Source organism: Stenella coeruleoalba (assembly GCF_951394435.1).
Source record: "Stenella coeruleoalba genome assembly, chromosome: 2".
NCBI classification, from domain to species: Eukaryota; Metazoa; Chordata; class Mammalia; order Artiodactyla; family Delphinidae; genus Stenella; species Stenella coeruleoalba.
The window spans coordinates 400,131-531,884 of NC_137147.1; the positions used below are offsets into that span (position 1 = coordinate 400,131).

At 61.0% G+C, this 131,754-nt stretch overlaps 5 protein-coding genes and 1 long non-coding RNA gene across 11 annotated transcripts; 3 read left to right on the forward strand and 3 right to left on the reverse strand.

Annotated features, from left to right (window-relative positions):
• The first annotated feature begins 5,841 nt into the window (after positions 1-5,841).
• CDCA4 (cell division cycle associated 4) lies at positions 5,842-18,436 on the forward strand. Of its 2 annotated transcripts, none has more exons than XM_079913887.1 (2): positions 5,842-6,066; positions 15,037-18,436. In XM_079913887.1, exon 2 carries the CDS (start codon positions 15,043-15,045, stop codon positions 15,715-15,717), a length of 675 nt encoding a protein of 224 aa, XP_079770013.1. In that variant the 5' UTR covers positions 5,842-6,066; positions 15,037-15,042; the 3' UTR covers positions 15,718-18,436. The 2 variants fall into 2 exon arrangements, with proteins under 2 accessions (XP_079770013.1, XP_079770014.1); XM_079913888.1 differs by lacking the exon at positions 5,842-6,066 and adding an exon at positions 13,359-14,002.
• Positions 18,437-20,012: 1,576 nt separating this feature from the next.
• On the reverse strand, positions 20,013-26,499 carry CLBA1 (clathrin binding box of aftiphilin containing 1; the record flags this gene model as incomplete). The annotated part of the gene is given in 6 exon segments (XM_079914147.1): positions 20,013-21,019; positions 21,955-22,059; positions 23,088-23,217; positions 24,673-24,818; positions 25,965-26,459; positions 26,461-26,499. Coding segments are annotated over 6 exon segments (1,080 nt in total). The 3' UTR covers positions 20,013-20,854.
• Positions 26,500-33,538: 7,039 nt separating this feature from the next.
• AHNAK2 (AHNAK nucleoprotein 2) lies at positions 33,539-68,438 on the forward strand (the record flags this gene model as incomplete). Its single annotated transcript, XM_079912768.1, has 10 exons — positions 33,539-33,593; positions 48,963-49,021; positions 49,134-49,232; positions 51,011-51,161; positions 51,802-51,986; positions 52,115-56,107; positions 56,591-65,104; positions 65,436-65,565; positions 65,857-65,947; positions 68,123-68,438. 10 exons carry the CDS (start codon positions 33,539-33,541, stop codon positions 68,436-68,438), a joined length of 13,593 nt encoding a protein of 4,530 aa, XP_079768894.1.
• A 572-nt stretch (positions 68,439-69,010) lies between these two features.
• Positions 69,011-76,410, reverse strand: PLD4 (phospholipase D family member 4; the record flags this gene model as incomplete). Its single annotated transcript, XM_079913413.1, is given in 11 exon segments — positions 69,011-69,383; positions 69,732-69,828; positions 69,903-70,068; positions 70,233-70,372; positions 71,040-71,240; positions 71,883-72,010; positions 72,449-72,624; positions 72,626-72,922; positions 73,627-73,823; positions 76,238-76,296; positions 76,299-76,410. Coding segments are annotated over 11 exon segments (1,776 nt in total). The 3' UTR covers positions 69,011-69,180.
• Positions 76,411-83,616: 7,206 nt separating this feature from the next.
• CEP170B (centrosomal protein 170B) lies at positions 83,617-109,864 on the reverse strand. Of its 4 annotated transcripts, none has more exons than XM_079907963.1 (19): positions 109,812-109,864; positions 106,063-106,194; positions 99,176-99,265; positions 97,707-97,787; positions 96,884-96,940; positions 95,700-95,838; positions 94,938-95,042; positions 94,308-94,790; positions 93,341-94,065; positions 93,083-93,259; positions 92,568-92,658; positions 90,704-92,416; positions 89,212-89,455; positions 86,940-87,099; positions 86,563-86,706; positions 86,360-86,448; positions 85,818-85,911; positions 85,634-85,685; positions 83,617-85,482 (listed from the first exon to the last, which is right to left on the reverse strand). In XM_079907963.1, exons 2-19 carry the CDS (start codon positions 106,165-106,167, stop codon positions 85,259-85,261), a joined length of 4,773 nt encoding a protein of 1,590 aa, XP_079764089.1. In that variant the 5' UTR covers positions 106,168-106,194; positions 109,812-109,864; the 3' UTR covers positions 83,617-85,258. The 4 variants fall into 4 exon arrangements, with proteins under 4 accessions (XP_079764089.1, XP_079764091.1, XP_079764090.1 ...); XM_079907965.1 differs by lacking the exon at positions 109,812-109,864 and adding an exon at positions 109,112-109,284; XM_079907964.1 differs by lacking the exons at positions 99,176-99,265; positions 106,063-106,194; positions 109,812-109,864 and adding an exon at positions 98,261-98,331.
• On the forward strand, positions 109,318-113,003 carry LOC307179153. Of its 2 annotated transcripts, none has more exons than XR_013825328.1 (3): positions 109,318-109,372; positions 111,036-111,209; positions 112,659-113,003. It is a non-coding gene; the product is annotated as an uncharacterized lncRNA (long non-coding RNA). The 2 variants fall into 2 exon arrangements; XR_013825329.1 differs by lacking the exon at positions 109,318-109,372 and adding an exon at positions 110,441-110,552.
• Positions 113,004-131,754: the final 18,751 nt, after the last annotated feature.

Below are 131,754 nucleotides of genomic sequence, written 5' to 3' on the forward strand. Positions count from 1 at the left end.
TGGAATGCAGTGACGTGCCCACACTGAGCCCCTGTGCTCATCACTTATGTGAGCTGCCGCCTGCTTTCGGTTTGGTGCGTCTGCTCTTGGATTCCACACCCCGCTCTTTTTGTGTTTTGAGCTCTCAGACTTTACATGGGATCTGGAAAGGTTTTGTCCTTTCCGGTTCAAGGCTTTGTCCTTGGTAAGTACTCAGTTGTTTTCTGGAGTGCGGTAACAGGGTTCTCTTTGGGGGAGCATGCTAACTGGGACGTTTATTCCTTTTGGTATCTGGGCAAGGACTCTAGCAACTATCTAGGGTTTCCAGGAGAACTTAGGGAAATGGCAACCCAGTCTCCTGAATTCTCTGCGGGCAGCCCGCCTTCAGGGACTCCGGCCAGTTTCATATGCAAAAACTATGGACCCCCATATGCACATTTTAACTAAGTGGGCCAAACAAACTAAAAGTAATCCGGAATTACAGTGCACATTATGGGGAACTTTTAATCTCAAACTCGTTTTTGTTAGGATTACATTGGAGGACCGTGGTCCGAAAATTAAACAAAATGAATGGTAGATTTATTTTTATTGGCACCTAAAAGCTTCCAAACGTGCACAGAACTCTAAAATTGCCTCTTTGCAAGATACCGCTTCTAAATTGGCCAAAACAACAACAAAAACGTAGAAAAGAACAAATGGCTTATGAAGCCTGGGGCTCCTTGTGTTCCCTCCCCCAGCTTCTTTGTCTTGTCTTCCCTGCCCGCTTTGTCTCAGACTCCACCCCTTTGTCTCAGGCCCCACCCCCTTGACTCAGACCCCACCCCTTTGGTTCAGACCCCACCCCTTTGTCTCGGGCCCCATTCCCTTGACTCAGACCCCACCTCCTTTGTCTCAGCCTCAGCCCTCAGCACCATCTCCCTCTCTCCTCCTCAGCAAAAACCTGCCCCTTTAAAATTGGATCCAAATGCTAAACCTTTAATTACTGTTTCTACCTTAACTGGAGCAAATAACAACTAGAAGGAAAGGTTTAAATAGCAATTCCCCTAGGTTTTGATTATAGACAAATATACTCCAAACTTCTAGGAGGAAACTTGCTTTCTGTTTCTGTTTGTTGAAGCCTTTTGGTAAGTCACCATCCTGTTCTAAAGGGGGAACCTTTGTTTGAAATAAGTCCACCTTAAGGGGCACCCTTAAAAGAGAGGATTCCAAACGTCTCTGGAGACTATGTAATGCGTTCTTTGATTGGTATGCAGAAGCTTCTAAAAGACAAATTGACTCCATAACATAAACAGCTCGAAAAGGATCCTTACAGCACAGTTTGGATCTAACTATTCTTTTGAGCTTATATCTGAGACATGGCTAGAATTTTAAATGAAACTGTAAGGTCCCTGTTTGCATCTATCTGTATTTTCATGTGTGTCTATATATGTGTTGTAGGTGTGTGGTATTATTTTTCTCTTCTATCTCTGGTTGGTATTGTTAACATTAATTTGGAAAAGGGCACTAATTAAGTGGTTTAAAAACAAACAAGCCCTTATATGAATTAAAATATAACAGACTGGCCTAGGTGCTTTGGGGGTTTATGTGATCTAGGATTAATTTTGGTGAATTAAAGCTAACTTGGAGTTGTTGGTTTAATTAAAATAAACATGTCTTTGGAGTTATCAACGCTGAAAAGAAGGGAGCCATTCTAAGACCTAAATAGACATTTCTCCAAAGAGGATATACAGATTGCCAACAAATACATGAAAGAATGCTCAACATCATTAATCATTAGAGAAAAGCCAATCAAAACTACAATGAGGGGCTTCCCTGGTGGCGCAGTGGTTGAGAGTCCGCCTGTCGATGCAGGGGACACGGGTTCGTGCCCCGGTCCGGGAAGATCCCACATGCCGCGGAGCGGCTGGGCCCGTGAGCCATGGCCGCTGAGCCTGCGCGTCCGGAGCCTGTGCTCCGCAACGGGAGAGGCCACAACAGTGAGAAGCCCGCGTAATGCAAAAACAAACAAACAAACAAACAGACAAAAACTACAATGAGGTACCTCACACCAGTCAGAATGGCCATCATCTAAAAATCTACAAACAATAAATGCTGAAAAGGGTGTGGAGAAAAGGGAGCCCTCTTGCACTGTTGGTGGGAATGTAAATTGATACAGCCACTATGGAGAACAGTATGGAGGTTCCTTGAAAAACTAAAAATAGAACTACCACCATACGACCCAGCAATCCCACTACTGGGCATATACCCTGAGAAAACCATAATTCAAAAAGAGTCATGTACCACAATGTTCATTGCAGCTCTATTTACAATAGCCAGGACATGGAAGAAACCTAAGTGTCCACTGACAGATGAATGAATAAAGAAGATGTGGCCCATATATACAATGGAATATTACTCAGCCATAAAAAGAAACGAAATTGAGTTATTTGTAATGAGGTGGATGGACCTAGAGTCTGTCATACAGAGTGAAGTAAGTCAGAAAGAGAAAGACAAATACCGTATGCTAACACATATGTATGGAATCTAAAAAAAAAAAAGGTTCTGAAGAACCTAGGGGCAGGACAGGAATAAAGACGCAGACGTAGAGAATGAACTTAAGGAAACGGGGAGGGGGAAGGGTAAGCTGGGACGAAGTGAGAGAGTGGCATGGACATATATACACTACCAAATGTAAAGCAGATAGCTAGTGGGAAGCAGCCGCATAGCACAGGGAGATCAGCTGGGTGCTTTGTGACCACCTAGAGGGATGGGATAGGGAGGGTGGGAGGGAGATGCAAGAGGGAGGGGATATGGGGATATATGTATATGTATAGCTGATTCACTTTGTTATAAAGCAGAAACTAACACACCATTGTAAAGCAATTATACTCCAACGAAGATGTTAAAAAAAAAAGAAATGAATATGCTCAAACTACAATAAAAGATTTAAAATTTAAAAAAAAAGCAGGCATTCTACCTGAGTTATTTATTTATTAATTAATATTTGTTTGTTTTTTTGTTTAGGCTGCTCTGGGTCTTAGTTGTGGCACATGGGATCTTTTTTAGTTGCAGCATGCATGTGAGATCTAGTTCCCGGATGACCAGGGATCAAACCCGGGCCCCCTGCTTTGGGAGCACAGAGTCTTATGCACTGGACCACCATGAAAGTCCCCTACCTGGGTTTGTTGGTCAGACAAGTTCATGTTATCTTTGTTAAATAATTTGTCAGCAAGAAAAAAAACTGGGTATGATAAGCTTTTTCTTGAGTGATCTAAATATGACTGTTGAGAACAAATGAACTGAACGGATGTGGATGAGACACAAGTTTCTAGGTAAACCTTTTAAATAGGTTCCTCGGACCTTTTTGGTAACCTGAAACCTTACAGTTCTGCTAAGTTAAATTAAATGATGGGTAGTCATTAAACATCTAGATTATTCCCAAATAAGATAAAACACTGAAACATAACTAAAAATAGTTTCATTCACTTTTGGCTTCCTTTACAAAGGAAATAGATATTTTGGTCTATTGGTAAACATGCCACACTGGAAAATTTACTACAAGGATAATATGCTTTTAGGAATTATGAATTGTATTGATAAATTTGCTAGTAACAGACCATTCATAATTGTTTAAAACTACTAGAAATAATAAAGGAAAACAACTCTGTACACAAGGAAAGTAGGATGTGTGTTTTTGGTAAGAAAAGGTATGAGGAATGGAAATGCACTTTGTTGAGGGAAAGAAAGTACTTTTGTTCTAAAGTGAATCTGATTGTTTCAGAATAGGAAAAAGGAAAGACAGGACAGAAGCTGGATGGTAATACTAAGTTGTAGGTTTGTGGAAAAGGAATCTTAAAAAAAGGAAATTTATGTGTGGTCAAGATGGCTAAAATTGAATTGCTATTACAAGGGTTTTAAAAATAAGCTTTAAAATCAGTAGTGTACTTATGTAAAACTAAAACCTAAGTTTCATATGCTAACAGGACAAGGTTTTCTTGAATTGTTGCCTGCTTCTGATAAGAGATTGTGAAAGGTTTTTCCTTACCTTTTAGTAATCTGCTTAGAAAGCCAGAATTGTGTTTTACCCAGATTATTTCCTGTGTTTCAGGTTGTCTTAATCAGGTATTTGATTCCTTAAGAAAACTGAATCTTCTCAATATTAAAAGAGCTACATTTTGCTAACAACTATGTAACTTTTTGTATTTATCTTTGAAATCTTTTATCATTACTTTGGTCAAATAGATAATTAAGCATCATTTCTTAATGGTCCATTGTCCTGTGTGAGCAAATGTCCAAAATCTTTTGATATTTTTGACAAACTTTCCAAAAGTTGGGTTCTAAGTGAAGTCTTTCTGACCTTGAAGTAACTCTGGGCTCTTCCAGCAGGCCTTTGCAAAAGCTCAAAGGATTTGTCTCTCACCGGGTAAAACGTTAAACTGCTCAGGCTTATTTGATGTTAAATTACATGGGACGCTTGTTAAAGAAGAAGGAATACTAAACCTTTTAACTTTATATTCGTATGGGTATGTATTAATATAACTATTCCAAAATTGTATGAAATTCCCAAAATTCTGAGATGTCCTGATATAATGTCATCAGTCATAATTTAAAAGTAGATGACAGAAATAAGATCTTCGCTGAGCTTGGGGATTTCCCTTGTTGTGTAGTAAGGAAAAGAAAGTTGCCCGAGGAGAGGTGTGGTCTTTGCCCTCGGGTCCTGGGAGGGGATGTCCTGCCAGCTAGTAGTGTTTTGCTGGGGACCTGGGGCCACACCACATGGTCTACGATGAGATTTAGGGGGGGGGTGTGGAAAGCCCCGAGCGAGCACAGCACGGATCCTCCTGGCTCCAGCCCCACACACGGAAGACGTAATCTTTATCTCTGCATCCTTTTGCAGTAATAAACCATGACAATAACAGTTTTCATCTAGTTTTGTGAGTCCTTCTGTGTATCCTATTTAGGACCTCTCCACTAAGAAGTTATTTTTTAAAGAAACCTCATCTCCTTTCCATTTTTTTTTTTTTGCGGTACGCGGGCCTCTCACTGTTGTGGCCTCTCCCGTTGCGGAGCACAGGCTGCGGACGCGCAGGCTCAGCGGCCATGGCTCACGGGCCCAGCCGCACCGCGGCATGTGGGATCTTCCCGGACCGGGGCACGAACCCGTGTCCCCTGCATCGGCAGGCGGACTCTCAACCACTGCGCCACCAGGGAAGCCCCTCCATTTCTTTCTTTTTTTTTTTTTTCATTTCTTTTTAATTAATTAATTAATTTTTGGCTGCGTTGGGTCTTCGTTGCTGCGTGCAGGCTTTCTCTAGTTGCGGCGAGCGGGGGCTGCTCTTCGTTGTGGTGCGTGGGCTTCTCATTGCGGTGCTTCTCTTGTTGCGGAGCACGGGCTCTAGGCGCGCGGGCTTCAGTAGTTGTGGCTCGCGGGCTCTCGAGCGCAGGCTCAGTAGTTGTGGCGCACGGGCTTAGTTGCTCCGTGGCATGTGGGATCTTCCCAGACCAGGGCACGAACCCGTGTGCCCTGCAATGGCAGGCGGATTCTTAACCACTGAGCCACCAGGGAAGTCCCTCCTTTCGACTTTTGTGATTTCATTTCTTACAGGTAAACCTGAAGCCCCTGGAGAGACGAGCAGTCCAGGGAGCAGAGGCGCCGGGCTTCCCTCCGCCACCCCGTCCTCTCCCCCTCCCCCACCCTATTCCTCTCCCCTCCCCCACCCTATTCCTCTCCCCTCCCCCACCCCGTCCTCTCCCCCTCCCCCACCCCGTCCTCTCCGGCCCTACCAGCCCCGCCCTCCGGAGGCCAGCGCAGGCGCACTGGGGCCGCGCGCGGAGACCTGGGAGCCGCCGGGGGCGGGGCGGCCGAGGGCGCGGGCCCAACGGCCAACGCGGCCGCGCGGGAACTCGGGCGCCAGGCCCCGCCCGTGGTTTGAACCAGAGGCTCCGCCCCCGCGCCCGGCCAATCAGCGGGCGGGGCGGCCGGCGCCACGGCGACCCATTGTGGGCGCTGCGCGGCCCCGCCCCCGGCGGCCCCTCCTTGGCGGCCCCGCCCCTCCCGGCGGCCCCTCCCTCGGCGGTGGCGCGGGCGGCGCGGACGCGGGCTGCCAGGTGAGCTTCTCGGCTGGGCCCGGGCCTTTGTGCGGCGGCGGGGTCCCCGGGAGGGCTCGGGCGTGGGCGGGGGCCCAGGGAGCCTGTGGGGTCCTTGGGGGGCGGCCTGGGGCGGGGGGCCCGGAGGGCTGAGGACAGCCTGGGGAGTTGGGGGGAGCTGGGGGTAGTCCGGGGGAGGGGGCGGCCTGGGGGTCCGGGGGCGCGTCGGAGGAGGGGCCGCAGTCGCAATGACCGGCGCCCCCTTCCCGCTCGACGAGTGACCGGCCTCCTGGGATTCTCTCTCTGCAGCCGCAGACTAAACTTTGGCTGTTCCGCACCGTTTCAAGTCAAAAGTCATATGTAGCCTTGCGTTTAACCTAACTGGGGGCTCTTCTTAAGAGGAGAAACAGTTACGATGGGTCGGTTGGGCTCCTCCTCAGGGAAGTCCCTACATTGTCTTCTCACCTTTGACTTGGAAGGGGTCAGTGCAGGCCCTCCTCCTCCTGCTTCCCACGAAGACCCTCCTGGGAGACCGGTAGGGACCCTGGGGAGCCACTTGTCTGGCCTACTTGGATTTACAGCCCTGACCACAGTGCCACCAAGCTGCCGCTCCTCTGTCACTCATCCATCCCTCATCCTACCCCTCCTTCCACCCACCGGTCGATCCTTCCATCCATCATCCACCCATCTACCCACCCATCCATCAATCCATCGTCCATTCGTCCATCCTTTTATCCACCCACATCTGTCCATGTTTCTAGGTTTTCTCCCTAATCTGCATTCCTTGTAGAGCGAGGAGTGGGTGGTGAGTGTTAGCGATGGAACACATGAATTTCATCCTAGGTCCTTGTAGCAGAACTGGGATTTGCAGTGCTATACTGCGAATGGCCCGGCCGGGGCACCTTTCTCTGGAACCCCCGAGGGCAGGGCTGCCTCCCTGTAGTAAGCTGCGTGCCTGTGAGTGTTCAGTTTGGGTTCTTTTCCTTTGTGTCTCAATTTTAATTGCTTTGAAAAGGAATGTTAAGGATATTTTGCAATAGCTTCCCTGCTCCCTGCTGTAGGAGACCCAGCTTCTCTCTAAGCTGGTCGAGGGGGTATCAGGGAGCAAGAGATGCCAGCCTTGGGTGGTCTAAAGCTGGTGCTCTGTCTGCTTCCCCTGCAGGCTGGCCTAAGCTGCCCAGGCCAGTGGAGACAGACATCAGGGAGGGGAGCAGGATGTGGGGGGAGGAGGGCTCCCAGACCCTGGCTGCCAAGGGAGCTGTCTTCAGCGGGCTCCTTATTCCGCCCCATCCTGCTGCAGTCAGAGGACTAGGAAAAGTACCGGGCACTCACTTCCACAAGTCAGAGGCAAGCTCAGCTCTACGATTTCAAAAGCTTATTGTCCCCAAAGCAGGATTACCAGGGAAAGCATCCACCAGGTAACTGTTTGCTGGGAGAAGCTGTGGTCCAAGTAGAGGGTTTTCCTCTGCTGGAAATGGCCGTGTTTCCTCTTGTGGGGCCCTGTGTTGCTTACACAGAACAGCCAGACTGAGTTTACTGTTCTGTTAAAATGAGGCAAAGAAGATACTGTCCGCTTACAAAATTAAGTTAAATATTCTGTGAACTTCCTACATACAATTGCTCTTTATCTTCAAGTTTCACCATGTTTTATAATTAAAGTTGAAATTCAGAATAAAAAAATCAGTTACGACCTTTTTTTATTTCTTTTTTTTGGAGAGAGAGAATGGCAGGTTTTGTCTTGGAAGGAGGGCTGGAAGTTTCCCTCAACTTGCTAGTAGAACATATTCCCAGGCAGAGAAGGTTTGTGTATTGTATTCCAAGTAACAGAAGCACTTGAGGGAATTCCCTGGCGGTCCAGTGGTTAGGACTGTGTGCTCTCACTGCCGAGGGCCCGGGTTCAGTCCCTAGTTGGGGAGCTAAGATCCCACAAGCTGCACGGCACAGCCGAAAACAAAAGTACTTGAAATCAGCTTTTTTGTGCTAGCTTTTGAAAGCTGCAGACAGGCAATAGTGGAGGGGCGACTGCCACACAGCTTAGAGGTAGCCTTCTCAAAATTCAGCTTTGCTTGCTCCGTCTGCAGTTTTCTTTAATGAGTATTTCAAAGCCAAATAGTGAGACAGAAACTGAGAGTGTTCATGTTGATTTGCCTTAAAAACCTGAAACTCACGGGAGTGCTTGGCTGTGGCGGAAGGTCATGGTGACGAGTCTGTCCCCAGTGCCCCCACAGCCCTGCTGCTCTGGATCTGGGGATCTGCATTCTCCACCGGCTCTGGGGATGGTGGCCATGTGGCGTGAGAGCTGCTCAGGAATGGGGACCTGGCTGTGACGGGGGTCTCTGCTGGGACTGCTCGGGGTGGGCGGGCGCAGTGTCCGTGTCCGTTCCCCCCCGCCCCCGCCCCCGCTTCACCGCCACGTGGAACTCGTGGCCTGTCTGTCCCGCCTGCGCCTGGTCTGGAGGAGGCCTGAGGGTGGTGCTGTGCGGCGACGGGGGTCAACCCTGGCGGGCCGGCTGTCCAGGGATGTTGGAGGGTTTTGTGTGGAACGTGCTAACTGAGGACTCGGCGGGCCTCGGGTGTTTAACCAGCTACGTGGCGAGACCTTCCAACCGACTGTGGAGGTGACGGAGGTGGGTAATGCCTAACATTTTTTTGCTCAGCACTCAGCGGTGAGTCAGGCTGTGCGGTTAGGACAGCCTCAGAGGCGTAGGGCCTTGTGTCACCCCGTGTTAGAAGGGTTCAGTGCCTTCAGGCCACAGTCACTGCTGGGCAGGGAGCTGTGCTTCAGCAGGCCAGCCTGGGGGTTCTGGGTCCCCACCTCTGCCCTGAGCATCTCTCAGGGTCCCTTCCGAACCATGCTGTATTCTGACTTTGTCCCAAACACAGTGGTCTGAGGAGGGGGAACCCTCGCAGGCCACCTTCTGAGATCGTCGTGACCCCACCCACTCACCCAGCCTCTGGGCGGTGGGGCACTGCCCATGGGCTGCTCCCTTCCGTAGATGTGAGTCGGCCAGCATCTTTTGTGGAGCGTGGCACGAATTAACAGTCGTTTAGGCTTTGGAACATTTGCGGGGAATAATTTGGGCTGACTTTGAGCCTGTATGTGTTCTGGCCTGCCCGTGGGGGCGCGGCGGGGGGCAGTATCTATAAAGTGTTTTAGATTTAATGTGGTAACCACCCCCGTCACATTGGTTACTGATGCATTTTTGTTTATTATGAAGGTATAATTTGATGCAATGAAATGAACAGATGTTAGTTGTGCAGTTCAGTGAATTCTGACAAATGCATCTTCTCGTGTGACCCAGGCGCCCATCTGGAGGGAGCTGTATTCCCACCGTCCCAGGGAGTTCCCGCCAGTCGTGACTCGTCAGTGGCAACAACTTGGGTTAGCTTTGCCTGTTCAGTGAGTTCATGTACATAGCAGTACCGTCCCTGTGTTCCTCTTCTTGCTTTGTTACTCATATTCACGTGGTGTTTTGAGATCCATCGTGGCGTGTCCTTGCGTCTCATGGTGGGTTTTGTTTGCCAAGTGGTGTCCCGTTGTCAGATACACCACTCTTCACCCATTCAACTAGCTGATTTTCAGTCATAAGTAATGTTACGTCGGGTGGTGAAACTGGCTGGTGGGGGGGGTCCGAGCAGGCAGAAGTGCTGTGTGGGGTGGGAGGGTAGGGATGTGGTCAGGGAGGATCTAGCTGGGGCTGGGACTGTCGGTGAAGCACAGTGGGAGCCCACCAGCAGCTGTGACAGATCAGTGCGGGAGAAACGGCGGAGGGGGAATTGGTCCCTTCCTTCCTGAACGCAGCTTGGTAAAATCGCGCTGCCCCTCGCCCGGCAGACGCACTGAGGAGGCAGTGCTGGAGCTGGGAGGGCCGCCTCCACCGCCTGGAAGGCTGGGAGGGCAGAGCCCTGGATAAGCCGTCAGTATGATCAGGGCGCTGTATGTTGGGACAGACTCGCGGCTGTCAGAAGTGGTAAAGTTCTGAGTAACATGGAAGGTGTGGTGAGCAAGGAAAGCAGGACTTGCCAAGACTCAAACACGCAGAGGAGAACGTGGTCGGGAAGCGCTGGGGGCCGGCGTGATGACTGGTTCCCGAGTGTCTCTCTTGTGCCTTCTGCTTCTTTCCCGATCATCTGCAGTGACTGTGGAGGTGAATGAAGGCTGCCTTGCGAGAAGAGCAGAGGCTGTTGATTCCAAGCTGCTGCGGCTGGGGAGCCGCCACCACCACTGCCACCACCGGGCTGAGCAGGGACTCGGGCAGCAGGGGAGGGGGAGCGCTTGCCAGTGGAGAGGGGGCTCGGGGTCCTGCTGGGGGCTGCGGGGCTGGGGAAGCTGGACGGCTGACGAGACCCGGGCGCCACTGCGATGGCTGGGGCACGTCCGGTTTTCTCCGGTTGGTCCTCAGTCAGAAGCGAGAACAAAGACCATGGACGCCGTGGGTTATTGATCAAGCCAGGCCATTGTGGGGGGTGTCACAGGGCGGTTGTAGGGCTTCCTGGGCTGTCGCTAGAGATGGAGGTCTGACTTCCTGCAGGTCTGGCGCGGAGGGAGCAGGCTGCTTCCTGGGCTGGTGCCTGTGATGGTGGCTGGGTGTCCTCGCTGTGTCCGTTCAGTCTCAGAGCAAATAGCCGTGAGCGTGCCCTCTGCCCTTCTTTCCTGGCAGTGCTGCCCCAGGTGCTGACCACACCAAGCTGCAGCCGGCCCCGAGCTCAACCCCCGGGGCCCCCACTGGGTTGACCACTCGTGAGTTCGTGGGCTGGGTGTTCTGAGGACCCCTCGAGGAAAGGGAGGTGGGGTCCCAGGGCTTCCCATGTAGCTTCCTGGCTGTGGGTTGGCCATGGTCACCCGCCCGGCCCCGCCATCCCGAGTGGCTGCTGACCTGAGCTGCATGGGGCCCACGGAGGGTGGCTCGACTTCCTCTGTTGGTAAACTCAGGCTTAACTGTGTTATTCGAGGGAGTTTGGTTTGGGCCTTAAATAATCTTTTTTTTTTTGGCCACGCTGCAGGGCTTATGGGATCTTAGTTCCCTGACCAGGGATGGAACCTGGGCCCTCGGCGGTGAGAGTGCGGAGTCTTAACCACTGGACCACCGGGAAGTCCCTGGGCCCTAAATTAAATTGGTCGCTGTGCAGAGTCAGGATTTTAGGTTTGGTCGAAAAGATGCTAAAAGCCAGAGGTGATTAGAGGAACCCTTGAAACTTAATTTTTTCCCCCCAACACAGGGTGTCTCTTTATAGACATAATTCATATTAACTATAAATTAATTATAGTTAATTATAAATTAGTTTATATTATAAATAAATTATGTCTTTATTGACACTATTTATAGTAGTTCTCAATATGCTTAGAAAATTTAAGCCAGTGACTTTTACACAAGTAACTGGGGAAAAAAGACTGTAAAAGTTGAATTTGCAGCCAAGACAAAAAACTTGAATCCTTTATTACTAGAAGTCACTGAAGTATTTTCCCTGTATTTTGGTGGTAAGCTGCTGCTTTTGTACCGCTGCATGCGCAGTGAGGCCAAACAAACTGAAACACCAGAGTTTGGAGCAGAGAAAGGTTTATTGCAGGCTCGTGCCCTCGAGCTCCCTGAAGGCTTTCGGCAAAGCATTTTTTTTTTTTTTTTTTTTGCGTTATGTGGGCCTCTCACTGTCGTGGCCTCTCTCGTTGCGGAGCACAGGCTCCGGACATGCTGGCTCAGCGGCCATGGCTTACGGGCCTAGCCGCTCTGCGGCATGTGGGATCTTCCTGGACCAGGGCACGAACCCGTGTCCCCTGCATCGGCAGGTGGACTCTCAACCACTGCGCCACCAGGGAAGCCCCGGCAAAGCATTTTTAAAGGCCGGTTGAGGGAGTGGTGGTTGCAGGGTATGTGATCAGGTCGTGCGCAATTTTCTGATTGGCTGATGCTGAGGGAACAGGGTGGTGTCACAGGGGTTCACGTCATCAGTCCTTAGGCTCCAGGAGGCCTGGGGCTACGCGCCCATGGTTTTCAAGTAGTTAACATCTTCCATTTGGTGGGGGAGGATTTCACATCTGCAAAACAACTTCAGGAAATGTGCATCAATTACTATCGTCTGGGTACTTCTGAGAGGAGCTAAAGCAGAGGATATGGGGGATGGCCTGTACCGGGAAGACCCCCATGGTGTCCTGCCCGGTTACGGTTACGCTGTCATTCACTTAAAGACAGTTAATAAGTGGGTGTGTGCAAGGTGTTATGATTGGCTGTGGCCTGGGGGTTATGTTGATAAGTTAGACCTGTTTGCTGTTCTGGGGAAATTAGTCTTGAGGGGAATGAGCTATAGTCACTTAGTTTTTAAACTTTTTGTTTTGAAATATCAGTGGTTATGGGTCCAGGGGCAGTTGTAAAGAAGTGTCCTGGAGGGACATCCTTGCCCTGCCGCCCAGTGTGGGCGTCTGCGTGAGATGCACAGATACGCATCCCCACCAGGAAGCTGGCTTCCGAGCAGCCGCGGAGCTGATTCGGATTGAGAGAGAGTGTGTGCGCGTGTGCGCGCGCTCGTGTGCGGTTCTGTGCAGTCGGAGCTCCCGTGGCACTTCCTGGACCCCCCACCGTGGTCCCCACACGGAGCCATATCCTCACCCCAGAGAGCCCGTTGGGCTCACCCTTGGCCGCGCACCCATCTGTTGTGTTAGGGTCCTTACAGAGGTGGAGGCTGCCCTGGGCAGCCTTCTGAGATTGGCCTTCTCGCTCTGCGTGACCCCCTTGAGACCCACCCGAGTACCCCAGCCACTGGTCGCTCCGGCGCGCTGTGTGCGGCACCTGAGCGGCAGCCTCTCCCCACTTGGAGGGCTCGGTTTCCAGTCTGGGGCTCTTACGAGTGGAGCTGCTGTGAACATTCTTGTACATATTTTTGTATGAACATTGGTTTTAATTTCTCTGGGATAAATGCCCAAGAAGTCACTTGTGTTTTAAATGTTAAGTCCACAGGAGGTGAGAGCTGCGACGTTGAAAGGAGATTCAGAGGCCGGGGGACCTTCTTCTGTCCGTTTAAGGCTGTGGCTGGTGGGGCTTGGGGGCAGGTGGGGGCGGGGCTGCTTCTTCCTTCACCACAGAGCTTCCCATCAGCAGGTCAGCACAGGCGCTGCCACCTGGTCCCAGAGCCCCTGGCCACACCACAGTCATAGGCCAGCAGCAGCCACAGGAAGCTACAGGATTGTTCTGTTTTTTGAAGAAGGAAATCCAAAAATTTGCGTATTTAAAAGATTCTAACCCTCTTGGGGCTTTCCTGGTAGCACAGTGGTTAGGAATCCGCCTGCCATGCAGGGGACACGGAGTCGAGACCTGGTCCAGGAAGATCCCACATGCTGCGGAGCAACTAAGCCCATGCGCCACAACTACTGAGCCTGTGCTCTAGAGCCTGCGAGCCACAACTGCTAAGCCTGCGAGCCACAACTACTGAAGCCCGTGCACCTAGGGCCCGTGCTCCGCAACAAGAGAAGCCCCTGCGATGAGGAGCCCGCGCACCGCAACGAAGAGTAGCCCCCGCTCGCCACCCAGCAACGAAGACCCAACGCAGCCATAAATAAATAAATTTATTAAAAAAAATTCTAACCCTCTTGATGAATAACTCAAATGGATTATCTGAAATAAAAATGTTTATCTACTTTATGAACTTGAAGAGAGAGACAGTTCATGCGTTATAGCTTAACTTTGTGCTTGGAAGGACAGACCTTGCCAGAGTGCTTGCCGGGGGAACGCTGCCCCTTCTTGCTCGCTTTTTAATTCCCCAAAGGCCTCCCAACTTAGACTCTGTTCAGAGGGAAAGCTTCCTTGTATTTTTGCCTCTGGGAGCAGGGGTGCAGCGAGCTGGCTGCGTCCAGTCAGCATCGGTCCGGGTGAGGCCCAGGAACCAGCCAGCACCTTCACGTCGTGGCGCTGGTACGGAGTCCACTCGGTGATGCCGCCTGGGTGGATGTAGGCTGCCCCAAGCCCTGGTGAGGACCCTGCCCCTGGGCCTGGGCCTTCCAGACACAGAGGTGGGGGGGAGTTGGAAGGGGGGCTGGTGGCCTAGCAGAGCGGGCAGAGCCCAGCCTGGCAGAGCCTGTCCTTGCAGGGAGAGCACTCGTCCCGGCTTGCTCCACCAGTGCCCCGGGGGCTCCCTGCAGGTCCGACATCTCCCCTGAAACTTCTGGGGCACAGTTTTTCAGAGGGGCTGTGCGGCATGCGTGGGGGCCCCCTGCTGGTGAAAGCACTGAGAAGCCTGCGCCTGCTGTGCAGGAATGGCTGTTGGTGGCTGGGACCCCTCAGTCAGCCGGCTGCGCATCACTCAGCCCCGTCCTGCCCGCGGCCCCCGTGCTGTGCCCAAACTCCTCCCTCCCAGGGCGCCAGCACTCGGAAATTTGGTGTTCCCGTTCAGCTGAGTTCTTTAAGATGGATTTATCCTATTTTTGGTCCATTTATCTTTTTTTTTAAATTTATTTTGGCTGTGTTGGGTCTTCGTTGCTGCACGTGGGCTTTCTCTAGTTGCGGTGAGCGGGGGCTACTCTTCGTTGCGGTGCGCGGGCTTCTCATTGCAGTGGCTTCTTTTGTTGCAGAGCACAGGCTCTAGGTACATGGGCTTCAGTAGTTGTGGCTCGCGGGCTCTACAGCGCAGGCTCAGTAGTTGTGGCACACGGGCTTAGCATCTCCGCAACATGTGGGATCTTCCCGGACCAGGGCTCAAACCCCTGTCTCCTGCACTGGCAGGCAGATTCTTAACCGCTGCGCCACCAGGGAAGCCCCATTTATCTTTTCTGATGGAGATGGTTGCGCTGTGGTTTAGAGGTGGCGTCTAGAACAACCTTCACAGGGTCTCTGTGGCTGGGCTTGAGCTAGAGGGGCGCAGGGACTGCAGCAGCCTGGAGTTGCCCCTCTGCCCCGGCCCGCGCCCCTGTCTGCGTGGATCACCCCTGATGTTGAGACTGAACCTGGGGCAGAGTCTGCAGGGACCCTGAAGTGGGCTCAACGGCATCTTTCTCGGTTTCCGCAGGGCACGATGTTTGCGCGAGGGCTGAAGAGGAAGTGCGCGGAGGACGAGGAGGCCTCGCCTGCGTACAGTCTGCAGCGCCAGTCGCTCCTGGACATGTCACTGGTCAAGCTCCAGCTGTGCCACATGCTGGTGGAGCCCAACCTGTGCCGTTCGGTCCTCATCGCCAACACGGTCCGGCAGATTCAAGAGGAGATGACCCAGGACGGGAGCTGGTGCGTGCCGGTGCCCCAGACTGCGGGGCGGGCGTCGCGCGACCGCCTGGTGTCCACGGAGATCCTGTGCCGCTCAGCGCGCGAGGGGGCGCGCCCGGCCCCTGACCCTGGGGACCCGGCGTCTGAGCTCCAAGTGGTCCCAGCAGCACAGGCTCCCGGGGTCCCTCCTGGTGGCGTTTGGGACGGGGACGGTCCTCGAGAAAACAGAGGAAGCTTTCACAAGTCGCTCGATCAGATATTTGAAACACTGGAGAGTCAAAGCCCCGGTGCGGTGGAGGAGCTGTTTTCCGACGTGGATGGCTCCTACTACGACCTGGACGCTGTGCTGACCGGCATGGTGGGCGGTGCCAAGTCGGGCCAGGACGGGCTGGAGGCCTTCGCCTCCACGGCCGCCCCGCCCCCCAGCGCCGGCTGCAAGTCGGACCTGGGCGAGCTGGACCACGTGGTGGAGATCCTGGTGGAGACCTGAGCCGCGGCCGCGGCACACAGCAGATGTGTTTGTGAGGCCCACGAAAACAGCCGGCGCGCTGGGGGTGTGGGTGCCCGCTGCCCTGCAGCTGGGGCTGGCCTCTGGTTTGTCTGCGATTAGGAGACTGGCCTAGAACAGCATCCGGTCCGCCCGCTCCCCCCCTCTCTCCCTCCCTTCCAGGGCTGGGCTGCTTTCCCGCAGGCCGGTCATCGCGGCCGCCCTGGGCCCTCGTCTGTGTCCTGCTACAGCCCCGCTGGAGGATGCCAGCCCCCTTCCGCATCCAGCCTCATTCTACTTTAGATAGGGGAATTTTCTAAAACTAAGTTTTATACGTTTTGGGCAATATTTTGTCTTAAGATATATTTTTGAACTTTTTATACTTTTATCACTTTAGATTTTTTTAGCTATTTTCTTAAAAATATATTTTTTCTATAAACATCCTCTGCTGCTACATTAGAAACTTTTATAACCTAAACAGTTGCAGTTGGTGTATTTCATTTTTTTAAGGTTTAACACACACTGTTCTTTTCCCAACAAGAGTCACTGCCCTGAGTCTGCAGTGTCCACACATTGTGATTTCCGCTTTCGACTCGGGTGTGAGCCTTGCCCGCACGCGCTGGTGCGGTCAGAGCGAGGTCAGAGTTGAAGGCCTTGCACGGCGGTGCCTTCACCAGATCTGCTGTGCGAGACACGTCTCTGTTAGAGGGTTTTATTTATGCCTATTTATGTATAAGTGTCTTCAGAGCCGACGGTCAAGTACGGTCTGCGTGGGGATCATGCGTGCCCTGAGGTGTCTTGGGCGGTGCCTCCAGAGGGTCTGAGACTCGGGACCCCTCCTGCGCGGGTTCCCAGCACAGCTGACCTTCCTCCCAAAGCTGCTGCCCTCCGCGTGCCCCTGCCTGGCCGGGCTGCCCGACCCGCGTCAGCTGGGCCCGTGTGCCAGCATGTTTGGGGAAGGTGCGTGTCCATGCACCACTGGATTGGAGAATGGTGGCATAAATTTAAGTCTAGGGTTAAAGAAGTCTGTACACATGTCATCTGTGGGCCCTCGATCTTGAGGGTCGTTGACGGTGGGGTTGGCTGGGTGGTGTGTGTGCCCTGTGACCCTGCCCCAGGCACCGAGACCGCCCGCGACTTTTAGATCTTTTTCACTTGTTTACAAGTGAGACTGTATTCTCTCCGCACGCCCACCCCACGTTTCCCGTTTCTCGTGCTTTTTCTTCCTTCTCCAGCCCTTAGCCAAAAAGGGCTGTTTTCGTTTGCGCATATGCCATTCTTAGTATCAGTGGTGTGCACCTCATTTTATTAAAAAATTATCCAACAAAGTGGAAATGTGTTGTCAATTATCTACCATGTTGTAGTCCTCGAGTTGGTCTTTTTACCCTAGTTGAGCTCAGCCAGGTTACCTAAGGGAGACCGTGGGGTTGCGAAGAGATTCCACGTGGGTTTGTTGACAGGCAGGCTGCGGGACGTCTTCATCACCTGACCTCGCAGGGCTCTGAGGCAACTCTCCCCACCCCAGCTCTTGTGGCAGAAGCCAGGTGAGGGACAGCGCCTTGGATTGGGCCGATGGTGGGAGCCCAGCCCGGTCAGGAAGCTGTGGGTGAGAGGCAGGCTGTGGCTCTCAGCATCCAGGGGTGGCTTCCTTCCGAGTTTGAAAGTATTTCCTTGTGGAAAGTAGCTTAAGTGTATGTTTTATAAGCAACAAACCTATAGCGGTATTTTGTGTCTTTATGGCATTCCTAGCTTTTTAAAACATTTGCTCAGTTTCAGGGCAGCTACGGTGTCTTATCTGGCAGCCTTCTGCAGTAGGACACAAACAGGGCTCAGGGTGGGGAGCGGACAGCGCCTATAGCCAGGTCCCCCTCCCCTGAGAGGCTGAGACCCAGCCTCCTTTCTGCCCCTGTAGTGACCCCTCCTTCCTCCCTTTGCTCTTCGGGTTCCTTCCCAGCCATGCACTCTCATTTCGGCAGCTCCCTTGAGGTGCTGATGGCCTAGACGTCCCGGGCAGGGCGAGGTGGGGCCCTGCTGGACACCGATTCCCCTGGAAGCATCAGAGTTTCTCCAGAGAGGAGCGGAGGCAGGTGGCCAGTTACTGATGATGGATTTGAATTGAATATGGAAGTGTGGGGTGGGGTGGGGCTTTAAACTCCCGTGTGCGTGTGGTCACGTGTTTGTAAACTGCAAAAGGAAGGCTGCTGCCTTCACCCCACCACCTCTCCTGGGCTGCTCCTGGGCTCCGGGTAGGGAAGCTGGGTTTGTGGGGAGCGAGTTACGGTGCGTGTTCGCAGTTGCTTCTGAGCACAGCTGAGCTCTGGCCAGCGCCTCCCCCGCCCCGCCTCCATGTCCCGGGAGCACGTGGAGGGAGGGGCCCGCCCTCGAAAGGAAAGACTCCGGAGGGGTTCCCAGCCCTGAGGGCAGTTCAAGGTACAAGCCTTGGCCAGTGGCAAGTCCTCACACTGAAACTTCTGAACCGTCGCTAATAAACAGTCGAGTTATCTTTATGGGCAGTAGACGATAAGAGATTATCACACGAGAAGGTGATTAAAAAGCTCGTAGGCGATGCAGGTTGAAGTACTGAGATGTGTCGGGCAGTGATCAATCCCAGTTCTGTTACCTTCTGGAGTTACGGATTCCACTCTAAGCACTGCTGGCGTTGCCTCCCTCCATATCTTGATGTTGTATTTTCCTTGTCATTCATTTTTAGAATAAATATTATCACGTGTCCTCCTGGCTGTCTGTTGCTTCCTCCCCCACGTGGCTGGTTCCTGGGCTGGCAGACTCCAACACGGGGTCCCTGGGCCTCTCTGGGCTCCCGTCTGTGGTCACTCAGGACTCCTTCTCAAGGAAGCCAGGCTCCTTTTTACACAGTGGCCAAGGTTTCTCCAGGCCTATGTCTCTGAACCCAGCTCTGTGACGCTGATTGAGACTTGGTGGCAGAAACCCCAGAGTGCCCGACGGAGGGGCTTGCTCTCTGCTCTCCGACCCCCTCCGACTTCTGAGAGAGCTGCCTTCTGCCCCGGGGGGATTTCTTGCAGCTCTCCCCCTCACGCCCGGGCTGGAGGATGGGTCCAGACCTGCCCGCCGCTGCTCAGGACTGGACTCTGCTGGCCCAGCGTGGAGCTGAAAGTCTCCTCTGTCGCCGCTGCGGTGATGAGAGCGGCTGTGGGCCTCTTCTGTTGCCTAATTTCAGTAAGTATTTTAGATTTCTTTGTAGTCTCGACCGTGTTTATTTTAAACCATGGTTGGGTAGCTGACTGGGCTTGCTCTGCTCAGGGTAAGAGTGACCGCCTCTCACACCCTATACATCTGAATCAGGGGACCAGTCAGCACTTAACCGTGTGCCAGCCTGTCTCTCCCAACTCAAGGAGTCCCCTCCTCCAGCAGATGGGCTGGACACGAGGACACAGAATCAGAGGTAGACGTGGTGTTTGATTAGATGGGGAGTGAGGCGGGGGGAGCAGTGGTTTCCGGCTTGAGGAGCGGGTGGGTGGCGGAAGAGCAGAGCGGGGTCGGGGGGAAGTTCGGCTTTGGGGCCCGTGGAGTCTGGGACTTGTGTGAGGAGCGGCTGGAGACCCAGCTGGACACTGGGCCAGCGAGGGGAGGGGAGCTCGGCTTGCAGCCAGGGGGCAGGGAGGGCAGCTGTGAGGACAGTGAAATGACAGCATCGGAATTTGAATCTGGGGGGGAAGCACAATGGTGTATTTTGGGTTGTCACGTCTAACTTTAACCAAAGGCTAGGAAATGACGGCACGGCTCAGGCGACCTCTGCTGGAGGGGTCCTGGGAGACCCCCGAGTGGATGCTCCCCTTTGGCGGAAGCAGCGTGGCAGAAAGCAGTTTCCAAACTCCCACCTCTTTCCAGCTGAAAATGAGAAATTAGGCAGGTTTCCCAAACATACAGCCCCCCAAAATGTTACCTCTTAACGTAAGCCTCAGATCCACAGGTGGTCTGTGGAGTGGCCGAGGGTGCTGGGGTGCGGGTGACAGCCAGCCACCTCCTTCTCCCATGTGACAGGTGGCATCTGCTGGTCACTGTGACCCCACTTGGCCTCTGTCTGGATCTGACACCTCCATCGATGGAGTTGGCGTCTGAGGCTGCCCCCAGCTGTGGTCTCCCAGACTCGACAGTGGCCTTGCAGGGACAGTGATGCCGGGGTCCTGCCGTGCGTGTGCCGGGCCCCGCCAGCCTTCAATCCCCAGGCCTCCCTGAGGGACTGGAAGGGCCGCCTGCCGGGGTTTCCAGCACCAGTCCCCACAGAGCCAGTGATTCAGCAAGAACACAGCTTGTCCAGGCTGTTGTTATTTATTTATTTATTTTTGTTTGTTTGTTTCTTTGTTTTGTGGTACGCGGGCCTCTCGCTGTTGTGGCCTCTCCCGTTGCGGAGCACAGGCTCCAGACGCGCAGGCTCAGCGGCCACGGCTCACGGGCCCAGCCGCTCCGCGGCACGTGGGATCTTCCCAGACCGGGGCACGAACCCGTGTCCCCTGCAACGGCAGGCGGACTCTCAACCACTGCGCCACCAGGGAAGCCCCAGGCTGTTGTTGTTATTTAATAAAATTTTACGAAAGGCAGTGCCGACTGCTGGGCTCTGCGGTCATAAGAGGTTCCCTCAGCTGATACAGGATGGCTCGCCTGCCCGCAGGCAGACATCACCACTGGATACGCACCCAGGCACCGGGCAGGCGAGCACACTCGCTTTGCGGGAACAGCACCTACCCCTGCGCGTGCCCTGCCACGTGGACACCCAGGCCAGGGGCCAGTGTGGCAGCAACGCACGCAGGGCCTACCGGGTCCCTGAACGGCTGCTCCCAGTGACAGTTCCAGCCACATGTGAAGCCACCTTGGGGTCCCAGGCAGCATGGCTCAGGCAGCCAGGCCTGGGGGTCCCTCACAGGTGCCCCCAGCGGCTGGCAACACCTTCCCGGGGGGGGGTCCCTGGAGCCAGGCTGGGGTGGGGCTCCTGGGGTCCCGGGTGCCCCCTTCCCGGTGACTGGCTCTGCCGAGGGACACACCCCCCATCAAAGCGTCAGCCCTGATACAGGACACCCCTCCACGAAATAGCTCTGGTTTCCAGTGCCAAACCAAACCGGTAAGAAGCCGTAAAATCCCCCATCAAGACACACCGTCCTCCGCTTTAGCGAACGCCACTGTTAAACAACGCCAGTTTTAGGTTGCGAGGACCGAAAGTCTTCTTGTTCCTTGGAATTGTGATGCATTGCCCACTTCCGTGTATGGGGGTCTTGAGGAAGAGGCTGTACGTGATCAGGCTGCCCTGTCTGCCGCCCGGCGTCCCTGGGAACTGGCAAGAAAGGAGGGACAGGTCGGGGAGAGCACGCGCGCCCCAGAGACGCCCCCGGCCGCCCGCGCCTGCCCGGGGCCCTCGCCCGTCTCTGGCGGCGTCTCCTTACCCTCATCTTGCGCCCCTCCCCACGCGCTGCCACCGCAGAGGCGCGCGAGGACAGAAGCCACAGCTTCTCCCGGAGCAAACGGGACTGCCCCGGGCCCCTGTCGCCCTCCTCGTCCTCCTCCCACCCGGCCGGTGGCCCCAGGGACATTCCCAACGAACCGCTGGTGCCGCGGCCGCGGTCCCCGCAGGGGCTGCCCGGGGTGGGGGGTGGGGGGCTTGCTGGGGACGTTTCTGTCTTGCTGCTCTAAGACGGTCCCAGCCACGTGCCTCTAGAAGGTTCCGTCTCCTGCCCCGCGGTTTCACAGGGCAGAGGGGTGGCCCCTGTGCCCGTCTCCCGCCAGCCGGGCGGCGCCAACTCACACCGGAGCCGGCTCCCGGCTCCCGGCTCCCGCCGAGAGCCCTGTCTCCGCGCGCCGCTCCCTCCATGCCCTCCTGCCGCCCCAGCTCCGGATCAGGCCCTTGGCCTCGGCGCCCCCTGCGTGGCACCCCGCACTCCACCCTGTGCCGCCCCGCCTTCTCCCTGGGGGAGGGGGGCGCTCAGAGCCAGCTCCACATCCGGGGCAGCACGGGGTCCTGGGGCGCGGGGGTGGGGACGCACCTCTCCAGGCTGAGCTCGCGCCCCGCGGGAGCTGGGCTGCTAACCGCGCACCCCGACACGTGGTCCCAGGGTGGGCGGGAGACCCTGTTCCCGGAAGAGGCTTTTCCTCCAGAGGAGCCCCAGGACGGAGGCCGCCTGCCGCCCCTCTGACTCTTACGAGCCCATGAGAGTTAAAGGATAGAAGCGACTGGAACCCGAGACCCAGGCCCCAGGCGTCCCGGGCTCTCACCTTGGTCTGGATCAGGGCTCTGCAGCGGTGCAGGCGGAAGCCGAGCTCTTCAGGCTCGTGGAGGCCAGGGTCTCCCAGAGTGCGTCCCGGGCCCTCCGAAGGGCTCTGAGGAAGCAAACCAGTGTCAGCAGAAGGAAGGCAGATTAAAAGGTCGTTTTCTCTTTTTCACCTGGGCCCTCCGGCACGTCTCCCTGTAAAATGGCAACGTGGCCCCGACTCGGGCTCCGCTGGGGGCTGCCAGCCGCCCACCCCGGCTCACGCGGCCCTCAGGCCAAGGACCGCGGTGCCCTTCTCAGGTGCCCTTCTCAACCGAGGTTCTCGCCGCCTCTCCTCCCCCCCTCCTCCCACTGTTTTCCTCCCACAGAGACTCACCAGCCGGGTCACTGTCCAGCCCCGCAGGCCCCCTCCTGGCCAGTGTGGCCACGGCCACCATTCCTGTGCCCCGTGTTCACCGGGGCCTGCCTGCCAGCCCCTTCTGTGTTTTCCACTTTTGAAAATTTCCATAATACTTAAAAAATGGAAAAAGATCTTCGCCACCTTGGTGCCTGAAAGATGACCATCCTTACAATTTGCGTTTCTTTGATGACTCATGAGCCCTACGGCGTGTAAGTGGCTGTGAGTTGGTGCTCGGTGAGACACGTGGCCTCTGGCCGTGGCCTTCCTGAGCGCGTCCCCGGCCACCGCTCTGCTCCGGCTTGGCTGGCTCCCACCTCAGGGCCCGCCTGACGGCAGACCCCACACCTCCCCTGCACCCCCCGCCCGCGGCCTTCACAGTGACCCGGCCCCGCCAGAGCCCCGGCCGCCAAGCCCACCGCCTCCAGTAGCACCTGTGCGGTGGCTGCGCCCTGCAGCCCCCGGCAGAGTGCACCACTACATCACCGCGCTGCCAGGGCACCTCCTTCACCAGGCGCCGAGGGCAGGGCTGCGCCTGATGGCCCGCTGAGGAGCTGCCGGAGCCAGACGAGGGCGCCCTGGCTCACCCTTCCCGCCCTGAGATGGCAGCGTCCCGGCTGCAGGTGCGCGCCGCGCGCCCCACCTCCCGCCCCGTCCAGGAGCGGCGCACAGGGTGGCTGGCAGAGATGCTCGCAGTCCTGCCAGCCCCCAGGAGCCCACCTCCACCCAGGTCATTTCACCTTCTGAGCAGCATCTATTCCGAGAACAAGAAGGAAGTTATCCCGGCAACGGGACTCGCTCCAGAGGCCTCGGGAAGTCATCACGGTCCTGGTGCTCTGAAGAGCTCTCCAGAGTTTTCTGGATTCAGAACTGGAAAAGAGCGGCATTAATTACAAAGTAGCCCAGAAGGGCTTCAGACGGGAGGCAAAGAGGGCGCCTGACCCTTCAGAACTCTGACCACAGAACCCCGGCTTCTCGCCACTTTGCTCGTTTACTCAAGCATCTACTGTCCTGCAAGTGCCCAGCACAGCCCCGGCCTGAATGACCAATTTCACCATCACGTGTCTCCTCCGAGGGCAGAAGCCCTGGGAGGCCAGATATTCCGCAGTCTTGTTTCCTGATGATCTCAGGTGCCTAGAACCACGCCAGGTACCACAGAGATGTCCAGAAACTGAGAGGAGCAGATGCCGAGAGGGATGAACACGAGTGTGTGCCGGGGCCCCGCCCTGCTGCTCAGCCTGGCCTCCAGGAGAGAAGGCACGGGCAGGCGCGCAAATGGCTACAGGGGGACAGACTCGCCAAGTGCCGAGTCGCTTCCAGACCACCCCAGAGTAACCCTGACCCTCTGTGTCACCACAGCGTCCAGCCCGGCCCGGTCCCGACACGCAGGACCACCTGTGCCTGCAGGTGCCCCAGGATCACACGGCCCGCCTTCTGCCCTGGACCACGACCTGGGGAAGCAGCATGCCCAGAGGGCACACCAGCCACCTGGGCTGTCCTGGTCATCCAGGCTCTGGCTCTGGTCCCCAGGCCTCTGCTGGGGTGGGGGGAGAGTGCTCTGGGCAGGCGCTGGCTGGGACCCCAGCTCGGACCGCGGCCGGAGCCTAGGAGAGCCCACCTGCAGAGCTGTCTGACAAAGTCTCCACCTGCCCGCCTGCCCGGCAGCGCGCAGGGACCAGGGAAGCCAGCTCCCACACACCTCCGCCTCCTCCCTCTGGGGCCTGGGTCCGGCAGGTCCCAGGCTGCTCAGCCTATATTTTACCCACTCGAGCTAAACTGGTTTTTCGCTCAGTGCTCAGTGAAAGGGTGTCTTAGAAAATGGCCGTCCACAAACAAGTGCCTCTGTGATCTCCCTTAGGGACCTTTACTGGGAGTGTCAGCCTTGCTGGCAGCCCCAGGAGCACCGGTGGGCTGACCCTGCGGTGGGCCTAGAACGTCTCCAGGGCGCTGGGGTGTCTCCAGGGCACTAAGGGTCACTCGGTCCAGTCCCCCAGGAGCCCCTGTGCCCGCCACCCAAGCCCACGGGCCCCTCCCTCACCCCCAGCACTCTCACCAAGACCCGAGGAGCTGGCACTCCCTGGCCCACTTTGCTCCGGGTGAGCTGGTGGGGGGTGGGGGAAGGGCTGGACATGGCTCCAAAAGGAGGAGCTGCTGCACCTGTGCCACCCGGTCCTTCGACCCTTGGACCACAGGTGGTGGAACCTCGGGAGGGACGAAGCCCTCTATAGAGGTAAAGACAGAAGACCCCATGCGTCCACCATATCAACCAAAGGCATAAATGCAGAGCTGCCAGAAGACATGTGAGCGCCAATCCAAGTTCATTACCACAGTTTATGCACAGATTCAAGGCCAAGTTTTTCTTCATTGCCTGTTTCTAAGAAATGGTCTAAGGTGGAAACATCTTCAGTTGCCTGTGGGACTGGTACTTCTTGAAAAGCGAACCTAAAAATCTTCTCATAGCTGACAATAGGCTGAAAAACAAGAAAAACATACCAAAATTAGGGGAAATACACACATCATGTCACCTTATTCCAAATATATAATTTCGGTACAAATGAAATTTGTAAATGATTATATACCGTTGCTGCTACTGAAACATGACATGTTCGTTCTTGCAAATCACTGCACTGTGCATCGTGCAATGGAAACCAGTGTGTGTGGAGAAGTGTGATTAGGGCACAATAGTCATAAACTTCATCAGTGACACATGGAAAAAAGATACGCACACAATGAAAATGTGAGCACTGTTTCCCACATGTTACTTGGTTGAGAAATCCATTCCTATTACGATAAACATGGCCCTTCCCGGAAAAGAGGTTTGCAGGTTGTGAATTAGTGTGAAGTGCTGGAAGGTGGGTTGTCTGATGTCTGGGTGGGTGTTGGTAGACCGAGGTGGCTGGGAGAGGTGGGCGTGTGCATGGTGCATATTCACATGGGCCTCAGTTCAGCAGGTGTGGTTTTCTGCATTCACCTGGGGTTTCCTGCAAAGTTCACATTAGGCTTCAATTGTTCCCCGATACAGTAATCGCATTGGAAGACAGTCCTGTCTTCAAAACAAGCATTAAAGCAGAGCTAACTGTATGTACGAAGAGTGGATCTTGTCAGAGGTCCTGGTTTAGAAAACAAACGGACCATCCTTAGAACCAGCAAATCCTTTCCTCCCTTCTCTGTTCCACTTTTGGTGTTTGGGGTAAACCATTTGGGAAGAGAAGGCAGAGAAAGAGGAAGATGAGAGCCAGTCACACTGAAGGGAAACCCTGGAGGGCAGGGCAGGAAGGTGGACGGAGCAAGGGGGCGAGTCCTGGGCTCTCCAGGCCACCCCCAGTGCCCGGTCAGTGCATGCACACTGAAATGTGACTCTTGGTGAGGTTTTCTAAATAAGTAGATTGACAACTCAGATGAAAGAAATGCTCTTTCACCACGTGCCCTAAACGGGCCAGGAAAACACAGCCTGGTTGATGGAGAGTGGGCAGACGCTCCCCTTAGGAAGGTGGAGGGAAAGGAAAGTGGGGGTGGGATGAAGCCCGGAGAGAAGCAGACCCCCTCCCTGGCCAGCCCACCAAAGCACAGGAAACACTTCCTGTGCAACATGGCAAAGACGAATACTTTAGAAATACCTCAGAAGGTGTGATGGCGCTGGTTCCTGTCACCCCAGGTCCACCCTGGTGAGACTGGTGAGAACCAGGCTCCTTTTGGGCAGAAATGGTTCTCGTCGGCTGAGGTTCTGTGGGCCTCTCCGGGAGCTCAAAGGACTGAGAGAATTGTTCAGACCTGGCTGAGGATTCCCGAAAGCCTTCAAAGTCTCCCCAGGCACCGCTGTGTTCCCCTAGGTCTGGACCCCTGGCGGAGGCAGACAAGCCCTCTCCGCTGCGCCCAGAGATCCTGGCTTCCCCATCCCCATCGGGCGGGGGAAGAAGGGAGCGGGGACTCGCCCACCCCACAGCGTCACCGCCCTGTGTCCCAGGTGCCGAGCCTGCACCGCTGTATTCAGAAACCCGGCAGAAGGAAACCCCGCCTGCTTGCTCTGCGAGGTCACTCAGAAACGCGCAGAGAGGGGGCACGTGGCCAGGTGCTCCCCCCAGCTCCCGCTGGCCTTGCATGTTGGTGCCGCCAAGCCCGCATAGACGCGATGGGAAGATGCTCAGGAGACATCCACACCGCTGTGCGGGAGCTGCCCGGGGCTGGACAGGGCCCGACGGGGTTGCCTGCTCGCCCACTGCCCAGCAGCTGCCGGCGGCTCCCTCGGGAGTACGGATGGGCTGGTGTGGGTCCACTGTCGCTGCGGAACGGACGCAGACCGCATACACAGCCTGGTCACCCAGGCAAAAGTGACCGGAGCCGCTGCCCGGCTTCTTCCTCCACGCGTCTGGGCGAACGGTCCAGCACAGGGGCGTGTCCTAGAGACCAACCAGGTGCCGGGGGTCAGCACTGCCTGGGAGGGTGGACGAACTGCGGGGTCCTGTCTCGGCCGCCGTGGGCAGGGGTCTGCGAGGCCCAGTCTGGCAGAGCCGGGGAGAGTCCGGGCGCCCGAGGGAGGGCGGCGCCCGGGGGTCCCCGAGAGTTGGGTTGGGGGCTCGGGTAGTCCCCTCGCGGCGCGGGCGGGGGTCCGAGGTGGCCGCTGAGGACCACGATCTGGCCTGGCCTACGGCTCCCGAGGGGCGGACTTGGAGCGCGCTGGGGCCCCGGCGTCCGGCTCGGGCCCGCACCCACCTCGGCCAAGTCTCCGCCTCCGCCCGCGGGCGCAGCAGGCTGCGGGGGGTCTCCTCGGCCTGCGCTGGACAGTTGCCCGGCAACGACGCGCGACTGTCCAGCTTCCGTCGTCTGCAGCCCTGGCGTCAGTGCGCCGGCGCCGCGCGGGGCGTGGCAGCGCCAGGCCCCGCCCCCGCGCCGGCGAAGTTCTGTGAGCGTAGGGAGCGGACTATCCGGTTGTACCCGGCCTGGGCGGGACCCGTGACCCCCGCGCCTTTCAGCCGCCGCGCGGAAAGGCTCTGGTTAATTAGACGACTCCTCGTGCTGCCACCCAACGTGGAGCGGGCGCCCTACACGCCCCGCGGCCGGGAGTGAGCAGGCGCGTGCTGCCGCCAACGTCCGTCCCCCCAGCCCCGGCGGCCAGCTGCAGCCCTCCGACCCGGGCCGCCCTGGATGCCCTCTCGTGCCCCTGCCCCGCCTCAGTGGGGATGTGTGTAGCTGTGCCATCTGTCTTGTCACACCCTGAATCCCCAGAAGCTAGTACTTCCAAGCGTGGGCCTCCTGGCGGGCAGGAGCGGGGGCGCGACCCCCTCCCTCTCGGGTCCCATGTAGAGCCCTGATTCTCGGCCTGGTCACCAGCCAGCCCCAAGGCAAGGCAGGGCCAGTCTGGGCCATGGTCCACCAGCCCCTCCTGCTGCCACATGCCCCAGGGCAAGGGCCGCTCGTGGGCTAGCCCTGCCCTCCTGCTAGCTCCTTTCCCAGGCACTCCTGGCCTTTCCCCATCTGCCTAGATCAGCCCTCCGCAGATGCGGCCATCAGGCCCCCGGCTGAAGCCCTGAACCACACGCGGTCCCCCAGTCTGCCTTCGTGCTCAGAGTTCTCCACCCTGGGACCTCCTGGGGGCCTCCCTGGGCCCTGTCCGGTTTGCATGAATCACCTGCTCTCTCAATGGTCCTTCGCAGCTAAGCTACCGAAAATTTCCATTTTAAAAATTACCAGATGAGATCGTTCTCTGAACCCCGGACCTTAGCCATCTGCCCCATCCCCTGCTTCCCGAGGGGCACAACGGCCAGCAATGCAGTGTTGGAGCAATGCAGTCAGACTGCCCAGTGCTGGGCAGTCACTGGGGTGACCCTGCAGGAAGGTGACCAGACACCGGCTCTCTCCTGCCTCGACGTCACCCAGGGAGATCGGTCCTGTGCTGTCCACCCACTGCTCGGACCCCCTCATTCACTGTCCTTGCCATCCTTACAGTCCAGGGGCTGGAGAGGGGTAGGAGGGCTGTTGTCTTCATGTCCCGGTGAGGAAACTGACGGCCAGGCACGAAGGCCTGAGTAAGAAGTGTTGCTGGGGCTGGAGCCTGCTCTCCAGACCCTCGGCAGCTCCCCATGCGCTGTCTGGACCTCGGTGAAGAGTGAGGATGGCACTGTGACCCTCAGGGGACAGAATGAGGTGACCCGACAAGACACTGGCCTGCGGGTGGGTTGTTCTGCATTATGTGGTGTGGTAGGTGAATAAAGCCTCCTGCAGGAGCCCCTGCTGATCCCCAGAACCTGTAGGGACTCTACAGACATGATCAAGTTACGCCTCTCACGATGGGAAGAGGGTCCCGGGTTACGCCATTGAGTTCGATGTCATCACAAGGGTCCTTACAAGAGGGAGGCGGGAGGGTCAGAGTCTGAGAGAGAAGACGGCGGGACGGAAGCAGAGGTCAGAGTGATGCAGGGCCACCAACCAAGGAGCGCAGGTGGCCTCGGAAGCTGAAGAAGGCCAGGGCACGACCTGTCCTGAAACAGATCCTCAGGAGGAATGCAGCCTTGCGACACCGGAACTGTAAGGGAATAAATGAGAGTTGGTTTAAGCCACTGCCTCTGTGTGTGTGTGTGTGTGTGTGTGTGTGTGTGTGTGTGTGAGTGTGTGTGTGTGTGTGTGTGTGTGTGTGTGTGGTTACACCTGGCTGACCCCTGGCTACGCCTCTAAGGAGGTGCTGCGTTGGGGGAACCAAGACTCAGAGGAGGCAGCAGAGGTGACCCCGACATTGGGTGCCGTGCCCTGGATGCAGGAGTGGGTGGGGGAAGCCCAAGGAGCTGACAGGTGGCCCCTGGCTCCTCAGGCTGGCGTCTGGGGGCTCTGGGCATGACGTGGGGCAGAAGCCAAGGGCCAGGCCTCCAGGTGGCTGGGCAGGGCAGGCAGCTGTTGAAGTTTGAAAGGCTTCACGTGCTGGGGGAGACTGGCCAGAGGGGGCAGGTCCCTATTAAAGTGGGGGTGCAGGGGACACAAGCCACGACTCCCGAGGTGCTGTGCGGGCTGGGCACAGTGTGGTGAAGAGAGAGCCCATGTGGCCCTCCCAGGCTGCTCGTCTGTCAACACCTCGGTCCAGCCCTGCGCCCCAGCCCTGCTGAACGGTGGTGTGGGCAGCTTCTCCTCTGCCATTGCCCCACCAAGCCTCCCCTGACACAGCCTCAGGAAGAAGGGGCCGGCTGCCACTCCGCCTGGAGCCCCACGGTATCCTAGCACCTCTGCACATCACCTGATGAGCCACGGGGAGGGCCACTCACTCCAGGGAGCACCTAGCTGGTCCGCTCCTCAGCCCTGAGTCCTTAGAGTGAGTCAAGGAGGACGCCGGTCCCCAGGCCTGGAGTGGGCACTCAGCTTGGGGGAGAGTGAGGCAGTTAGCGGCCGGGGGCAGCAGGCCTGGAGCCCTTCCCCCGCCTCTGTGCAGAGGACTGGGTGGGAGGGCAGATGGCAGTGGAGGGCGACCCAGGCGCCCGCACCAGCCTGTGTGCCCCTCCAGCTGGGCTGGGCTGGGGCAGGGACAGTGGTAGAGCTATTTTTGCTTATGCTGCCGCGGCTGCCGCAAGGAGGCATCAATCATTGATGCTCTGGGCATCCCTGCCTGCCCGGAGCGGCACGGAGGGCAGCCAGCCAGGTGGGCGGGGCAGGCCTGGGGCTCTGCTGAGGAGGGGGGGCCTAAGGAGCTACGCCAGCCAGCAGCCCTGGCCCCTCGCCCTGTCCCCAGCAGTGCACTGCATTGCCAGCCACAGCACCTGGGTACCCAGTCTGAGACCCGACCAGCGGGCGGGCCAGGGCTGGGGTGTGGCACCAGCCTCCCGCCACGGTGCTCCTAGGGAGGGGGCTGAGCAAGTGCGGGCCAGCAGGAGAGAGCGCGGGCTGCTCAGAGCCCCCACAGGCCGCCCCCCCAGGGGTGCCCCTCAGAAATGGTGCGGGGCCTCGTGTGTGCCAAGGGTGGCTGTGAGTCAGCCCGCGTCTCCATGCTTCTTGAGGGGCAGCTATTGCTGAGCCATGCCCAGCTGCTGTGGCCTCCGCCAGCGGGGCATCTGTCCCCAGAGGGGGACCTCAGGACGGGCTGGAGTGGAGCGTGATGGCAGGAGCTCCTGGCCGCGCAGGGCTCTGCGGCAGGCGCCCGGCCAGGCTTCAGCTGGGCGGTAGGGAGGGCAGGGGTCAGGCACAGATGGGCCGCGCAGGTCCTACCCGGGCAGCCTTCTCCCCATCAGGCGCTGCGACCCTGGGGCCAGGCCGGGGTTCCAAGGCCCCCACGGGTGGGAGGAGGGACTGGTAGGAGGAGGCAGGGCCAGGCCTGGCTGGCCTGGGGGCTGACTCCTGGGCAGTCTCCCTCTACACAGCTGCAGTCCGCCATCTGTGGGGTACACTGCCTGAGGGACCACACCCTTCCAGAGATGAAATGGGCCTACAGGGCCCCCGCTGGTACATAGGGGTGTGCACAGCGGGTGAGGCCAGCCCTCTGCCTCAGGGGACACAAGAGAGGGGAAGGGGCAACCCCTTGGCCGGGGCGGGGGTGTCCCTGCCTACCCTCATCCTGGATCTGGGGCCCTGAGCTAGTGCTGAGTCAACTCCCTGGCTGCAGAGTGAACTCGGCCCCAGCAGGAAAATGTCAGCCCACCCAGCCCTCACCAAGCCCAAAGGCAGAAGTGGCCCCAGGGAGGGTCCCTGCCTCAGCCTCCTCCAGGCCCCGGCTGGCCTGGATTCCCAGGGAGCACCCAATTGCCCAGGGACTGTCCCCAGAGGGGCCAGCGGTGCCCACCTCCACTCTCCCTCAGTGGCCTCTGTTTAGGTGGGGCAGCCCCCTGGCCTCCCCTCCGCCTCCCCACAGAGCTGACAGGAGCCACCGCAGCCCTGTGTGCACCATGCTGGAAAATCAGGATATATGCCACACAGGGTGAGGCCGCTTCAGCTGAACGGGGCCCGGGAGCCACACGACTTACCCAAGTTCACATGCCTAATGGGGCAGGGGCCCAGAGAGCTGTGCTGACTGCACAGACTGCCCCTTGTCCCCAGGCCCACAAGGCCAGAGTCACACACACACAGGACAGGCAGGCTGAGACTCCCGACAGGCCCGAGCAGACGGCAGACACACCCAGGGACACATACAGCTCTCTCCCTGTGCCCACAAGTAACTGATTCCCATCCGGGCCGAGTAGGGCAGGGTCTCGGGCCCCAGGGCAATGCTGCCTGGCCTGAGAGAAGACACCAGGGCAGGAGGGGTGAGACCCAAGCCCCGATGTCCCCACCTAAAGGACAGGGCTGTGCCCCGTCATGCCATGGGCTCGAGAGACGGGAGGCCGCCAGGGCCTCTTCCCGGCAGTGATGTGTGTGTCTGTCTGACCGTTTGCTGGAAGGCCGTCTGGCTGCAGCCCAGCTAGCGGGAACTGCCAGGCATGACTCGTCCCGCTGGGCAGGCTCACCTGGGCCCTGCCAGCTGTGCGATCCCTGAGTGAGCCCAGGAATAAGTAGTGTGCTCTGGGTGTGCACCTGTGTGTGTCTGCGTCCTGTCGAGCACATCCCGGCACGTGGGCCTGAGTGGGTGCACGTGTATGAGTGTGTTCCCAAGCACTTGTGTGTGTGTGCGCACGCGTGCGTGTGTGTGCCTGTCTCTGAGTGCGTGGGGACATATCCAAGTAGACCTGTATCTGTGTATTGGTGTCAGTGTGTGACATCTCGTCTACAAGCGTTTGTGTGTCTGTGTCATGTGTGTGTCTACGTGTGTTTCTGTGTCTGTGTCAAGTCTGTGTGTCTGTGTGGTCCTCCTGTTTCAGCCTGGCCCCTTTCTGCCCCAGGAAAAGTTGACTGTGTGTGTTTCATCTGCCCCAGCACTACCGGCACCGTTTCAGGGCAGCCCCCAGGAATGCGCTGGCCCCGGCGCTTCACCCCCACCCCAGCAGGACCCGCACTCCCCAAGGGGCCCTTCCTCAGGTCTACGCCAGGCTGGGCCTCAGGTAACCCCCTACTTCCTCGGAAACAGAGCTCTCCCAGGCATCCCCACTCCCTGCCCACACCCCCAGACGTGCCCTGTTGCACACGTCTGCACGACACCCAAGCTGGAGCCCAGGGTGGCCCCTAAACCTCCCCAGTGGTCTTCCAAGTCCCCTCTGCCAGCTTCCGGAACATCCAGGACCCTTCTCCCTCATCACAACCCTGCCCCGGTCCAGCCCCCACCCTCTTGCGGGGCTCCTGACCTCCAGCACTGTGCCCCTAGGGACATCCCCCAGCCACCTGGTAGTCAGCCCTGCTGCCCCCTGCCCCCAACCCCCCTGAGCCTAACTTTCCGCGGTGTGAACCAGCTTCGGCTCTCTTACTCCGTCTGTCCTCTGCACACACACTACTGCGTTGCTTCGGTCCAGAACTCTGTTCCCTACTCCTGAAGTCCGAGCTTAGACTGTCTGCCCGGAGCCTTCCAGGACCCTTCCCTACCCACCCCCACCGTGGCACCATGCTACCCCGCTGCGCACACCTCCAGACCAGGAGCCCCCAGGGCCGGGCTAGTGGAGTCAGATCACATGCCGTGGCCTCCCTGGGCTCCGCTGCCCCTACGCCCTCGCCCAGGGTGCCCTGCTCCCCAGCTTGTGACCGAAATGTCTTGTCTCCGGACTGGAAGGCAAGACTGCGGCGCGCAGGTCAAGTCCGGGAGTCTTGGCGCGGCGTCCGGGGACCGCCCCCGGGCCCCCCACCCCCGACCCCCCCGGGCAGGCGTCCAAAGTCAACACTCAGGACTCTGTTGGGGCGCGGGGCGGGGCCAATCTAGTGGAGGGGCGGGCCTGCCGCGGAGCCTGTGCCGGTGATCGGACTGGAGGTGGGACGTTGGCGGGGTCCGGACTGAGAGGCTGGGCCTTAGTGGGCGGGGCCTGGGTCAAGCCTGTTCCCGGAGGGACAGGGGCGTGGCGTGGCCACTAGGGGGCGTGGCCTGGCGGGCAGCAGCCAATGGGCTGAATGAGGCCGGCGGCTCCGCCCGCGCTCGCTCCGCAGTGGCTGGGCTCGGGCTGGGCTGGCCCGGGCGGGGTCCTGGCGGCGGCGGGGTTGGGGGCGCCGGCTCTGCCCGCATTCCGCGGCCTGCAGCCAGCGGCATCGCAGGGCAGCGGAGGCAGAGCGCTGCGCTCGCCCGCACCCTGGCCGCCCGCGCGGCGGAGCCGGGATCTGCGACTGGACGCGACGGGCCGCCGCCGGCCAGCACCGCCCGGCCGCCAAGATGTGCGACTGCTTCCACATGATGCTGCCCACCTGGTCCGAAGCCCCCGGCAGCGGTGCGCCTCCTCCCCGCCTGCAGCCCGCTCCCCTCGGGGCGGGTGGGCTCCGCGCGGGGCGCGCGCCGGGCGGGTCCTGGGGCGCGCGTTGCGGGTGGGCTGCGGCGCCGGCCAGGGTGGGGGAGCCTCCGGGACCGGCCCGCGGTCTCGAGCGCGTTTCTGCGCCTCGGGGGCTGCTCGGGTCTGTGCCTCCCTCCTCCTGCGTCTCATCTCTTACCTGTCCCTGTCCCTTGGCCTCCCACCCCTCTCCATCCCTGCCGCTCACTTTGTTTCACTGGGTCGCTGACGCGCCTCTACCACCCTGTCACTCCTCGCCTCTCTCTCTGTAACTCACTGTCTGTCTCTCCCTCTCTGTCAACTGTACCCCTGCTGTAGCCCTCTGGGACGTGTGCTGTCCCTAGAGGCAGCCGCCTGGGGCGGGCCGCACGTGTAAGTGGGGCATGACTGCCGTGGGTCAGCAGGCGGTGGGAACCTGCCGCCAGGACTGCCCTCTGATCTGCTTTTGGGGAGAGCAGTCTGGCTGGACCAGGAGTTGGGGTTGTTGGCTTTGGTCCAGGACTGCTAGGCTGGGCTGGGCTGGCTCCAGCGTGTGGCTGCTGTGTGCTGGCTCACTGGCTAGGTGGTGGCTGAGGTCTGGGGCTTGGTGAGGGGCCTGAGTGGGGTCAGAGCTCAGGCCACAGGGTCCCCCAGTTCTGAGCAAGGGTAGGTGGGGGTTGCCCATGGGGCAGGACCCCTCCCTCTGCACCTCTGGCCGCAGAATGAGAACCAGGTGCTCTGTCTGTCATCTGTCTGTCCCTGCACTGGGCCTGGCTCCAGGGTCTGGGTGTCTCAGCATCGTGGAGGGCAGGGTGGGGTGGGGCAGGGACAGTCTTTCCAGCCCAGGGTCAGTAATGCCGCAGCCTGGCCACACCCAGGACACCTGGCCAGCTGCCAGCAAGGGGGGCTGGGGCCACACTGCATTAGCACAGGTGGAACCCCACTCCCTGGGGAAAGCGGAGATCGATGACGATGGCACTGCTGATGCAGGGGGGGTGGGGCTCCCCTTCAGCTGCAGCAGGAGCCCCCATGGTCCCTCCTGTTGCCCATTAATCTGGTTAGCACTGAAGCCCATCTGACCTCCTGTTTCGGCCTCCCTTGCCCAGGTGGGAACCCAAGGCACCCCGATTCTCCCTGGACAGCCAACGGGAGAATCATGGGTCCCTAGCCCCCTCTTCCTGACTGTGGCGGGCCTGGCCCACATCCCTGGGAATCTGCCGCGTCACAGGGAGAGGAGCGGGGCCCAAAGGACTTGGGGCCGTTGCTCTGCCTCGCATCCCACAATGGCCTTCTCCTCACTTACTGGCCGCCTGGAGACTCCCAAGCTGCAGGGTCTCGGGCCATCTTATCCACCCTCCTGCCTTGCAGAGGCCTGTGCTGGGAGCACCTCCCCAGCTGAGGCCCTCATTCTTACTCTGACATGTGGTTCTCTGGCCTCTGGGGCAGTTCCTCCTTGTGTCCAGCCTGCAAAACCATCCCCTCTTAGGGAACAAGGTCAGTGGCTTTCATGGGCGTTGGCAGGAGACCTGGCCCTGGGGGGTTGTGTCCAGCATGCAGATTCCCAGGCTTCCCCATCCTTCTGAGGGGGCCAGGGAACATGCATTCCTAATACAGAGCCATGGGGATTCAGTCCAGGCATTTTCCAGCTGCAGTTCCCTCCTAGCAGGCCAGAGATGGGCAGGCCCTCCCCGTCCCTCCCCGCCCCTCGTGTTTCTGCCCAGCCCACACCTGCCCTCCTGGACCAGTCCCTCCAGGTCCTCTGAAGACCCCTCCCACATCCTGTCGGTGCCCCAGACAGGGGCCCGGGGGAGGGAGCCATGTCTGGTCCAGCCTGCATTCGGAGGCTGCCCCCTGGTGGCTGTGCTGGGAACACACCAGCCCAGGACCCGCCTAGCCTCCCTGTGCCTGGCCAGTCTGAGTAGCACCCGCGCACCCCCACCCCACTACTGCCTTCCCAGGCGACCTCCACCTGGAATGGGCCCCCCTTTCCTATCCCAGGGGCAGCTGGTTCCTTCCCGAGGCAGAGCTGGGTCTTAGGCAGCTAGACTACTGATAGGGAGCCCCCAACTCCCAGGCTGGGCCTCTGCGCTGCACCTTCAATCCCCTGGCTTGGCCTAAGGCCCCTCCCACACCCACCCTGAGAAGCCCCCACAAGGGTCAGAGAGCCCCAGGAGCAGATGACACCATGAGGCGTATCTGGGTGGTCTCTCCCTGGCAGGGGGCCACGGCAACACTGGGGCCTTTCCCGAAAGCAGTGCAACGTCGGCATCCCCTGTGGTGGCCTCACCCTTCTGAGCAGGGCCGGTGGCCTCCGCACAGGCCTGGACTCTGGGCTACGGCTGGATCTCGAATCTATGAACAGGAGCGACCATGGCTGCTCACGGCCCAGGCGGGGCAGAGAGGTAGAGCCGTGTAGCCAGGGAGGCCAAGGGGTGGCTCCAGTGAGCAGTCCAAACTGGTGGCTTTGCCTGGGTTGTCCACACTGGCAGAGGGCTGTGTCCCCATTTTGCAGACAGGGACACTGAGTTTCAGAGCAGTGAGGCAGAGCCCCGAACCAAAGTGGAGCCTCTCTGACCTCCACAGGGGTCAGAGCAGCCATGCCACACGCTCTGATGCTGCCCTGCCCCACCAGGCAGGGGGCCCACAAGGCCGGGCACAGAGAAGAGGCCTCAGAGGCCATCCTGGGCAGGAGCACCGACCCTCCTGACACTTTAATGAGGACGATTCTGAAAGCCACCGCTGGTGATAGCATACGGGTTCCTGACAGCACCCCCACTTCTTCTCTTTGTGGAGAAACACTCTGGATAGCCTAGATCCAGCCTCAGGAAGCAGGGTGGGGCCCAGGAGTGGATAGGAGGGTCCAGTGCCCCAAACCACCTGCCTCCCACTGTGCGCCCACTCCACCTGGGACTGATCATGGCCTTGCCCTTGTGAAGGCCATGGCCTTCTCTCCCTCTGGCCAGTCTTCCATGCTGGGCCCAGCCAGGAGCTGCCTCTTCCAGGAAGCCCCCTGGATTGCTCTCCTTCAGACTCCAACCCTCTCTCTATCTTCTCTTGTGACTGCCTTTGCTGAAAGGCTGTGTTTCAGGTTCAGACTGGGGCTGCTTTGCCTGGGGGTGGGGAAGTGGAGGTCCCAGCGAGGAGAACCCCAGGGAGGTGGAGTGGGGCATGGGCCATCTGGGGGCCCCCGCCACCCATTTCAGGGGTGAAAAGCCCAGATTTCCCCAGCTTGGCCCTCTGCCTGGACAGGGGCAGGAGGAGGCAGACCCTACGCCTAGGGCTAATGCGAAGCGGGGTTGCCTGTCCACCCACCCGTCCATCTGTGCATCCCAGGGGCTCTGGGCCTTAGATGTTCACACATTGGGGAGCAGGGATTCAACAGTGTTCATTCACCAAAGGTGAGACAGGTGGGGCTTCTGCCATCAGTGCCACCTCGGTGCACAGGGAAGTCAGGGAGGGCTTCCAGGAGGAAGGGCTGCCTGATGCGGCATCGTGTGCAAGAGGCCTGGAGAGAATGTTGACTGGGGAGCAGCACGTAGCTTAACAGGGTGGGTCTGGGGATGGGGGTGGGGTTAAGGGTGGAGAGGTGTAGGGACCGTGCTGTTAGGCGGGAGGGCTATGTTCCAAGGGCACCGGGGAGCCTCAGAGGGTTTCAGGGCAGGTCCCATGGGAAGGGATAAGGCCCAGCAGGGCGGAGGAGGGGCATCGAGGAGCTGAGGCTGAGGGTGGGGAGGGTGGACGGGGAGCCTCAGCTGCACACACGCGAGAGCTGGCCACGCTCCCCTGAGCCCCTCCCCATTCTAAGCGCAGCTGCCCCTCCTGGCCGGGTCCGGGCACACCGGGCGCCTTCAGGGGCACCTCCAGGCCCTGCCTGCCCGCCTGGCCTCTTCCTCAGGTTTCCCTTTTTCTTTCTTTGGAGGCACAGGCGGCTGGGCGCTAAAGGTCCACCTCGCTGGGATAAATATTTAATAGTCAGAAGCACTTTCTAAAATGGAAAGATGGAGCTGGGCCCAGGAGGCCTGAGGGGCCCGGGCAGGGTGGGAGGTGGCGTCCCACCGTGCCCACTGCTCACCTGGTTCCTGCCCTGCGGGGAGCCGGAGGACCCAGTGTGTGTACCCGAGGGTGAGGGGCGGCGTTGGGCCCCTCCCCAGAGAGCTTGGCCGTAGACACTCGCCGGCGCGTCGCGCCCAGGGCTGCTGCTGGAGCGGTAGGCGGAGCTGTGGCTCCCAGCCGCCAGCAGAGGCGGGCTTTCCACCTTCTTAGCTGGTTGAACTGCCAGGAGTCCCGGGAAGGTCCAAGATGGGCTCCTGCCCGGACACAGCACCGGATGTGGGTGTCCATTGCCGAGAGGATGGCCGAGGCTCAGAAAGGAGCGGGCCAGGAAACCTGGGGTGGGATCCTTATTTGGGCCTCCCTGTCACAACAGTGCGGTGACAGGCTCGCTCAGCCCCGTTGTCCACTGGAGGGTCCACCCAGGTGCCGGTGTCTGCGTGGGCTGGAGGCCCCGGAGGTGAGGCCCCGCTGGGCCAGGTCAAGGCTACTTTGTTTGGGGCTCAAGCCTCCGGCTGGCTGCCCACCCCAGGGTGGGGGTCAGACCGTGGGCTGCCCATACTGGGCTCTGGGGGCCCCGCCCCTCCTACTCCTCCCCCGACCCTGGCTGGTGCCCTTGTTTCCCAAGAGCTGCCAGTGCTGCCAGACCCTTCCAGGCGGGAAGAGGGTGGCCTCCCACCCGGCACCTGAATGCAGGACCCCTCCAGGCGGCTCCTCCCGCACCCCCGCCCCGGCAGGCCTTGCTCCTGGGTGGCAGCACCTGCGGGCTCCTCCGTGACACATGCCCTGAGAATGCCACGCTTGCCCCGACCTCCTCGCCGGCGGATTCACCATCAGCCGCCCCTGGCCCCGCCCCGCCCTTTCCCACAGTGACTCCAAGGGCCTGGAGTCCCGGCGGCTCTGAGCTGCGGCTGCCGGTGCAGCGGGGGTCGGCGGACACGTGCTGGGCAGCCCGCACCCAGGCCAGGAGCAGCGGGGGTCAGCGGACACGTGCTGGGCAGCCCGCACCCAGGCCAGGAGGCGTGGCAGCGCGGCAGCTGCCCCGGCCAGCGTCCCTCCAGCTGGCCCAGCACCTGCCTGGAGCCAGGGGCCCGGCAGGTGGGGTCCCCGGGAGCCAAGGTGGGTGGACAGGGCCTCCTCACCCAGAGCCCTTATCCGCTGGGGAGCCAGGTACACCCTGCGGGACTGACACCAGCCCAGGGGCGGGGTGAGGAGTGGCCCCCTGACTCTCGCCGCTACCGGGCCACAGTGGTCCTGACCCAGAGCCCCGTGCCAGCAGCTGACTCCTTCCCTCCCCAGCCACTTCCCATCGCCCTGGAGCTGCCCCCGCACAGCACGGCAAGGGCTGCTGGCGCTGGCCTCCTGAGGGAGCGAGTCCAGGGTCTGAGCCGGGCGGGTGGATGCTGGAGTCTGGAGAGGGCTTGTGGGGGGCGGGGTCAGAGCATAGGGTGTCGGGGAGAGTGTGGCCGAGGCCTCCTCCAGCCAGTGGGTGGGGGTGCCTGGCCGCAGGAGACGGGAGCCCGGCAGAGGCTGTCACAATGGTCCAGGGCCCGGCGGGTGGCCGCAGGGGAGGTGGTAGAGGGTTCAGGAGGATGGCGGACGGCTTCATTGTGATGGAGCGCCCAGGCTCAGAGGGGACGAGGCGGGGTGGGGTGACCCTGCTCCGTGCCAGCGTCTACCCCCGCCTCCCAGCTGAGTCAGCAGGCCCGGCCCTGCCCGGGGGCGGGGCGTTTGGGGGTGTCGGTAACAGTCTGGTGGGGTGTCGAGCAGTAAACAAAGAATTCCCAGGTGAGAACTGTGTGGGCCGGTGGGGTAGGTGAGGCCACTGGCCAGCAGGCCTGGCCGGTTTCCTGTCTCAGTGTGACTAGAGTCTTTTACGACCGTTAGGTTTTCACGGGGGACAGGCCGGGGGGGCCCTGGGTGCTTTTCCTCCTTCAGGCCTCTCACCCAGTGTTCCCAGCAGTGCCGGGAACTGGCCTCGAGCTGGTGGAGCCCTCCGCCTACCCGGGAGCCCTCCGAGCGGCCGGGGGCCTTCCCCTGCTGTCACCCCACCTCAGGTCGCTCCGGGCTTCCCCTGTCCTGGTGGGGCCCGGCCTCCCAGCAGCTGCTTCCGGTGCCTGTTGCCCTCAGCAAGGAGCCCTCAGCTCTGCGGCCACCGTTGCAGGCCTGGTGTGTCTGGTGGGGGTGTAGGTGCAGGTTCGGGCTGACCCATCGCCACCCTTGAACCCCAGCCTGGGCCCCTCAGCTGTGCCAGCCTGCTCCGACCTGCTTGTGGGATGCAGGTGCCCGCAGCCAGCTGGGCCCCACCCCACGGGGCTGAGAAGCGCAGGGCAGGGCAGCCCCCGGACCAGCAGCAGATCTGCAGATAGGCCTGCCGGGCCTGCCTGGGCTCCTGGAGCTGGGAGGGGCCTTGGAGCCAGAATCCGCGTTCTCCCGCCCCCCTCAGGGGTCCCCCAGGGCAGGAGCTGGGAGTCCTGGGGGCAGAAGGGTGAGGTGACAGGAGGGGGCAGGCCCGGCAGGTGGGGTCTGGGGAGCGGGGGAGTTGGGCGACGACTGGGGAGGGGGTGGTTAAAACTGCTGGTTCCGGGGACCCACCCTCCAAGGGCATGGGCAGGGGGGCAGTGGCCAAGGCCACCTTCCCCAAGGCCACTGGCCCAGGCCGTGGGTGGGCTTGGTCTGGCCCTGCTCTGGCCTTTGTGGCCTTGGCTGTGGAAGGGGCTGGCTGTGCCCTGGGCAGTGGTCTCAGCAGAGCCTGGGGGGCCGTGCAGCACTGAGGTTCCAGAGGCAGCAGTAGCCTGTGCCCATCCTGGCTCCCTCCTGGAAGGGCCTCCGTCCCCGCCTTGGGCTATGCCTCCACACCCCTCCCCTGTACCCCCAGCCCGACAGCCCTCAGCCTCTGTCCCAGGCTCGTGCACAGCCTGCCGAACGGTCCTGTGTGACATCTGAGTCTGTCCACACAGCAGGACTAGACTGGACCGGGGCGGTGTAGTGACTCACACACCCCAAGCTGGGCGGTGTCTCCTCCCCCAGTCCGGGGGCGCTCTGGGGGAGGGGCGGGGGCCTGGCCCAGCTGTGGGGGCCTGTAAGGGGACCCGCCCAGTCCCTCTGGTAGGGCGAAGGGGGCTTGGCAGGGGGCTTGGCGGGCTCTTGGCACAGCAGAGAAGGGGCCTGTGGGCGGGGCGGTGGAGGGAGGGGCTGTGGAGGCGAGGAGTGGGGAGGACGGCCAGAGGGAGCTGCAAACCTGGGACCTTCACCTCTGGGCAAGTTGGGAGGACGTCGGGCTCGGTAAGTGGCTGCGCTGTCTTCTGTGCCCACCCTGCGCCCCCTGTCCCCTGCCTTCCTGGGTTTAGCCCTGGGGCACCTGATCACCTCACCACCCAGCAGGTGGAGGGTGGGGGCACAGGGGTGGGGGGTGGCAGAGCCAGGCCGGGCATCTCCCTGACTCTGCCCTGCTTCAGCTCCAGCCGATGTTGGAGGGTGCCCAAGGGCACCAGCATGGCCATTTCAGTCCCAGGACAGGCAGATCCCCAAGGCTGGGCCGTGTGGCCTGCAGGGGGTCCTCAGAAGATGGCCGTTTGGTGCACTGGGAGCCCTGGGGGGTGGCGGGAGGGTGCTTCAGACACGCTTACCTGCAGGTGCCAGGTGGGCGGGGGGGGTGTCCGTGGTGGTGGGCTGCCCTGTCACAGGGTCACACCATGCTGGGCATCTAGGTGCTGGCCTTTCAGCCCAGAGAGAAGGAGACTCGGGCCCGCTGGTCCTGTTGGGGTGGACAGGAGGTGGGGATGCTCCTTTCGGCTGCCGGGCCCAGGCAGGTGGTGGACTGGTGGGCCTGCTTCCGGTCTCGGTGTCTCCAGGTGCAGGAGGAGAAGCGCCGGGCCCACCTGCTGCCCCTCCCAGCCCTCGAGACCCCGCTGCGCCCTCAGGCTGGGCGGGACTCACCTTCCCTTTCTCTGCCCACCTGTGCCCAGCACTAGCGTTCACCTAGTGGGGGCCAGGCTCTGAACGTTTGTGAGACTGCTCTAGGGACCAGGGACCAGGCAGCGGCCAGAGATGATGACAGGGTGGCCAAGCAGAGGAAACTGCATGTGGAAAGGACAGAGGTCGGGGCAGAGCCTGCTCTGGAGCTCAGCTCCGGAGGTCTGGGGCCCAGGCAGCAGCGGTGCAGACTGGGGAGGCTGCCGATGTTGGCGGGCCAGGAGGACTGACAGGCCGGAGAGGGCGATGGGAAAACTGGTTGCTGCTGCGGCTGCAGTGGCAGTGGCCGCGGGGCGGGCGAGGAGTGCTGGCCCCCAGGCCCGGGCAGGCCGAGGCTGGTTCCTGGGCCCTCCCGAAGCCTTGGAGGCAGAGCAGGAGGCTGGGATGCCCCCCTGTGCAGCAGGCTCATCTTGGGAAATGCTGGGGAGGCGGGGCGGGCCCTCGGCTGCCCGTGGGTGTTGCTTCAGAAAGTCTGACGGTCTCATGACAAGTCAGCCGAGCTCGGCACTTTCCTCGTGGGGTTCCAGGATGGGGTGAGGCCGAGCGTCCCGTGCGCCCCTGTGGGCACCAGCATCCCCCGAGGAGGGAGCCTACATCCGGGGCTCCCACTCTCTCGGCTCCCTGGGCCGGCCGGGGGCCTCAGCTGAGGCTGTGCACGTTCACACACACACCCAGCACAAGCACGAACACCCCGTGAGCAGACGCCCTCGTGCTCATAAACACACACGCGCACGCGCACCCAAGGCTGGACACTCAGGCCACTATCTAGGGCCCTCCTTTGCTCGCAGCTCTCCTCCCCACCGCTCTCACAGTCCCCCAGCCCCACCGCTGCCCTCGTGACACACCAACTTGCGCCCACGCCCGGCCCCACTTGGAGGCTGGAGCTGGGCCCTGGCAGCGGCCAGTTTGGATGCAAACTTGGGTTCTGTTTAAGCAAAACTGCCACACCCACGAGTGGCCCTGCTCTGGGCCCCCTAAGAAGCCCCAGTTGGCTGGGGGCTGGCGGGAGAGGCCCCAACTCAGTCCGGGGCCCAAAGGGCAAGGTGAGTATGGGGAAGTCATCCAGGCAAATGCCCCCTTTCTGCACCCCCTCCACCAGGTCCCCCTCAGCCGGCATCGCACATCTCGGCTCTGCCCCCTCCATAGACTCACTTCCTGGAGGTCCCACCCCAGAATATTACAATTCCCGGGAGCGAAGCTTTTCAGCTGGCCTGGTGCCAACCACGCCCCACACCCAAGGCCCCCGGTAGGTAGTGTTTGAGGCCATGGAAGAGTTAGGGTGAGGGGCTGGATGGACACGTAGCCCAACCAGGGTGCTGGGGCCACAGCAGGGCCTTGAGCCTCGAGGACGGGGGGAAGGGCATTTGGCGACGTACCAGGCGCCAGCATGTCACCTCCACATCCTTCTCTGTAAAGTGGGGCTTTGGTGACCTTATTTTATTAGTCATTATTCGAGGCGACTGCTGGGTCTGGGCTATCTGTGGGGCCAAGGCCAGGCCAGGCAGGCTGTTAGGACACCTCCCTTGCACTCAGGGGGTGGGGCCCTCAGGACATGGGGACTGTCAGGACAGTGCTCTGGGGGGTGCTTGAGTGCCTCCTTTTCCCTCCCCAGGGGCACGTCTGAGGCTGGCAGGGCTGCTGGCGGCCTTGCCCTGTGGCAGGCAGGATTTCCTCCTTCCTGTTTGTGCATCTCGGCCAGGCTCCAGCCAGCCTGGGGCTCTGTCCTAAGGGTGCAGAGGGACCCGCCGAGCATCTTCCCAGCGGTCTGACCTTGGGCGAGGCCTGTCCCCGCCTCCCCGAGCCCCGCTTTCTGTTCCTACCTCGGGTGTAGGGCTCTTGCACCCAAGCGGGTGGCTGGGAGGGCAGGACTGGGCCGGGTGGGGGCCCAGAGGCAGGCGCGGTGGTCCAGCTGGAGCAGGGCTGGCTGAGCCTCCCCCGTCCCCAGGTTCCCGGCTGTTAACACCTTTCCTCACCCCTGCCCTGGAGCGGATCTGGGGGTACGGCTTCTCAGGGCCCGGGTGTCCCCGCCCGAATTCGGGACCTTCCACCGCACCGCCCCCGACACACAGCGCCCAGCCCAAGGCCCCGCTGGCTGGCGCGACCGCACAGCCGCTCGGGGTCCCATCCTCCAGCAGCCGCGGTCCAGAGCCTTCCCAGGTCTGGGCGGACCGCCGCCCTCGCCCCCAGGGACACACCTGCCTGCCCCGCGCGGAGGGCAGTCCGGGCCTTGCCTTGCGGTGACTCAGAAAAAGCTGTGGGGCTCAGGGGAGGCCGGGCTGCCTTTCTGGGCGCGTCCGCGCAGCTCCGCAGACCTCCCCGCCGCTCTGCCGGCTGCCCCAGCCCCGAGCCCAGGCCGGTGGGGACCCTCCGACACCCCCAGCCGGTCACAGGGCGAGAGAGGCAGCCCCGCAATGACCGGTCCCGGGATGGCCGGGGTGGGAGCGCGGCCACCCTGGACTCCGCCCGCCGCGTCTAGTCCCCGCGCAGCCCCGCGGGCTGAGCCCCCTCGGGCCAGTGGCTTCCCCTCCCCCAGCCTCAGATTCCTCGTTGCTCACCCACAGCGCGCCCACTTTGCGGCTGGGGGTGAGGGTCTCGGCAGAACTGGAAGGGGAACTGCGGCCGGAGAGAGTGGGGTCAGCTGCCGTTGCCCTTGGCTTCCGCGCAGGGCAGCGGGCTCGGTGGGGGACAGGCTTTGATCGCCACTGCTCCCGGGGGCGGGGCCTGAATCAGCCTGGGACTCGCTCCCCCCTCCCCGCCGCGCTCCCCCCCCCCCCCCGCCCCTCCGCCTCCTCCACAACCTCCTCTCCGCCCACCTCCCACTCCCTGCGGTCCCTCTGGGCTTCTGGGTGGGCAGAGTAGCCCTCTGACATCCATGGGGAAATCAGGGCTCAGAGAAGGGACAGGCTTGCTCAGGGTCACACAGCAAATTGGCCAGGGGGCAGCAGCCAAACCTGCACCCCGCCAGGACTGGGCTTCCCCCGTGTGTTCCACGGGGGCTGGGACGCGCCTGGTGCCCATGCCGGCTGCCCGGCCCGTGGGACAGGGATTCCCTCCCGGCTCTGAGCCCTGCTGGCTGCGGTGGCTTGGGAGTGGGCACCCGTGTCCCCTCCTCACCAGCAATGCAGTCACAGACGCAGACGGTGTGGCTGAGCCCAGGGCCAGACCTAGTGTGAGATCCTGGGCTGCTTCTCCTGGAATACTGAGGACAATTCTGGGGGCGCTGGGCCCGGAGGTGCCTGTGGACCGGTTTTAAGGAAGGGCTTTTGTTGCTGAACCATCACAGGGCTATTGCGGAGCCTGTTTCCCCTTGCGCGGTGCTCGCAGTTATTTCTCCAGGAATATGTCCAATCCCTCTACATTTTCAGATTTATTGGCATAAAGTTTATAATTTCCTCATTTCAATTTTATGTAGAATTGAAACAGTTTTTGGGAAAGGTACAAATCGTATGCGTGTAGCTGGATGCATTTTCCCAAAGTGGACACACTGGTGTAACCAGTGCCCCTTATCCTCACCAGAGGCCTCTCCCCCGCTGGCCTGCCCCCTCCCAAAGGGCTTCCAGCACCAGTGCACCTGTGAACTGCGCGTAGCGGGTTCTGCCTGAGCTCTTTATGTCTAGCTCTATTGCAGCACTAAGTTTGGGAAATTCACCCACACTGTCTGTGGACGCAGTTCATCGGACAGAGACTCCCAAGTCTTTTTCGTTCTACTGTTTTTTTTGGCGGTGCTGCACATCATGTGGGATCTTACTTCCCGACCAGGGGTCGAACCCGTGTCCCCTGCATTGGATTCTTAACCACGGTGCCACCAGGCAAGTCCCTAATTTAATAATTTTAACAATTAGTTGTTTCCTTTAAGGCTAGTGCTGTCTGTGTCCTGGTTAAGAATTGTTTCCCTATCCCCAGTGTCATTTTGGTTTATCTTCTGGAAACTGTATCGTTAAACTTTGGATCTGCAATCCACATGGAATTAATACTTCCTGGGGCTGACCTAGGGGTCGATATCAATATTATTCCCTGTGAATTTCCAGTGGACCCCACACTGCTGACTGAAAAGATCATTACTTTCCCACAGCGCTATATCTGTATGAGTCTGGTTCCGGGACCTTTGTTTTGTGCCATTGGTTTTATTAATAATTTGCATTTCCCTGACGACTAAAGAAGTTGACCATCTTTTCCGTGCTTACTGGTACATCTTCTTTTGTGAAGTGTCTGTTTAAATCTTTTGCCCACTTTTAATTGAGGTTTTTTTTATTTTTTGTCTTTTTCTATTGATTTGCAGAAATTCTTCTGGATGCAAGTTCTTTGTCGGATATATTGAATTTGCCTTTTCATTTTCTAAAGAATGTCTTTCAAGACTAGAAGTATTTAATTATGATGAAATATATTGATCAGATTTTCTTTTATGATTCACACTTTTGGATCCTGCCTAAGAAAACACTGCCTCCCCGCCAAGGTGGTGAAGAATTTCTCCTGTGTTTTCTTCTAGAAGTTTTAAGTTTTACATTTAGCTCTATGATTCATTTTGAGTTAATTTTTACATGTGCTATGTTGTAAGGGTCTAGGGTTTTTTTCCCCAAATAAATATCTACTTGTCCCAGCACCATTGCTGAAAAGACTATTATTTTTCTATTGAAATAACTTGGCTGCTTTGTCAAAAGTTAACTGATCTTACAAAGTGTGGGACCATTCTGGACTTCCTATTCGTTTTCACTGATATTTGTGGTTATACTGTACCGTCTTGATTCCGTTGAGAGTCAGAGAAAATACCTAGCTGATTTGAAATGGTCTTAATTATTTTAAATTTACTGAGACATTTAAATGAGCTAGCCTATGATCTATCTTGGTGAATGTCCCATGTGCACTTAAGACGAATGTGTGCTCTGCTCTTGTCAGGAGGGGTGATCTCCGCCGTGGCCTCATTGGTTGATGGGTGGATCAGTGTTCTTACCTATTCTGTCTTGTAAGGTTATCGATTACTGAGAGGAATGTTACAATCTCTACTGTAATTGTGGATTTGTCTTTTTTGTCCTTTCATTTTTGCTAGCTTTCACTTCAGTGCTTTTAGCCTCTGTTACTAGGTATATACAGACTTAGGTTTGTTATTATTTTTTTTTATGAATTGTGCCCTTTATTATTATGAAATGATTAGTTTTTGCACTGTATGTATTTTTTATTTCCTTTTCTTTTAACTTCTTTTTGTTTATAGTCCATTTCTCCTAGATAGCATGTAGTCAGGTCTTGCTTTTTAAATTTAATCTGATAATCTCTACCTTTTTGATTGGAATTTTAAGTCCTTTTATATTTAATGTATTGTCAAAATGGCTGGTTTAAATCCTACCATCTTGCTAATTGCTTTCTATTTTATTCCATCCATCCTTTGCTCCTCTTTCCCTGGTTCCTTGTCTTGTTTTAGAATTAATTAAATATATACACAGGTATATAATTACTTAATAGCATATATTACATATATAAATATAAATTTTGTATCTATAAATGAATATAGATGTATACGTTATATATAATTAATTATATATTAACTTTATATATTAATGTAAATTATTTATATACATTATATATATGTATAAAACAACGTGTATTTTTAGTATTGCATTTTATTTCCACTACTGACTTACTAGCTACACATCTTTTTCATCTTTTTTTAAAATAAATTTATTTATTTCATTTATTTATTTTTGGCTGCATTGGGTCTTCATTGCTGCGCACGGGCTTTCTCTAGTTGCGGTGAGCGGGGCACTCTCTTCATTGCGGTGCGTGAGCTTCTCATTGCGGTGGCTTCTCTTGTTGTGGAGCATGGGCACTAGGTGCACGGGCTTCAGTAGTTGTGGCTCACAGGTTCTAGAGTGCAAGCTCAGTAGTTGTGGCACATGGGCTTAGTTGCTCTGTGGCATGTGGGATCTTCCTGGGCCAGGGCTTGAACCCATGTCCCCTGCACTGGCAGGCGGATTCTTAACCACTGTGCCACCAGGGAAGTCCCTATTTTGCCTTTATTTTTGAAGGACAGTTTGCTAGATGTAGAATTCATGGTTAACAAAGTTTTTCTTTCAGCAATTTGAATATACTGTTCCGCTTTTTTCTAGCTTCTGTGGTGTTGACTAGTAATTGTATTGCTGTACTGGTAAATGTGATGGGCCACTTCTCTCTTGTTGCTTTCAAATTTTTCTCTTTCCCTTGAACATTTTGATGTGATTGTCCAGGTCTGGATCCCTTTGTGTTTATCCTACTGGGGTTTGTTGAGCTTCTGAGATCCATAGATTGTTTTTAGCCATTATTCTTTCAAACATTTTTTCCTGCCTCTCTCTCTCTCTCTCTCTCTCTCTCTCTCGTTTCCTTCTGAGACTTCAACTACACATATATTGGTGTTCTTAATGTCATCTCACAGATCTCTGAGGCTCTATTCATTTTCCTTCAATCCTTTTCCCCTTGTTCTTCAAATTGGTTAATTTCTATCAATCTACAAGTTTTTTGCTTTGTTTGGTCATTTTTTGTTTTTTCTGGCTGCACTGTGTGTCTTGAGGGATCTTAGTTCCCCAACCAGGGATTGAACCTGCGCCCTGGCAGTGAAAGTGCCGAGTCCTAACCACTGGACTGCCAGGGAATTCCCCTAACCTACAAGTTTTTTGCTTCCTTCCACTGGCATCTCAGCCCTCTATTGAGCCCCTCTAGGAAACTTTCAACTTCAGAGTTTCCATTTGGCTTTTTTCTTTTTTCTTAATATAATTTCTATTTCTTTATGACATTCTTTCTTCATTGGGCCATTGTCATCATATTTTTCATTAATTCTTTAAACATGGTCTCCTTCACTTTTTTGAATAAATTTATGAATGTTGCTTTGGAGTCTGTGCCGAATTCAACAGCTGTGGACATTCGAAGATTGTTTCCATTAACTGCTCTGCTCCTCAGTGTGGATCCTACCTGCTTGATTCTGTACATGTCATGTAGTTTTCTATTGAACGCTGGACATTATTATAGTAACTCTGGATCCTGACTCTCCCCGTCAGGGTGGTAGTTATTGCTTTGTTTGTGTGTTTGTTTAGTAACTTTCTGTGACTAACTCTGTGAAGCCATCTACTTTGTCTGTCCTGGCTCACTGCCATCACACCTGATCTCACACTCTCCCTGGCTCAGGGGCTGTGTGTCCTCCCCCGACCCCTGCATGTGCTCCCAGACCCAGGGTCCAGGGTTACACCACCTCTGTGGTACACAGCCTCTCCTGGGCCCCTGCCCCCAGCTCCACCCTCTGCTCTGCCCACCTGCAAGCCTCCACTGACTCCTCCTTTCCCTTTGCAGCGTCTGGCCGGCAGTTGCAGCCTGAAGAGCCAGATGCAGAAACCGCGGAGGACCAGTCCGTAAGTGAGGTCCAGGGAGGATGTGCCCCACTCGTAGCCCCCACCCCCTCCTTTCCTGGACTTGAGCAGAGCCCAAGTGGCTGAGGGTGACCTGATTCTCTCCTCCTGCCAGGTGACGGAAGGGTCTGTGGATGAGATCATTCGGCCCCGGCCCCAGGGGTCCTCGCCCGTCTACGAGTACGTGACTGAGGGCGCCGGCTTCGGACTCCCGGTAAGCCTGCTCCACAGACAGCCAGAGGCTCGGGGAAGGCTCAGGTGTGCGGCCGCAGGTGACCACGCCTCCTGCATCCCCCGTGTGGGCACCTCACGCTCGCACCTGTGCAGCCACACTGCCCTGCCACAGCGGCGTCCGCTCGGCTGTCCTCTCTGACTCCTCGGTCCTCCTTGGAGCCCTCCCATCAGCTGGCCAGGACGCACTTGAGATGGCACACGTGTGTGTGCGTGGGGAACAGACCTCGTGCTCCTGCGTGCGACGGGACAGAGGATATGTGCACACACGTGCCCTCTCTGACGAGGAGACATAGACAGGGTCCCGCGGCCACCCCTGGAGACACCTGGGGGAAGGCACGGGCTAGGCGTGTTTACTGAAGGCCTCATTCTTTCTTCAGAATTGTTTACGTACTTACTTCTTTTGGCCGTGCCGTGCGGCGGCATGTGGGATCTTAGTTCCCTGACCAGGATCGAACCCGTGCCCCCTGCAGTGGAAGCACGGAGTCCTAACCACTGGACCGCCAGGGAAGTCCCAAAGGCCTCCTTCTTGTACTGTTTCTTTTTTGCCCCCTCTACTTGCGGACACGGGGGCTGGGCCCTGTGGGAATCACAAAGGCCCAGAGTCACCTTCCCCCTGGAGGAACTCAGCTCCCCCTGCACACAGCACACTCTGGGGGATCTAGCCCCTGAGCTGGAGCCTCCCCGAGTCCCTCCCGTCCCCTGGGCAGGGGCAGGTTGGTGACCCGCTGTCTGTCGCTGCTGCAGGAAGACACGCCAAGGAGGCGGAGGTCCTGGTGGAAGCGGGATTCGGGGGACTCGCAGACGCTTTCCAGGATGAGCCTGGGTGTGCCAGGAGCTGATGTGGGGGGGCGGCCCGTCCACACGGGCTCCGGCGGGGGAAGCCAGGGCCAGAGCGAGAAGGCGAGGAGCCGGAAAGCCGGCAGTGTGGCCCTGTGCCCTGCGGACGGGCGTGCCACCTCCCTCATCAGGCCCGGGGGTGGGTAGGGGCTCCGGAACACTGGTCCAGGCCGGCCCCCAGACCCCTCTGCTCTCACGGTGAAGGGCCCAGACTGCTGACCAGATGGACCGGGCGCACGGACCTCAGTGTTCTCAGCTGTACAGTGGGTACGGCTGCTGCGTCCAGGGCCACGGAAGGGCTGGGCTCTGTAGGCTCCCAGCCAGGAGGGTGCGCTGCCTGCTGTCACTGGTGGCCCCAGCAATCCTAACTCTCTCCCAGACCCAGAGGAGCTGTCGTGTCCGAGGCCAGGCTGGCCCTGCCGCTTCCGGTCTTTTCCTCAGCGTTTATGGCCCTCCTTGGTCTGAGCACCAGCTGCCTCGTATGTAACTGGTGCTCGGCGTGAGGGTAGTGGTGAGCCAGGAGCTGATGAAGGAGCGCTTTGGAGTGAGGGTGGCGGTGAGCCAGGAGCTGATGAAGGAGCGCTTTGGAGTGAGGGCGGCGGTGAGCCAGGAGCTGATGAAGGAGTGCTTTGGCCACGTGCAGGCAGAAGACCCTCCCCGCTGCTTGTCGAGCCCCGCTGGGCCCGGACGGTCGGGGCCGGGCTGCTCCTGAGTCCTGGCAGGAGGGGTCGGGGACAGGGGAGGCTGCTCCCAGCTGAGACGGCGGCAGCTGGCTTCCCCCAGAGCCTGGACCCCGTGCCCGGGCTCAGCTGCCCAATGACGGAGGACTCCGGGGTCCCTGGCCTCAGGGGAGGCAGCCTCCCAGCAGCCACGCCCACTGTGGGGCGGGCGTATCCTCACTGGGGCCCGATGTGCTTCTAGTCCACGCAGGAGGCGATGGAGGGGACACTGAAGACCAAGGTGGAGGCCGGAGCCAGTGGCTACCTTGTCACGGGCGGCGGGGACCAGGGGATCTTTGTCAAGCAGGTGCTGAAGGAGTCCTCAGCTGCCAAGCTCTTCAGCCTGAGAGAAGGTGCCACGGCCCCACCCCACGTCCCCGTGGTGCCCCATCCCCACGTCCCGTGGTCCCCCATCCCCACGTCCCCGTGGTCCCCCATCCCCACGTCCCCGTGATCCCCCATCCCCACGTCCCGTGGTCCCCCATCCCCACATCCCGTGGTCCCGTCAGGATCGGGTGGGGCCTGAGGGGGACGGGCCACAGTGGACTCAGCATGGCCCCATCCCCACGTCCCCGTGGTCCCCCATCCCCACGTCCCGTGGTCCCCCATCCCCACGTCCCCATGGTCCCATCAGGATCGGGTGCCACGACCCCACCCCACGTCCCGTGGTCCCATCAGGATCGGGTGCCACGACCCCACCCCCACGTCCCCGTGGTCCCGTCAGGATCGGGTGGGGCCTGAGGGGGACGGGCCACAGTGGACTCAGTTGAGTCCCTAGAGACTACCTAGCCGTGTCCGGGCTGGGGCCACCCGCTCTGACAGGTTTTCTGCTTGGAAATGGGGGCTCCTTCCCACCCGGGGCTCAAGAGAAGGAAGGGGCCGGGCAGCCTGAGCAGGGTCGCCTCCTCGGTCACGCACCCCTGTGGACCCCTCCCGTGAGGCCCGACGAGGTCCGGGGCACTGAGGTGCGGGGACCGCTCTGTCTTCGTCTAGGGGATCAGCTGCTCAGCACAACCATATTCTTTGACGACATTAAATACGAAGACGCTCTCAAAATCCTCCAGTACTCAGAGCCGTACAAGGTTCAGTTCACAGTCAGGCGGCAGCTTCCCGCCCGGGAGGACGAGGAGGGAGCTTCCGGCGGCGCTCCGCGTGGCTCGAGGGGCAGCAAGAAGCAGGTGTGCTTGCATGGCCGGGTGCCCAGGCTGAGGCTGGGAGGGGACCCCCACTGCCCCCTCCCGTCCCCGGAGCCCCTGCCTTCGACTCCCTGTACGGCGGCCCAAAAGGTGCTCTCTCCCTGTTTCAGGACCAGGATATCGCCGAAGGGCGCACGGAGACCCCCACGGAGACGCTGCAGGAGGATGGAGACCAGGAGAGGCTCATCTCCAAGCCCAGGGAGGGCAGAGGCAGGCAGCCCCAGAGGGAGCGGCTCTCCTGGCCCAAATTCCAAGCTCTGAAGAGCAAGCGTGGGCCAGGGCCCCGGAGGTCGCACAGCTCCTCGGAGGCCAGCGAGCGAGGGGACGTGCCTGACCTGTCCCCCACGAGCACAGACACGGAGGCCCAGCTCCCGGAAGCAGGGCCAGGCAGGCAGCGGAAGAAAAGCTTCCCGAACCTGAGATTCCGGGTGGGCTCAGGGAAGGGGCTGTCGGGCAGGGGAGCCCACGGGGGGACAGTCCAGGCTGGGGTCCTGGTGGAGACAGGGCCCCGGGATTCCGGGCGAGAGGCCTCCAGGGCTGCCGCCCATGGCGGGAGAGAGGACAGGACGGCAGGGGTGCCAGAGGCCGCCGAGCCCCCCACGGAGCCCAGCCTCCCCACTGAGGGAGCCCCTGGGGAAGGGGCCGGCCCAGCACCCAGACCCCGAAGAAAGACAAAAGAGGCCAAGGACAGGGGGGAGACTGTGCCCCAGGGAAACGCCGGGCTGGGCCCAGCGCCAGGACAGAGCAGGAAGGGGGCCGGGGAAGGCACGCAGTCGCTGGAGCTCGGCATTGCCAGGCTGTCTCTGCAAGACTCAGCAGACCAAGGCATCCACCAAAACCACCAACCAGAATTCCATGTCCGCATACCCACTTTAAAGACACCCAAGTTTGGACTTTACAAAGAAAAAGTGCTCGAGAAAGAAGGAGCCGCGACAGCTCTCCAGCAGGGACCACGGCAGAGAAGGGTCTCTGCTGAGGGCACGGAGGCCAAGGGGGAGGATGCAGGGGAAGCAGAAAAGCACAGGCCCAGACAACCCCCAGTCCATCCGCCAGTGCAAGAGGGAGGAGCAACGGAGGAAGATGCAGCCCAGAAGAGAGACGAGGACAGCAAGGGCGGGGGCCCGCACACGGACGAAAAGGAGGGGAAGATGAAAATGCTAAGGTTCAAGCTGCCCTCCTTTGGGTGGTCGCCAGCGAAGGAGGCAAAAGGAGACAAAGCGACACAACTCCAGGAAACAGAGAAGGAAAAGGAGAGCAGCATCAAAGTAGAAACGTTAGAGACGGATGTGAAAGGCCAAGGTGGACTAGAGCGAGACAGCAAGTTCCAAATGCCCAGGTTCAAGATGCCGTCCTTCAGGGTGTCAGCGCCCAGCAAGTCCGTCCAGGCCGCCGTGGAGGTGTCCGTGCCCAAGGCCCAGGCCGAAGTGACTCTGCCCTCGGTGCAGGCCGACGTCAAGACCAGTGACATCAGCATCGAGCTGCCCTCCACCGAGCTGGATGTCAAGGCTGCCGAGGTGGGCGTGAAACTCCCAGAGGGCCACCTTCCCGAAGCAGAGATGAAGGAAGCAGTGGCGGGAATCAGACTCAAGGGCCACCTGCCCAAGGTGCAGATGCCCAGCATCAAGGCCCCCCAGGTGGACATCAAGGGACCCAAACTGGACCTGAAGGACGCCAAGGGCGAGGTGACGGCCCACGACGTGGAGGTGTCACTGCCCAGCGTGGAGGTGGACACCCAGGCCGCAGGTACCAAGTTGGAGGGCGACATGTCCCTGGGGGACAAGGAGGTGGCCGCCAGAGACAGCAAGTTCAAAATGCCCAAGTTCAAGATGCCGTCCTTCGGGGTGTCAGCGTCCAGCAAGTCCGTCGAAGCCTCCTTGGACGGGTCTGGCCCCAAGGACCAGGCTGAGGTGACCCTGCCCTCGGTGCAGGCCGACGTCAAGACCAGTGACCTCAGCATCGAGCTGCCCTCCACCGAGCTGGATGTCAAGGCCGCCGAGGTGGGCGTGAAGCTCCCGGAGGGCCACCTTCCCGAAGCGGAGCCCAAGGAAGCGGCAGCGGGAATCGGACTCAAGGGCCACCTGTCCAAGGTGCAGATGCCCAGCATCAAGGTGCCCGAGGTGGACATCAAGGGGCCCAAACTAGACCTGAAGGACGCCAAAGGCGACGTGAAGGTCCCTGACGTGGAAGTGTCACTGTCCAGCATGGAGGTGGACAGCCAGGTTGAGGGCATCATGCTGGCGGGCGAAGTGTCCCTTGGGGACAAGGAGGTGGCCGCCAGAGACAGCAAGTTCAAAATGCCCAAGTTCAAGATGCCGTCTTTTGGTATGTCAGCGCCCAGCAAGTCCGTCCAGGCCGCCATGGAGGTGTCCGTGCCCAAGGCCCAGGCCGAGGTGACCCGGCCCTCGGTGCAGGCCGACGTCAAGACCAGTGACTTCAGCATCGAGCTGCCCTCCTCCAAGCTGGAGGTCAAGGCCGCCGAGGTGGGCCTGAAGCTCCTGGAGGGCCACCTTCCCGAAGTGGAGCCCACGGAAGCGGCAGCTGTAATTGGACTCAAGGGCCACCTGTCCAAGGTGCAGATGCCCAGCATCAAGGTGCCAAAGGTGGACATCAAGGCCCCCCAGGTGGACATCAAGGCCCCCCAGGTGGACATCAAGGGGCCCAAACTGGACCTGAAGGACGCCAAAGGCGAAGTGACGACCCCCGACATGCAGGTGTCGCTGCCTAGCGTGGAGGTGGACACCCAGGCCGTGGGCATCATGCTGGCGGGCGATGTGTCCCTTGGGGACAAGGAGGTGGCCACCAGAGACAGCAAGTTCAAAATGCCCAAGTTTAAGATGCCATCTTTCGGGGTGTCAGCGCCCAGCAAGTCCGTCCCGGCCGCCATGGAGGTGTCCGTGCCCAAGGCCCAGGCCGAAGTGACTCTGCCCTCGGTGCAGGCCGACGTCAAGACCAGTGACATCAGCATCGAGCTGCCCTCCACCGAGCTGGATGTCAAGGCTGCCGAGGTGGGCGTGAAACTCCCAGAGGGCCACCTTCCCGAAGCAGAGATGAAGGAAGCAGTGGCGGGAATCGGACTCAAGGGCCACCTGCCCAAGGTGCAGATGCCCAGCATCAAGGTGCCCAAGGTGGACATCAAGGGCCCCCAGGTGGACATCAAGGGGCCTAAACTGGAATTGCAGTACGCCAAGGGCGAGGTGACGACCCCCGACGTGGAGGTGTCACTGCCCAGCGTGGAGGTGGACAGCCAGGTCGCGGACAGCAAGCTGGCGGGCGCAGTGTCCCTTGGGGACAAGGAGGTGGCCACCAGAGACAGCAAGTTCAAAATGCCCAAGTTTAAGATGCCATCTTTCGGGGTGTCAGCGCCCAGCAAGTCCGTCCCGGCCGCCATGGAGGTGTCCGTGCCCAAGGCCCAGGCCGAAGTGACTCTGCCCTCGGTGCAGGCCGACGTCAAGACCAGTGACATCAGCATCGAGCTGCCCTCCACCGAGCTGGATGTCAAGGCTGCCGAGGTGGGCGTGAAACTCCCAGAGGGCCACCTTCCCGAAGCAGAGATGAAGGAAGCAGTGGCGGGAATCGGACTCAAGGGCCACCTGCCCAAGGTGCAGATGCCCAGCATCAAGGTGCCCAAGGTGGACATCAAGGGCCCCCAGGTGGACATCAAGGGGCCTAAACTGGAATTGCAGTACGCCAAAGGCGAGGTGACGACCCCCGACGTGGAGGTGTCACTGCCCAGCGTGGAGGTGGACAGCCAGGTCGCGGACAGCAAGCTGGCGGGCGCAGTGTCCCTTGGGGACAAGGAGGTGGCCACCAGAGACAGCAAGTTCAAAATGCCCAAGTTCAAGATGCCATCCTTCGGGGTGTCAGCGCCCAGCAAGTCCGTCGAAGCCTCCTTGGAGGGGTCTGGGCTCAAGACTCAGGCCGAGGTGACCCTGCACTCGGTGCAGGGCGACGTCAAGACCAGTGACCTCAGCATCGAGCTGCCTTCCGCTGAGCTGGATGTCAAGGCCGCCGAGGTGGGCGTGAAGCTCCCGGAGGGCCACCTTCCCGAAGCGGAGCCCAAGGAAGTGGCAGCGGGAATTGGACTCAAGGGCCACCTGCCCAAGGTGCAGATGCCCAGCATCAAGGTGCCCAAGGTGGACATCAAGGGGCCCAAACTGGACCTGAAGGAGGCCAAGGGTGAGGTGACGGTCCCTGACGTGGAGGTGTCGCTGCCCAGCGTGGAGGTGGACACCAAGGCCGCGGGCATCATGCTCGCGGGCGATGTGTCCCTTGGGGACAAGGAGGTGGCCGCCAGAGACAGCAAGTTCAAAATGCCCAAGTTCAAGATGCCATCCGTTGGGGTGTCAGCGCCCAGCAAGTCTGTCAAGGCCACCGTGGAGGTGTCCGTGCCCAAGGCCCAGGCCAAGGTGACCCGGCCCTCGGTGCAGGCCAACGTCAAGACCAGTGACCTCAGCATCGAGCTGCCCTCCTCCAAGCTGGAGGTCAAGTCTGCCGAGGTGGGCCTGAAGCTCCCAGAGGGCCACCTTCCCGAAGTGGAGCCCACGGAAGCAGCAGCTGAAATTGAACTGAAGGGCCACCTGCCCAAGGTGCAGATGCCCAGCATCAAGTTGCCCAAGGTGGACATCAAGGGCCCCCAGGTGGACATCAAGGGGCCTAAACTGGAATTGCAGGACGCCAAGGGCGAGGTGACGATCCCCGACATGGAGGTGTCGCTGCCCAGCGTGGAGGTGGACAGCCAGGTCGCGGACAGCAAGCTAGCGGGCGATGTGTCTCTTGGGGACAAGGAGGTGGCCGTCACAGACAGCAAGTTCAAAATGCCCAAGTTCAAGATGCCATCCTTCGGGGTGTCAGCGCCCAGCAAGTCCGTCGAAGCCTCCTTGGAGGGATCTGGGCTCAAGACTCAGGCCGAGGTGACCCTGCCCTCGGTGCAGGGCAACGTCAAGACCAGTGACCTCAGCATCGAGCTGCCTTCCGCCGAGCTGGATGTCAAGGCCGCCGAGGTGGGCGTGAAGCTCCCGGAGGGCCACCTTCCCGAAGCGGAGCCCAAGGAAGCGGCAGCGGGAATCGGACTCAAGGGCCACCTGCCCAAGGTGCAGATGCCCAGCATCAAGGTGCCCAAGGTGGACATCAAGGGGCCCAAACTGGACCTGCAGGACGCCAAAGGCGAGGTGACGACCCCCGACATGGAGGTGTCGCTGCCCAGCATGGAGGTGGACGCCCAGGCCGCGGGCATCATGCTGGCGGGCGATGTGTCCCTTGGGGACAAGGTGGTGGCCACCAGAGACAGCAGGTTCAAAATGCCCAAGTTCAAGATGCCATCTTTCGGGGTTTCAGCGCCCAGCAAGTCCGTCCAGGCCGCCATGGAGGTGTCCGTGCCCAAGGCCCAGGCCGAAGTGACTTTGCCCTCGGTGCAGGCCGACGTCAAGACCAGTGACATCAGCATCGAGCTGCCCTCCACCGAGCTGGATGTCAAGGCTGCCGAGGTGGGCGTGAAACTCCCAGAGGGCCACCTTCCCGAAGCAGAGATGAAGGAAGCAGTGGCGGGAATCGGACTCAAGGGCCACCTGCCCAAGGTGCAGATGCCCAGCATCAAGGTGCCCAAGGTGGACATCAAGAGCCCCCAGGTGGACATCAAGGGGCCTAAACTGGAATTGCAGGACACCAAGGGCGAGGTGACGACCCCCGACGTGGAGGTGTTACTGACCAGCGTGGAGGTGGACAGCCAGGTCGCGGACAGCAAGCTGGCGGGCGAAGTGTCCCTTGGGGACAAGGAGGTGGCCGCCAGAGACAGCAAGTTCAAAATGCCCAAGTTCAAGATGCCATCCTTCGGGGTGTCAGCGCCCAGCAAGTCCGTCGAAGCCTCCTTGGAGGGGTCTGGGCTCAAGACTCAGGCCGAGGTGACCCTGCACTCGGTGCAGGGCGACGTCAAGACCAGTGACCTCAGCATCGAGCTGCCTTCCGCCGAGCTGGATGTCAAGGCCGCCGAGGTGGGCGTGAAGCTCCCAGAGGGCCACCTTCTCGAAGCGGAGTCCACAGAAGCGGCAGCTGAAATTGGCCTCAAGGGCCACCTGTCCAAGGTGCAGATGCCCAGCATCAAGGTGCCCAAGGTGGACATCAAGGGGCCCAAACTGGACCTGAAGGAGGCCAAGAGCGAGGTGACGGTCCCTGATGTGGAGGTGTCTCTGCCCAGCGTGGAAGTGGACAGCCAGGCTGCGGACATCATGCTGGCGGGCGATGTGTCCCTTGGGGACAAGGAGGTGGCCGTCACAGACAGCAAGTTCAAAATGCCCAAGTTCAAAATGCCGTCCTTCGGGGTGTCAGCGCCCAGCAGGTCCATCCAGGCCGCCATGGAGGTGTCTGTGCCCAAGGCCCAGGCCAAAGTGACCCTGCCTTCAATGCAGGCCGATGTCAAGAACAGTGTTAGCATCGAGCTGCCCTCCACCGAGCTGGATGGCAAGGCTGCCGAGGTGGGCGTGAAACTCCCAGAGGGCCACCTTCCCGAAGTGGAGCCCAAGGAAGCAGTGGCGGGAAGCGGACTCAAGGGCCACCTGTCCAAGTTGCAGATGCCCAGCATCAAGGTGCCCAAGGTGGACCTCAAGGGGCCTAAACTGGAATTGCAGGACGCCAAGGGTGAGGTGACGACCCCCGATGTGGAGGTGTCACTCCCCAGCGTGGAGGTGGACAGCCAGGTCGCGGACAGCAAGCTGGCGGGCGATGTGTCCCTTGGGGACAAGGAGGTGGCCGTCACAGACAGCAAGTTCAAAATGCCCAAGTTCAAGATGCCATCCTTCGGGGTGTCAGCGCCCAGCAAGTCCGTCGAAGCCTCCTTGGAGGGGTCTGGGATCAAGACTCAGGCCGAGGTGACCCTGCCCTCGGTGCAGGGCGACGTCAAGACCAGTGACCTCAGCATCGAGCTGCCTTCTTCCGAGCTGGATGTCAAGGCCGCCAAGGTGGGCGTGAAGCTCCCGGAGGGCCACCTTCCCGAAGCAGAGCCCAAGGAAGCGGCAGCGGGAATCGGACTCAAGGGCCACCTGTCCAAGGTGCAGATGCCCAGCATCAAGGTGCCCAAGGTGGACATCAAGGGGCCCAAACTGGACCTGAAGGAGGCCAAGGGTGAGGTGACGGTCCCTGACGTGGAGGTGTCGCTGCCCAGCGTGGAGGTGGACACCAAGGCCGCGGGCATCATGCTGGCGGGTGATGTGTCCCTTGGGGACAAGGAGGTGGCCGCCAGAGATAGCAAGTTCAAAATGCCCAAGTTCAAGATGCCGTCCTTCGGGGCGTCAGTGCCCAGCAAGTCCGTCCAGGCCGCCATGGAGGTGTCTGTGCCCAAGGCCCAGGCCAAAGTGACCCTGCCTTCAATGCAGGCCGACGTCAAGAACAGTGTTAGCATCGAGCTGCCCTCCACCGAGCTGGATGTCAAGGCTGCCGAGGTGGGCATGAAACTCCCGGAGGGCCACCTTCCCGAAGCAGCGATGAAGGAAGCAGTGGCGGGAATCGGACTCAAGGGCCACCTGCCGAAGGTGCAGATGCCCAGCATCAAGGTGCCCAAGGTGGACATCAAGGGCCCCCAGGTGGACATCAAGGGGCCCAAACTAGACCTGAAGGACGCCAAAGGCGAGGTGACGACCCCCGACATGGAGGTGTCGCTGCCCAGCGTGGAGGTGGACACCAAGGCCGCGGGCATCATGCTGGCGGGTGATGTGTCCCTTGGGGACAAGGAGGTGGCCGCCAGAGACAGCAAGTTCAAAATGCCCAAGTTCAAGATGCCATCCGTTGGGGTGTCAGCGCCCAGCAAGTCTGTCAAGGCCACCGTTGAGGTGTCCGTACCCAAGGCCCAGGCCAAGGTGACCCGGCCCTCGGTGGAGGCCGACGTCAAGACCAGTGACCTCAGCATCGAGCTGCCCTCCTCCAAGCTGGAGGTCAAGGCCACCGAGGTGGGCCTGAAGCTCCTGGAGGGCCACCTTCCTGAAGTGGAGCCCATGGAAGCGGCAGCTGTAATTGGACTCAAGGGCCACCTGTCCAAGGTGCAGATGCCCAGCATCAAGGTGCCCAAGGTGGACATGAAGGCCCCCCAGGTGGACATCAAGGCCCCCCAGGTGGACATCAAGGGGCCCAAACTGGACCTGAAGGACGCCAAAGGCGAAGTGACGACCCCCGACATGCAGGTGTCGCTGCCTAGCGTGGAGGTGGACACCCAGGCCGCGGGCACCAAGCTGGTGGGCGATGTGTCCCTTGGGGACAAGGAGGTGGCCGCCAGAGACAGCAAGTTCAAAATGCCCAAGTTCAAGATGCCGTCTTTCGGGGTGTCAGCGCCCAGCAAGTCCGTCCAGGCCGCCATGGAGGTATCCGTGCCCAAGGCCCAGGCCAAAGTGACCCTGCCCTCGGTGCAGGCCGACGTCAAGACCAGTGACCTCAGCATCGAGCTGCCCTCCACCGAGCTGGATGTCAAGGTTGCCGAGGTGGGCGTGAAACTCCCAGAGGGCCACCTTCCCGAAGCAGAGATCAAAGAAGCAGTTGCGGGAATCGGACTCAAGGGCCACCTGCCCAAGGTGCAGATGCCCAGCATCAAGGTGCCCAAGGTGGACATCAAGGGCCCCCAGGTGGACATCAAGGGGCCTAAGCTGGAATTGCAGGACGCCAAGGGCGAGGTGACGATCCCCGACGTGGAGGTGTCACTGCCCAGCGTGGAGGTGGACAGCCAGGTCGCGGACAGCAAGCTGGCGGGCGCAGTGTCCCTTGGGGACAAGGAGGTGGCCGTCACAGACAGCAAGTTCAAAACGCCCAATTTCAAGATGCCATCCTTCGGGGTGTCAGCGCCCAGCAAGTCCGTCGAAGCCTCCTTGGAGGGGTCTGGGCTCAAGACTCAGGCCGAGGTGACCCTGCCCTCGGTGCAGGGCAACGTCAAGACCAGTGACCTCAGCATCGAGCTGCCTTCCGCCGAGCTGGATGTCAAGGCCGCCGAGGTGGGCGTGAAGCTCCCGGAGGGCCACCTTCCCGAAGCGGAGCCCAAGGAAGCGGCAGCGGGAATCGGACTCAAGGGCCACCTGCCCAAGGTGCAGATGCCCAGCATCAAGGTGCCCAAGGTGGACATCAAGGGGCCCAAACTGGACCTGCAGGACGCCAAAGGCGAGGTGACGACCCCTGACATGGAGGTGTCGCTGCCCAGCATGGAGGTGGACACCAAGGCCGCGGGCACCAAGCTGGAGGGCGATGTGTCCCTTGGGGACAAGGAGGTGGCCGCCAGAGACAGCAAGTTCAAAATGCCCAAGTTCAAGATGCCGTCCTTCGGGGTGTCAGCGCCCAGCAAGTCCGTCCAGGCCGCCATGGAGGTGTCCGTGCCCAAGGCCCAGGCCGAAGTGACCCTGCCCTCGGTGCAGGCCGACGTCAAGACCAGTGTCCTTAGCATCGAGCTGCCCTCTTCCAAGCTGGACGTCAAGGCCACCGAGGTGGGCCTGAAGCTCCCGGAGGGCCACCTTCCTGAAGCAGAGATCAAGGAAGCAGTGGCGGGAATCGGACTCAAGGGCCACCTGCCGAAGGTGCAGATGCCCAGCATCAAGGTGCCCAAGGTGGACATCAAGGGCCCCCAGGTGGACATCAAGGGGCCCAAACTGGACCTGAAGGACGCCAAAGGCGAGGTGACGACTCCCGACATGGAGGTGTCGCTGCCCAGCGTGGAGGTGGACACCAAGGCCGCGGACATCATGCTGGCGGGCGATGTGTCCCTTGGGGACAAGGAGGTGGCCGCCAGAGACAGCAAGTTCAAAATGCCCAAGTTCAAGATGCCGTCCTTTGGGGTGTCGGCTCCCAGCAAGTCCATCGAAGCCGCCTTGGAAGAGTCCGTACCCAATGTCCAGGCCCAGGTGACCCTGTCCTCGGTGCAGGCCGACGTGAAGACCAGTGCCCTCAGCATCGAGCTGCCCTCCACCGAGCTGGAGGTCAAGGGTGCCAAGGTGGGCGTGAAGCTCCCAGAGGGCCACCTTCTCAGAGCAGAGCCCAGGGAAGTGGCGCTGGGAATTGCGCTCAAAGGCCACCTGCCCAAATTGGAGAAGCCCAGCACCAAGGTGCCCAAGGTGGACATTGAGGGGCCCAAACTGGACCTGAAGGACGCCAAGGGTGAGGTACTCACAAAATACCAGGTGACTCTCCCTGGAGCCGCTGTCTCCCCGGGGCTCCCTCTGGAAGCGGCCCCTTGTTCCCAGAACGATGCCTATCTTCCCAGCTCAGAAAGTTCTGCCAGTCTTCCAACCCAGGAGAGATTTGCAGCATCCCAGACTGACAGTCCCGCAGGCCCTGTGGACCCCATGTTTCTTGCGTCATACGGTCGGGTGAGTTTTCCTAAGTTTCATCCACCAAAGTTCGGGTTTTCTGTCCCAGAAGCAGCCGATGCAGAGGTGGAGGCCGGTCCCGGGGGTTGTGCCCCCTCTCTCTCCACTACTGGCCCTGCCCGGGGCCTGGACTCCACAGCTGTGCCGCGCAGCGCGTGGCCGTCAGCAGTGGCTGCAGGTGAGAGCCCAGCTAAAGATACTGAACGTGGAGGGAAAGATAGTCCCTTAAAAATGCCGTGGATCGAGCTTCCGTCATTCAGCTGGTCCCCAGAGAAGGGGGCGGTGCCCCCAGAGGACCCTGAATGCAGCCTGGACGACGCAGAGATCGGCGTGGCTGTGGACACGGGTCACAAGGGCGTGCCCCCTGGGTGTCCTGTGTCTGCAGTGGAGGTGGCTGTGGACGCGCTTCCAGAGAAGGACGGAGAGGAGAGTGGCGTGAGGTCGCCTGGCTGCGCTGTGCTGGAACACGCACCCCTCACAGGGCTCACTCCAGAGGGCGGGCCCGGCCTGCCACGCGGAGACCCCGCTGCTCCACGCTCTAGGCCCCCGGCGGGGGGTGGCGCTCCAGAAGGCGCGGACGTGGACCCCCATCTGCCACAGGCCCACGCTCCCCTTTTGGACTTTGTCAGACCCGACCTCAGACCCAGCAAGGCCAAGGTGGGGGGGAGCTCGTCAGCTGGTGGCCCTCCGTCTCCGGGACACAGCAGCCAAGGGCACGGGCTCCGGGACGGCCCGGCAAGCCAGCCTCTCGGCGAGGCGATGGCCCCCTCAGTAGGAGACCCCCAGCAGCCGTCCTGCAGCCCAGCAGATGTGGACGCTCCCGCGGTGGAGAGCGTGGCCTCGCAGGGGGCCTGGTTCAGGATGCCCGCGCTCCGCCTGCCCAGCCTCCGGCGCCCCGCCAGGGAGAGGGGGGCGGCTGGGGCTCGGGGGGCGCCAGTGCCCGCGCCTGCTGCCAGCACACTGAGGGAAGGAGAAAGCCCAGCTCCAGTCAGGGGTCAGGGGGTTCCTGGGTCAGAGGTGGAAGAAGCTATGTCCCTGCAGCCCCCAGAGGCAGGGGCAGACGAGGCAGCAGCGGAGCTCGCGTCCCACGCAGACGCAGACGTCCTAAAGAGAGGTCCTGAGGACAAACGCTCAGAGCTGCACCTCTCCCCTGCAGGGGCACCTGCTGCAGGCCTTTCCCCTTCCGAGGCCAGGGTCCGTCCAGGCGAAGGCTCCCTCCCTCTTCAGATGCCTAGCGGCAGGCGTTCAGGAACCCAGGCCCCTCCTGCTGGGCCTGCAGGACCAGGCCTTGCTGCGGGGCCGGGGCGGGCAGAGGAATGGCCCTCCCAGCCTGAAGGCCCCATTAAACTGAAGGCGTCCAGGACCGACGGGCCGTCCCAGGTTTCTGTCGTTAACATGGGTCAGCCCTGGGAAGGCTCCGTGGTAACTGTCAGACTGCCCAGGTTAAGCGTGCCAAGGTTCGCCTTTCCTGACCCCGGCTCCGAGGCCGACGTCTTTATCCCCGCTGTGACAGAAGTGCAGTGCCCGGGGAGCAGCCTTGCCCACGCCCTGCACGAGGGAAGCCCGGGAGTCTGGGGCGCCAGCATCCTGAGGGCAGGTGCTGGGACCCCCGAGGGGCAGCCCGTGGCCCTTGGCTTCTCCCCGGAAGCTTCCCCCATTTCCGAGGTCAGAGTGCACGTTCAGCGTGCGCAGGGAGAGGGCCCCGAGGTCGCCGTCCACAGCAGGGCGACGGCAGAGTTGGCTGACCTCTCGGGACCCGAGGCTATTTCCACCCAGGTCGTGCGGCAACTGGAGATCCCCGCGTCTGAGATCCAAACGGCTTCTTACGGATTCTCGTTGCTAAAGGTGAAGGTGCCGGAGCCCCGCACGCGGGTGAGTGTCCGAGACTCCCGGCTGAGGGACGGCCTGCAGGAGGCTTCCCAACAAGCCGCCCCGGGAGCAGAGCCCGCCTCTGGAGGTCCGCAGCCGGACACCACAGGACCGTCTGAAGTGATCTCGCCCAGTGTCGATGTGCCTGGACAGCCAACGTTCACGCCCAAAGTGCACTCTGGCCGCCAGGGTGCTGACAGCTGCTGCGACAGGGCCGAGGGTGCAGAGGTTCTCGCATTTCCCCCTAAAGAAGCCGGCGGGGAGGCAGCTAGCTCCCCGGCAGAGGAAGGCTCGGCTCCAGGAGAGAAACCAGGAGGTAGAAGGTCTGGTCTGTTCAGGTTCTGGCTTCCGAACATTGGCTTTTCTTCCTCTGCCGAAGAGCCACGCGCTGATTCCAAAGGCGAGGCCCGCGCGGCGGCTGCCCTCCAGACACAGCCTGGGGCACGGCCCGAGGCAGAGCTCCCTAGGAAGCCCCAGAGGGCGGGCTGGTTGCGATTCCCCACATTAGGGCTCTCCTCCTCTCCCACCAAGAAAAGCGAAAGCTCTGAAGACGAGGCAGCTCTGGCAGAGCAAAACGCCCAAGAACAAGCGGTCACGTTCTTTGATGCCCCAGAAAGCTTCTCTCCAGAGGGCGAGGGGGCCGGGGGGCCGGCGGAGACTGCGGGCGCCAGAGCGATGGCCACGTCCATGGCAAGGACGGGGCTGGTCCTGCTGGAGCAGGACCCAGAGGGCGGGATGCACCTGCACCCGGGCCCACCACAGAGTGAGGACAGACAGACAGACGAAAGGAGGCCCAGCGAAGCTCCCACCGTGAGGACGCGCGTGTCCACCTTGATTCACAGCACCGAGAGCGAAGCAGAGGTGCCCGAGAGCGGCGGGGCCCCGCCCTCACACAGCCCCCCCGAAGTGGGACCCCAAACACGCCGGCCTCCCAGAGCCTCAGCAGCAGAGGCGGCACCCGGACGCCCCACGAGACCCCAGCCCCACGCGGGGTCCTGTGCCCCTGACGGTCTTTGTTACGGACGCCCCATGCAACCCCAGCCCCACGCGGGGTCCTGTGCCCCTGACGGTCTTGGTTAGACACGTGTTACTCGAGACCCCTGCCCACCAGGCCCTCGAGAACACAACTGCTGCTTGGAGAAGGGGCTGTGACGGCCGTGGGTGCAGAAGTCGTTTGGGGTTCAACTCCTGTCCTGCTGCTGCCTCCTGGTGAAGGTCGTTTCGCTCTTTCGGGCAGAGTCCGGCGTGTTCCAGGAGACCCCACTCCCCGCTCGCTTGCAACAAGCTCACTCCGCTGTTGGATGCCTGGCCGCCAGCGCGGCAAATGCACGCGCCCTGGGCTGGGGGCGGGCGAGCCAGCAGAGGCTGTGAGTTCCCACGGGACGGTCTGTGGGCATCCGCTTGCCCGCGGCACACCCCCCCCTCCCGCCGCGTGCCCGGCCCCTCAGTGTACCCGCTGCGGCCAGGCTGCAGACGGGACCTGTCTGGCTGTTCCCGGGACCCTGGACGGGCAATAAATCCAGTGCTGCTTCCCCAGTGCTGACTGTGAGGTGTTTGTTCTGGTTGGAATCCATCCCTGCGCTCCCCCACGCGCTCCGTCCTAAGTTGCTCGGGAAAGCAGAGTCAGGGGCGGCTCACTCATCCGTTTGTCTGTCCAGACCCTCCTCTGAGCCAGCGGCTGCGAGAGACCAAGGGGAAGCAGGCGAGGGCCCAGGAGTCCACAGTGTGGCCGGGGAGGCAGCGCAAGGCGTGGGTGGTGGGCACAGCAGGGACAGCACACAGGGGCCCTTGGCCTCGGGGGCCGGGGATGGGGAGCTGGGTCCTCGCCCGCGGTGGGGGCCCATCTCAGAGGCTTCCTTTGCCGTGGTGGCCCTCCACCCCAAGCAGCCCACGGGAAGCAGATTCGGAACAAGTTGGAGGAGTTTCCTATGAACTTCCAGGGGTCAGACCTCCTCCCGGCTGCCTTCGGACGCCCCTCAGGGGCCCGTGGGCACGAGGCACTCGGAGTGGGAGCTGGAGCCTATCCCACCTCCCTTCTGCTTGGAGAGGAGCCGCTGCCCTCGTGGCTGCGGCTACAGGAAAAAGAGCAGGGCTGGGCGGGGCGGGTTGGGGGGACGCTGGGCCCAGAGGGCATCCTGCTGCCCCCGAGGCTACTCCCCCCACCCCCTCCCCATGCTGCCCTGAGAGAGCCTGGGAGGCTGGGTCCTTCCCCCTGGCCACCATGGGAAGTCCCATCTCCCGTGGCCGGCTGGGAAGGTCCCCCAAGGTAGGGGATGTGGAGCCCTTTGGAAGGTGGGGCGGGGGAGGGAAAGCTCAGTGGGGACTGGGTCCCGCAGTCAAGGAGGCTGCAGTGGCCTCTCCCAGCCCCAGCCTCGCCCCGCCCATCAGACCGACGTGGGGAGCACAGCCCCCTGGGAACACTGCGGCGGGGTCTGCCTGGCTCCGTGGGTTTCGTTCCTCTCTGAACCCAGAGTCGAGGCGTGAGATATCGTAGCCTTGAGCAGGCGGCTGTCAGCCTGTGGGGAGCCACTGACAGCACAGGCCCTTCCACCTTCCGTGTGGCCTCTGTTCTGTGTGGCGTGTGTGAGCCACCTGCCCTGTGTCACAGCATCGCCACAAGCGAGTGGCCTGAAACAACACACACTTACGACCCCCGCCTCTGGGCCAGGAGTCCCAGCGCAGCGCAGTCAGCGAGGCCGCCATCGAGGCACTGGCCAGGCTGCCTCCTCTCCAGACTCAGCGGGGGAAGGAGCCACCTCCCACCCTCACAAGGCTGCTGGGTGCAAGTTGGGTGGCTGAGGGCCCTGTTTCTTGCTGGCTGGAGGCTGGAGGCTGCTCCTGGGGCCTTTCCACAGGACGGCTCACGGGCGTCTCCTTCATCACAGCAAGGGTCAGCCCCCGGCAAGATGCTGTTACCACCTCATGTCACATAACCACCTCTGCGCGTTCTACCTGTCGCAGGCGAGGCAGCCAGTGCCCTCCCTCGAGGGAGGGGTCACACAAGGGCCTGGGTTCCAGGGTCCCAGGAGGCAGGGTCTGTCTCCCACACCCCAGAAGGGGTCCCAGGGCCTCTCGCGCCTCATCCCCGGGCCTCCTGTGACGGGGGTCTGCCTTGGAGGCCTCCGAGGCTGCCGCTGAGGTGTGGCCACCAGACCCACCGTGTGTGAAGGGGGCTTGCGCTGGCTGTGGCCTTTCACCCCGTTGCCCCGCCACAGCCTGGCGCACAGAGCCCTCCTGGACCACGGCCCATCAGCCTAGAGAGCAGCGGGCCTGGGGTCTGCTGCTCCTGGGGCGCTGGCCTGCAGCACGCTTGCGGTGGGAGTGGCGTGCCGCCAGGGGAGCTCACGCACAGACCAGCACCCAGGGGCCCTGGGCGCATCTCGGGCTGCGCGGAGCCATGGCGCTCTCTCCAGATCCCCGCGGGTCTGGGCAGGGAGACGGGCTGGGTTTGGGGATCTTCCTTGCAGACGAGGACCCAGTCAGGTCTCCCTGGGGCCGAGATGACGCGGGAACTGGGGAGCAGCGGCCCGGGGTGGGCCTGGGGTCCGCTCGCTCAGCTCCCTCAGCGGCCAGGGTCTCCTGGACATTGAGCCAGCCCCCGGCTCTAGCCTCGGGTGCCCTGGGGGCCTCTGCGAGGGCAGGTGGGCTCTGAAGCCGAGGTCAGAAACCAGAAGGTGGCGAGGCCAGGGCCGAGACAGGCTTCTGACCCAGCATTCCTAGCAGAAGGGCCAGAACCGAGTTGTCAGACCAGGATTCAGCTCCTGCCTCTGCAGGGCAGGTGCTGGGCGAGGCCCAAGAGAGGGTGAGCTCCAATGGGGCTGCACCCAAACCCCATGTGGCTGGCGTCACCCTCCCCCCAGCTCAAACCCAGGTCCTCTCCACTCTACAACTCCACCGCCCGGTTCCTGGCCCCTTATACACCAGGACTGGGCGCCACGAGCAGCTTGGCCTCTACAGGCCTGGGCCCACCACCCCAGGCGCCAGCCCCACCCCCATCAGGCCTGGGCCCGCCTCAGGCGCCAGCCCCGCCCCCATCAGGCCTGGGCCCACCACCCCAGGCGCCAGCCCCACCCCCATCAGGCCTGGGCCCGCCCCAGGTGCCAGCCCCGCCCCCATCAGGCCTGGGCCCACCACCCCAGGCGCCAGCCCCGCCCCCATCAGGCCTGGGCCCACCACCCCAGGCGCCACCCCGCCCCCATCAGGCCTGGGCCCGCCCCAGGTGCCAGCCCCGCCCCCATGAGGCCTGGGCCCGCCCCAGGCGCCAGCCCCGCCCCCATCAGGCCTGGGCCCACCACCCCAGGCGCCACCCCGCCCCCATCAGGCCTGGGCCCGCCCCAGGCTCCAGCCCCGCCCCCATCAGGCCTGGGCCCGCCCCAGGTGCCAGCCCCGCCCCCATGAGGCCTGGGCCCACCCCAGGTGCCAGCCCCGCCCCCATGAGGCCTGGGCCCACCACCCCAGGCGCCAGCCCCGCCCCCATGAGGCCTGGGCCCACCCCAGGTGCCAGCCCCGCCCCCTGCTCTGTCCCTGTGGGGTTCCTGTGGGCGGGAGGCTGGACGCTGGGGAGAGTCAGGGGCTAGCATGGCGGAAGCCCAGCCCCGCCTCAATGTGGCCTCGTGGACACAGGCGCCTCCCAGGTGGGTAGAGGCTGAACTCCAGCCTGGGGCTGAGAAGGTGGGACGCAGCCTGACCCAGGACTCACAGAAGAAACAGGGAGGCACACAGTGTTGTAAAGGCTCCGTGTGTGGGCAGGAATTGCGGCTCTGTGGGAGCCAGGGAGGGCATCCTGGAGGGCTCCGTGGAGGAGGTGGGGGTTTAAGAGGGGCTAGATTTGGAGAGCAAACAGTTTGCGCCTGCCCTGCATTGGGCAGTCCTGCCCCTGACCAGGGCTTGTGCGGATGGAGCTGCTCGGGGTCCAGACTGGGGGCCAGGCAGGGAGGCCTGGTCGGGAACAGTGGGGCTCCGCAGCCAGGAAGAACTGGACGTCAGCCCTGCCAAACACAGTCCTGGCCCTGGGCCTGTCCGTCCAGGCCTACAGCGTAGCGGGAGCTCCAGTCTCGCTCAAACAGTTGCCGCATCTGCCCTTGCACGGTGGCCGCCCCTGGCTGGGCGCTGGAGGCCCTCTGGCTGACCACCAGGCCCACACCCGAGGTGCTGCTGAAGTAATCTTCGGACCAGTTGGAAGTGCCTGTGGGCAGAGACGCTGGGTTACTGGGCCGCACGGGGGGTCCTCTGCTGTCTGGCCCAGCCCGATGGCCCCAGCGGCCACCCTGCCGTGGTCCGACTCCAGCCCCGCAGCCTCTCAGTGCTCGGGGGGCTCGGTGCCAGGAGTCCCCACCTGCCTCCATGGGGGAGGGCCTGAGCCCTTTAGCAGGTCCCCGCCCGGGGTCCACGCTGGACAGAAGAACAGTGCCCTCTTCAGCACCCGGCCTGGCCACCGCAGGCCTGTGTGCCCTCTGCTGGTGTCCGCTCGCTCGGCAGCCCACGAGGACTCAGGGGTCCTGAGCTGCTGCCCGCAGCCCACCCCACTGCTCACCTATGTAGGCCGCCTTCTCCGTGACCATGAACTTGCTGTGGTTCACCCTGCTGAAGGGGATGTTGGAGTGGTTCCTCACGGGCACAATGAAGACTTTCTTGGGGGAACAGAGAGGGTGTGTCAGCCAACAGGGAGGCTACTTCCCGGCCCGGCCAGGGGGTGGGTCCTCACCACGTCCACGAACACGTTGGCTGCGGGGTTGCTGAGGGCCTGCAGGGACCGCAGGTAGGGGAACATGCTGGGGTCCGTGTTGAGCCAGCAGCTGACCAGCAGGCGTACGCGCACACCCCTGCTGACGGCCGCCACCCGCAGCGCCGTGTCCAGCACCGGCCAGTACCTGGGGAGGGGTAAGGGGGAGGGTCAGGGTCCTCAGGTCAACCGGGCCCCGCGCACACACCCCGAGTGGGCAGGGGTCCTGGTGGGCGAGGAGACAGGCCAGGAGCTGCCCACGGGCAGAGGGGCCTCCCCTGTCCGGGGCCACCCGGCTCCCTCCTGGCCTACCTGGCAGGGTGGCTGAAGCGTGTCGTGGGGAAATACTCCATCACCGAGGCATAGATGAACTCCCGGGCGCCCCCTATCACCGCCAGCAGCGCGTCCAGGTCCCAGGTGCGGCCGCTGGGGCAGAGTGCGGGCGGCGATGCCTGTGTGGGCAGAGAGGTCCCTGAGGGCACTGCCCACCCGGTTCTGAGCCACTGGGTCCCTGGACCCGTGACGCCGCGGTGCACCCACCCTCCAGCACTGGGAGCCAGGAGGAAGACAAGACGTCGGGTCTAAACAGGGGCCCCGGGCTGGCCTGACCCCGGAGGAAGCCCCCTGCGCGGCTCAGCCTGGGTCCCCACATCTGGGGAAGCGTCCCTGCCTCCGAGGCAGGGTCTCCACTGTAGCCCAGCGCTGGGGTAGCTGCCATGTACCCTGAGGGGGGCCGTGGCTGGTGGGCATGACCGCCCGCCCCTCAGTCCCCCTCTCCTCCCCCCAGAGTGACAATTGCCTGATGCACGGGTCCTCCCCCACCCTCCCTGGTCCTGAGTCAGACCCCATCCAACAGTGTGCTCTGAGGCCCCCAGGGCCACAGGACGACCCCCACAAGCACTCAGGTTGCCTGTCTCCCGTGGATGACGATGACCGCGTCCTCTCCTGGGGCCGGGCCTGCCCCTCCGCGATCCATGGCGCCAGGTCCTGGAGCCGTGGCCCCGAGGACCTAGCAGACTTTGGGCTGTCTGCAGGGCAGGCCCAGGGTGGGCGGGGCTCCCTGTGCCTCTGGCCAGCCAGGAGAGCAGGGGCTCCAGTCGGCCCCCCGACCACTCTTACCGAGAAGTAGGCAGTGGTGGGCACCCCGTCAAAGTAGTCCCGGAGGGGCTGGAAGCGGTTGATGTGGGAGGAGAAGTTCCGCGGCCAGGGTTTGGGGAGGACAGCCTTCGGCACCCCCAGCACCCAGTAGGTCCGGAAGGTCTTCTCCAGGTCCTGGGCCAGGCGGCTGCAGTTGTAGATGATGGCCCCGAGCTCCTTCACCTGCAGGCACCGGGGCAGCGCTGCGGGAGGGCCCTGGGGCCGTGTGGACCCCCTGGGCCGGGGGTGCCAGGCAGGTGCAGCCATCACCCGTGAGAACCCGTAGTAGGTGGTGCGCGGGAGGGGGCAGTGGGGTGGGGTGCACGGGGGTGGCCATGGGGTGGGGTGTGCTGGGGGGGGCCATGGGGTGGGGTGCGCGGGGGGGGGGCCGTGGGGTGGGGTGTGCTGGGGGGCCATGGGGTGGGGTGCCCTGCGGGTCCCTGTTCTCCTCAACATTGTATTCCAAGGGCAATACGTGTCTATTACCAACAGACAATAGAAAACGCATAAATGCACAAAGAAAGAAAAAAAAATCCCTCTCCACTGCTAAGCGGCAGCTGCTGTCCCCGTTTGGACTCACGGCCAGAGCACTGCTTTTCCTAGAAGGGGTCGCGCTTTGTCTGCATGGGTTCCCGGATAAGGTGCCGCGAGCATCTTTCCGGGCGGTTAAATGACCTCCCGCAGCAGGAGCTCAGTGCCGTTAGAATCCCGTAACCCGTCTGCGGGTGCTTCTGCCACAGCGATGTCACAGACATGGCCACTTCCCCCAGGGGGGCTGCCCACATGGGAACATGGGGTCTCACCTCTCGGGGCTCAGGGACTCACCTGTGTCAGCGACCGCCAGTCCATGTTGGCGCTGCCCACATAGACGTGCCGCCCATCCACGACCCAGAACTTGGAGTGCAAAACGCCACCGGTGAGCCTTCCCATGGGCACGTGTCGCACCTGGGCACCTGACGAGGGTGCAGGACGGTGCGGTGAACCCACTTCGTGCTGAGCCAGATTCTCAGCTCTTTCTTTGCAGTTGGGTGGATTCCTTTCTCCTCACAGCAGTCCTACTCAGTTGATGCTGTTATTCCCATTTTACAGATGGGAAAACTGAGGCATTGACCAGCCTCGGTCCCTCCAGGCAGCCCGGCTCTGTGAGGATTGTCCCTGCTGCCTCTGGCTCCCGGCCAAGCCACCACCCACAGGTTGAAGCGGCTGGGCTCAGCAAGGCCCGGAGACCACCCTGTGCTCTGCCCCCTGGGAAATGACACGTCCGGCTCCCTGGAACCAGCCCCCGGGGAAGCCCACTTGAAGGCGCTTGCGGCGCTGGGCTCCCAGCCTCCCCCTACCGGGCGGCCCCACTGCTCTCGCCCGTCCCCAGGCCCAGGACGGCAGGAACCTACCTCGGGCCACCAGGACCTGCAGGTCGGTGGAGTTCTGGACCAGTGTCGGGGTGCTGGTGGCCACAGCCAGGGAAACGTTTCTGTCCAGCAGCTGCTGCAGCTTCTGCAGAAGGGCCTCTCCCTGAGAGAGCAGGCCAGCGGTGAGAGGCCACCCCCATCCCACCAGAAAGGGCCCAGACTTCCCCAGGAGGCCGCCTCTGACCGCCCACAGATGTGCTGCCCGCCGGGCTTGCTGTGTGCCTGGCCCCTGGACAGCCCGCAGCCTCCGAGTCAGGGGAGGGGTGGCGCACCAGCCGGGAAGAAGAGTCATTGACCCCAGTGTCGGGCCCCGTGAGGGACCAGTAGAAGGAGGCCACGTGGACACGCTCCCGGGCGGCGTCCAGCAGCTGCAGCCAGGCCTGGGCCAGGGGCTGGGCAGACGGGCTGCCTGGTGCAGGCGGCAGGTCCTGGGGGATGCTTTCCACGAGGACAAGCCTGCGGAGGGAGGTGGCAGGTGTGAGCGCAGGAGCCACCAGCCAGCCTCACATCACCTGTTCCGTCCCGTCCAGCCAAGCAGGAGGGCTGAGCCCAGGCTGAGGGTGCAGGGAGGGCGCTGCAGGCCAGACTGGGCAGGGCAGGCCTGACACCCAGGAGCACCCCAGGGAGGGGCCTGAGTGGGGGGCCTGAGAGCAGGGAAGTTGGGGCCCAGGCCCACCCCAAGCCCAGGTGCTGTCTGCTCAGGGCTGTTGCTTGCGGAGCCCGGCAGAGGTGTTGGGTCTGGGCTCCTGCAGCTGTGGAGGCCTTGGAGACGCCCGGGCTGACCCAGAAGGGAGGGCTGGGCCAGTGGGGGTATGCTGGGGGTGTGCTGGGATTCCAGGGCCCCCCAGGGGGCGGGAGGGGCGGGGGCTGCGACTCCACCCCAGGTAGGACCGGGGCTAGCGGCCTTGTCGGAGTCTCTGGGTGGCAGCCTGCGTTTGCTGCAAAGAGCGCCCCAAGTCGTCCCCGCCCCCGCCCCCACTCCGGCCCATACAGTTCGGGGCTTCTCCCCCTCCCCCGACCACTCCCCCTGCCTCACAGCCCACCCTCCCCGGAACCTGCCTCTTCCAACAGGAGGTGGCAGAGGGCGATGCTCGTCCCGCTGGGGAGCCCCAGGGGGAGGCAGGCGGTGGCCACCCTGCAGACCTCACAGGCTCACTCACCGGCAGGAGTCGTTCTGCTGATGCCGCCGGGCCTCCCCTCCCAGGGGCGCCCAGGCCAGGCTGGAGCCAAGGCCCTGAGACGTGGTGGGCCCTTCCTCGGGGTGCACGTGGCCCCAGGTGGAGGGAGAGAGCGCTTGCCACAGCACGTAGGTGAGGGTCACCGCGCTCAGACACAGCAGGGCCAGAGCCCCCTGCACCTGCAACCGGAGGAGGGCGTCACCACGGGGTCCCTGGGGCGTGGCCGTGCTCTTCCGGGTGGGCCTGATGGCCTCTCCAGCGCTGAGACAGACCGTCTCTGCTGCCGCTGGGCGGGGCTGGCGAGGATGGGGCCACGCAGGCCCGAGCCCACCGCCGGGGCGCAGCCCGGGGCCGCATGGTCACTGGCCATCTTCCCAGGTCCCCCGAGACAGGGCACGTGGCAGGTGCCGGGCAGCCCTCCAGTCAGGGTGCCCGCTTCCCCCGTGGCTAGTTCTGTCCTTGCCACTCTGGCCCAGGGGTCCTGTGAGGCTGCTGAGCCCCCTCCCTCAGGCCCCCAAGTCCCACTGGGCGTGCCCCCCTGTCCCGTGGGCTGCGGGCTGGCGTGGATCGGGGCCACGCGGGGGCCACCAATGTGGTCTGCATAGGCATCCGCACCTGCTTGGGGCGACCTGGCATCACCCACAGCTCCAGGCCCGGCTGCAGTGGCTCCACAGGGTCTGGGCAGCTGGGCACAGGGGCCACCACCTCGTGGGGACCCTACAGCCACCCACTCCTGCCCACGGTCACGCCCTCAGCACAGCCTGGCCTGAAGCTGGCGAGTGCCGTGCCCATCACTAGTGCGTGTGCATGTCTGCGTGCGTGTGTGTGTGTGCGCCCCGGTCTGTTCCCGGGACGCACGTGACCCGCTGCTCTCCCTCTCGGACCCCCTCTCAGCGGGCATGTGTGTGTCTGAATCTCAGTTCCTTGTTTCAGTTACAACCTCAACGAGTCTGATGCCACTTCTGCTTTCCAGCTCGGCCCTCTCAAGGCTGGCCTGTAAACAGCTGCTTCCCTTCCCGGGCTGGGCGCCCCCGTCCTGGCCCCTTGCAGCCCCTCCTGGGCGCCAGGCAGCAGCCCTTGTCCTGGCTGGGGAGACCCGGCACAGAGAGAGTGTTGCTGTTCACGGGGCTGGGGGCTGAGTCGGGACGCCTTGATGCTGCCAGCAGGGCTCTCCCGGTGCAGCAGGACTCTGCAACCCGCGGGGGACGGAGGACGCGTCTTGTCCCCTCAGAGTGGTCACTCCCACGAGGAGCTGGAAGCCAGGCCGGCTGGGCCCCGGCTGGGGTTGGGCCGCTCCCCAAAGCAGCCTCAAACGCCACCACGAGTGGGACGCTCCCGAGGTCAGCGCGGCCCCCCCGAAGGGCAGGGAGGGGCCCATGCGCAGCGACAGGGACCCCCCGCCCCGCCCCACCCGGCCAGCCAAGCTCCGAGGCATCCGTGCGGGGTGGGTGCGGGGTGGGTGCAGCCCTCCCTCCTGGCCTTGGTGGGGAAGTGGTCCCTGCGGCCTGGGGCCTGGGCTGCGCTGCCTGCATGAGTGCAGCTTGGCCATGCGCTGGGGCCCAGGGAGCAGGTGTCCTTCCACAGGACACGCTGGCCCGCCTCCATGTGGGGAAGGGGCGGCCATAGGAGCTGGGCCTGGGGGCTGCATCTGCCCTGAGCCAGGACCGTTACTGGGAGGCGGGGGCCCCAGAAAGCAGAGTGAGAGAGGGGGACTCAGGCAGAGTGCCCAAGGCCCGGCGCCCCTCCCTGCCAGGAGCCCCCATAGAGGGGAGTCAGGGTGCTTCCCCACCCGCACGCCGCAGAGGAGCGCTCGGGGGCCTGCCCCTCCCCTGCCTGCCTGGGGAGGGCTGGGGGCCGCATCAGGCCTTCACAGTGAACAGGCCCCAGGCCCCTTCACTGACCCTCAGGAGAGGCAATCGGGGTGTGGTCCTGGGCGGGGCCCCAGGGCCATCCTTGGACAGATGCTGCGTCTGCCGCACCGCCCGGGGCCCCAGGCGGACAGGAAGGTTGGGGCGCGGCAGCCCTGCCCCCACGGCCCCCGTCTGGGACTCGGAGCACGGCCGAGGCACCTGCCGGGCCACCCATCCCCTTGGGAACTACCGGGGCCTGGGGAGGTCAGCCGTCCAAGGAGGCTCTGGGCAGCTGCAGCCCTGGGGACCCTGCGTGTCCAGGGGTGGGGCTGGCTGTTGGGAGAGGATGACCCACTAGCGCTGGCATCTCAGGGCCGTGACGGGCTGGGAGACTCCCATGGGACAGCTCTGAGCTCCCCGCAGCCCTGTGCTGGGCAGCTGTGGGACCCTGCAGGCATGGGTGAAGGGGTGGGACTTCCTGCCGCGCAGGGCATGTGGCACAGCTGCCCAGCTCAGGCTGGGGCGGAGGGAGGGCCTGCTCTGAGCTCTCTAGGAGACGCCGAGGCCCTGGCGGTCCTGGCTGCACAGACTGGCAGAGGAATGGGTGCTCTGCAGGCCTAGCTGGACTTGATGACCCTCTGGGCCCAGGGCTGCTGGCAGCACGGGGCCAGGGGGCAGTGGACCAAAGTCCCCGTCTCAGGACCTTTGGCCTGACTCTCCCCTCTGGCCTCACCGGCACTTACCTCCAGGGGTCCTGCCTTGGCGTTCATCTTGGCTTTGCCACAGACGCAGGCCCTCAGCTAGCCAGCGAGCGCCCGATCAGGTCCCACCTGCCTCCTCTCTGCAGCCTGCTGCTTCCCCTTCTGGCCACTTGCTTTTCTTCCTGAGTACCTCCCTCCACGCCCTTGACAGACATCTGGAAGTGGGTGGGCCAGCCAGGGGGTGGGGCTGAAAACTTTCACATCCAGAGAAAATCCCTCCCCACCCCCCAACCCCAAGTCACAGGCTTATGCATCTGAGTTAGTTTTGGTGCCGAGACACTTGACTTGAGGAGCCAGGGCTTGAACCTTGTTTTTCTCCATCACACTGAGCAGATTCTGGGGCTGGCAGCCTAGGGATGGTGTTGGCTCCACAGCCATCAGGAGCCAGCTCCCTCCAGCTCTCAGCTCCCAATCCCTAGGGTTGACTGGCAGCCTCATGGCCCCATAATTGCTGCTGGAGCTCAGCCATCACCTCATGTTCCTAGCAGAGCATAAGGGCTATCCCAGAGGAACCATCCTGGAGGTCCCACAGGGCACTTCCATTTGTCTCATGATTCAGAACTTAGTCATATGGCTGCATCTAGCTGCAAGGGAGGTTGGGAAATGGAGGCAGCTAGGACCCCCATCTGGGAGAACGCAGGTCGGTGGCTTACTGGGCTGCCTGCAAAGGCAGGCCTGGCTATAGTTCGCTGGTGCTCAGCCTGGGTCCCCAGCAAGGATTTCTGCCTCCGCCTGCCCCATCCCGCCACCACCCCGCCGACCAGGACTCTCTGAATACAGGACCCTTTCACCCCCCGCCCACCCCATGCCCCCTGCCCGCCCCCCCCGCCCCCGCACACAGCGGCCTTTAGAATAGCCCTTCTCTTTGCTTTTTGTTTTTGGATTTGGTTTTCTTTTGCTCCCTTCGGCTGCTCTCTTCATTCCTTCCTTTTTTTTTTTTTTAAATAAATTTATTTATTTTTAAATTTCCGGCTGCGTTGTGCCTTTGTTGCTACACACGGGCTTTCCCTAGTTGTGGCGAGCAGGGGCCTACTCTTCATTGCGGAGCACAGGCTCTCGGCACACGGGCTTCAGTAGTTGTGGCGCGTGGGCTCAGCAGCTGTGGCTCGCGGGCTCTAGCGCGCAGGCTCAGTAGTTGTGGCGCACGGGCTTAGTTGCTCCGCGGCATGTGGGATCTTCCTGGACCAGGGCTCGAACCCGTGTCCCCTGCATCGGCAGGTGGACTCTCAACCACTGCACCTCCAGGGAAGCCCTCTGGATTGTTCTTCTTATTCCATTTTCTCCTATTCCCTTCATTCTAGGCTTTGGGGGATGATGCTTTGTGATGGAAACTCACACAGAGGCAGGGGAGGATTCTTTGCCCTGGCCACCCTGTGGTCCGGCAGGTCACCAAACAGGTCCTGACCAGTGCATTGTGAGTGAAAGGGCGTTACGTCAGTTCTCTTCTGAAGCCTTTAATCCCGGGTGTAGGAAGTACCGCTCTTCCCTCCTGTCTGTTCGGGGCTCTGACCGTGCAGCCCCGATGGGAGAGCTCCTCGGGCTCGATCGGCAGCAGACTTCGCATCAGCAGTAACTGTGCTTTGGTTGTGCGGATCCACCGGTGTTAGGAGGTGGTGTGTTTCCACACGACTCAGCTTAGCTTTACAATTTTGCCCCACAGACATGAGAAGGTACATACATAAGAAACACCTTGCCCTCTTCCTGAACTATGTGAGGACGTCTGAATACTTCAGCTCCAGTGATCTCCTCCTTATATTCTGCTGTTGTCATTTTTTTTCTAAATTCCAGCTTGTAATACTATTATTATTATTATTTTAAAACCCCAAAGGGAGTTCCCTGGTGGCCTACTGGTTAGGATTCCGGGCCTTCACTGCCATGGCCCGGGTTCCATCCATGGTCAGGGAACTGAGACCCCACAAGCCGTGCGGCACAGCCAAAAAAACCAAAACAGGGCTTCCCTGGTGGCGCAGTGGTTGAGAGTCCGCCTGCCAATGTAGGGGACGCGGGTTCGTGCCCCGGTCCGGGAGGATCCCACATGCCGCGGAGCGGCTGCGCCTGTGAGCCATGACCGCTGAGCCTGCGCGTCCGGAGCCTGTGCTCCGCGACGGGAGGGGCCACAGCGGTGAGAGGCCCGCGTACCGCAAAAAAAAAAAAAAAAAAAAAAACCAAAACAAAACAAAAAGAAACCCCCCCAGCAAATTTTGCACCTTATAATTATTTTATCCACTCAGGGTGTGTTGAAGAATTCCTCACTTTTATGGGTTTATCTACTCATCGTTCCTTCTTTTATTTCAGAGCTTCCCTCTGTGATCACCGTCCTTCTTCCTGAAATAATCTTTTAGAATGGACTTTATATAAAATTTATATTTTAAGGCAGGACAAGAAAAAATTAAACGTAAAGTTCTCTCTCTGTGTTTGTTTGGGCCTCCTCCCTCCCTAGTGTGCCAGGTGCGTCTGCGTCACACCGTAGCCAGAGGTCCTCAAAGGCGGGCCTGCCTGCCCCCCTGTAGAGATTGATTCTTCCTTTCTTCTGACGCTGGCAGTGCAACTTCGTAAGGAATAGCGTTCCTTCCCAGCTCTGTAGGGGTCACGGTGACCCGCTGCCCACTTTGTACGTGCTTCCCTGGGCTGTGCCTCCTTGGGGACCTTTATGTAAAATGCCGCATGTCATTCTGACGTACGATCCTTTGTCTCGAACATGTGCGTGGCTGTGCCTTCCACTCCGAGCGAGCAGGGCCGTCCTCAGAGCGTCTGAGGATCTGCTTCCCCAGTGAGAAGCCTCAGTTGGCTTGAATGGAGTTCGCTTTTTGCTTCTTAACTTGATAGTTCCTTGAATTTTCGTCAACAGACTTGACTAACGGTTCAGCTGGGGATAAAATTCTCAGTTGCCCGTTATTTTCCATGAACTGGGAGCGTGCTGACAGACGCTCAGTTTTCAGTAACATGAAAATGTCTCTAATTCTCCTTCATTACCGACAGGACTTTTCTAGGTACAGAATTCTTAACTGACAGTCATTTTGTCTGGAACCCCAAAGTCTTTCGGGTTCCATCATCGTTGGGAGACCTGCTGTCACTCCTTTGCTCTGCTTGTGTTTAGCGGATTCTCGTTGTCGATGTCTGTTACCATGATGTAACTAGGTGTAGTTTCCTTTTCTTCCTTTTGTCCTGGCATACATTATGCTTCCTGTAGCCGTGGATACATGTTGTATTAGTTTGCTAGGGCTGTTGTAGCAAAGTATCACAGACTGGGCAGCTTAAACAGCAGAAATTCACTGTCTCCCAGTTCTGAAGTCTAGGAGACCCAAATCAATGTGTCGGCAGGGTTGGTTCCTTCTGAGGCCAGGAGGGAGAGTCTGGTCCAGGCTCTCCCCTAATTTCTGGTGGCCCCTGGGGTTCCCTGGCCTGTCTATGGCGTTCGCCCTGTGTCTTCACGTCGTCTTCCCTCTGTGCACATCTGTCTCTGTGTCCACATTTCCCTTTTCCTAAGGACACCAGTCATGTTGGCTTAGGGTCCCTCACAGTGACCTCATCTTAATTTGGTCATCTGTAAAGACCCCATTTCCAAATAAGGTCACATTCGCAGGTCCTGGGTGTTAGGACTTTAACATCGTTTTGGTGGACACAATTCAACCCACAGCACATGTCTTTCCCAGTTCTGGAAAATTCCTCTCTGTTCTCTCTGTGAATACGTCCTCTCCCCTGCTCTTCCCTTTCCCTTGTCAGGAACACCAAGTAGATATGTTCCACTTTGTCACTCAGTCCTCTCTGCCATCAACCCACCTCATAGCTTCTACTTCCACATTCCTGTGCATTGCATTTGGATAACTTCCTCTCGTCTTTCTCATCACTGACTTATTCTTTTCTTTTCTTATAAGTTTATTTATTTATATTTGGCTGTGTTGGGTCTTCGTTGATGCAGGCAGGCTTTTCTCTAGTTGCGGCGAGCGGGGGCTACCCTTCGTTGCGGTGCGCGGGCTTCTCATTGCGGTGGTTTCTCTTGTTGCGGAGCACGGGCTCTAGGCACACGGGCTTCAGTAGTTGTGGCACGTGAGCTCAGCAATTGTGGTGCACAGGCTTAGCTGTTCCGTGGCATGTGGGATCTTCCTGGACCAGGACTTGAACCCGTGTCCTCTGCATTGGCAGGTGGATTCTTAACCCCTGCGCCACCAGGGAAGTCCCCGCTGACTTATTCTTATTTTAGCTGCGTCTAACCCGTTATTGAATTCTCTTATTGAGCTTTTTGCAAAGCTTTCTTCTGAGTCATTATCTTTCTCAGTGTGATGCCTTTCCAGCTCTGGCTATAGTTTATATTCTTTTGCTCTTTTCTAATCTTTTTTTGGGTTTTTTTTGGCCAATCTGCACGGCATGTGGGATCTTAGTTCCCCTACCAGGGATCAGACCCATGACCCCTGCATTGGAAGCACGGAGTCTTAACCACTGGACTGCCAGGGAAGTTCCAATACAATTTTATTTGTTATTTCATTCTAGTGTCGCTCATGGTGTGTTTTATGACCTTTGACCAGGAATTCATCCTGGGCTAGCCGTACTGTGGGGCAGTGGAGGGTCCTGGGCTGAAGAGGCCTTTCTCCAGACATGATTTGCATTTGCTTTTGTGGGAACCCGGGATGGCGACCAACCCAGAACCACTCTGTGTACATCACTCATCCTGGAGGTTCTTTACCCATCTGGGGCTGTATACATAAATTTGAGCCCCAGGCCCACGTGACACAAAGGAAACTGAGAAGAGACACACGTGGGTGGCGTTCACGGCTCTTCTTTCTTCCTGTAGGTTTGGAAGATGCTGGCGCAACGGTTCCAAGTTGGATTAATGAAAGAACAAGCTGACATCGAGTCCTGGACCCAGAAACTCTTAATACGAGTCTTTACCCAGCCAGGAGGCCTTGCGGTGGGAGCTCCCAGATGGCATCTGCTCCGTCTCCCACTCACGGCATAGAGATCTTCAGGGATCTGGTCTGTCTCCCTGGGTTTTTTTCCGCTGAGGTGTAGCTGACTTACAATGTTATATTAATTTTAGGTGTACAACACAGTGATTCCACATCTGTAGAGATTACACTCCATATAAAGTTATTATAATATAATTCCCTGTGCTGTACATCACATTTCTGTAACTTACTCACTTTATACCTGGTAGTTTGCACCTATGCTCCAGCTCCACGGGGAGAGGACAGCTGGCCCCACAGGGCACCCAGGGCAGTGCTGGGCCGGTCGCAAAGCAGGGGGCGAACCGGAGGAAGCGCCTTCGTTGCGGTTTCTGCGGGAAGGGGGGGTGAGGCAGGGCAGGCAGGCTGAGGATGGGCCGCTTATGTTTGAAGGGCATCCCACCCCAGAAGCTGCTGGGAGTGTGACGGGCGTAGAGCTTGAGGCTGTGAGGACTCCAGGTACCCCAGGCGAGTCTTCATGTGCTTAGCGATGGCTAACAGGCCCTCAGGTGGGTGATAAAGCATCAACTTACAGATAGTAAAGTGTGGCTAACACCCTCCCTGACGCCTTTTCCTAGCGCAGCCGGCCCATCAGTACCCGCCGAGCTTGCCTCTGTGCAAGTCTGTGGGGCCCTACAGACGGGGTGCTGCGTTTCTCCTTCACTTACGTGTGTCTAGCCCATGTCCCACTATCTTCCACGTATACCAGGCAGGGTCTAAGGCTTTCTGTTCGGTATCCTTTACACAAGAGAGTTTTGGGGGGTTTTTGTTGGGTTTTTTTTTTTTCATCCAAAGCTGGGGCAGAGACAGACAGGTTTCTTCAAGTTTGAAGGCAGGGACTTACTTCCCTGGTGGCACAGTGGTTAAGAACCCGCCTGCCAATGCAGGGGACACAGGTTCGAGCCCTGGTCTGGGAAGATCCCATATGCTGCGGGGCAACTAAGCCCGTGCACCACAACTACTGAAGCCCGCGCTCCTAGAGCCCACAAGCCACAACTACTGAGCCCGCGTGCTGCAACTACTAAAGCCCACGTGCCTAGAACCCGTGCTCTGCAACAAGAGAAGCCACCGCAGTGAGAAGCCCGCGTGCCGCAATGGAGAGTAGCCCCCGCTCTCCACAACTAGAAAAAGCCCATGCACGGCAACGAACACCCAATGCAGCCCAAAATAATAAATAAATTAAATCAATAATTTTTTTAAAAAAGTTCGAAGACAGGTGGATTTTTGCCTTTCTATCCTGACACAGAGAGTGTAGCCCCTACAGAGGCCCCAGATTTGCGTAGCACTCCCCGCTTCGGTGGGCCTGTGGCTGGGGCCAGAGCTCATCAAACTATAGCCCTGGGCCAAATCCAGCTGAGTATGATCCTTGGCGTTCATCTCATCACAGCAAACCGCCACTAAAGACAAACTCAGTGGAGGGCTTCGGAAAATGATCAAGGAAGGAAACATGGAAATCCAGGAGGCAAAGTAGAATACCAAAGGTACATGCAGGGAAAGGCAAATGGACTTTAAAACTGACAGCCGAGGGCCTCCCTGGTGGCGCAGTGGTCGGGAGTCCGCCTGCCGGTGTAGGGGACGCGGGTTCGTGCCCTGGTCTGAGAAGATCCCACATGCCGCGGAGCGGCTGGGCCCGTGAGCCATGGCCGCTAAGCCTGCGCGTCCGGAGCCTGTGCTCCGCAACGGGAGAGGCCACAGCAGTGAGAGGCCTGCGTACCGCAAAAAAAAAAAAACAACAAGAACTGACAGCTGACTCTGGGGTTTACGATGTGTGCAAGGACAGGGCAGGCGAGGGGACAGAGCAGGTCCGGGTACAGAGCAGGTGTGGCACAGAGCAGGCGAGGGGACAGAGCAGGTCCGGGTACAGAGCAGGTGTGGCACAGAGCAGGCGTGGGGAGCTGCTTGGGTACAAGTGACCTGCGAGCGGCTCTGGGGTGGGCCGCTTGCTCCTGCTGCCTGTCCCTCTTGCTTCTGGGTCCTCCCTGTAGCAGGAGGTGGGGGACAGTATCGCCCCTGGGCTGGAGGCACTGGGTGATGTGATGCCACCCCAGAGCGGGCGAGGCCTCAGACCCCTCTGAAGCCATAAAGAGGGAGAAGGAATTGGGAGCAGCTGGGCCCCGGCACACAGCGCCAGCGCCCCTCCTGCGCTACGCGCACACGAGATGGCCTATCTTATAGGGCGCTCTTGGACCCTGCATCACTGAACGGCTTGAATAAAATAACTTTTCTCTCTTTGAGGAGCAAACCTCCGGAAAGTTCCCTGCTTTGCTTTCTTGCCTAGGTCTCCCCCTGGTGGCAGCATGTCTGCATCGCACCGTGCCGGTCTTGGGGGTCAAATGGGATTTTCCAGCCCAGGAAGGGAGACCCCTGGGCTGAGCACCCGGGGGTGGCAGGGAGCCCCTCCCCGCACCAAACACCACCACTGGAGAAATGAGGCCAAGGCGACAAACGCCGGCATGTTGCCACGTGACAGAAGAATGATTTATTAGAACAAATTCCATGACAAATCATATAAAATAACCATTTTCTGAAAGACATCCATAGACCACCTGAGGACAAGGTGCACGGAGGCGCCTCCAAGAGCCTGACAAACGAGTCACCAATCCCAGGGCGGAGGCTGGAGGGCGGAGCGTGAATTTGTGAAGAAAACAACTGTGCGGCGACGACCGCGGGGGGTGCGGATGGGAGTGTGCTGGACGGACGGCCACTGCTCGTTTCCGGGGGACAGGCTGTGGGCAGCTGCGCGGAGCGCGCGGGGCGGGGTACCAGGACCAGCACCCCCTCCGCGTGCACACAGCAGGCTCGCGGACGGGGCCGGCCGCGGACCCCACTGCCACTCACACACGTACACACCGGGGAGGGGGCACAGGGCCGGGGCGTGGGCTCCACGTCAGCTAAATGTAAACACGGACACATGCGTCACCCACCGCGGCCCCAGAGCCGCGCCCGCTGTGACCCCGGCCCCCGCAGTCGGTCCTGCCCCGCGATCGATATCAGCGCAGGTGCCAGGCAGGGTGGGGGCGCCCCAGCCCCACCCGCCGCAGCCAGTGGGCTCTTTGGCTTCGAGGCTGCGGAAACATCAGCCCCCGGGAGGGGGCTGGGCTCTGCTCGCCTGGCACGTTCCCAGCTGAAAGAATCCTGAGAAATAAAACTGTTCCTGGGGGGCTGCCCCTACCCCCCCCCCCCACAGGACCTGGAGCAGAGAGGCCCGGGAGGCACCCAATTAATGCCCACAGAGTCCGCAGGACAGCGGGGAGGGGAGCGGGGGGAGGGGACGTTGTCCAGGGAGCTTCTGAAGCCCGGTTTTTGGTCACTTTGGTTAATCGCTCCCCTCCCTCTGGCCCAGAACCACCGGAAGCGGGTGCCGGGCCCGCCTCCCTCCCTGGACGTGCCGCGTGGGGGGCCGAGCCTGGGCTGTGTGAGCGCAGACGTGCCTGACGAGTGCTCGCGCCTGTGTGCGCGGCGCCGGCCCGCGCGCTCGGTGAGTTTGGCAGTTGTGTTGGCACCAAAGGCTCGAAGCAGTGGGGTTCCTGCCACAAATGTTTCCACAGGCTGCGTGCCCGCCCCGGGCCACTGGACTCTGGGGCGCCTGGGAGCTGCCATCGCCCCGCCCAGCCCGCACTCTGCCGCCTCAAGTCCCGGGGCGTCACGAGGCGTCTCCCCACCACCCTGCTCTGTGTTTGGCACTGAAAGACCGCATCGCCCAGTCCTCTCCCCCAACCTGGTCCCAGCCAGCACAGAGGAACAGGGCGGGTACGCACGCGCCCCCAGCCCACGCGGCAGAGCGGGGCCCCCCGGGCCGGGGAGGCTGCTGCAGTGGCACAAACTACCCCTTCCTTGAAAGCTAACGACAAAGTAACAGCGATGGAGAGGAGGCTGGGCACACGCCCGGACACTGGCCCTTGGCATCGGCCGCAGCGGGAGCTGGGCCAGGAGGCCAGTGGGGCGGGGGGGCGCTGGGAGCTGAGGAGGGGGCCTGGGCACCCACGGGGTTATGGCACGTGTGGGGGTCTTTGTGGTGAACTGTCCAGGCCCAGGGTGTGGGGAGGCTGCCCAGCCCCAACACCTAGATCAGGAACTGCTCCGTGTCGGGGAGGAAGGAGGGGTCCGGGAGGCCGGGGGTCCCGCAGTTTGCCCGCTGCGGGAAGCTCCTCGCCAGCAGGGCCGACGGGGGTGAGGACGGACTCTGGGAGGCCGGCCGGCCTCTCCCGAGCTGGGCCGAGCCTGCAGAACCCCGGTTTCCGGTCAGCAGGTCCAGGTTCCCACTGGGGTCCACGATGGCGTTGATAACTGGGGGGGTGGGGAGGGTCAGGCCGGCCGGAGGGTCCTGCCCTGCCTCCCGTGCCCAGCCGGGGGCCTCCCGGCCGGTTAGCTGTGAGTGTGGGCCAGGCTCCCCAAGGCCCCCGACGGCCCTCCCAGCGCCCCGCACGGCCACACCCACCTTCCAGCTGCTTCTGCACTCGCCTCAGTTCCTTCAGGATGGAGGTGATTTCCTGGGGGCAGGCGGGAAAGAGGCCGCTGGAGCCGGACCCCAGCGCTCGCCTCTCCCTGGGGTCCCGGGCTCGGGCAGCTCCCCCCAGTCTCCCTGCAGCCAAGCGGGCCGGGGGCGCAGAGGGGCCCCTCACCTTGTTGGACGTCTTCAGGATGGGCACCTCGTTCTCCGCGTTGATCCTGGCCTCCAGGTCTTCCCAGGCTCGCCCTGTGTTCTGAAAGAGGATCCTGCACCCCAAGGGACGGGGGTGGGAACAGGCAGAGGACAGTGACCAAGAGACCCAGGCATGGCAGCCTCCCAAGCCACGCCACCAGCCACGGGGAGGTCCACGCCAGCCCCTCCTGGGCGCACGGGGAAACTGAGGCCTGGAGCAGGACCTGGGCAGGCCGGTCCCAGCGTCCTGTCTCTGGGCCTAATGTGCGGAAAGCTGGGAGGAGGGAGGGGGCAGGGAGGGAGGGGCGGGTCGTCCTGGGGGCTCTGGCCCTCCCAGGCCCAGGGTCTGGTTGCCAAACCGCACACGCGTGCATGCGTGCACGCACACGTGGCACAGCCCTGGCGCACAGGCACACGTCTGTACCCGTGTCAGGGCCTCAGGCCGGGTGTCCGCTAGGCAGCGGTGGCTCCCCGGCCCGTCCCAGGGGCTCTCACTGGCCAGCGGCACGCGGGCCGACTCACTTCATCTTCTCAGCGAGGTGCTCCGTGTTCTCGCGGATGGCCTGGGATAGCTGCGACACGGGGTTCAGCATCAGGTTATCGAAGATCACCTGCGAGGACCTGGCATCAGCCCGGCGCCTGGACGCCCCAGGAAGCCCTGTGCCCTCCATGCCCTGACGCGGCCCAGAGCCCAGAGCGAGCTCTCCGAGGGGAGGGGCGCCTGCCTCCTCGCGGTTCCGAGGCCGCGTCTTGCCGGCCAGCGGGTCCTCGCAGCGGTCGTTCATGTTCTGGTCCAGGTCCTGAGAGCGCGGGTGGCTGGGCGGCACCTTCTGGAAGTTGAGGCTGGCCTCGGGGATGCGCTGCACCAGCTGCAGAGGTGGGGGAGCAGGGGCGTGGCCCATGGGGCGGGCAGTGGACAGAGCAGACGCCGCCCGGCCGCTCAGGGTCCCTGGGCACCCCGCCCTCGTGGAGCAGGTACCCGGCCCGCACTCTCAGGGTGGCTGGTGGGGGGCGGTGCTGGGCACGGGGTGTGGCCCCGGGGAGGGCTCACAGCCACGGCCCCCCACCTGGGCGTGCAAGGGGCTGCCGAGGGCAGGCTCACCTCCTCGCGGGCGGAGATGGTGGAGGCGGGGGTGCCAGGCACACTGGCGCGAGAGGGGCTGTGGGCAGGCCCCGGGCAGCCCGGCGAGTCGCCGTCTCCGGCCACATCGTGGATCTCACGGGCCAGGGTGGCCACGTCCTTCACCAGCGTCTGGCTCAGCCTGCAGCGGCAGGAGGGAAGACAGGTCCTGCGGGGTCCTCCTGGGCCCGGCCTCAGTGCAGGGAAGTGTGGGGACAGGAGCCAGACGGGACACGACGTCACCCCCCCACAGGCAGAAACCCCCATCCCCCCCGCCCAGGTGGGGTGGGAGTCCCTCCCAGGAGGCAGCCACTGGGTCAGGAGCAGGGCCAGGGGTACACAGCCTCCAGCCTGGCCCAAACTACACCCAACCAGCCACCAGCAGCAGTGCCAGGGGGACTCCCACTGGGCGCCTCAGCGCCCGACCCCCTGAAGATGAGGGGGCTCGGGCGGGGCCCTGGGAGGAGGGATGGGCAGATACACCCACAGGCTCCTGGCCACCAGGGCCACATGAGCCCCGCTCCACAGGCAGGGAGACGGAGGCAGAGTCACTGACAAGGGTCAGAGCCAAGCAGGCCCAGAGGCCAGGGACTCTCCACAGGGCAGGGAGGCCAAGCCTGCAGCCCCAGAGACAGCGCAGACCTCCGTCCCCTCCGCCCTGCCGATGGTAACACACACTTCCCTGAGAGGCTCCCGGGCCACCCAGGAAAGGACACAGGCCAGCTGGGAGCAGCTCCCTGCCGCAGACTGCCCGTGAAGCCCCAGGGCTGGAGCCGAAAGCCTCCGTCGCCCGCCCTCGGAGCACCTCAGCCCCACGGCCGGCGCGCTCTGAGCTACTCCAGCCCTTGGCCAGGCTCGGGGCAGGGGGACGGGCTCCGGCCTCTGGCTCCCTCAGCCCTCGACGCCTGCTGTCACTCCAGGGACGGGACCCCAGGACCCACCAAGGACCAAGGACCAGGTCTCCGCACACAGCTGTCCCAGCTCTGCTCAGGGCGCCCCCCCAGCCAGCCCTCGTACCCGTCCACTCTTCGCGGCAGCTACAGCCCCTCCCGACAGGCGCTGGGCACAGCTGGAGAAATTTCCCCGGCTGGCCTCTGCCTCCCACCAAGGGCTGCCCCAGGCCCCATCAAGATAGGGGTCCCCGACTTGGTCCCACCCTTCCGACATCAAAAACACAGAAGGACCCCCTTTGAACTGCTGGTGACCTGTGCCCCTGCCCCCAGCCAGCCCCGCCCTCCGCTCCCTCTGTCCTCCGCAGCCTGCAGGCTGGTGTGTTCAGGCTCGCCCACTCGGGAAGCCCCCTGGGGCCCCCACTTCCCCTTCCTCTCTCCTTCCACCTCCGCCCCCTTCCCCTCAGCCGGGTGCGGCGCCCCCTCCAGAACCCCACACCCTGTCTCCTGGGCCGGCCCCTCGGCCCCCTCCCAAGCATCGCTCTGCACAGGGAACTTCCCTCCAACCACCCTCCAGGTGTCCCGAGAGCCCTGCCCCAGCCCTCTTCTCTTCATGCTCTCCACGCCCTCACACCGCCCACAGCCTTGGTCACCGTCTTCATGCTGGTGACGCCCACACCTCCATCCCCCACGTGGGCCACTGTCCTAGGAGCCACTGCCCCTGCTCGCCTCCCTCCAGGTGCCTCACCAGCGCAAGCTCAGCATCCTTGGCACCAACACTCACCACTCACCAGCCCCACTCCCCTCCTGCCCTCTCACAAGCCTGCAGTCAAGCCGTCACAGCACAGACCGCTAGTCAGCGAAAGCCCACTCTCCTTCCCTGCCACCTCTGCACCATCCTTTTCAACGCCTGACCTGGAGGTGATCCTTCCGCTGAATGACTGCATGAAGGAACTCATCTTTAATAAAAACCTTGGTGAAGACCTTCCTGTACCAGAGGTTCCCCCACCCTTCTGGGCAGATCTGCATCCATCCATCCAGCCACCCGCTACCCATGCAACTGCCCGCCCATCTATCCATTCATCACGCACCCAACCGTCCATCATCGATCTATCCACCCACTGCCCATCCAACTACCCATCCACCCAACCGTCCATCATCGATCCATCCACCCAACCGTCCATCATCGATCCACCCACCCGTCCATCATCGATCCATCCACCCACCCATCATCCGTCCATCCACCCACCTATCCATCCCCGACAAGCATTTCTCAAGCCCTTTAGGAACTGAACCCCCAGCCCAGTCCCAAGGGGAGGTGCCCTGTGGATCAGCAGCGTGTGCCGTCACCCGTCACCACTCACCTGGCAATCTCAGCGATCTCGGCTGTCTGCACAATGAAACCATAAGGGTCGGGCTCTTCTTCCTCGTCGTCTGTGTCCCGGAGGCCAGGGGCCCGGGGTCGGGCCCGGCCAGAGCTGCCAGCCCGTGGGGTCTGCGTGGCTGCTGAGGCATGGGGGCGGGCGTGCTTGGGGGAGCCGTGGTGGGAGCCATACTCCTCCTCGGATGTGGACGTGCAATCCGAGCCCTGCTGCCGGCGACGCACGTCTCGGGTGAGTGAATTGGTTCCAAAAGGAAGAACAGAACAGAGCGGCCGTCAGCACCTGCGGCAGCCCCGAGGCCCCTCCAGGCAAGGGCCCGGCGCTGCAGGATGGGCTGTGCTGCGGCCGGCACCCCCGCACTCAGACGCCCTTTGACTGAAGAGCCAGCAGCTGCTGGGCTCCGGGGACTGCAAGGTCACTGCCAGCCCAGAAGCACGCATACAGACGGGCAGCCTGGCGTGTCCATGGGCCCTCGCGGAGCAGCTCAGGGTCGTGGCTGGTTGGCGGTGGCAGGGGCCCCGTTCTGGGGGAGGGGTCTGTGCCCATCAGGCAGAACCAGCGCCCTTGGTTAGGGTTAGGGTGAGGGAGCTGGGACTTGGTGTCTGCAGACACGCCGGGTGGGGGTAAACCACTGCCCGTGGATCAGCGACGGCCCTGGGCTGGACCGTACGTGTGGCTGCACAGCCCGTGGTCAGAACCCAGCTCAGCCGCCGCAGCCCCTCCCTGCACCTGCCCGCCGCAGCCCCGACTGCTCGCCCCCTGCTGCGCCGAGCCCCTGTGGCGGCCGCAAACATGCACAGTACGAGGAAGGGCGGGGCAGCAGGTTCCCACCAAGCAGGTGTGGCCCTCACCCCTTGGCCATGGGGCAGATGCCACCGTGGCCCCCTGAAGACCTGGCAGGCAGGGAGGGGCCCGAACTCCAAGGCCGTGGGTGCGGGAGGGGTCGGGGGTTGGGGCAGGTGTGGAAGCAGCAGCACGGGGCGGGACCAGTAGTGCTGACACCTTAAACCAACTCATTCAGAGGACGGGTCAGTCCCCACGCAGGGCGAGCCTGGCTGCAGGGATGCCCACATCCACCCCGGCAGGAGCCGGCTCCGGTGCCACGGCAGCCGTCCCTCCCTGCTGCACACACGGGGGCCGCAACTCCAGGGAGGGGCAGGCCCAGCCCCCTGTCTGCAGTCACCCAGGCCTGCTTGCGAGTCGGGGCGGTCCCTCCAGGCTGGAGATGGTCGGGGTTTTCGGCGTTCACACCAGGACCACCTGGGGGCTGCAGGAGGCCCGCCACCCGTGCACAGCCGGGTGCACGTGTATGTGTGCGTGTCAGAGGGAGAAACACCTGCCGACGGGAAAAGGGGCTCCTCCAGGGCCAGCACTGGGGGCCCCGTAGCTGGTGCAAGGCCGACGCACAGAGACCTGCAGACACACTGCGCGTGCCGACCGGACCCAGGGCCGCCCTCCCGCTCCCCACACTCACTGGGTGAGGAGTACCGGGCGCTGCCCGGGCGGGCCCTGCTGAAGGGCTGGCGGGGGGGCGTGGTGGCGTTGGCGGCCTTCCTGGCCGTGGCCCGAGCCTCGGCCACGGCGGGCTTGCGGCCGGCGCAGTACAACTCGACGCTGCGGCCGGAGAAGCCGGCGCGGGTGGGGACCGCCTCCGAGTCGCTGGGCCCTGTGAAGGAGCCGGCCCGCTTCCGGGGCATCGCCAGGATGTCCAGGCGTGACAGCTTCTTGGCCTGCTCGGCAGCCGGCTGCCCCGCCGGCTCGGGATTGGCCGGGGGCCCCCGTTCGCCATCTGCGGCCTCCGTGTCCGAGGCATCCCCCAGCCGGGCCCGCCTCAGCCGGGAGGCCCGCGTGGGCCGTGGGGCGGACAAGCTGTTGGAGCGGGTCAGCGCCTGCTGCACCTTCTGGAGGCCGGCTGAGCCGCGGCTCTGCTCTTCCCGGGCAGCAGGGGACGGCGGTGGGGCCGTGGGTTTCCGGCGAGGCCCCCGCCGCCCTGCCCCCACGGCCCCGGAGGTCTCGTGGTCAGAAGTGACCGTGTCCACACCGGGCAGGTGGGCAAGGCTGGAGCCTCGTTCCTCATCGGGCCAGTCCAGGGACCCTTGGGGCCCGTGGCCACGCCGTGCGGCCAGGCGCCTTGCCGGCTCCCCGCGGCCCGCGTCCGCTGGGCCCGGCGGGCGACGCTGCTTCTCTGAGAGACGCTCGCGGGCGCTGCTCAGGCCGACACCCCCCACATCCTGCGCTGCCGGCGGGGACGGCGGCTTCTCCTTCTGCAGCCCCGAGGGCTGCGGGCTGGGCCCGTTCTTGCCGCTGAGAAGACTGACGGTGCTGGCCGTGTCCACGTCGGAGTCCCCGGACAGGGAGTCCTCTGGCGGCCCAGGGGCGCCGCCCAGCTCACCCTCCGGCTCCTCCACGGACTTGGAGAGCAGTCTGGCCTCCAGGGCGGCCAGCGCCGTCTCTGTCTCCTTCAGGATCAGGTGGGTGTCCTGAGGGTGCAGGTCCATGCGTGAGGCCCGGGCCGCGGCCAGGTCCTGCAGGAGGGGGTGGGTGCTAATGTACGGTAGCTGGCCGGGAGCTGCGGGGCCGCTGGCCGGCTCCTTGGTGAAGCTCTCCTGCCGGACGAACGCCGGGGCCTCCTTGGTGGGGGCCGGGGCGGGGCCCTCAGGCTCCGGGGGCTGCCCTGTCCGCAGCTGGATGACCATCCTCCCACTGGTGCTGACGTACACGCTGTCCCGTGTCGGGGGGCTGGGCTGCACTGCCCGCCCCGGGCCCTCCACCTGACCTGGAGCCACAGTCGCTTTCCTGGGGAAGGCCACCTCCCCGTTCTGGTCCCCAGCGAAGAATGAGGTGGGGGCCGGCTCCCCAGGGGCCCTCGGTGAGCGCCGGCCCCTTGTCCACGCCGGTCCCTCCTGGGGGCTCCCGCGTCTTTCTTCCTGCAGGCCCCCGCCTGGCTCAGGGCCCCGGCCTCCGTCCGACCCACTGGCGTCACTGAGGCTGTCGGGCTCCAGGTCTTCCTGTCCCAAGAGGCCGGCCTGCTCGCTGCCCAGCTCTGGCGGCCCCGGCCCGCTCCTCCTGGTGGCCTCGGGGCCGGCGGGGCTGTCCGCCCTGTCGCTGGGCAGCTGTGGGAGCAGCCTTCGCTGGCGCACAGGCAGGGCCCCCTCCAGCTCTCTGGCTCTGCGCCCGGGGCCGTCGTCTGGAAGACAAGGGGGCTGGTTCGAGTGAGCGCTGCCCGCGGGCCCACACGAGGAGCCGGCCCTCCCCCGGGCACAGTGGCCTGCGCTCGCGTCTGCCTAGCTGGTGGCCTCGGGCTGCCCCCTCCCTGCTGCGGCACTGGGGCCACTTACCTGACAGGCCCGGGTCCGAGTAGCTGTCGGCCAGACTGGCCCAGCGGGACACCCACTTCTGACCCCCGGGGGAGCCCGGTACTGGGAGGCCCTACGGAGAGGAGGGCAGGAGCGTGTCCGCGGCAGGGAGAGACAGGAGCCCCACGGGGAGGTGCTGGGGGCAGGAGGGGGCGAGGCAGCCCGCCCCAACACCTGCCCCCCAACAGAGGCAGCCAGAGGACCCCCGTGGCCTCACCTGGCTTGCGTAACTACCCACGTCTCAGCCCGGCTCAGTGACTTGGAGGTCAGCGGTCCCTGCCCCCCCAAGACTCAGCCGGGCCCCGCCCGTGGGCACATACACGCAGGCACCCCCGACCCTCTGCACAGGTGGGCGCCAGGACCTGGAGCCCACAGCTCGGGCAGGACCAGAGCCTTCGAGTGCATACAGGACGCAGTGACCGGGGCCCCGGCCCAGATGCTGTCCTCTCCCCGCCCAGTCTCTCCCCAGGGACGTGTCTGGGCTCAGTCCCACACACCTGGAGCTCCACCGGGGGGGTTCCAATCCCGCCCACTGGCCGGGAGGCAAACTCCTGCAGCAAGGCCATCCGCTGAGCCACTCCGTCACCAGACTCTTCTCTGTCCCCTCTGATAACTGGACGGAAGGCAGCCGAGGACGCCCTGGAGAGCTCAGGGGACTCCCGTACCCCAAAGACCTGCCGGGAGGGACAGCCGGGCAGCAGGTCAGAGCCCGCGCCCGAGGCCGGCCTCCCGGGCTCCGGCTGCAGCACGCCCACCTGGTCGATCATCCGGCGGGCCTCCTCCACCTCCCGGTCCTGCGCCTCCGTGTCGATGGTGTAGGTCCCTGCGTCACTGAGGCTGTCGTCCTCCTCCTGCTTGCGTGCCTTTGTCACTTGGGGGTCAGCAGGGGGTGGCGGTGGCGGCGAGGGGGCCGCGGGGCTGGCCCCGCGGGGTAGCGAGGGGGCGGGCGGCGTCGGGGGCGTCTTCTCGGGGCCTGACCGGGCAGCCGGGGAGCCGTCCCGCAGGCACTGGGCCATGAAGTCCTGGGCCAGGCGGGAGCGGCGCCCCACGCTGCCGAAAGGGCGAGCCGAGGCCCGGGCGGCGGGCGAGGGGCCGCCCAGCCGCTCCTCCGCCTTCTCCCGCTTGAGAGAGCCGGCCCGCTGCGGCCCCGAGCTGCCGCCCGCCCCCCGGGTCGAGGCCGGGGCGGGGGCGGCCGGGCGGTCCCTGTCGGTCGGCCCGGGGCCGCGGCGCCTGTCGGGCCTGGGGTCCCCGGGCGGCGTGTGCGTGAAGGACTGGGAACGCTTCTTGCGGGGCGTGTCCTCGTCGAAGAATTCGATGACGAACGCCTGCTGGCCGTGCAGCAGCTCCTGGGGGTCCCGCCTGAGCTGCCTCTGTAGCCGCACCTGCTCCCCGCCAGCCTCCGAGGGGACCCCAGCTGCCCCGGCCGCCTGGGCCATGGGGTCCTCCGAGTCGCTCTGTGTGCCGTCCTCGTGCTTGTGGCCTGGAGGGGGCGGGGGCCCGACGCGTGAGGCCGAGGGAAAGGAGACGCCCGGGGGTCGACACACAACCACCGCCGTCGTGTGGTCGGGGACACACTGCCCCACCATGGACCCAGCCCACATGGCCCAGAGAAGCAACAGGACCAGGCCGGACGGCCCCCGACAGGGCAGGCGGCTCTCGGGCAATGTAAACGGACCCGGGAGACGAGGCCACCGAGGCGAGGGCGGGCAGCCGTGCACTCACCCTTCAGGGTGCGCGTGTGCACCGGCAGGTCGCTTTTGGTGCTGTGCCGGTCATCGGCGGGGCCGGCCCGGTGCAGCAGGCTGGGGTCGCTCTGCACCAGCCAGTCGGCCACCTTGGTCTCCGCAGAGACCACCTCGATGGCTGTGGGCTCCTTGCCAGGGGGCCGGCGCTGGCGAAGGGAGAACTTGGTGACGTGGTCCTTGATCTTGACCTTGCCGGGGCTGCAGTCGTCAAACTCGATGGTGAAGCAGGCGTGGCTCTGCACCACGGGGGCCACCCCGCCCCCGCCCGCCTCCGCATCCCTGGTAGGCGCCTCGTGTGCCGGCACCTCTGGGGCCCGCGACGGGGGGACCTCCTTGGTGGGGATCTCGAAGTAGCTGGGCTCCCGCCGGAACGAGTAGCCCTGCGGCTCCGCGGGGGCCCGGAAGGCGGCCGTCGTCCCCACGAGGTCACTGTCCCGCTGAGCCAGCTCCTTGGGCCGCTCTGTGGGGGAACACGTGCTCAGGCCAGGCACGTGCTCACGGTGGCTCCCTCGCCCCACCCACCTCCGCGAGGACCATGGGCGCCATGTCTCCCTGCCCACGGCCCCGCCGAGGGCACCTCCAGAGCAGGCTGCCCTCCAGGACTTACCCGTGTCGGGCTCATCCTGGCGCCGCTCCTCGGGCGGGCTGCTACCATCGTCCTCACCCCACCAGGAGGGCTGCCCGTACAGGGGTGTGCGGTAGGCCGCCGCCTCTGCAGAGGAAGAGTTGGAGCCTGGGTCCCTGTGGCCCCAGCACAGACAGAGGCGGAGACCCGGAGCTGGGGAAGATGCTGGGGTCTGCAGGGGGCCCCGGCACCACCTCCCAGCTCGGGTCTGCAGCTGCCCAGAACCTTCGCCAGCCACCCTGAGCCCCATTTCTGCAACCCTGGTGGGTGACAACGGCAGTGACAACCTCCCCATGGGGCGGCTGTTCCAGGGAGGCTCGTCCCTGGGGTTGCACTGTCCTTAGCACTGCGGCCCTGGGGCGGGCAATCCCTTGAGCCCGGCCTGGGCCCTCTGCCCCTAGGGCCTGCCCGACAGAGGGGCGGGAGGACAGCAGCGAGCCCCACCCAGGGCTGGCCTCTCCCCCAGGGCCTGTAAACGGTTCGGGTCACTAATAGGTGACCTGGGGCTGAGAGCCACTGCGCTCTGACTGAACCACGTGGGGCAGGTGGCTGTTTCTACAGGGGTGCAGGGGTGCACGGTGAGTGTGGCTACAGGGGTGCAGGGGTGCAGGCACACATGCTGGGGGGCTGTGCGGGGAGGGGAACGTGTGTACGTCGGGGTGAAAGGTCAGCTCCTGGATGAGGTGGACCAAGGCCTGTGTGCACACCCCCCTCCCTCCCGCACCCCTCTGCACACCATCCTACCTGGCCCCGGTCTCCGGTCCCCCCTCTCTGGCCTGGGGTTCACGGCCTCGCAGTAAGGCGCCTGCTCCGGCACAGCCTCGCCCGTCTTGGGCGCCGGGCTCTTGACGCTCACCTGCAGCTGGCTGGTGTACTTCTCGTGCTGTGGGCAGCGGCTGGGGTGAGGCGCGTCCTCGGCAGGACGCCCCCGCCCAGGGCACCTGCGTGGCCTCTCCTCTGCCCCACAGTGGCATGAGGTCCCCCTCACAACCCCCGCGGAGCAGACAGCCTAAGGCCTGCCCGTGTCACGAGGCTTGAAGCTGGGGGGCCGCACCCAAGGCTGGGGGCATCCTCAGGGCCACAAGCTTCCAGGAGGGAGTGGACAGCAGCCGTCAGAGGGGAGACTGCCACCCACAGGCCCCTCCAGAGAGGGGGTGGGACAGCCCTCAGGAGCAGTGGGAGGTGGGGAGCAGCAGCCTGTCCGTGCGTGCGCATGTGCGTGTGCGTGCCGGGCCCCACCTGGCTGAGCTCGGCGGTCATCGGCCCTGCCCCTCACTGGCTGTGTGACTCTAGGCAGGCCACCCACGCTCCCTGTGCTGCCCATGGTTACTTTGGAAAATGGGACTAAGCCTCCCCCCCAACCCCCCGCCATGGGGCTCCTGGGTGCGGCTCTGGGCAGGGTCCCCTGAGTCTGCTCCATGACGCCTGCACAACGGAGCAAGGGGAAAGGAGAGGCTCCACCTGCCATGACCGACCCTGGGACCTTCGAGCCCCAGCTGAAGGAAGGGTGCTCGAGGGTGCCCCTCACCCAGGACCTCCCACGAGGCTGTCCCCAAAGGCTGCCTCCCTGCTAGCCTCCAGACTGCTCCCGGCCACCTCCACCCATGGTAGCCCAATCAGGGTCCTCCCGGTACCCAAGATGCTGGGTGGGCCCGGGCCCTCCCTCCCACCCACCCCCTCCTGCTGGGCAAAGCAGCCTCCTCTGGGGCTCCAGCCACACCCGCCATCTGTGACTGCATCAGCCGGGGGTGCGGTGGGGCGGGTCGCCTGACTATCTTCCCCACCTGCCCGACTGGGCCATCCGGCAGGGCAGGCCAAACCAGGCTGACGCACAGCGGCCCAGAGGCCTGGGGGAGATGGGCAGTGGGAAGCGGAGGGCTGTAGGGACACAGGGATGCAGGGGCCCCAGGCCAAGCACCAGTACTGACCCTGAGCGCCTCCTCAGGGACGCGGTGCTGCACCCGCTCCAGCACGTACATGTTGGAATGTGACAGCGCGTTAAGGAGAACAGGATGCAGGAAGGGGGCGGGGCCCTCGGGCCCAGGCGTGGTGGATGAAGAGGGAAGGCGGGCTGGGCGGAGCGCTGGTGCACATGCCTGCAAACTTCCCCCAACGTGTGTGCACTGGCCATGCGTCCACACTGCAGGGACAGCCCGCAGGCCGTGTTGTCCCCGGTCAGGGGACAGGACAGAGGCTGCTCCAGGCCACCGCACACACGTACCTTAGGTCTGCGGGGATGCTCTCCACCCCACTTTCAGCCCAGGAGCCCAGCGGGGCCCCAGAGGCCATGCCGCCTGCATCCAGCTCCACTGCCCGTCCCAGACCACCCCTCAGCCCCCGGCCTCCTGAGGCTTCAGGGTGCGGAGGGCCTGAGCCAGCCGCTGGGTCCACACCCGCCAGCGGGTGTGCCCAGGGCGGAGGCATGGCCCCCACTCACCCACGTCCTGAGCACAGAAAGCCATGCCTGGTCGGCCTCCAGAAACACCAGGACTCCGGGTCCCGGGAAAGTTTTCCCATTCCTCGGGCTCCCTGTGAGCTCAGCCCCGAGCGTGGGCAGAAGGTGTCCGTGGCTGGGGCCTTGGCTGGGGGGCAGGCGGCGGCAGGGGCTGGAGTTCAGGGCGGAGCCTAGCCCGGGCTTCACCCTCCTGTCTCTAACCCCCTGAGGCCCCCACCCACTTCCAGCATAACAGGGCGACTGAGGCCCTGGGGACAGAGGGGGAGGCCAGGAGGGGTGAGCGCCCCCGGAAGGATATCGTAGCCGAATCGGATGACGTCGTTGAGCTTCAGCGTAACGTACTTCTGGTCCGGGATGCGCACGTCGTTCACGAATGTCTGCGGAGTAGGCAGGTGGCGGAGATGAGCCGGGGCAGGCGGGCCGGCGACTCTGGAGGCCCCAGAAGTGGACCACCAGGCCCTCCTGTGCTGCTCTGGGCCCGGCACCGTCCTCCCAGCACGGGTGCACCAGCCTCACACCCCAACGGGACCACAGGACAGACGGCCGCAGGAGGACCTGCCGAGGGGGCTGAGGCGCCAGACCCCACCCAGCACCCAGGGACCCTGACACAGCCCCACAAGCACAGAACCCACGGACACCCCTGTGAGACGGCCCCTTCTCTCATCCACACAGAGCCCCCCGGGAGCGGCGAGGCACAGCCACAGGGTGGCCCCGGGGCAAGGCCGGTCAGACGTGTGCCGAGGGAGGAGGGGCTGAGCGGGCAGAGACCCCAGCAGAGCCTGAGACCCTCGGCTGGGGGCACTCTGAGGGGGACCGGGGGGTGGCAGCCAGCACTTGCTGGTGTGCTCACAGGGCCGAGGCAGAGCCAGCCTGAGGCTGCTGTGGGACCCCAAGCTCAGGACGCAGGGCGTCAGACTTCACAGGCTGCGGGAGAGGGGGGAAGGGCCCTCCTCAGCTGGTATAAGGGGGTGGAGGCTGGTCGTTTGTTTTCTTACTGAAACAGCCTCCCAGGCCAGGAGACCAAACACAGAAAGAACAAGGCACCCAGACAGGTGTTGGACCCTGGAGAGAGCCCCGCCCTGTCCCTCCCGCCCTGCCTCCACCTGAACCCCTCTCTGCTCCTGCAGCCAGGAACTTCCTCTTGGTCACCTCCTTGTCCCTGCCGCCCCCAACTCACAGAAGAGCTCACATATACCCCTTAGGACAGGGGGTACCCCAGCACAGCCCCATCCGTCACAGGAGCCCCATTTCCCAGCCTGCAGGAGGTCCCATTGCCTCCCCTGCCCACCAGAGGGCTCACTTCCCTCCTCACCCAGCAGGCAGCCCCACCTCCCAGAGGCCCTACCCAGTGGGAGCCCTCCCAAGGAGGCCACCGGAGCAGGAGGTCCTGGTGGGAGCCAGGTGGGGACAAAGCAGAGGCGTGGGGCAGTGATGAGGGGGCAGACCCAGGGTGAGGATGGAGCTGGCGCAGCGCCAGCACTGAGGGAGGGGTCATGAACGGGGGTGGGGTCGTCACTAGGGGGAGGGCCATGGAGGGGATGGAGCCATGGGGGGCCCAGCCGGAGTGGGGAACCAACGCAGAGGGGTGTGGCCATGAGGGGGTGGGGCCAGCACCATGGGAGGGGTCATGGAGGGGTGGGGCCAGCACAGGGGGCGGGCCCTGGAGAGGAGCAGGGGGTGGGGCCACAATATGGGGTGGAGCCAGGGTGTGGGTGGAACTGGGCTGGGAAGAGGGGTGGGGCCAGCACAAAGGCCCTGCACTCACCCCATTGAGGCTGCCCAGGTCCTTGACCCAGTGCTCGTCCCTGTCTCGGTCATAGTTGATGACAGCGTGCTGCTTGTCCACACTGCGGGACTGGGGAGACACACAAAGCCTCGGGTGGCCGAGGGCCAGGCGGCCCAGGAGGTCCCACCCACGCCTCCACACCTCAAGCGCGTGTGCCCCAGAAGGCCCCCCCAGGCCTGACCCGGCCAGCCGTCCTGGCCACGGAGCAGGCCGCGGGGTTCCCCCTGCCCCAGCCTGCCTCCCGGGCCCCTCCCGTTGTGACCAGCCCTCCACGGCACCAGGAGGCCAGTGCCCCCCCTGCCATCCCAGCCACTGCTCCTGGGTCAGCGTGGGAGGGGCTGGGAATGCTCGGAAGATCTGGGACACGCTGTTCACTCCCAAGGGCAGGCCGGGCTGGACGGGGGCGGCAGGATCAGAGGGCTGACCCCTCCCCCCACCAGCCTGGCCCACAGCGCACACCTCTCGGAGTGACGGACACGCGCACACACGCGTGACGTGCCTCAGACCCCACTGCCTTCTGCTCGCAGGCACAGGGCTCACGTCCTGAGCACACCCTGCCACCCAGATGCCACACGCACGTGAACACATGCAGGCAGCTCTGCCCTGGCCACCAGCCGACCCAGGGGCCCTCCCCAAGGACAGTCACCCAGCTCCCTCACACAGTCCAGCTGGAGGCCACAGCCCCTCCACTCCAGGGACAGAGAAGCAGGGACAGGGCCACAGGGTCGCATTCTGCTGCATCAGGCACCGCCAGCACGAGCCGCCTTGCCCAGCCGGGGGCGGGCAGTCCTGACACAGAGCGCACCACCACCGCCCAGCCCACTGCCCACACCTCACTGCTGGAGGCCCCGTGGGTCTGGGTGGCAGCTGCGTCCCTCCCCCACCACCTGAGGAGCCCAGGCCTGGGGCAGCCCCAGGAAACAACAGCAGGACCGGCCAACCGTGGGGTGCTGGGGCCCAGCCCGGGGCAGATGACAGTACCTGCCCGGCAGGGCTCCCACGAGACACCCAGGACCCCCACTTCCAGAGCATGTCACGGGAGCGACGGGACCCACACACTCGCTCCCCACCGCCTGGGCCAGGATGGCCCGGCCCTTGGGAGGGTGAGCCAGCACCTGAGTCCCTGCGTCACCACCCGCCACCACCTTCTCAGTTCTCACAGGTGAGTGCCCAGACCCCTCCCCCAGCCAGAGGCCACCTCCACAGAGCCACTTTCTCTGATTCTCTCCACCTACCCAGCACCCCCGGCACCGTCCAGAAATGGCCAGTTTCCGGGGGGTGGGGCCCAATACCCTCCCCCGAGGACTGGAGCTCCCAGGCCTGGGCCTCCCTCACCCAGAGACAGGAGCGCACAGCAGGGTGGGGTGGGGTGGACATGGGCTCTGGCCGAGGTGCCAGGGCAGGGCCTGGCAAGGAGACTGCAGCAGGCAGGCCTGTGAGGGCTCCAGCCTCTCCTGGGCTCAGAGGCCTGAGGTGGCTGGCTTCATGCACAGTGATGCTGCAGCAGCAGGGGCCCGGCCCACTCCTCATGCTGCCACGGACCCTGGGTCCTCCAGAAGGGAGCAGGGGTGCAGGGGAGGCTTCAAGGCGAGCACAGAGTCTGCGGGGCCAGCCGGGGCCTCCTGGACACAGAGGCCAGCCCGGAGCCGCCTGCCCCAGCACCACCCCCGTGAGCCAGGGGAAGCACGGGCCTCCCTCCCCGGGAAGTCCCCAGGGCTGATCCTGGCGGGGCTCCAGCGCCAACTCACCTGCCTCCCAAAGCAACGGGTCTCTGGCGAGGTGAGTCTGACCTTGAGACCCCCTGCCCCGCGCCCCTGGCCTCATCTCTTTCCCCGTCCCGAATTCCTCAAAGTCGGCACCCACAGCTAGACAGCTCCGGGCCACCCTGGCCGCAGCCTGTGCCCCGGACATGGGCACCACCTCCTCCACTGGACTCTCCCGCTGGGCCCCGAGCCAGCCCTTCCCACTGTCCTGGCCCAGGCGGGGGGGGGCAGGGCACGCTGGGGGGGCCCACACGCCCTCCTCTGGGCCTCGGTCTCCCGGCTGCAGGTGCTGGCAGAGCTGCCCCCAGGCCCCGGGCCCCGGGCGGCCTAGACAAGGATCAGCAGGTGTCCCAGGGGCCTGCGTGCTCGGGCTCGCCCCACCGCAGGCCAGGGAGCTGCCCCTCTGGGTGGCCCCGTGGGTCAGGCATTCCTTAGAGTCCAGCCTGGCAGCTGGGAGGCCTGGGGCTCACTGAGGGGCTGCGCCCCCTCCGTGCCCAGCCACCTGCCCGCCTCAGCCCTGCCCAACACCTGGATGCCACTGGGGCCGGACTCTGCCCTCCACGTGGCCGGGTATCGGGCTCCCGGGGACCGCAGGCCTGAGAGGGGCTGCTGGTGGCTGCACACCGGGACGTGGCGGGACGGGGGCTCTTCTCGGCCTGAGGCAGACGTGGTGGCCGACAGCAGGAGGGTGCTCTGTGCCTCAGGCTTGGCCACTACCTTTGCCAAGGTGTGGCCCCTAGAGGGGCTTCTGGGCTGACCTTTCCGGCCTGAACACCTTCTCTCCCTCTCCAAGTTTCAGACCTCCAACTCAAGCCCAGCCTGGCCAAACCCAATTCCTCCTCCCTGCCCGCCTGGCCCTTCAGCCTCCCTGGGGAAGGCCACCGACCAAGCCCCCAACAGCCCCGGCTGCTCTGGCCACACCCCCTCAGCCCCAGCAGCGGCACCCCTCAATCTGCCCCCCGCCTGCATCCCGCAGCCCTCCCCAGCCCTCCCTCTCGCCGCTCTGCCCCGGCCTGCCTGCTGGCCAGACACTTTGCCCCTGCAGGTGCCATGCCCTCTCCTGGGCCACGCTCTCCCGGTGCCCACCTTCCCTTTCCCGGCAAGACACCCCCCTACCTCGCCCCCCCCCCCCCCGCCTCGCTCAGCCCCAGGCTCCCCGACGCTTGTACCCAGAGCCTGGGCTGCCCCACCCCCTCCCCAGACTGCCGAGAGCCAGGAGCCCTGGGCACAGGCAGGAAGGGTCCCGCAGCCAGAGCCCGCCCGCCCTCCCTCCCTCTCGGCCCAAGCCCAGGTGCCCAGAGGCTGGAAGCCCACGCCAGAAGGGGAGGTGGCCCCTTGGCCCAGGCAGGACTCAAGACTTAGAAGGACACAAAGCAGGCCACGTGGCAAGTGGAGCGGATGGGGCGCAGACGCGTAAAATAGCTGTAAGAGGCTCCAAACACACGGACTTTTGGAAAAGGACCTAATTGTCTGTAGTCACTTTAAAGCGGAGTAAAGATGTGCTTCCAAAACTTGGGTCTGGCGCCCTCCAGGAGCGAAAGCCCCGCCCAGCATCTGCCCTCCAGGAGCGAAAGCCCCGCCCCGCCCAGCATCGGGCAGCGGCCCAAACCCCAGGCTCGGGGCACACCCTCCTGCCAGCTCACACCCAGCGCCACCCCAGCGGGGCCACAGCGCCCACGACCTGCGTGTGTGCAGGGGGATTCCGAGCTGGGTCTCTGGGCCGTGGTTTCCGGGTAAGGATGTGTGCAGATGAATCCCAGCTGTCACCCCTCCCACGTGGCAAGCCAGGCGAAGGCAGAGAAGACACCTTGCCACAAACACGCACAGGCTCTCTCTCACACACACACACAGACATGTACAACACCCACACACATGTGCACACATGCACCTGTGCGCATACGTGTTTGCGTGCGCACACGTGTGCACAGACGTGTGCCGACGCACAGGTACTCGCCCGCGCACATCCACACATGTACACACACACACGCCCTGCACCAGAGCCCAGGGACACAGGGGCAGGAGCCACAGCAGGCAGCCTGGGCTCGGGCGCCAGGCAGACCTGGGCCCATGTCCCCGCTCACGTCCTCACTGGCCCAGCTTGTGCCAGGCTCGCCCTGGGGGCCGGGACCCCTGGCGAGTGGGCGGCCCGGTGGGAGAGCGTGGCGGCACGAGGCCAGGCTGGCGACTCTGCCTCTGGGACACAGCGCCCCCCCCCGCCCCCCCCGCCGAGATCCACACGTGGGCGCTCCTGCCTGGGTTGTGGTGCAGCCTCCTGGACGGCCCCTGTTCCCCAGCCACGTCTCCTCGCGCCGCACTGCCTCACCCTCCCCGCCGGGCAGAGGGCCCCCCCCCGCCAGCCCCCCTGCCAGCACCGCCCCTCCCACTCCCCAGCTCTCAGCACAACGTCGCCATGTCCAGTCGGCCCCAGAGCCCCCCCTACCCCGGTCCCAAACCCGGTGCCACCTTTGGGTGTGGCTCCTGGGGGGTCACCTGGCTCCTGCTTATGTGTTTGTGGGCGGGCCAGCCCTGGAATGGAGACCCCAGGCTCCAGCGTGGGGCCAGTGACCATCGAGTGACAAATGTGGGAATGGACACAAGGACACACAGGGCAGGCCAGGGTGCTCCGGGAGCACGTGGCAGGGAGAGGGTGGGGACGGGGCGGGCGTGGACGATCTCGGAAAGCCAGGCAGGTGGGGAGAGGCTGTGGCCCCCAGGAGGCCTAGTGGCCGGGGGTACCTATCCCTGCACCCGGGGATGCCCGAGGCATGCGGGAGGGAGAGGGAAGGTCGGGGTTCGCCCCTGAACACCTGGCGGCGTCGGAGAAGGGGGTTTGTTCGGCACCAGGCTCGGGCTGCCTCTGAGGTGCCCAGGAGCTGATGACGCGCGAGGCTAGGGACAGCACGGTGACAGACACCATTTGCATCACGTGAGCAGAGGTGGAAACCAAGGCTGTGCGTATGGACAGGACCTCCAGGGAGGGGTCACGTACACCCAGAGCCCAGGCCAAGTGGGAAAGCTGCAGGGGCCGCCAGGCACGCGCCAAGAGGCCCGGGAGCCTGGAGCTGCCATCCTAGGGAGAAGCTGTGGGGGGGCGGGGGGCACGGCGTGTGCAGTGGCCATCCGGGCGGTGGCGTGGGGACTGAGGCCGTGGCGTGCCGGTGAGGAACTCCCTAGCAGGGGCTCCACAGAAGAGTATGGGGTGAAGGGGGCTGGCAGGACAGCAAGGCAAGAGGATGGGCGTCCTGAGCAAGGGGCAGGTGGGCTGGAGGGGGGAGGTGTTGGGAGGGGGTGGCATTCCCACACCTACTCTACAGCTACGTGACCTCCCTGAGCCTCAGTTTCCCCGTGTGGTGGAGACATGGCCACGCTGCCCAGAACAGCCTGAGGCAGAAACGCAGGTGCACCCAGGCCAGGGCCAGCCCAGCATGGAGGGCTGAGGATCCCCCCTCCCTCCACCCTGCTCAGGGCTCCACACTGATCGTCCCAGAAACTAGGAATTGGACCCCAAACTCACACTGCGCACCCTGCCCACCCCCTGGGGAGAGAAGCGGGCAGGGTGAGGGCCTGGTGCAGGGCACAGAGCTGGCGGGCGGGGAAGGAGCAAGCACGCTGGGCCCCCAGCGCTCACAGGCTCCCGTCAAGTGCCGCCTCCTACGAGAGGCCCTCCCAGCCACCCCGGGAAGGGCAGGGCCATCGACAAGCCGCACAGTCACAGCAGGGCACACACAACTCCCCGCCAGGGCTCAGGGCCCGATGTGGTGACCCCTGTGGATCTCTCACCAATGGACAGACGACAGAGGTCATGTCACGTGACACCATCACGGAGCCACCGGCCACATCAAGACCCCCGCATTGGCCACCCCAGGAGGCCGAGGGGGGGCGACCTGCGGCCTCTGCTTGCTTTATGTGGCCTGAGAACAGTCTTTACACTTTACGTGCTCAAAAAAAAAAAAAAAAAAAAAAAAACCCTCCTTCAGGACAGGTGAAAATGATATGAAATTGACATATCAACAGACACAAAGCTTGACTGGCGCGCCCGTTTGTCTCCCCAACAATAGCAAAGCTGCGTGGCTGTGATGGAGGCGTGTGGCCCGCAAGGCCTCAGATATATACCCAGCCCTTTACAGGAAGCATTCACCCAGCCCTGCACAGACCCACCGACTTCCAAGGCAAGAAGCAAAGACAAAAAGGGAGACTGCCCTAGATCAAAGATACTGAAAAGACCGAACGAGCAAGGGCGGGTCCTGCTGCGTCTGGAGTCAGGCAAATTAGAGGACGTTTGGGGGAAGTCAGGGTGTCTGGACATGGACAGGCCTTCATTTGCTGCCCAAGTGGACATGCACATGGTTGGGACCCCCGGCTGCAGCCCAAACCCCATGCATCCCAGGGAGTGAGTGGGCGGCAGCAGCCAGGGCGGCGCATGGAACAGGGGAGGGGTCTCACCCTGCACCCAAGTGGGCCGCTTGGCTGGACCGGGCAGTGCAGCCCACCTAGGACACCCCCTGAGAGTCCCACAGTGGGAGCATGGAGCTTGGAGGGCTTGGGGACAGGGACGCAGGTGCTACGCTGAGGAGGGGTCAGGGCTGCAGGGAACCCGACTCAATCACCCCACGAGGGTGGGGAACCCCTGTGGGCCCTACAGGGTCAAGTCCCCCGCCCCCTCCCCTCCTCATTCCTAGGAGCCGGACCCATGCACCCCGTGGAAGCCAAGGTTGGCTCAACTCAAACTCAGGGCCAGAGAGAAATTGCCGAGTGCCCGGTGTCCCGGCTCTTAAGGCCCTGCCAGCTTCTCGAGCCTGAGAAAGGCCCCCAGCCCCCAGCCCAGGGCACCAGCCTTCCACTGGACAGCTCTGATGGTCAGAGCTGACCCCGTGGCCCCCTGATTCACGGCCCTGTTGGGGCCCCCGGACAAGGATGTGGACGGGTCTGCTTTCGGGCACCTTCCCAAGGTGGGCCCCGACACCTTCAGAATCCGGTAGCACCTTCCCATCAGAAACGGTCCAATACGCAGAGGCAGGGACCCTCACCCACGAGTGCCCCGCTGTGGGTCCAGGGCGGCCTCCTCCCCAGGGGCCCCGCCCCAGCCCAGGTGCCCACACTCACCTGCAGCATGAGCTCACACTCATCTCGCCCCACGAAGATGAGCTCTCGGGGGAGCCGGTGGCGAGTGCCGCTGCCGCTCACCAGGAACCAGGAGGTGGCGCTCATCTTGGCACCGGCGAGGCCTGTCCGGCCCTGGGGGGTGAGGGGTCATCAGAGCAGGGCTCCCCTGCCTGGGCCCGGGCCCCTGGACACCCCAAAGACCAGCACAGATCCTGCCCCGATGAGGTTCAAGCACCTTCACGGCACCACCGCAGTGGCCGCTTCCAGAAATGCTGGGCTCCAGGCCAGCCCCTCACCGAGTGTGCCTGCCCCCTGTGGACCCCTCCCAGGCTAAGGTCGCCCGGTCCTCCCTTACGCTCTAGGTCCACACATAGCCTCTTCTCTCTCTCTCTGGGTGCCAGAGATTGGGTGCATGGGGTGCTAGCCACACTGCCTGCGTGTGGACCCACGTGTGTCCCCGTGACCTGCAGGAGCTGCTCCCAGGTGGGACTCAGCGTGGCCCTTCAGGGTCCCCACAGGCTAGGCCCACACCCAGGACACAGACTCTGAACCAGAGCCTCTGCCTCCCCTGCTGGAGACTCTGGGGTGGGCCCAGGCAGGGGGCAAGGAGGAGATGGCTGGAGACCGGAGCCCTGAGCCATCAATACGCCTGCCACTGAGAGGGGGTTGAACGTCCCTTGGCAGTCACTGTGACTGCCCTGCAGACGCCCCCAGGCCAGGACAGTACCAGGTGGTCAGGGCAGCAGGCAGTCCCTCCAGTGCCCAGGAGGGAGGTGGTGCTTTGGTGCCTGAGATCCTGGGGGCTGATATGGTCAGGACGGACAGGGGAGTATCAGCGTGCCTGAGGGGCACAGTGGGGACAGCCTGAGTGACGACAAGGGCCGATGTCACCCGAGACCAGACCCTGGGGCAGCCTGAGGCCCCACGCAGCCAGTGTGCACGTGCTCTCACACAGATGCCAATTGCCCAGAGCCGTGTCTCAGGGGCACAGGTACCAGAATGTGCAGACACACCTGCGCCCCACACATGTGCACACAGCTTACACACACACCCGGAGCACCGCCTACAAGTGCCCTGGCCACTCTCCCGTGGGAGCTCACACACGCGTGCGCGCACACACACACAGTGGGCAAAACGTGTCCTGAGCACTGCCATGCGCCAGGTGGTGTCCTGGGCTCTGAGAGACACACACTGTCCCTGCATCACGGGGCTTCCCTCCAGCCAGGGAGGTGGGCAGCAAGAAGGGAAACCGCTTGTGAGAAGGTGCGAGTGACACAGAGAGAAATAGGGGTGGGGACAGCAGCGCAGCCGCGAGGGGTCCATCTACGGAGGGTGGTCAGGGAAGGCTCAACTGGGAGCGGGCGGATGCAGGCATGTGAACATCTGGGGGCCGTGCTCCAGGCAGAGGGAACAGGCAGGGCCAAGACGCTGGGCCGCGTGCTCCCGGGAGTTCTGTGGCTTGTCCGGGAGCGAAGGGGGAGGCCCTGGAGGGCCCAGGACATGCTGCATCCCTAAGTGCAGAATGCAAATGCAGTAGGCCTGTTCCAAAATTATGAAGGATTTCAAAACAGCGAGAGCAGAATGCTAAACCCAGTGCAGGGTCTGAGTGCGGGGCCCATGCAAGAGCATGTGTCACACACCCGTGAGGCCAGCCCTGGAGGTCCTGGGTCCATGATCTGACTCACAGTGTGCAGAACAGATGGCAGGTCAAGCAGGAGGCTGGTTAAGCCATGAGACAATAACGAGGGAGAGAGAAGATGGTGCTGGCACCTGGCGGGAGCAGAGGACCTAGGGAGCATCCCCAGGCCCCATCCCTGCGACACCCACACCCAGAGCCTAGCCTGAGGCTCCTACGAGCCAGGTCTCAAACCAGGCCCCACCCATCGGTGAAGGCCCAAGTGACCATGTAACCCACGGCAAACCCTCATGTCACCTCGGGCAAGCAAGTGGGAAGATGTCGAAAAATCCACCCAGAACACAGCCCCAGCCGGCCAGAGCCCCTCATCCCGGGACCCCTGCCCTTCCTCAGGGTCCAGCCAGAGGGGCAAAGCTCTGGAAGCCGAAGGGGCGGGGACTCCCGAGCCCCTGCAGCCTACGGAGGCCTCAGCAGCACAGCCGGAGGAGATGACAGAGCTCTCTCCAGGAGAGTCCCCACCCAGCCCCCAGCCCAGCCCAGCTCCCACACTCTGCCGTCACCTGCCACCAGGTCGTGACGGGCAGTTGGCAAGGGAACCCCACCCAGAGGAGGCCACAGCCTCTGCTTATGGCAAAGGGAGGCCAAACCCCCAGAGCCGGGTTATGCGGCTGTGGCGGAGCCAGGCCGCCCCTGCTGCTGCCAGCCCATCTCGAAAAGGCCCAGGCCTGGAGTCGTGGACGCTCCCAAGCTGCCTGCGGCCGGTTCAGGGCTAGGCTGGCCATCGTTGCTAGGAGGGAGAATACTAAACACCCCAAACTTGTCCCCCCAGAAGGACCACCCGCCTGGAGGGGAGGGGAGGAGGTGGAGTCGCCCAGGGGCAGGGGCCGGGAGGGGCAGAGAGCGGCGGCGGGCGGCTGGAAAGCGCAGACTGAACGGAGGCCGGGACAGCGGAGAGGCGGCGGCGGCAAAGGGAAATGAGGAGAGAGGAAGGTGGAGAAAGACGGAGGGAGGGACCGCGGGAGGGGAGACCAGGCCGGGAGGAGGCCAGGCGGGAGCGCCGGGCCCGCAGGGGGAGGGAGCGACGCCTTCTCCTGAATCAGCGCTCGCCGGGGGCGGCCAGGGCCCAGCCGGTGCCTGGGCGGGGACCCCGGCGCCCGGGCCAGCGCCCCCCTCTCCAGGCCGCGTAGACGCGCGCCCGGCGGTCCCTCCCGGCCTGACGCAGACCTGGGCCGCCTCCGCGGGGGCGAAGACCGACCTGGCCAGGTGCGCCGGCAGCCCCCACCCCCGCGCCTTTGTCCGGCCCACCGGGCTCCGCTCGCCCGCCCCCTGCCCGCTGCCCGCGCGGCCCCGTCGGCGCGCAGGTGCGGGAGCAGGGAGGCCCGGCCGCCGCGGGCGCAGAGCGGCGCGTCTTACCTGCAGCTCGGTCCCGACTCGGCCCCGGCTCGGCCCCGGCCCTCCCGCCCGGCCGGCCGAGCGCTGGGCGGGGCCGCCGCCTAGGACATGCCCGGCGCGGCCCGCACGCTCGCGGCAGCCCGGCGAGCCCACGGGCAGAGCGGCGGCCCGGCCTCGCGCGGCGGGTCCCTGACGTCTGCGGGCGCCCCGCCCCGCCCATGCCAGGCCCCGCCCCCGCCCCGCCCCCCGGAAATCCAGGTTAGGGCGGGCCCGGAGCGCCAGGTGAGCGCGGCTCCCGCCCCCGGCGGCTCAACGGGCCCCGCCCCCGCGCCCACCCCCCCGACCCCCTCCGACCGGGCCCAGCCCCCTCCCCCACTCGCCCCCACAAGTCTGTCCCCAGACCCCTCCCCTCACGGTCTTCGTACCGCCTCGGCTTGGGGACCCGCCCCTGCGTGCCGGGGGCAACCCGGTGGCCGCAGCAGCCCCGCGTCTTGGCTCTGAGCCCGCGGTTAACGCTTAACCAAGCTCCGGGAACCCGAAACTCGAACCGCACCGCTGGGCCCTAACCTTTGGCCCCGCCCGCCCAAATGAGGGGTGGAGGGCGAAGGAGGTGTGGTGAGCCCCAGAGGCCCGCGCCCGCCCTCTCGTGCTCCACGCGCCCCAACCCCGGGATTTCGGCCGGGCTGGGTGAGGTGGGTCGTGGGCGTCGACGCAGTCCTACCCTCTGCTGACTGCGGGCCGGGCCCTGCCCGAGGGCGGGGCGTGGGTCGCGGAGTGAGTTCTCACGCGCTGCTCGCTCCGCGCTGGGCGCTACAATAGAGGTATCCGGTGTCCCGAGAGCGAGAGGGGGAAAGGGCTTAACGCTGCGGGCAGGGGCGCTGTGGGAGACGCCTAGGTGGGGGTTTGCCCTGCAGGCATTCCTGCTTTACTGGTGGGGACTGGCCTTGACCGAGGGAGGAGGTGCGCAGCGAAGCCAGGGAAGTCCTGGGAGCTGGGGTTGAGGAGGCGTGTGCCGGGGAGTCTGGGCTTTGTGGCCTGGGCGGCTGGCGCTTCTGAGCGTTCACGGTGCCCTACACCGGGAGCACCAACCCATGGTCACCAGCCCCCGACAGAGCCAGGCCTGGGGGTTGGAGTGCGGAGGGGGTCCAGCACCCTCGAGTACAGAGGGGAGCCCCATACCCACTACATAGGTGGAAACCCACCTACAGAGGGAAGAGCTATGAGGGTGCAGGGAGTGTGCCGGACGGTGGGCGGCGCCACCTGTGCGGGACGCACCGGAAGAACCTGAGTTGGGAGCGCGGACTGCTAGGGGTTGGGGTAGTGGGGGGAGGGGCAGGCCAGGGGAGGGACCTGTAGCCAGGTGATCAAGGAGCTTGGACTTCGTCCCAAGGACAACGTGGCGCCCAAGGAGCGTTTGCTGCTGGCTGAGACCTGCTCACATGAGGCTTTCAGAGAGCTCCAGGTGCCAAAGGGCATGGAAGGAAAAAGAACAGGAGTGGGGGGTGGGGAATGGTCAGGTGTCCAATCCTAGTCCTGGAATGGAAGAGGTGGGGGCAGAGAAGTGGGCTGGGCCTTCCCGGTTTGCCCCCCAGACCCACCTTCCTCCGTCCCCATGGCCTGCGCTCTGGGCCGCATCGGTGGCCCCATCCCCCACTCTCCCCTGGCTTCCGGGTGAGTTTGGAAGCCAGCCCAGAGGTTGGGGAATTTCCCCAGCTCCCTCCCGGCTGGGCACAGACCTCTCCTCTCCCTGAGGTCCTCTCCCTGAGGTCCTCTCCCTGAGGCCCCAGTCCCTACCCTGAGGCCCTTTCTACCCTCTTAGGGCTCTGAGGCCAGCCCCTACCCGGGTCTTCACCACCCTGTTGGTTTCGCCTACCCCTTGCCTGCACCTTGGTAAATGGACCTTTTATAAAAGTCCTTTTCTCTCTTTGCACCTTTCTGCTGCCAGGACGCTGACTTCCTCCAAGTCAAGGAAGAGAGAGGAGGCAAAGACGGCACCCAGTGGTCACCTGGACCCCCTACTGTCACTGGGAAACAGGTGAACAGGCCAGGAGAGCAGGTGTGCAGGGGTCAGCTGTTGAGAGTTTGATGCGGAACGATGGAGAGACCTGGGGACACTCAGGTGAGCTGTTCGGGACAGAGCTAGGGGCAGCTGGAGGCCTCATCAGGTGTGGGTGATACTTGGAGCCAGAGGGAGGGTAGAAAGAACAAGGTAGACTAGCCAGGAATCCACAGTGAGGACTGGAAAGGAAACCCAAGGAGGGGTGAGGCCACAGTCTCCCCAAGGTTGCATTGAATGCAACCTGTAAGAGTAGCTACAGGATTTTTTTTTTTTTATAACTATGTGAACCTATCCTGAAATCCATGAGGAAAATAAAGGTGCAAGAATAATTAGCCTGCAAGTACTTGAACAGACATGTCTCCAAAGAAGATAACCAAGTGGTCAACAAGCACGTGGAAAGATGCTCAACATCATTAGTCATTAAAGAGATGCCAGTCCAAACCACAGTGAGGCGCCACTTCACACCTGTTAGCATGACGACTATCAAAAAATAATAATAATAATCAGTGTTGGTGAGAATGTCGTGAAGAACTGAACCCGATGCATTGTTGGTGGGAATGTAAAATGGTGCAGCCTCCATGGCAAACAGTACGGCAGTTCCTCAAAAAATTAAAAATAGAACTACCATACAATCCAGCCATTCCACTTCCGAATATATGCCCAAAAGAATTGAAAGCAGGGACTCGAATAGATATTCGTACACCTGTGTTCATAGCAACGTTTTTTACAATAGCCAAAAGGCGGCTGCACCCCAAATGTCCTTCAGTGGATAAATGGATAAGCGAAATGTGGTCCATCCTTACAATGGAATATTATTCAGCCTTAAACAGGAAAGAACATGGATGAGCCTTCAGGACATTGTGCCAAGTGAATTAAGCCAGTCTCAAAAAGCAAATTCTTTATGATTCCACTTCTACGAGGTCCCTAGAGTAATGCAGTTCTTAGAGATAGAAAGGATGTTGGTTGCCAGGGGCTAGGGGATGGGGAGTGAGTGTTTAATGGAGACAGTTTCAGATTTAGGAAGATGAGAAAAAGTTCAGGGGACTTCCCTGGTGGCGCAGTGGTTAAGAATCCGCCCGCCAATGCAGGGGACACGGGTTCGAGCCCTGGTCTGGGAAGATCCCACATGCCACGGAGCAGCTAAGCCCGTGTACCACAACTACTGAGCCTGAGCTCTAGAGCCCGCGATCCACAACCACTGAGCCTGCGTGCCACAGCTACTGAAGCCCACGCGCCTAGAGCCCATGCTCCACAACAAGAGAAGCCTCTGCAGTAGGAAGCCCGCGCATGACGACAAAAAGTAGCCCCTGCTCACCACAACTAGAGAAAGCCTGCGTGCAGCAACAAAGAGCCAACGCAGCCAAAAATAAATAAATAAGTAAAAAATAAATAAATTTATTTAAAAAAATAGTTCAGGAAGTGGGTGGTGATGATGGTTGTATGATGACATGAATGTACTTAGTGCCACTGAACTGTACCTTTAAAAATGTTTGCAATGGTAAATTTTAGGACTTCCGTGGTGGCGCAGTGGTTGAGAATCCGCCCGCCAATTCAGGGGACACAGGTTCAAGCCCTGGTCCGGGAAGATCCCACATGTGTGGAGCAACTAAGCCCGCGTGCCACAACTACTGAAGCCCGCGTGCCACAACTGAAGCCCGTGCGCCTAGAGCCCATGCTCCACAACAAGAGAAGCCACCGCAATGAGAGAAGCCCACACACCACAACAAAGAGTAGCCCCCGCTCGCCACAACTAGAGAAAGCCTGCACGCAGCAACAAAGATCCAACGCAACCAAACATAAATAAATAAACATTAAAAAAAGAAAGCTCACATTTCTTGATAAAAGGTAAATTTTATGTTTTTTATGCGTTTTACCACAATTTTATAGATTATTTTTATTTATTTATTTTTGGCTGCACTGGGCTTTCGTTGCTGCACATGGGCTTCTCGTTGGCATGGCTTCTCTTGTTGCGGAGCACAGGCTCCGGACGCGCAGGCCTAGCAGCCATGGCTCATGGGCCCAGCTGCTCTGCGGCATGTGGGATCTTCCCGGACCAGGGATCGAACCCGTGTCCCCTGCATTGGCAGGCGGATCTTAACCACTGCACCACCAGGGAAGCCCCCACAATTTTAAAAAGTAAAGAAAAAAACCAAAAACAATAGCCTGGGCTTCCCTGGTGGCGCAGTGGTTGAGCGTCCACCTGCCGATGCAGGGGGACGCGGGTTCGTGCCCTGGTCCAGGAAGATCCCACATGCCGCGGAGCGGCTGGGCCCGTGAGCCATGGCCGCTGAGCCTGCGCGTCCGGAGCCTGTGCTCCGCAACGGGAGAGGCCACAACAGTGAGAAGCCCGCGTATCACAAAAAAAAAAAAACAACAAAAAAACCCCAAAAACAATAGCCTGTATAATTCTAAAAAAGAAGGCGCCAGTCCTGCCAGAGGGTAGAATCTGTCACAGAGCCGACCAGAACATTCTGTTATAGGTGGTTGACTGAACACACAGATCAGAGGTCCGTGTGATCATTTAGCATACTATTATTTGGCATTTAAAATCTGCGAGGAAAAGGGCGTTCTTTCATAAAGGGTGTTGGGACAGCTGAGCAGCCATCGGAAGGAAACATGACATTGGACTCCTATCTCACTCCAAAGTAAATTCCACATGGACCAGAAATACAAATGCCAACAACAAACCCACAAAAGCATTTGAAGAAAACACAGGAGACTGGAGACAGTTTAATAGTCTCACCATGAGGAAAGCTTTTCCCAGCATGATAGAAGCAGAGGTCATAAAAAATTTTTTGATAAATTTAAGTAAATTACAACTTGCAACATTTTGCATAGATATAACCTTTTAAGTCCTAGGATGTGCCGCAAACTGGGAAAAGCTTGTTGCTAACTCATACCTCAACGGAAGGGCCAACTCCCCAGCAGAGCGGGCCTGTGAATTAGTAAGGATGGGGGCCGAGCGTCTCACTGGAAGCTGGGCAAGCAGCCCAGACGCATGCAGAAGGAAACCCACATGGCTGTTAGCTGAAAGATGCTTAACTTCACCCATGAGCAGAGAAATGCAACTGCACGTGGCCTTCAAACTTTGGAGGTTTCGAAGAGGGACGGGCGGGAGTGGTGGGGAGACGGGAGCTAGGGTGTGAGTCTGAGGTTGGAGGTGGGGCGACAGTGCCCATCGCCTTACAAAAGCCCTCGTCCAGCCAGCCTGTCTGCTTCCCAGGATCTGTCCTGCAGGAATACTCGCGCATGTGCACCAGGCCTAGTCGAGATTCTCATCGCTGCTTTGCACCTAAAGCAGAGCTAGGAACGGCTCGGCCTCGGTCCGTCCAAGGGCACCGCTGAGGGACGCCAGATGCCGTGCAGCCGTGGGCACCACTCGGTGGCTCCCCGGGGGGCACAGCACCAGCTCCTCAGTGTTCTCAGAGAACCCGCAGCCCGCTCTCCCTCCTCTGCACTGTCTGGTCGCGGGGTGGCCCCTGCACGCGGGAACTGGGGTTGGGGAGACCTCATTTCCACCCTTGGCCCGAATTTTTTAAACGAGGAAGCTGTGTTAACAATGACAAGATTTGCTGTTTTCTGTAGGGAATAGTCAGGAGGGGGCAGGGTCCCTGTGCAGAAAGAGGCGAGGGAGCGGAGCGGCCAGCATATCCTGGGGACACGTGGCTCCAGGGCTGGGCGGGGCGGGGCACCGAGTTGGTGCTGCAGACCCCCTGGGGGGTGGGAGTGGAGCCAGGGGATGCAGAGAGAAGATAAAAGCAGGCCTCCCATCCCCCTCCCATCCGGTCCCCAGCCCTAGGGCCTTGCTGCCCTTTGAAGCCACTGGACTCGGCGGCCTGGCCCACGTTCCTCTGGCCTCCTCCTCAACCCCGTACCCCGCTCGCCAGGACTTCGCCGAGGTTCTCTGGTTGAACTCACATAACCTGAGCATCTGCCAGCCTAGTGGCCCTGTCCTCTGTGGTCGAGAACCGTGGAACGCCGGCTGTCCCTTTGCCTTTGGATTTTTGCATTTAGTCCCTAGTTTCACGTGTATTTGCTGCTAGTGGGAGAAAGAAACCTCAGTGCTGACACAGAGGTGATGGGCCCAGCCCCTGCACCTTCCCAGAGTCAGGCGCAGGGCCCGTTCTTCCCATCCCGATTGTCTGTCCGGCCTTGCTGACCAGACACCAAGGTCAGCTGCAGCCAGGAGCTGGGCCTTCCTGAGGGGCCGGCTTCCCACTTGTGTGTCTGCTGCATGGCTGCCCAGGCCTGTTGGAGCTGCCCGGCCCAGGACACGACAGGGATCGCCTGCAGGCCTGGGCCCTGCCACACCGGGGAGAGTCCTGCGGGGCTGGTCTGGGCCAGGCAGCTGGGGCAGGGTCCCGCTCAGAGGGGGGAGGCAGGTGGCCCAGCGGAGGTGGGAGGACCCCTGGCCACTGTCCCTGTCCTCTGGGCTCAGCCTCAGGGCTGAGGTAATTATCCTAATTATCCGCGAATGGCAGGGGGGCAGTCCTAAAGCCTGGGCCGCACTTGTCCATGTTTCATTATTCGGCCCAGCTGAGCCCCGCAGCTGAAGGGTCAGGCTCCAGGCCAGGGGATGGGGGGCACAAGTCCTGCTGGGGCCTGGCATGGGAGCAGCGGGTGCTGGACTGTGGCAGGACAGTCGTTGGCCCCTGCACCCCTAAACCTGAGGGCAGGTGGGAGGGGCTGCCAGGCTATATCCCCATAACCCCTGAGCCTCCCTCTTGAAGGACACAGTGTCAGCCTGCACCCCACGCAGAAGTCACCCCTCAAAGGGAACCCAAGGGTGGGCAGGGCAGTGGCCACGCCCCACACACCCCGCCGGCTTCATGCCCCCATTCTCTCCCTCCTCCATTCATGCCCCCTCCCCTAGGTATGCCCCCTCCCCCATTTGCTCCCCTCCCCCCATTCGTGCCCCCCTTGCCCCCCTCCCCTATTCACATCCTGGCCACGTGCTGTGAGCATTGTGCTCCTCTGCTGTGGGTGTCCTCTCTCGCGCCCTCAGGCTGGAGGGCAGAGTCCATCTCTGCTCCGGGTCCAGGCTCTTATACTCCCCCCGCACACACACACCCCCATAACCCTGCAGCTCCCGTGACGGACAAGGCGGGTGAAGAAGGGCTGCAGGAGTCACCTCCTCCCGACTCGGGGTGACCCTTTCTCAGGGATCCCCCAGGGAACAAGGAGTAGCTTTGCTCACATCTGCAGCACCGCCTCAGCCCTCCTTCCACCACGGCAATCCTGAGGGCACCCACTCCAAAGCCTCCCGCCCTGTTCCTTCCAACAGAACCAGGTGCTTTCAGCCATCGGTGCAGAGCTCTTGATCTCAGGGAAGATGCGCCAGACGCAAAGCTGGGTGTGGGCACAGGCCCAGTTTTTGCCCAAGTGAGGTGACTTCTGCTGTCGGCCAGGGAGTGGAGAAGGGTGCTTCTGGGAATGCTGTTCCTCCCATTGAAGAGATGAGGTGAGGTAAGACACTGTGAGACACAGTGAGCCATCTGCTCACCGCCTTTGCTGGCTGAGGTGTGATGCTCGGAGCTGCAGCAGCCATGATACGAGCAAGAGGAGAAGACCAGGACCTGGGCAGCAAAGCCGGTCCAGATCCCGGCCTTTGCTGCTGAACCGGACCCAGAATAAACACCTCATGCTTATTAAGTCAGACAGACAAGAAGCCCTCATTGTCTCTTAAGCTACTTTGGGTTGAATGCTGTGTTCATTGCAGCCCAGCCATCTGTGTAGCATAACATGTTCAGGTCGGCTTTCTCCAAACTGTTCTTGGAATATTAGTAATCACTACATCTATGAAAGAAAAGGCCATTTTGGTGATATTTTTTTTTTTTTAATAAAAATGTGGTACCCATCCCCCCACCAAGCATGACCACCTGGAAACCACCGATGAGGTCCCTTCTCTCTAGGGATGGTGACATTGGACATAGGCTCCGTTAGCCCTCCTCCAGGATGAAGCATGTGCCAGAGACCTGGAGAACCCCGCTGGGGCTGAGCTTTTGAGAATCTGGGTGTCGTCCATTCCATCAGCCCACACACCTCAGGCCGTGCTGAGGAGCACATGCTAGGACGGAAGGCAAAGAGCACATCGACATCTGCAAGACGTGCTGTTCCTCCAGAGCCCTTGACCTCGAAGTAGGAGCATCACTGTTAGATGTTAGACGCGAGTTGGATGTGAGTGGAGGCACCGTGAACATGTTGGAGGAACGGGGCGCGGCATCCCTTCCCCTCCCTTCCTATTGCGACAGACTCGTCTGGCAATTTTCTGTCAGATGTTAATTCTTGCAAATGCCCTGTGCCACCCACCGCTGGTGAGCGGTGGCACTGGTGACAATGGTGACCACTGCCAGTGTAGTAGCAGAGGTGACCCTCTCGAAGCTCTTCTCCCAACGGGGTGGTGGTGCTGCCATCGTATCGGCCACCCTTCCCAGGGCTGAGACCTGCCTGTGGATCTCCGAGTGTTACCTCAGGAAGCGGCAGAAGAAATCAGGCTCCCGACAGGTCAGGATGCTCGAGGGGGCGGCACTCGGACAGCCTGGTGGCCGTCCTCGTGGCCACTGGGCTTCTCCTCCCGCATCTGAAGTGGGGCAGTGAAAACTGCCACTAGAACCCCAGGCCACTGAGGGTCACTGGAGGAAGACAGTGGCTGGAGGTGAGGTCTCCCCGTTGGAAGGTGAATGGTAACATCCACGGGTGATCTGTTGAACGGCTAATAAGAATGGATTCGGTGTACAACCCTCCAACGTGGGGCCACGTGCACATGCGTGTGGCAGCCTGCGGGGCTGCCGAGGTAACGCCATGGTGCCTCTGTCGTCAGTGAGACTGCATCTTCTGTGACAGCCCTAACCGAGGGCTTCTTAATATGTTGAAATGCCCCTTCTTATTAAGCAAATGCCTTTTTTTTTTTTTTTTTTTTTTTTTTTTTTTTTTTTTTTTTTTTTGCGGTATGCGGGCCTCTCACTGTTGTGGCCTCTCCCGCTGCGGAGCACAGGCTCCGGACACGCAGGCTCAGCGGCCATGGCTCACGGGCCCAGCCGCTCCGCGGGATGTGGGATCTTCCCGGACCGGGGCACGAACCCATGTCCCCTGCATCGGCAGGCGGACTCTCAATCACTGCGCCACCAGGGAAGCCCGCAAATGCCTTTTTATTTTGATGCACAGAATGGAATTTTTTGCTTCATGTCTCAGATTTATATTATTTTTTTAACTCTCGACATTTACTTCCTTTGTGTATTGTAAGTCACGTACATGTGCTCTTTGTACAGTTGTAAAATTTTAATAAAAATCAACATATTTTTTGAACTGCATTACATCAGCATTTATAGACGTCGTTACGCACAACCTACCTTGGAGTCCCATGTGCGCACTGGCCGGCGCCTGGCATCTGCTCTGTCCCCTGGCAGCGCCCACGGCCCTGTCCGCTTGTTGCTCCAAGCCAGGTACCTTGCTTTACAATTTCAGCCCATATCATGATGCCCATCAATGTTTGTTGCACCCCAAACACATAACGCTGTGCAGACTCGTTTCTCCTAGTTCCAGGGCTCAAGCAGAAAGTATTAAAACGCAGCAAGATCTTATGGTCTCAAACCGGACCCAGATCAAATAAGCAGAAACCAGAATTCTTCCAAGTAAAGATAAGTGGTTGCAGCCTCCCTGAGGCAGGAAAGGCCAGACGAACGAACTCCCAGGTATCAGAACAAGACTCTGCATGTGGCTAGCACGCTGCTTCCCTTTGTGGTACATAAGCGGCTTTCAGACTGTTCTGGAATGGAACTCGGGCTGAGTTAGGTGTAAGATTCCCATGCAGAAACCACTCGCCTGGGGAATCACATGGGCTTAAGATTCTTGTGCTCTCTCAGGTGAAGTTTCATGAGCAGGAAAAGAAAAGATAAATAAATACTCTATCTTGATATGTTTCCTTTCTTAATATAGTTCTTACTTAAATAAATGCAACTTGATTTCTCTTATTACTGTTATAAAATTTAAAACACACAGGGACTTCCCTGGTGGTCCAGTGGTTAAGACTCCGTGCTCCCAATGTTGGGGGCGGGGCATGGTTCGATCCCTGGTCGGGGAACTAAGATCCTGCATGCCACATGGCGCGGCCACACACACGCACACACACACACACACACACGCAATTTTGATAATTTCTTACGTCAAGTAAATCAAGTAGATTATTTTCACCACGTACCAAGCAAGTCCATAGCACTCATTATAGTTTATAAGACCACTTAATGTTTAATCGTGCTTCCAGATATGACAGATAGCAAACATCAGACAAAACCTTGTACCAAAAGCAACTTTAAAAGCCATATTTAAAAATACATAGCTGGGGGGACTTCCCTGGTGACGCAGTGGTTAAGAATCAGCCTGCCAATTCAGGGGACACGGGTTCGAGCCCCGGTCCGGGAAGATCCCACATGCCGCGGAGCAACTAAGCCCGTGCGCCACAACTACTGAGCCCGTGCACCTAGAGCCCGTGCTCCGCAACAAAGAGAAGCCACCGCGATGAGAAGCCCGCGCACCGCATCGAAGAGCAGCCCCCACTCGCCACAACTAGAGAAAGCCCGCGCGCAGCAGAGAAGAGCCAACGCAGCCAAAAACAGATAAATTAATTAATTGATTTTAAAAAATACACAGATGGGGACTTCCCTGGTGGCCCGGGGGTTAAGACTCCATGCTCCCAATGCAGGGGGACAGGGTTCGACCCTGGTCAGGGAACTAGATCCCGCGTGCTGCAACTAAGACCTGGCGCAGCCAAATAAATACATAAACATTAAAAACCAAACAGCTGTTTGAAGGCATCGGCGAGCAACCGAGGCGGCCGGGACTTGAGGGGCTGGAGACCCTGACCGAGGGAATCACCTTGAGACGAGCTGTCGTTCTCGGCCGCTCTCCTCCGTGGGGAAGCTTGCTGATTTGTGGGTGATGCTGAGACTGGAGGCCAAGGAGAATGTGGCAGCGCAGCCACGGCCCGGGGCAAGGGCCTGGAACCACTGAGCGTCGAGGGGAGCTGGGAGGCCCCGTTCCAGGGGCAAGGTGTGGGAGCCTGGCCGGGAAGTGGAGACAGATGAGAAGGTTTTATTTATTTATTTATTTTTGGCTGCGTCGGGTCTTCGTTGCGGTCCGCGGGCTTTCTCTAGTTATGGCGAGCGGGGGCTACTCTTCGTTGCGGTGCTCGGGCTTCTCATTGTCGTGGCTTCTCTTGTTGCGGAGCACGGGCTCTAGGTGCATGGGCTTCAGTATTTGCAGCATGCGGGCTCAGTAGTTGTGGCTCGCGGGCTCTAGAGCGCAAGCTCAGTAGTTGTGGCGCACGGGCTTATTTGCTCCGCGTCATGTGGGATCTTCCTGGACCGGGGCTTGAACCCATGTCCCCTGAATCGGCAGGCAGATTCTTAACCACTGCGCCACCAGGGAAGCCCCAGAAGGTTTTAAACGTGTGCTCTTTTCCAAGTTGGGAGAAGGTGGCAGAACCGGACTTTGAGACACCTCCGCACGCAGTGGAGGGACCTGGGGAGATGGTCCCTCTGTCTCTTCCGAGTGACCAGATCCCCAACCAAGACCCTAGTCTCAAAGCCAACCCACTTCTCCTTTTCAGTAGCAGGTGCTCGTGGAGAAGGGGCTCTGCTTTGCAGGGGCAGGCCCTGGACTAGCCTGCGGGGAGGGGGCAGGGGGCCGGCACGCGGACAGGTAGTGTCCTGCCACCCCGAGAGGCCCTGGGGTCACCGCGGGCAGGAGAGGGCAGGGGAGTCACGAGGCGGCCGGGAAGCTCTCTGCTAAGCTGGTGGCTGCTGTGTTCCTGCAGAACTCCTCGGGGCCAGAGGACCTGAGCCCAGGACCCTGAAACCGGTCCAAGCTCAGCTGCGCCTGCCAGGGTGTCAAGTACATGAGACCCCCCCCCCCAATCCCCAGTCTGCTACCTGCCCCTCGCCACACCTGGGGAAGAGCACGGGCCAGCGGAAGCGGGAAGGTGTTGGTCCACAGGGAGCGGGGGAGGAGAGGATGGAGGCCGCTGGGACGAGGTGGCAGGGTTGCGCTCAGCCCCATGTCCTTTTCGGGGATGGGAAGGGCAGCGAAGGGCGTCCGTGCAGAGAGTGCAGGTGTCGGAAGAGGGAGCCCAGACTCGGTAGGAGGGGCCCTGGGGCCTGGGGTGGAGAGAGTCAGCACTGGCCCCAGGCGGGAGGGAGGGACCCCTCAAGGACTGAGCACTACCCTGTGCCGGTCCCTGGAGGCCTGGCCTTGCCTTGTCCCTGAGAGCAGCGCACACCACCTCCACTTACAGGTGGGCCAGCCAGGAAGTCTCTGTGACCCTGACGGGTGACAGCATGGGTGACACGCCCAGCAGAGGGGCTGGCCTGTCTCCTCCATGCCCCGCCCCGGGGTGGGGGGCAGGCTCTGGGCTCCCCCTCCTCGGCCCCCAGACCTACAAGTTGGGGTCTCACAGTTACACCCCAGGCTGAGAGGAGCCATCAGCTAAAAGACCCCTGGCTCCAGGTGGGCAGGAACCGGCCATCAAGGCCTCCTGTGATGAGCGGGGAGGGCCGCCCGGGAGCTGGTGGGGGCAGCTGGTTTGTCCTGCAGGAACCCAGGCCGGGCGGTGACAGCTGGGGGCTGAGCGGGGCTGCAGGAAGAGCAGACCTCTGCTCGCTCGCCTTCAGAGAACAGACAGCCTGAGCGCTGACTCTATTCCATTCCACAGGGAAAGGCGGGACCCCTCCCCCGCAGCTGAGGACAGATGGTACAAAAAGATAGCCCCCCCACTTCTGAATATAGATGGAGGTGGAGGATTAGCATAAGCAATGAAAAAGAAGAGTGAAGAGCCCCCTCTTGTTGAGGAGGATATGCCTGAACACCAGACAATCTAAGAGGCTCTAGTAAAAACTACTGGAGTGAATAAAATAATCTGGTGAACAGTCAGGAAGAGAAGAATATAGAATAATCCATCACTTTTTCTATTCCGATAATGAGCCTCTAGAAATGAGGAATGTATTCCATTCCCTACAGTGACAAAACAAACAAACGCACAACCTTACGAAGTCCACTAAGGAGGGCACAGTGTCTATATGAAGAAAGCTATGAAATCTTACGACATAAAGCAAGACCTGAACAAAAGGAAGGAGTACATGCAGAGCCCAAGAAGGTCCTTTCAATGGCTAAAATAATCTTAAAATTTGTATGTAAGAATAAATGCCCAATAACAGGCAAGAAAAGACTGAAAAAGAGCAAGGGAGGGTCTGCCATCCCAAATATGAGGCCAACCTCTAAAGCTACTAATCCGATTAAATGCGGTATTGATCTAGGAATAAATAAATAGACCCATGCACCAGAATAGAAATGCTAGGAATAGTCACTATTTTCCAGCAGAATGTCATTCATGACAGAAGAGGAAGGTAAACTCAGTGGGAAAGGGTGGGTTATCTACTAACCATGTGCTGGCACAACAGATAACCATCGGTAAGAAAAATTTACATAGTGTGTCAACGTTAGAGCCAGATTGATCAAGTAATAAATGCAGAGGCCAAAAGAGCTGGAAAACCACATATGTGATCAGCACACATGCAATCTAGTGTCAAGAAGAACATTTTACCTCAATCCAGGTACCCGAAAGCTATATGAGAAAGGTAGATATATTTGACTTTGTAGGAATATTAAATTTTGTGTGGAAAAAGAAGCCATAAACAAACAATATAAAAATGATAAATTTGGAAAAATACATATTTATAAAGCAGACGACGGACAAATGATGAATACCTATAATAGACTGAAGGCTGTTGGAAATTGACAAGAAAAAGATTTTTAGGAACCAGTAGAAAGATGGACAAAGGATATAAATAAGCAATTCACAGAAGAGCAACTCATTGACAATCTGTTGAGAAACAGGAGGAGACGTTCAAAGTCACGAGCCATCAGGGAAATGCCAATTAAAGCACCAGTGACACAGAGCTCCACCCTCAGGCTGCCAGACACTGAAAACGGGCCTAGTGGTCCTGGGAGTGTAAGGGATCAGGGACCCTTGTATGCTGATGGCAGAAATGAGAATCATTACAACACCTTGGAAAGCAGTCTGAAAACTGCAGATACGATTAAAAAGACAAGTGGACATCAATCCCCTGATGGAGAATTTCTGCCATAAAAATAAAACCTCCATTGCAGGAAACATACGTTCACAGCTATCCAGTGCAGCACTCTTTGTCGTGGCACAAGAAAAAAGCTACGGTAAAGGAAGTGAATGCCGATATAGGTAAATGGTTGTCATTATTAATGCTCTCAACAGTTACGTACTGAGCTATGTGCCTGACACTGTTAAGATAGCATGGCAACAAACAAGTCCAAACTCTAGCCCCTATGGAAGTTTATTCTTGTAAAGGAGACAGAAGACAAGCAAATATATATACTTAAAATGTTAGGTAGTGGAAAGTACCTAAGACCACAGATAATTCCGGAGATAAAAGGAAGTTAAGAAACAGTTGCATCTAAGATAACATCTAAAAGAATTAAATACTTAGGAATAAACCTAACCTACTTGGTGAAAGCCATGTATGCTGAAAACGACAAAGCACTGCTGAAAGAAATTAAAGAAGAACAAAATAAATGGGAAGACATCCCGTGTTCATGGACAGGAAGACTCAACATTGTTAAGATGTCAACACTGCCCAAAGGGATCTACAGATTCAGCACAACCTCTGTGAAAAGTCCAACGGCCTTTTCCCGTAGAAGTAGAAAAGCCAATTCTCAAATTTATATGGGATTGCAAGGGGCCTCAAATAGCCAAAACAGTCTTGAAAAAGAATAAAGTTGGAGGACCCACACTTCCTGATTTTGAAACTTACCACAAAGCTACAGTAATTAAAACAGTATGGTACTGGCATAGGACAGATATATACACCAATGGAAGAGTACAGAGAGCCGAGAAACAAACCCTCACATATATGGTCAAGTGATTGTTCGCAAAGGTGTCCAGACCCTTTAACTGGGGGAAAGGACAGTCTTTTCGACAAATGGTGCTGGGAAGTTTGGATATCTACATGCAAATGAATGAGGTTGGACCCTTACTGTACACCGTACACAAATATTAACTCAGAATGCGTCAAAGACCTAAATGTAAGAGCTAGAGCTATAAATCTCTAAGAAGAAAACATAGAGATGAATATCCACGACCTTAGATTATTAGCCAGAGTTTTCTTAAATAGGACACCAAAAGCACAAGCCACAAAAGAAAAAATAGATAAATTTAATTTTTCAAAAAATTTAAAACTTCTGTGCTTCAAAGGACGCTATCAAGAAAGTTAAAAGACAACCCAAAAAATGAGAGAAAATATCTGCAAATCTTATATCTGGTAGTCTAATAACCAGAATATATAAAGAACTCTTACAACTCGGCAATAATAAAATGACAAGAAACCTAATTAAAACATGAGCGGAGGATCTGAATAGACATTTTTCCAGTGAAGACACACAAATGGCCAATGAGCAATGCTTCATAGGCACAGAGGAGGAATGTTCTGGAATTAGGTCTTGGTGGTGGGTGATGCTCGCACAACTCTGAATGTACTGAAAACCACTGAATTATGTACACTTTAAATGGGTGAATTTTATGGTCTGTGAATTATAGCTCAGTTCAAAGTTCTTAAAAAGAAAAGAGACTGAAAAGAGGCATCACAGACATTGTGTTATAGCCAACATCCTACAGGCGTTTTTCAAGAGATCTGCGCCTGTCATTGTAAATTGTACTGAATTATATGTCAACAAAAAATAAAGGAATAAGACATAAGAACAGCAAAAGGATGCTCCCAATGCAGGGGACCCGGGTTCGATCCCTGGTCAGGGAACTATATCCCGCATGCTGCAACTAAAGATCCCGCATGCTTCAAGGAAGATCCCGCGTGACGAAACTAAGACCTGGTGCAGCCAAATAAATAAACAAATATTAAAAACAAAGAGTAACCTACGAAAGGGAAAATTTTCAAATCGAACCTATGGTCCGTCAACAGGAAATTAGAACTATTGGGTTGGCCAAAACGTTCGTTCGGTGTTTTTCCGTAACATGTCATGGAAAAACCCGAACGAACGTTTTGGCCAACGCATACAACAAAATAAAGATGTGGTAAGAAGAAGAGTTAGGGTAGAGTTACCTTTTAAAACACAGAAAGCTTGGAAATTACTTTAGCACCTTATTGGAACCCGTATCCGGATAAAGATCACATCTCAAAGGGAAAAGACACGAAGACTAAGCAGCAGAGTGAGTCGACATCTGAGGAAAGATGCCTCCATGTACGGGGGGTCTTAAGATGGGGGGCTAGAGAAATACACCGACGTGGCAGGTAAGGTAGAAGCATAAGGGACTCCAGCTGTGAGAATCGCAAGCTCTCGAAAGAATAAGTGACAGAACGGCTGTGGTTAAGAAGTGTGAAGGAAGCATCCACTGGAAATGGTGTTTCAATGCAAACATGAGATCCTACATTGAACTGTGATCAAAGCACAGGAAAGTCTCCATCTAACTGACAAATCAGTTTTAAGCAAGCGGAAGGCCTGCAAGTTTTTTCCAAAACGTGTGAGGAAGGTTGATAAGGAAATTATGGAGTTTAAGGAAAATAGATATAATTTGGTTTCAGATATGAGGAGCTCATCGAAATGACTCAGACGATCAGGAATACACTGTCTCAAGCTGTGTGCGCCTCGCGTTGCATACCTAGAATATTGGAGGGTGCGCTGTTTGAAAGTCTATTTCCCAAACCTTATGAGAACCAGACTGCATTTTTAAGTGGAATACTGTTTGCATTTCCAATCCCTGGGAGGTCAGGACACCTGTTTCTCTCCAGTCTGTTTTGCCTATTAGGCTGTGAGCTTCTGGAGACCCAGGATTTTGTGTTATGACCTCCTCTTTCCATGGTCATATTAGTGAAACTTGCACTGTAAACTTTCTCAAGAAAATGTTCATGAGTGAATGAATAAAAATGGAGAGATTTGCAGTAAAAATGAGTGAGTTAAGTTAAAAAAAAAAAGCACAATAAGCACATGTTTGTATCCACCAAAAGAATGTGCCAGAACCATCAGAGTGGCTTTATTCCTAATAACCCCAAACTGGAGAAATCCAAATGTCAGTACATGGGCCATCAGCTGCTGAACCATGAAAAACCAACTACCGTTCCTCGTACATCGTGGATGAATCTCATGGACATGTTACTGAGTGAAAAAAAAAAAAAGTTGGATGCAGAAGAGGATGTACCCTGAGTCCACTTAGAGGAAGTTCAAAAAAAGGCAAAGCTGGTGTGGTGTGAAGGCCAGAGAAGTGGTCCCCTTGGGCCGCGCTGAGTGGGCACAGGGGTGTCCAGTGGGGGCACGGAGAACGCGGTTGTTTACAGGGATGTCTACACAAGTAAAAATTATATAACTGTCCACTTAAGATTTGGGCGGGTACTGCGTGTACAGGATACCGCGATAAAAATGCGTTACATGAAGAAAGAAACAGCATGCTTTTTAGCACGTTGCTACTCATGTAAGTTTGAAAATCACACAGGAGACAAGATTAAACTTTTTTTTTAACCAGCATGAACACTTTATCCTGGGAGCGGCCGAGGCCGGGAGGGACTCCGGGAGAGGCCAAGCAAAACGAGGGAGGAGGCGGCGGCGTTGGGCACCCGGGGTCGCTGCCCTAGTCCTGCGGCCACCGGGGCCGGGTCACCCTCTCTGCCTCCCCTGACCCCGCTCATGTACCCGGCCATCCCTCTTTCTCTCCGAACTCACCGGGGCCCTGGGTCCCTGAACTCTCCTCCGGCCTCCCCGAGTCCCCAGCCCGCTCGCTCCTGCGCAGGTAGGGGGCAGTGATCCGCGCGGTCCCCGCCCCCGCCGTCCAGGCCACCGCGCCACGCCCCCCTCCCCCCGCCCCCTCTCGGAGGACCCGACCCCGCGAGAAGCTGCGGGCAGTTCCCCCCCACGAGGGATTCCCACCGCACCTGGGACCACCCGAGACAGGGCCTGGGGCACGCGGAGGCGCAGGCGGGTCCAGAGACCCCAGAGGGAGAGGCTTTGGTGATGGCTTCGGAGAGAATCGAGCAGATGGGGGAGCCCGGGGCGCTGGTGTGTCCCCACACCACCAGGCCTCAGCCCCGGGCTGCCCGGGCTCCCGGCGGGCAGAAGAGGAGGAAGGGGCACAGGGCAGGCTGGGTGTGGGCACCGGAGCTGCCTTGAGGACATCACCCCGCCCCCTCCCCCGGCACACGAGACCGTTGCCGGGTCCCCACCCGCACCTGGCCCAGGGCTAGCTCTCCGGGTGCCCCCTGGCGCTCCTCCAGCCCTGCCTCCACCCACCGGCGGGCTGGGGTGGGCGGCCGGCCCGAGGATTCACCACAGGCCCGTGCTGGCCGCTCCCAAACCCTGGTCACCACCACCCAGGCCTCTCTCTGCCCCTCGGGTTCCATCGAAGCGCCAGAGCTGAGGTGCCCCCGGTGCCTCTATCCTTCTCCGTCCAGCTGCTACCCAGCCCCGGGCACCCTCCCTTCCTCCCTCCCTCCACCGGCCGCCGAGGGCTTCAGCACTCGTGGGGGCGTCCAGGACAGCCCCCGCCTCAACTCTCCCAACCATTCTCCGCTGAGTGCACAGAGCAGCCCTCCCGCGCGCAAACCCGACCGGGTCGCGCCTGCTTAAATCCCCCGTGCTCCCCCATTTCTCCTAGGACCCCCCCCGACACAGTTTAGCCCCCGTTCACCCCGCTCCTCTCTGGTCACCTGCAGCCCCAGGACTGCTGCTGCGCCCGGGTCAGGCGGGACCGAGCGTCCGGGCTGCCGGCGTCTTGGCAGGTGCGGCCCCCGCCCCCGCGACGCCCCGCCCCTTCCCGGAGAACTGGGCGCAGGCTTCCAGCTCCCCCCGCGTGAGCGCCCCCCGCCCCCGCGGACCCTCGCCGCCCTCTCCCACCCCTCTGGCCCAGCGCGGGTGGACGACGGGCGCTCCGGGTCTCCACCCCCGGATCCTGCGACCCTCCCCTCCCCGCGGGGCGGGAACCCAGATTCCACCGGCGTCAGCTGTGTTCAAAGGGCTGCGTTTGCTCACAGTTCTGCGCTCCGAAGGCCGCGGGTTAGGGGTTTCCGCGGAGAAGCGCGTTAGCGGCAGGGAAAGAGGGGAGGCCCGCGCGGGGTGCTATGGCGGAGCGACGCCGCCAGGTGGCGCGCTGGCTGCGGGAACCAGGCGGCTCTGCCTCTAGAAGCGCCGCGGATGCTGACAGCGCCCCCCGATGCTGAGAGCCCTCCGTCCGGGATGCTTGAGGGCGCCTGAGCGCCGCAGGAAAGGGGCCTCTCCATGCAGACACCTGGTTCCAGGCTGGCGCTCCTCTGCGCAGAGCAAGAGCGCAGGGTTGGCCACCGTGTGGCCTGAGGATGACTTGGGACGCCCAACTTTCTCAGTCCTCACAACTTCCCAAATAGACCAAATCTTTCGCTCAGGAGTCCTCATTTGGAAACTTTAAAGCCCTCAGTTTACCCTGCAGGGCTTGGCTGAGTGAGCCCTCGGGGCGGTGCCCGCCGTGGCCTGAGCGTAAGAACCGAGATCCTCCAGCCTCGCCGCTGACCCCCGCGCCCAGCCCTCCCTCCAGCATCCCCCCTGTACTGCTGTCCTGCTCTATCGCAGCGGCCCCCTCGCTGTCCCCTGCTCCTTCCGTCTTTGCCCTGTGTGCTGTCCACACAGCAGTTGATGCAGTCAGAATCCAGTGGATTGAACCCTCCAGAGCTCCCACTCAAAGTAAAAATCGAAATCCCTACAATGGCGGCGAGGCCTCTGTGCCCTTCCCTGTCCCCCCTCCTCTCCCCGCCTCAGCTCCAGACACACTGGCCTCCTTGCTGCACCCGCAACACACCAACAATCTCTGCCTGTATCTTTCCCGCCTCTGCTCAAACGTCCCGGGTCAGCCAGCCAGCCCTGCACCTCCCACCAATATGCCAAGCTGGCACCCCAAATATTTACTTTTCTATCTGCTTATTGGGCCACGGGATCCTGCGACCTGCCTTCGTGACTCCTACCCAGAAGGGCCCTGGGGGCATTCTAGAGTCCCCTGGAGTCCCCAGGTGAGCTTCCCCAGGAGAGCCCCGACCATGCCCCAGAGTATACCTGCACCTCTTTCTTATCTGTGCCTCACCTCTGCCCCCAACCTGGCCCAGGAGAAAGCTGCCCCCCTCCTGCCTTCTCAGCCCATCGACAGGTCACTGAGTCAGGCATGAGCAGAGGGTAGCGGGGAGCAGACAGGGTAGCAAAGTAATCCACTGGAGGACGTGATCCAGGTTTCTGAACCTCCCAGAGCTCCCAGGCAACATCCCTGGTGATCCTGCCTCCACCCAGTCACCTTCCTGTCCATCCATCCATCCCAAACATCCACCTGCCTCCACCCAGTCCTCTTCCTGTCCATCCATCCATCCCAAACATCCACCTGTGTCAGTTCTTCTGAGGCATCCCAGTCATTAGGGTGTAATGAGCTGTCTCTGGCAGTCCCTGTGCTCTGTCCAATCCCCCCGTTCCCTCCCATAATCACATCTCAGGCTCAGGCAGGGTCCACAACATTCAGGCATCAGAACATCCCGGTTAGTTTAAAATACCCATCTCGTACCCAGTTTCAGCCCCGCTTCCCTCCCTAATCCCTCACTGCTGGCCACACCCGTGACTCACCCGACCTGAGTTGGGGGGGGGGGGTGGTCAGCTCACCTGCTCTAGAACCCGGGCCGAGGAGAAGCGCGATGGATCTGCCTCCGGAGCAGGCCTTTCCCTCCCTCTCCTGGCTTCTGGCCCGTCTTGTTTGGGGGCGAGGAGGTGTGGCGGGCAGCAAGGGCCGTCGCAGCGGGGACACATCTCTGCTCTTGCCCCTGCCCGGCCTTTATTATCCCTACAGCTTGATGTCTCCGCAGTAGTGGCGGATCATTTGTGGTTGTCCTGGGGCAGTGGTCAGCTTCAGCCGGACCCCCCCGTTGCTGAGCCCCCAGAGGGCAGCTGTGTGTCCCATGGGCCCCAGCAGCAGTCCCTGGCTCCAGGCCCTTCTCCAAGGTGGCAGCCCCCAGCCAGCTGACCGCCTGGGTGTCTCATGTCCTGGCCTCCCTTTCACCCCTCACTGGAGCCTCTACCCTGCTCTGTGCCCTGGGAGGCTGGCCCCTGTGGACTGCACCAATGCGGGCTCCCACACCAGCTGGCTTCTGGCGGGTTCAGCCCGAGGGGACACGAGCAAGTGACCTGGGAGGGAATTCTTTGGTAGTTTAGGTAATCTCTCTGAGCTTCTGCCCAGCGTTAGTGCCAGGTCTCCGGCAGCAGCCACGCCCCTCCATGACAACAGCCCCTGGGCAGCCCTCCTCCATGGGCCCAGCTCCTTGCGGGCTCTGGAAACGTTAGCTGCTACCCTTATCCTTTCGGCTCGAAAGGTGGTGACGGTTTCCTGACTTTGAGAGGCTCCAGTGCCTCTCACCACCCCCCCTTTGCTTCCCAAGGTGCGCTCACAACTCCATAGGTAGCACCTTTTGTGACGTTTCTGCGTTCAAACGGTCTGGGATGAAGAGAGCTTCCTGACTGATCCTGGAACCAGTGCTGGTTACGGGAGTGTCCCCAGGAAAGAGACCTTCCAAAGGGATCTCGGGACTGGTGAAAGCGCGGGCTCCCATGAAGGGGCCACGGGGCGCCGAGACTCCATGCCTGCAGTGACCTCAGTTACGCAGGTCATTGCCAGAGGTGGGTAAGATGCAGCTGCCTTTCTGGAGAAACGGGCCTGGCCTCCTGACCATCCCTCAATAACGTCCCTGGGGTGGACAGTCACCTACTTCCCTGCCTCACCACTGTCACTGCCGTCCCAGCACACCCCAGGGGACCACTGCAGATGTGGTCCAGGAGGAGCTAACGGGACACCAAGTGAGTTACCAGAGCTCCCCAATTCACATCGGCAGGCACTCCGGAATCATTCTGTCCATGAAAGGATGAGACCAAAGGGGTGAGGCCAGGGAGGGTGGAATGCGAGACTGGGTGGGGCCCTGTGGGTGCTCACGTGGGAGGCCTGTCCCAGAGGACCGTGGGCACCAACCACGTGAGCTGGGGAAGGAGAACAGCCACATCCTCTGGGAGTGGCCACATACTGGCTCTGAACTAGTCCCTTGGGCCTCCAAGTGCCACCACGTCAGAGGGGAGGCTTAGGAAGGTCAAGTGATAGAAAAAGTTTGACCCAAGTCCATCTCATAGTGAGGCCAGTGGGCCGTGGACCGTCCCGGTCATTGCCCCGCTCCTGGATGTATTGGACTTAGACAGACGTGGCACGGGAGTCATTTCCATATTGGCTCCCTGACCTATGGGATAAGAGCTAAGAAACTAGTTTAAGGGAAACTCATTTCTTCTCACAACACTCTGGACCCCAGGTGTGGGGTTTTCCCACACCAAGCACCCTTCCAGTTCTCAGCGGACACCCACTGGGTGTCCTACAGTTCAACTCAATTCCGAAACTATCTGCCTGGAAATAGCACAGATCCCACAGGTTGAGGGCTCAGTCCCACAGGGATGCCCCTTACCGTACCAGTCGCAAGTCCACGCTGTCACCTGTGCTTCTGACTCAAAGGCTGTAAGTCGGGGGTCCCACGATGCCCTCCTCAGC

Coding starts and splice junctions, on each gene's coding strand:
- CDCA4 (XM_079913887.1), top strand. CDS start 15,043: ATGTTTGCGCGAGGGCTGAAGAGGAAGTGCGCGGAGGACGAGGAGGCC.
- CEP170B (XM_079907963.1), bottom strand. CDS start 106,167: ATGAGCGCCACCTCCTGGTTCCTGGTGAGCGGCAGCGGCACTCGCCAC. Junction 94,791..94,937: donor CCAGGATGAGCCCGACACGG/GTAAGTCCTGGA, acceptor GTTCCCCCACAG/AGCGGCCCAAGGAGCTGGCT. Junction 85,912..86,359: donor CACCTCGCTGAGAAGATGAA/GTGAGTCGGCCC, acceptor CTTGGGGTGCAG/GATCCTCTTTCAGAACACAG.